The 139423-nt window shown below is 33.3% G+C and overlaps 20 protein-coding genes and 2 pseudogenes across 32 annotated transcripts; 9 read left to right on the top strand and 13 right to left on the bottom strand.

The window, feature by feature from the left end:
• The first annotated feature begins 10084 nt into the window (after window positions 1-10084).
• LOC18030766 (heat shock 70 kDa protein 17) lies at window positions 10085-14611 on the top strand. The gene is made up of 14 exons (XM_006414255.2): window positions 10085-10210; window positions 10559-11364; window positions 11453-11685; window positions 11817-11976; window positions 12060-12305; window positions 12391-12527; window positions 12648-12975; window positions 13065-13226; window positions 13363-13434; window positions 13528-13628; window positions 13710-13779; window positions 13869-13925; window positions 14020-14081; window positions 14166-14611. The coding sequence occupies exons 2-14, from the start codon at window positions 10603-10605 to the stop codon at window positions 14398-14400; spliced, it is 2625 nt and encodes an 874-aa protein (XP_006414318.1). The 5' UTR covers window positions 10085-10210; window positions 10559-10602; the 3' UTR covers window positions 14401-14611.
• An 8378-nt stretch (window positions 14612-22989) lies between these two features.
• Window positions 22990-25653, top strand: LOC18030765 (VAN3-binding protein). Its single transcript, XM_006414254.2, has 6 exons — window positions 22990-23437; window positions 24040-24430; window positions 24522-24743; window positions 24897-24946; window positions 25046-25103; window positions 25241-25653. The coding sequence occupies exons 1-6, from the start codon at window positions 23075-23077 to the stop codon at window positions 25483-25485; spliced, it is 1329 nt and encodes a 442-aa protein (XP_006414317.1). The 5' UTR covers window positions 22990-23074; the 3' UTR covers window positions 25486-25653.
• LOC18030764 (probable pre-mRNA-splicing factor ATP-dependent RNA helicase DEAH8) lies at window positions 25126-29059 on the bottom strand. Of its 3 annotated transcripts, none has more exons than XM_006414253.2 (2): window positions 25661-29059; window positions 25126-25488 (listed from the first exon to the last, which is right to left on the bottom strand). In XM_006414253.2, exon 1 carries the CDS (start codon window positions 28708-28710, stop codon window positions 25969-25971), a length of 2742 nt encoding a protein of 913 aa, XP_006414316.1. In that variant the 5' UTR covers window positions 28711-29059; the 3' UTR covers window positions 25126-25488; window positions 25661-25968. The 3 variants fall into 3 exon arrangements, with proteins under 3 accessions (XP_006414316.1, XP_024004677.1, XP_024004678.1); XM_024148909.1 differs by having other exon boundaries at window positions 25126-25456; XM_024148910.1 differs by having other exon boundaries at window positions 25461-25502.
• Window positions 29060-29720: 661 nt separating this feature from the next.
• On the bottom strand, window positions 29721-31077 carry LOC18030763 (pheophorbidase). The gene is made up of 3 exons (XM_006414252.2): window positions 30572-31077; window positions 30362-30487; window positions 29721-30265 (listed from the first exon to the last, which is right to left on the bottom strand). Exons 1-3 carry the CDS (start codon window positions 30953-30955, stop codon window positions 29984-29986), a joined length of 792 nt encoding a protein of 263 aa, XP_006414315.1. The 5' UTR covers window positions 30956-31077; the 3' UTR covers window positions 29721-29983.
• Window positions 31078-31783: 706 nt separating this feature from the next.
• On the top strand, window positions 31784-33086 carry LOC112081911. Of its 4 annotated transcripts, none has more exons than XR_002896797.1 (4): window positions 31808-31950; window positions 32090-32238; window positions 32607-32683; window positions 32772-33079. XR_002896797.1 is itself a non-coding variant. In XM_024148913.1 (3 exons), the coding sequence occupies exons 1-2, from the start codon at window positions 31945-31947 to the stop codon at window positions 32240-32242; spliced, it is 159 nt and encodes a 52-aa protein (XP_024004681.1). In that variant the 5' UTR covers window positions 31784-31944; the 3' UTR covers window positions 32772-33079. The 4 variants fall into 4 exon arrangements, 2 of the variants coding, with proteins under 2 accessions (XP_024004681.1, XP_024004680.1); XR_002896798.1 differs by having other exon boundaries at window positions 31809-31950; window positions 32090-32242; XM_024148913.1 differs by lacking the exon at window positions 32607-32683 and having other exon boundaries at window positions 31784-31950; window positions 32090-32242.
• Window positions 33087-33196: 110 nt separating this feature from the next.
• LOC18030970 (phosphatidylserine decarboxylase proenzyme 1, mitochondrial) lies at window positions 33197-35917 on the bottom strand. The gene is made up of 12 exons (XM_024148911.1): window positions 35733-35917; window positions 35378-35466; window positions 35232-35285; window positions 35068-35133; window positions 34928-34988; window positions 34721-34830; window positions 34395-34636; window positions 34203-34309; window positions 33997-34064; window positions 33824-33901; window positions 33620-33742; window positions 33197-33515 (listed from the first exon to the last, which is right to left on the bottom strand). The coding sequence occupies exons 1-12, from the start codon at window positions 35914-35916 to the stop codon at window positions 33354-33356; spliced, it is 1344 nt and encodes a 447-aa protein (XP_024004679.1). The 5' UTR covers window position 35917; the 3' UTR covers window positions 33197-33353.
• Window positions 35918-36102: 185 nt separating this feature from the next.
• LOC18030969 (UDP-N-acetylglucosamine transferase subunit ALG13 homolog) lies at window positions 36103-37758 on the top strand. 3 transcript variants are annotated; one of them, XM_006414250.2, is made up of 4 exons: window positions 36103-36253; window positions 36593-36796; window positions 37174-37273; window positions 37375-37758. In XM_006414250.2, exons 2-4 carry the CDS (start codon window positions 36614-36616, stop codon window positions 37629-37631), a joined length of 540 nt encoding a protein of 179 aa, XP_006414313.1. In that variant the 5' UTR covers window positions 36103-36253; window positions 36593-36613; the 3' UTR covers window positions 37632-37758. The 3 variants fall into 3 exon arrangements, with proteins under 3 accessions (XP_006414313.1, XP_024005352.1, XP_024005353.1); XM_024149584.1 differs by having other exon boundaries at window positions 36517-36796; XM_024149585.1 differs by having other exon boundaries at window positions 36119-36253; window positions 36565-36796.
• Window positions 37759-38013: 255 nt separating this feature from the next.
• On the bottom strand, window positions 38014-39617 carry LOC18030968 (60S ribosomal protein L15-1). The gene is made up of 4 exons (XM_006414249.2): window positions 39529-39617; window positions 39206-39372; window positions 38558-38755; window positions 38014-38483 (listed from the first exon to the last, which is right to left on the bottom strand). Exons 1-4 carry the CDS (start codon window positions 39530-39532, stop codon window positions 38238-38240), a joined length of 615 nt encoding a protein of 204 aa, XP_006414312.1. The 5' UTR covers window positions 39533-39617; the 3' UTR covers window positions 38014-38237.
• A 2458-nt stretch (window positions 39618-42075) lies between these two features.
• LOC18030967 ((E)-beta-ocimene synthase, chloroplastic) lies at window positions 42076-45276 on the top strand. Its single transcript, XM_024149002.1, is given in 9 exon segments — window positions 42076-42372; window positions 42571-42835; window positions 42989-43053; window positions 43086-43417; window positions 43498-43676; window positions 43679-43715; window positions 44012-44150; window positions 44257-44508; window positions 44962-45276. Coding segments are annotated over 9 exon segments (1770 nt in total). The 5' UTR covers window positions 42076-42186.
• A 13196-nt stretch (window positions 45277-58472) lies between these two features.
• Window positions 58473-59336, top strand: LOC112081937 (glutathione S-transferase T3-like). Its single transcript, XM_024149001.1, has one exon. It carries the CDS (start codon window positions 58473-58475, stop codon window positions 59334-59336), a length of 864 nt encoding a protein of 287 aa, XP_024004769.1.
• An 837-nt stretch (window positions 59337-60173) lies between these two features.
• On the top strand, window positions 60174-61342 carry LOC112081936 (annotated as a pseudogene).
• A 1335-nt stretch (window positions 61343-62677) lies between these two features.
• Window positions 62678-66322, top strand: LOC18030965 (probable glycosyltransferase At5g03795). 3 transcript variants are annotated; one of them, XM_006414246.2, is made up of 7 exons: window positions 62678-62875; window positions 62964-63571; window positions 63680-63975; window positions 64063-64657; window positions 64759-64889; window positions 65056-65404; window positions 65482-66322. In XM_006414246.2, exons 4-7 carry the CDS (start codon window positions 64199-64201, stop codon window positions 66196-66198), a joined length of 1656 nt encoding a protein of 551 aa, XP_006414309.1. In that variant the 5' UTR covers window positions 62678-62875; window positions 62964-63571; window positions 63680-63975; window positions 64063-64198; the 3' UTR covers window positions 66199-66322. The 3 variants fall into 3 exon arrangements, with proteins under 3 accessions (XP_006414309.1, XP_024005042.1, XP_006414308.1); XM_024149274.1 differs by having other exon boundaries at window positions 62955-63571; XM_006414245.2 differs by having other exon boundaries at window positions 63680-64657.
• A 12367-nt stretch (window positions 66323-78689) lies between these two features.
• Window positions 78690-79632, bottom strand: LOC18030964 (ethylene-responsive transcription factor ERF039). The gene has a single exon (XM_006414244.2). The coding sequence runs from the start codon at window positions 79502-79504 to the stop codon at window positions 78896-78898; it is 609 nt and encodes a 202-aa protein (XP_006414307.1). The 5' UTR covers window positions 79505-79632; the 3' UTR covers window positions 78690-78895.
• A 5923-nt stretch (window positions 79633-85555) lies between these two features.
• LOC18030963 (peroxisomal acyl-coenzyme A oxidase 1) lies at window positions 85556-89593 on the bottom strand. The gene is made up of 14 exons (XM_006414243.2): window positions 89273-89593; window positions 88999-89107; window positions 88839-88900; window positions 88528-88737; window positions 88351-88438; window positions 88105-88267; window positions 87779-87977; window positions 87441-87638; window positions 87144-87275; window positions 86752-86872; window positions 86515-86625; window positions 86365-86434; window positions 86090-86273; window positions 85556-86010 (listed from the first exon to the last, which is right to left on the bottom strand). The coding sequence occupies exons 1-14, from the start codon at window positions 89408-89410 to the stop codon at window positions 85801-85803; spliced, it is 1995 nt and encodes a 664-aa protein (XP_006414306.1). The 5' UTR covers window positions 89411-89593; the 3' UTR covers window positions 85556-85800.
• A 1452-nt stretch (window positions 89594-91045) lies between these two features.
• On the bottom strand, window positions 91046-93570 carry LOC18030962 (2-oxoglutarate-Fe(II) type oxidoreductase). 3 transcript variants are annotated; one of them, XM_024148611.1, is made up of 11 exons: window positions 93444-93570; window positions 92896-93088; window positions 92721-92801; window positions 92592-92643; window positions 92150-92271; window positions 91944-92044; window positions 91793-91851; window positions 91661-91717; window positions 91523-91568; window positions 91354-91433; window positions 91046-91213 (listed from the first exon to the last, which is right to left on the bottom strand). In XM_024148611.1, exons 1-11 carry the CDS (start codon window positions 93519-93521, stop codon window positions 91147-91149), a joined length of 936 nt encoding a protein of 311 aa, XP_024004379.1. In that variant the 5' UTR covers window positions 93522-93570; the 3' UTR covers window positions 91046-91146. The 3 variants fall into 3 exon arrangements, with proteins under 3 accessions (XP_024004379.1, XP_024004380.1, XP_024004381.1); XM_024148612.1 differs by having other exon boundaries at window positions 91047-91213; window positions 93347-93553; XM_024148613.1 differs by lacking the exon at window positions 91046-91213 and having other exon boundaries at window positions 91354-91445.
• A 1455-nt stretch (window positions 93571-95025) lies between these two features.
• LOC112081935 (uncharacterized mitochondrial protein AtMg00810-like) lies at window positions 95026-95520 on the bottom strand. The gene has a single exon (XM_024149000.1). The coding sequence runs from the start codon at window positions 95518-95520 to the stop codon at window positions 95026-95028; it is 495 nt and encodes a 164-aa protein (XP_024004768.1).
• Window positions 95521-114875: 19355 nt separating this feature from the next.
• On the top strand, window positions 114876-116457 carry LOC18030961 (homeobox-leucine zipper protein HAT4). The gene is made up of 4 exons (XM_006414241.2): window positions 114876-115104; window positions 115226-115524; window positions 115786-115865; window positions 115965-116457. Exons 1-4 carry the CDS (start codon window positions 114945-114947, stop codon window positions 116293-116295), a joined length of 870 nt encoding a protein of 289 aa, XP_006414304.1. The 5' UTR covers window positions 114876-114944; the 3' UTR covers window positions 116296-116457.
• Window positions 116458-119677: 3220 nt separating this feature from the next.
• LOC18030960 (uncharacterized protein DDB_G0284459) lies at window positions 119678-121292 on the bottom strand. The gene has a single exon (XM_006414240.2). The coding sequence runs from the start codon at window positions 121222-121224 to the stop codon at window positions 119707-119709; it is 1518 nt and encodes a 505-aa protein (XP_006414303.1). The 5' UTR covers window positions 121225-121292; the 3' UTR covers window positions 119678-119706.
• Window positions 121293-123761: 2469 nt separating this feature from the next.
• Window positions 123762-126210, bottom strand: LOC18030959 (probable enoyl-CoA hydratase 2, mitochondrial). The gene is made up of 7 exons (XM_024150093.1): window positions 125905-126210; window positions 125311-125480; window positions 125140-125214; window positions 124653-124743; window positions 124513-124564; window positions 124313-124416; window positions 123762-124169 (listed from the first exon to the last, which is right to left on the bottom strand). Exons 1-7 carry the CDS (start codon window positions 126062-126064, stop codon window positions 123916-123918), a joined length of 906 nt encoding a protein of 301 aa, XP_024005861.1. The 5' UTR covers window positions 126065-126210; the 3' UTR covers window positions 123762-123915.
• Window positions 126211-126331: 121 nt separating this feature from the next.
• On the bottom strand, window positions 126332-128831 carry LOC18030958. Its single transcript, XM_024150092.1, has 8 exons — window positions 128782-128831; window positions 128641-128677; window positions 128352-128560; window positions 128235-128271; window positions 127944-128143; window positions 127770-127806; window positions 127405-127640; window positions 126332-127172 (listed from the first exon to the last, which is right to left on the bottom strand). Exons 1-8 carry the CDS (start codon window positions 128800-128802, stop codon window positions 126513-126515), a joined length of 1437 nt encoding a protein of 478 aa, XP_024005860.1. The 5' UTR covers window positions 128803-128831; the 3' UTR covers window positions 126332-126512.
• Window positions 128832-129939: 1108 nt separating this feature from the next.
• Window positions 129940-133896, bottom strand: LOC18030957 (annotated as a pseudogene).
• A 1319-nt stretch (window positions 133897-135215) lies between these two features.
• LOC18030955 (polycomb group protein VERNALIZATION 2) lies at window positions 135216-139149 on the bottom strand. Of its 2 annotated transcripts, none has more exons than XM_024149945.1 (15): window positions 139018-139149; window positions 138520-138768; window positions 138273-138328; window positions 138036-138103; window positions 137881-137933; window positions 137635-137688; window positions 137486-137545; window positions 137359-137402; window positions 137131-137255; window positions 136789-136978; window positions 136621-136669; window positions 136338-136421; window positions 136156-136241; window positions 135869-135958; window positions 135216-135778 (listed from the first exon to the last, which is right to left on the bottom strand). In XM_024149945.1, the coding sequence occupies exons 2-15, from the start codon at window positions 138643-138645 to the stop codon at window positions 135529-135531; spliced, it is 1335 nt and encodes a 444-aa protein (XP_024005713.1). In that variant the 5' UTR covers window positions 138646-138768; window positions 139018-139149; the 3' UTR covers window positions 135216-135528. The 2 variants fall into 2 exon arrangements, with proteins under 2 accessions (XP_024005713.1, XP_006414298.1); XM_006414235.2 differs by having other exon boundaries at window positions 135220-135778; window positions 136156-136235.
• Between the last annotated feature and the right edge of the window lie 274 nt (window positions 139150-139423).

Genomic DNA, 139423 nt, shown 5'->3' with positions numbered 1-139423 from the left:
ATTAAGTCATTTCAAATCAATTTTAATAGAGTTTTATGAGTAAATTATTAGAATCAAAATCCAGTGTATATTGCAGAGATTTTAGAATCTAAACAAATGAATCCATCAAACTGATATCAATTTTTAAATCTAGAAGATTATAAAACATAGAAAATTTATTTTAAATTCATGATTGAATAACACCCCCTAAGTTTAGTTATTACGTCATTTAATTCCCGTATTCTCTTTTAATATTTCGTTTTTACATTTTAAACACACTCCCAAACCCCCACAAAACCGTTTTTGTTCTAGACTTCCTTACTTTAACTTATTTCAAAGGCTTTTTTGCAGGAAAAAGATCCTTCTTCCCTGTGGATTCGATCCCTAAGTACTACAATCGATCAGCTGTGCACTTACGGCTATTGATTTCAATTAGGGTAAAACTTGACAACCCTCGACACACCGACCACGACATCAAGTCACCATCAGTATTTCGCAGCCGAAACAATCTCCAACTTTTGACGCTTCAATTCGATGCAGGTATCAACCCGTGAAACAATGTAGGATCTGTATTCATGAGAAATAAGATAGTCGATGTTACCTTTCAGAAGACCCGTGAATGAGATAATAAATGATAATAAACTAAACTATTTTTTTTTTTAATATGTAGTTACTATTCTATATGGATCATAATTAGTTGATTTTTGTGTTGCATCTGTGTTATTTCATTTCAAATTGTTGAGCTTTTTTAGCTAGTATTGTGAAAGGAAAAGAGATGAGATTTTTTTCCCTCGGGATCTCTACACAAACAATGCATAATAAGAAGATGCAAGATTATTTTGGGATCACAATTTGCTTATTGAAAACAATTGATTCACTCACAATAAGTAAATAAGTTGTTTTCTATAGTTGTTGTTTAAAAAAGAATAAACAACAATAGATAATCCCATAAATAGCTAGAAATAGCAATAGATCATAAACAAAATTTACCACAAGTAGATAGATTTTAGCATATACAGAAACATGCAAGCCCGGTCATTCATTGTGAAAAGTTAAAAATCGTGTGGTACATTGAAATCGAGAGACTCCTAGAATATTATGTTAAGTTAAAAATGATTCTAAATTTTTATTTAAACCTAATCTATTAATAATAACAATTCGCGTTCTAAAATTGTATCTTTTAGTTTTAATATTTTTATTTGTATTTTTTTCTGCACATTATCGCTAATTTTATTAAAATATTAGATCTATTAAATTCTACAATTATATATTTTGATTACAATATTTTTATTTGTCGTTTTTTATTAATTCATAGTCATTTATTTTATCAAATTGAATTGTAAACTACAAACTATCTATCAATCAAATATTATTTGCAGTTGGATGAGACCAAAATCTCGATGCTTTCAACTGAGTTATAAGTTAATCTCTTAAGTTTTCTGAACTCTCAACTATGTTCTATATGTCGAGTTGATGCAATGATAAGATAAATAAGTTAAAGTATCAAATGAAAATATTGTTAAAGTATCAAATAAAATTATTATCATGATATATATAATATATTTATTTGATTCTTTAGCTACTGTTTTCTATTACTATTAGGACTATAATGATAATGTTATGTTTAATAAATTATGTTAATTTTTAAAAACTTTGAAATTCTTTATTATTAATTTAGTTAACATTATATAGGTTGTTTTAGTTAACTTATAATACTTTCTCTGTTTCTTTAATATATAGAGTGTTTTAGAATTTTTAGTTTGTTTCACAATATAAAGTGTTTTCATATTTTAATGCAAATTTTCAATGTATTTAATGGTTTATGGCTATATATATGCTCAAGTTTTTTTATAATTGGTTAAAATGTTTTTAAACTAAATATGAAATAACCAGTTTTAAAGAATAATAATTTTTTAATCTATATACTTCTTTGTGTAGTGATTTGCTTACGTGTTGCGCTTACAGCGAGTTTCACCATTTTTCACTTACGTGTCAGCTCCAGAATAAGTTTCAGCCGTAAAAAGACCGTTTAACCCTATTTTTCAATTGCTTAACATTTTTTTATTAGTTTCTATCTGATGACGTATAAAAAAAAAACTTAAAACAAACCGGTCTAAATTATTATGGTTAAATGCTTAATTTCGTACTCAATCAAACCGTTTTTAAAATTAGATAAAACCAAAATTTAGGAAAAACAAAAAAAACGTTTTTATAAAAAAACTTTTTTACAAATTTACCATTTTTAATATATTCGAAATAAACAAAAAAATCTATAAAATTTTTTTTTTATATATTAAAAAAATAGAAATTTACCATTTCTAATGTCTTCGAAATAAACAAAAAAATCTAACTAAAATGTTAACTAAGATCTAATAAAATTTATGTTTGAATATCGATAATTATTATAGTACTTACGATTTCTTATGTTTATGGGGTTTTCGATTTCTTATAGTTTATGTAAATAGTAGCCACTAACAAAAACGTTTTTTTAAAAAAAAAAATGACAAAAACGTTTTTTTTTAAACAAAAACAAATATGGAAATTATATCTCTTAATGATTACCATTTTTTATATTTCCAAAATTTATAAAAAAATCTAACAAAAATATTAAAAGAAATAAAAATGGAATCTATTTAAAAACTATTGAAATATCGTATAAAAACAAAAAAACAAAATTTAACAAAAAATCTAACAAAAATGTTTAAAAAAAAGTTTATATGGTTTTCAATTTCTTATAATCCTCTATACATTAAACAGGAAGAATTTGGAGGCCATTTTGCTGAGGTGTCGCTACCACAATTTTTCTCAGCCTTTTTCATTTAAATAATTCATTCTATTCCACCTAATTTTTTTTTTATTTAGCTTTCTCGACCAATTACATTTAAAATTCTTAATTACTTATTCTTTATTCATTTTCCTGATTTAGTTCAATAATAGCTTACAATAATTACATTATATAATAATCTTTATTTACCATTATACAATATATATATTTTTTATCAAATATATATATATATATCCATGCATTTGCAATATTTTAAATATTGAAAACACAATATTTTTTATAAATTTATAAAAAAATATATTATGTAATAATAAAATTAAACATATTTCATATAACCGAATTCGTTAAAAATTAATAAAACATAATTGCTTAATAAAAATTAATTTCTTAGATAAAAAATTATTAATCTAACATATCTATAATTTTTTTATTTGTTAGGAATATAACTAATAAATTGAATAGATTTAACAGAAAAAAATCGTATATCTAAATTGGGTTGTTTGCTATAGTGGAGGGATCAGCTCTTTTAAATTAAGTTAATAAATTCATAAATCGAATCTAATCAAAAATGATTATTTGCTATAACTGAGCGATACTATAATTTTTAAAATCTTGGTTTTCTAATTTTACTTTTGGAATCATTTAAATATTTAACTAAATATTATATTGTTTCCTAAATTTTAGCTTAACAACTCGACATTATACAGAAAAAATAATTACTTTTATTTCGAAATTTATTCAAATTTGGTTAGTTATGATTACTTCTTCAAATATGCATGTGATTTTGTTCAAAATATCTGTGGCGAAGAATAAAATATTTTTAATTATTTTATTTCCTAATTTGTTGCCATTAGGTGCGCTGCTAATAAATTTGTAACAATAATTTGATTTGATTTTAAAATTAAATTGATGAAGCTTCTTACGTACACTTGCGTCCTTATAAATATGCATTCTATCAATGTCATTCTCACAATTTTTTTCCTGCATATTTTTTTTTTTTACTTTTGTATGGTTCTAATATATTTTATTTGATTCTTTGTAGGTATGATTGACGAATAAGTGTTAATATTCTCAGACTATGAGATAATGGAGTCTTGATAAAACACTTAAATCTGTATTACTTCATGAATATGTAAGGTAGTTTTCAAATTTTATGACAAAGCTTTTTTATATAGGTTAATTGTTTCTTCTTTATTGTTTAACATGGTTTGATCATCAGATGGAAGCCAAATGTACAATTTATGAGATCAAGCTTCTTTGTCATCTCTATCATGAAATTGTAAGTATTTTTGTTCGTTTTGTCTAACTATAATTATAATTTAGGTGAACCATTTTGTTAGTTAATAAACAAACAAATTATATTTAAAATTGTTTTTGGTATGTCCACAGATTATATCTATATGAGCTGTGGTTACTTCCACCACTATGAAGACATTTTATTGGTGTTTATATGGCCAATAAGTTAAAGACACCATTTTCTGTTGATACATCAGATCCAACAAAGATCAAATGAAAGAACATTGGTAAATTTTTTTAGCTTCAGAACTAATACGAATGTTTAAGTCAGTGAATCATTATTATGATACTATTTATTTAATGTTTATTAAAATAGAAGGATTCATTATTATGATATTATGTATTTAATTTTTTATTTCCTAATATAATTATTTTACGACTTAATTGACTTAATTATGAGTGGTATATTACTCCTAAAACTTTTGAAGCAAGTTTTATTAACTGTTATATCTTCTAAACACAAAAACTTCTCAACGGCTTACCTAAAATTTCGTCTCTTTCAAATTAATATCCTATAATTTATAGCATTTGTATATTCGTTCATTATTACTATTCAAATTCAAATCTTGGAATTATTTTCAAAGATCTTTCACTTTCCTCATTTTTTACTATATAACAACGTAATTCCATTAAACGAACATAAGTTTTGAATTTCTAATTGATGTGCACATGTATTATTACAGCTCTCTCTTTGACTAATAAATCTAGACTATTTCATAAATTCTTAATATGTGTTTTCATATGTTTCAGATGATGAATCAAGATCGCATTTGTTGAATATGAATGGAATTTCTTGGTAAAACTCATCATCAATCTTTCATCGTCGCACAAGAAGTTCATCAGTAAGATGATGCTACTAAGGAAGGTATTGTTATGTTCCTAAAGTTGCAACTTTCCGAAACTAAAGTTTTTTTGTTCTTTTCCCTTTGAATTCTGGCTAATATTCTCAACTGGGTTGATGTCTTTTCCATATCTAGAAAAATTATTTTCAAAAAAAAATAAAGGTGTTCTCTTAGTTTTGATTGACAATATCAATGGGAAAATCTCTTTGAATTTTCTCACTCGCTTAAACTTTTTTTCTTTATGCATTTGTTCAATAGCAATGATTTATTTTTTTTATAGAATATTTACAGAAATTTATATGATTGTTTAAGGACCAGCAGTATCTAAAAGCTAACCAGTAGTAATAATATCACCTGAAAAGACATGCTAGAATCTTCAGGTATGGCTCTGTTTCACTAAAATTAATTTTGAGTCTTATAGTTTTGTGAAATGATATTAGTATTATATGATTGTTAGTTCTTTAACTTTGGACCAGAAGGATATATGAACTGGTTTCTTGCAATGGATCTGAATTTAAAACATAAATATCTTATTTACTGACACATTTCTAATATATATATATATATATCCTGTTATTTAACGAGAAACATGTATTGATATTTTTATTTTAACGAATTTGCTACCTACTTAATCTAACATCTATCGGAAAATATGGACTTGGTGGCAAAGGCGATGAATACAAAGAAGCAAAAACAAAGAGATGGAAATCCGAATCCTCATGAGAATCGAAAAAGGCTGCTTCTCTTGATAATAAATATGGCTGTTGTTTCTTCACTCTGAGTAATTAAGGGGTTAAAGCTCAAGACGCTGCTGAGAAAATAGCCGTTTATTTGTTTTTTTTTGTATTTTTTGTCTTAAAGTTTCCATTGTTTATTTATGGTCTCAATATTTTGATTAAAAACAAATATTATGGTCTCAATATGACTTCCACATTCGGATTGTATTTTTTTTTTTGGTTGCAAAAATTTGAATTGTATTTTGTTGCTTCGATCGTATGAGGATTTGAATTGTTTTGTTTCTAAGAGTTTTATTCCTTAAACACACATCAACATATTTATTCTTATAATTACAACAGTGGTGAATGGCTTTAATCTATAGTTTATATACTTACATATTCGTTGATACATCAAAAAATTTAAAGGTATGTTGCTTATTTCGTTAGCCAAGCTGTCATACATAGGAATAGAATAATAATTGACCTGGTTCTCTATTTTTTTATGTATAAAACATTCTATCATAATTTTAGAGTTATCTAATAAAAAGTTTAAATTTTTTCAATCAGGGAATGAATAAAGAATATATTTAGAAGTTAACAAAAAAAACTGAGGTAAAAGTAGCACGATTATTAGATCTGTTAAATATTTCAAAAACTAGGAAATTGTAAAGCATATTTGCATCTTTTGTGGTTAAAATGAAAAATAAGAAAACTAAATCAAAATTTTAAATCTTTTAAACGGGAGATAAAAATCTGTCATTAACAATATCTTTTAAAATATTTGACGTTAATTACGTTTATAATAGCGACTATCCTCAAAATATTTAACAATTATTTCTAAGTCCATTAGAAATAAACCAAGTTTTTGTGACAAAATGACAAATACCAAGTTTTATGCGCCTAGCCACCTTTACAAGGCCTAAGAAAGTTTTTGAATTATGAAAATACTTTATTTTTTATTATTTTGTATCAAATTTTGGGTTTTATATATTGATCTTAACTGAAGATTATATCGTTTAGTATTTGAAATCCTTTGATGAATTGGTGCAAATACCAGTGGACTAATATATGCATTTGTATGCACTTGAAAAAACAAAATTAGTACATATGGTAATTTGATTATTCATATTGAAAAACACAATTTTATCTAAACTATTTAGATTGTCTAAATGAGATTGCTTAAAATGTGTTATTTTACGTATACAATATAATCTCAAGATGATAAAATAATTATATATATATATATATATAAAGTTATTCTTATTCGAGATTCTCATTCTTATATGTATTAAAAATGAGACATTTTCATTGTAAAACTGTTTGGCTTCTTTTGTCTTATAGCTAAACCTAATATACATCGTGGAGTTTATTTAATATATTTTTATACTAATTCTAATGGTGTACTAATTCTAATGCCGTTTCAAATATAGCTAAAATATCAAGCTATTCGGAAGCTAAAAAAGTCAAATAAGTAATTTATTTTTAAAGACGGTAATTAGGTCTAGCTAATACTTTTGTATTAGTAATTTGAATGTCTTTGAATTTTGTAAATATGTTGTATAAGATGGAATTTAAGTATAAAATCGAGTAAAGCAAGAAATAGATGACATGATAGTTGAGTTAAAATTTTGAACCGTTCAAATGTAAGTTCATCATATGGATAAAATTCTAAAAGATCAGTTTAAGCTTTCTTTTAAAAACTCTTATGATGTGTCAATCCTACTTTTATTTAGCTGAATTTTCTTCGGTCTGATAGAGAGGTGATTTGTGGTGAGTTTAACTTTAAGATATTAAGGTACTTTGAAGATAATGTTGTACAGAATTTGACTCTAAAATAATGGATAATGATTAAAAAAAATCTCTATTTTGTTTATTTTTAAAAAAAAAAATCAATTGTAGGATTTAGACTAAGTTAGACTGTGTGAAATTTTAGTAGAGTAGTAACAGTTAAAAGTGTTAAATTTTTTTTGGATGCTTTAACAAAAAAAGTTTGATTGGATAAATTAAATTTTAAATATTTTAAGATAAAGTAAAAGTTTTAAAGTGTCATATAGAAAATAGTAAATATAGTTCAACAGAAATGGTTTAGATATGAGATTATAATGAAACCGAGAATATGTAGTTTAATTAGAAATCAGAGTATCAGCCAGAGACTGATGACGATAGTTGAGTTGAGATTTTGAACAGTTCTAATATATATTCACGATATGGAAAAAACTCTAAACTATTAATATGATCTTCATTTAATATTTTTTTGCTAATGTATCACCCTTATAATTATTCTAAGCTGTAAGTTCCTATATTTGATAGAGTGGCGATTAGTACGAACTTTAATCTCATGCCGTTAAGTTACTATTCAGAAAATGTTGTAGTGAATTTAAATTATAAATAAAAGTGAGTTAATTTGATAACAATATTGAAAAGAAGTTAAGAATCAAACATTAGTACAATAGTATTTATGAATAAAAAGAGAAAAAACTGACAAAAAATGCCTTAATAATATATATACTATTTTAAATATTTACATGTATATACATAAAAAATTAAAAATAACAATAAATCTGTGTACAACACGCGTCTATAATCTAGAGAGAGTGGGAGAGAGAGGGAACGATGGAAGGAATGAGAAAGGGAAGGAGGGAGGAGGGAGAGAAAAAATGAGAGGGAGAGAAGGACAGATGGACAGAGGAAGAGAGGGATTGAGAGGGATGGATAGGCGAAGTTACAAACTCGAGTATAAGTAAGAGACATATGACATTAGTTGAATTGTTTGAATGATTCTAATATATAACCATCATACGGGTAAAATTCTAAGTGATTAGATTGATCTTGATTTATAAATTTTGTTGATGTTTTATTCTTACAATTATTCTCAATTTAAAAATCCTCATAAAAAAGTGATTGATAGGGATTTTAACTTTATGCTGCTAATGTATTTCTATACAAATATTGCCGAGAATTTGATTTTAAAATAATAAATGATAGTTTTTGTTAATAATAAAAAATTATTTTGCTAGCTTTTAAAAAATAAATCATCTCATGAATGAAAATGTGAACAAGTTATTTTTTATGAATTTTTATAAGAATCTTAAGAATTTTAAACCATAATGAAATAAACAAAAATTTTAAATATTTTAAAAGAAAGTAGCAATTTTCAAAATTTCATAGATATAATAACATATAAATCTTCAAAATCTCACACCAAATAAGTAGTAACAATAAAAATAGTAAAAAGAAACGTTTGAATATACAGTTCATATTCAAGAAAACACATAAACCATCAAGAATCTTCACAATATATATATATATATATATATGTATAAAAAATAAAAATAACAATAAATTCAAAAAAAATTCAAACCTTTATTTTACATATATAAAATCCATATCTCATATTTAATTTTTTAACTAAAAAAAACATACGCTAAAAATAAAAATCTCTATCAAATACTACAAAATACTCAAATATATCAACTACTAATTACTACCCAAGTCATTATACTACTTAAATGATAACAATAATCCGTGCACAACACGGGTACTATCCTAGTTTAGTATAAATATCAACCACTTTTCTCTAATTCTCTCACAACTTTCAAAATTGTCTAACATTTTCCTTCTTCTTCATTCTAACTAAAAAATCATGGAATCATCAGGTAAACATATACTAATATTTTTTGAAATAAGTATTCAATAAGAAATAACTTAAATTATATCGGTCTAAATTATTATGGTTTAATACTTCACTTTATTGTCAATACCATTTTTAAAATTTAATAAATTGATATTTAGTCAAATCTAACGAAAAAGTAAAAATCAATCAATAGAATGTCTAACGAAATAATGATATTTGTGATGTATAAAACACATAAAACAGTGATCAAAATCGAACAAGTTTGTATGATACTTAAAAAAATACATCTAAAATACATAGAACATTGAGTAAAAGATCTCAAAACTATTAAACTATATTATTTGGATACTAATATGTTTTTATTTATTCTTTTTTATATTATTTACACGATCATGTTTTCAAACATTAATATACATAATAATCTAACAAATAAATATATTCAACAATAGAGAATAAAAACAAATGAATCTAAACTAATATTAGATTTTCAAACAATCAAATAAAAAATTATATCAATCCGTGCAAGACGCGGGAAAGTTAACTAGTCTTTATGTTAAGAAAAAGGTGTATAATACAAAACTAACCAACAACGGCCCAATCCAGTATCAGACCCATAATCCGAACCGGGCGTTTGTGTTAAAACCCTCTTATTGTGCGAGAGGTTTCAGCAGACAGCTAGGCAAGCGTAATCACCAACACACTAAGCGTCTCACATCTCAACACGTGTCAGGTTTTACACGTGGAATATTTCCATTGGTGGTGTCTCTGAATTACACTTCCACCTCGATTTAGTAATTGATTTTATAAAACAGATCAGCATTTCTCTTCTCGTATATGCGCTCTTGTCTCCGTTTGTTTACTTTTCTTTCCTTTAAGTTTTCTCGAGAACCAGACGGGAAAAAACTTTGAATCTGCAAATCGATTTCCTCTGGAGAATGCGATCGGAGCTCGGAAACTGGTATTTATCTTTGCTTCACTCTCTATAATTACTTATTGTTTCTTCAAACTCTCTTAGATTTGAATTACCTTCCTCGATTACTATTCTCTTCGAGCATTGCGAAATTTCTACGAACGTTCCTCTTTGTTTGCTGACAACATTTCGTAATCTTAAAGCTTCTTTTTCGATTCAATGTGCGTAAGTAGTTGTTGTGCTAAGCTTTTCTAGAGCTCATTAATCGCTTATCTTAGTTATCGGCAGTGATCCATTTGAAGTTGGAAATGGAATCGAATCGTAGGGTTTGTTCCTGGATTGATTCTGTTGCTAGGGTTTTTTCCGTTCTAATGCTGGTGTTTTTCTTCCCTGCAGAGGAAGTGCGGCTCCATTCTCGGTGTTTTGTTAACGATCGGAGCATGGGGAAGATGTTTACCGGGTTAGTGGTGTTCTTGTCGTTGCTCTCTCTGCTCCCTGTTCCATCGGAATCGGCTGTATCGAGTGTAGATCTAGGTTCGGAATGGGTAAAAGTTGCCGTAGTTAATCTGAAACGAGGACAAAGCCCAATCTCCGTAGCCATTAACGAGATGTCCAAGAGGAAATCCCCAGCTTTAGTGGCATTCCAATCTGGTGACAGATTACTGGGTGAGGAAGCTGCAGGAATCACGGCTCGTTACCCGAATAAAGTTTATTCACAAGTGAGGGACATGGTTGGAAAACCTTTCAAGCACGTCAAGGAATTCATCGATTCTGTGTACTTGCCCTTTGATATCGTGGAAGATTCTAGAGGTGCGGTTGGTATCAAGATCGATGACGGTTCGACTGTTTACTCAGTGGAGGAGTTGTTAGCTATGATCTTGGGTTATGCCTCAAATCTAGCAGAGTTCCATGCGAAGATCCCAGTTAAGGATATGGTTGTTTCGGTTCCACCTTACTTTGGACAGGCTGAGAGACGGGGTTTGATTCAGGCTTCTCAGTTGGCTGGGGTTAATGTCCTCTCCCTTGTTAACGAGCATTCCGGTGCAGCTTTGCAGTATGGGATTGATAAGGATTTCTCAAACGGGTCCAGGCATGTCATATTTTATGACATGGGTTCAAGTAGTACTTACGCAGCCCTGGTCTATTACTCAGCTTACAATGAGAAGGAATTTGGAAAGACTGTTTCTGTCAACCAATTTCAGGTTAAGAACGCTCTTATTTTGAACTCATCTTAATTTTTTTAGTTTGGTCTCAGTTGGTTATGGGTCATATATATTTATGTAATTGCAGGTCAAGGATGTTAGATGGGACTCGGGACTTGGAGGACAGAGTATGGAGATGCGCTTGGTAGAGTACTTTGCAGATGAGTTTAACAAACAGCTCGGTAATGGAGGTGATGTGAGGAAATTCCCTAAAGCAATGGCTAAACTTAAAAAACAAGTCAAACGCACCAAGGAAATTTTGAGTGCAAACACTGCGGCTCCAATATCTGTTGAATCTCTCCATGATGATCGTGACTTCAGGTATAACTAAAATCTATCAAGGTTTCTGTATTTTCTCAGCTCACCGAACCTTGGCTGCAAAGATGCTGAACGATTGGTGTAATTTTTGTGGATTCTGATGCCCGTGGATTTTAACTTACATTTTCTTTCAGGAGCACAATTTCCCGTGAGAAGTTTGAGGAACTGTGTAAAGATCTGTGGGAGAGATCTCTTACACCTTTAAAAGATGTGCTCAAGCATTCAGGTCTGAAGATTGATGATATATATGCAGTGGAGTTAATAGGAGGAGCTACTAGAGTCCCCAAACTACAGGTGGATTTTCATGCTCTCGAAGCCTGTCAATTTGACTTCAAATGAAGTAAAGACTGATTGTGTTTTTTTTATTATTATTACAGAGCAAGATCCAGGAATTTATTGGGAAACAAGATTTAGACAAACATCTGGATGCTGATGAGGCTATTGTCCTCGGCTCAGCACTACATGCTGCTAACTTGAGCGATGGAATTAAATTGAAACGTAGGCTAGGTATAGTTGATGGTTCGCCCTATGGTTTTCTAGTTGAGTTGATAGGCCCAAATGTTCAGAAAGATGAGAGCACAAAGCAACAACTCGTACCACGGATGAAAAAGCTACCCAGCAAGGTACTACATTACATTCAAAACCTTTTGAAGCTTAGGAAATGGTCGTCTATCTTGTAATAATTCTGTGTACCTGATTCTCTCACAGATGTTCAGATCCTTTGTCCTTAACAAAGATTTTGACGTCTCACTTGCTTACGAGTCGGAGGATATGCTACCCCCAGGAACCACCTCCCCTGTGTTTGCACAGTATTCTGTTTCTGGTTTGGCGGATGCAACTGAGAAGTAAGATCTCAAAGCTTGTTTAATATTGTTCTGTTTAGCTTTCTGTTTGGAGAGAAGAATGTTATTCAATCCGCGAAATCTCCGAACAATTTCATAAATGTAAGTGTTTGATGTGTACAGATATTCTTCTCGGAATCTGTCAGCACCTATCAAGGCAAATTTGCATTTCTCTCTAAGTAGAAGTGGGATTCTCAGTCTAGATCGGGGAGATGCTGTAATTGAAATCACCGAATGGGTGGAAGTTCCTAAGAAGAACGTGACTATTGATGGTAACACAACCACAGCAACAGGAAATTTCTCTGACGAGAATTCACAAGAAAATAAAGAGGAGCTACAAGCTGATGCTGGAAACAGCACTGCTTCAAATACGACAGCAGAAGAACCAGCTGTGGTTGACCTGGGCACAGAAAAAAAGCTGAAAAAGCGGACATTCAGGGTTCCACTGAAGGTGTGTATTCTGCCTTTGTTTATCCATATGATTGTCTTGATTCGTGACCAATACCACTAACCAATTCCGTTTGAATATATGACTTGTAGGTAGTTGAGAAAACTGTTGGACCTGGAGCACCTTTTACGAAAGAGTCTCTTGCTGAAGCTAAGATAAAATTAGAAGCCTTGGACAAGAAAGATAGGGAAAGAAGAAGAACGGCCGAGTTAAAAAACAACCTTGAGTCTTATATATATGCTACCAAAGAGAAGGTGTGTGCTTTTATGTAGATCACTTATGTCGATTACGTCATGGTTCATATGTTGCTATGGTCTTAGTCTTCCCTATACTTATGTACTTTGTTTTTAGTTGGCAATTTTTCTTAATTTTATTTTGGTCCTTGTACAGCTAGAATCACCCGCGTTTGAAAAGATATCCACCCAAGAAGAGCGCAAGGCGTTTGTTGAGAAGCTTGATGAGGCATGTATCAAGATTTCTTTTGAACTATATATACTATTGGGTTCCGATGATGAGTGTAATAATGACAGTGAGGGTATGTCTTGTGTGCTTCAGGTGCAAGATTGGCTTTACATGGACGGTGAAGATGCCAATGCCACAGAGTTTCAGGAGCGGCTTGACTCACTAAAAGCCATTGGCAGCCCCATATCTTTACGGTTTGTTCCCTGCTCGTTATGATTGAACTGGAACTTCCTTAAAGCATATTCATATAAACCATTTGCTAAATATCTGTACAGATCAGAGGAGCTTACAGCACGACCCGTAGCAGTTGAATACGCTCAGAAATACCTAACGGAAGTGAAAGAGGTACTCTAACATTACATAATTTTGCAGTTTTCGCATGATTAAAAGAAAGAAAAAAAAAACAATCTGACTGAGTTTTAACCACATTGCAGATCATAAAAGAGTGGGAAACGAACAAAACTTGGCTTCCAAAAGAAAAAATCGACGAGGTTTGTTTTGCTCATCTAAGTGAAAACACACACACACAGCTCTCTTTAGAACTTGTCGCGAGCTCTGCTAAAATTGCGTTTTTTCTCTATTCAGGTGTCAAAGGAAGCAGAGAAAGTAAAAAGCTGGTTGGAGAAGAATGAAGCTGAGCAGAAAAAGTAAGTGGTTGCTTCATTACCTTTTCTCTTTCTTTTTTTACCGTCTGTACATTACAAAGAGTTATAACATCAAACTTGTCACAGGACTGCTCTGTGGAACAAGCCAGTGTTCACGTCCGATGAAGTGTACGCCAAAGTATTTACTCTGCAAGACAAGGTCACGAAGGTTAATAGGATTCCTAAGCCAAAGCCAAAGATAGAGAAAGCAACCAAGAAGGAGAACGCAACCAAGGAGGAGGAACAATCAAAATCCTCAGACTCCAATTCTTCTGCTGAATCTGAAGCTGCCAATGAAGAAGAAAGCCACGACGAGCTTTGATTAACATATATAATAAATAGAGTTTCTTCATTAAGCTTAATTTTGTGTGTTTTTATGAGTCAAAATAGGAGTTAGTAAAGCCAAGCCGAGATGAGCAAAAGGATTCTATTCCTTTCTCAACTTCTTCACATCACATTAGAAAGGGAATATTTATGTGTTTTTTTACTTTTCATTATATCAAGTTTTGGTCTCTCTTTTTTTTCTCTTTCAATTGAATCTTCAATATAGTGGATTTTGATATCAAACAGCGGTTTTTTGTTAAGGAATTTATCATTATAGACTAAAGATCGAATTAATAGTGTTAAAAAACAAAACTAATAGAATAATGCTACACAATTTAGCTACATTTTTTTTATGGTGACAAAATTTACACATTCTAAAAATACAAAGTGTCGAAACCTGGGATTGATACTATTCGTTACACGTACTATTTTTTAAAATTTATTTCGAAAGTATGAGTGAACTGAAATCTCCTTTCAATTTCATTCCATCCACATTATTTTCTTTACATCAAAAAGTTAATTACATGACTTCATTCATCATTATACGTAAGCACAGTAACCAGTTATATATCTCCACATGTTCAGTGAGCAATAATACTAAACCGAGAGTAACGGGTTCTATATCTCCACGGCTTCCTGTCACCTTCGTCTATCCAGTCTCTTTAACGTCGGATTAACGTCGGCTAAGGTTTTAGCTTTATTAAATGAACTTCCTTTTTTTTGTTGTTGATATATACATACCCATAGTCCTTAGTATTATATTTTTGACGTTGCAATATCGCAAAGTCATTAATGTTAAAATAATTTGCGGAAGTGATTTATTTATCTGCCTAAAGACACATATATATACAAGTACATTAGTCAACCTTAAGTTAGAAACTAGCAATGTGGGACAAATTATTCTAATAATTCTAATAACTAACTATACAAGGCCCAATAAGCCTAATATCTCCTAATATCTCTTAATACCCCCCCTCAAGTTAGAGCATGGAGATCTCGAATTCCCAACTTGCACAAAATTCCTTTGAACGGACGTCCCTCCAAGTGCTTTAGTGAAGATATCCGCCAACTGTTGAGTAGTAAAAACATGTTGGGTCTGAACAATTCCAGCCTGTATATCGTCTCGAATGAAATGACAATCAATCTCCACATGCTTCGTTCTCTCATGAAACACATGATTAGCTGCAATATGAAGCGCAGACTGGCTGTCACAATATAAATCCATTGGATCAGAATGTGCAATACCCATCGTTAACAACACACTCTTTAACCACTTCAACTCCTTCAATGCCAAAACCATAGCTTGATACTCTGCTTCAGTTGAAGAGCATGATACAACATCTTGCTTTTTTTACTTCCATGACACAGGGAATTTCCCAATTATATCAACCATCCACTCAAAGATCTCCTCGTGATTGGACATCCAGCCCAATCTGAATCACACCAAGCTATAAGATGAAAGTTACAATCAGATTTCAACAAAATTCCCATTCCCGGGCACCCTTTCAAGTAACGAACAACTCTCAATGCAGCCATCCAATGATCTTCTCTTGGCTTATTCATAAATTGAGATAAGATGTGAACTGAGTAGGCAAGATCTGGTCTAGTCGCAGCCAAGTAAATCAACCTTCCAACCAGTCTCCGATACTTCTCTGGATCAGTCAAAATCTTTGTCGTCGACCTTCCCAACTGATGATTTTGCTCCATCGGAAACTCTACAGGCCTACCACCAAGCAAACCGACATCAGCAATAATATCCAGAGCATACTTTCTCTATGATAAGTATATACCCTCTGCATTTTTTGCAACTTCCAATCCAAGAAAATATTTCAATTTTTTCAAATCCTTCATATGAAAGCAATTGCTTAAATATGTTTTAAACTTTTGTATCACCTCAGGAGAGTTTCCTGTCACCACAAGATCATCCACATACACTAGAACGTGCAAGTGAACTTTATCACGAACTAATGAGAAAAGAGAGTAATCAGCCTTACTCTGTGTAAAACCATACCCCAAAAGTGCCTTCGAAAGTTTCGTGAACCAACATCATGGAGCTTGTTTCAAACCATACAGCTACTTGCGCAAACGATATACCATACCCTTCTTAGAAGCACCAAAACCCTGAGGTACCCTCATAAAGACTTCTTCATCCAAATCTCCATGAAGAAACGCATTGTGCACATCCATCTGATGTAGCTCCCAATTTTTCCCAGCGGCAACTTGAAGAACCAATCGAACTGTGCTCATCTTTGCTACAGGAGCAAATGTATCAGAATAATCAATCCCTTCTTTTTGACGATTGCCACATGCCACGAGTCGCGCCTTATACCTTTCAATGGAGCCATCTGCATTATACTTAATTGTATAAACTCATTTACACTCAATCACATGCTTACCTGGTTGTAATTGTTCAATCAACCATGTTTGATTTCGTTCTTGGGCCTCAATCTTGAGTCTCATAGCTTCTCTCCATCGCGGATCCTTCATGGCTTCAGCAAAACTTTTCGGCACAACTCCTTCAGTTATACTACACAGAAATGCCTTGTGTGACACAGAGAACCTTTCACAATTCACATAATTCTCAATACCATAATCACTACTCAACTCCTGACTCACAGTGGAAGTATTCATTGTAAATGTCGTATTGCACACATAGTCGCGTAGCTTGACAGAAGATTCTTTCTTTCTCATTCCTCGTCCCAAAGTTTCTGTTGATGCAGGCTGTTGCACAGTTTCAGCCTGTGTCACCGATGCTGGTTCTGTTACTAAAGCAGGCTACACATTCTCAGACTGTGTAACCGATGCAGGTTCTGTCACTAAAGCAGGTTGCACAATCTCAGACTGTGTAACCGATGCAGGTTCAGTTTGTGGCGCTGTAATTCCTAAGATATCGCGTATTTCGTTTCCTATAGTCTGTCTTTCTTCTTTTGCAACCTTGTCTGACACAAGCTGAGTCTGTGTCATTGTATCTCTTGTGAGAGGTTGTATAATTTCTCTTGTCAAGGCAGGTTCTATATCATCAAATCCAACATTATCATCCACATATAACTCATTTGATTAGAAATAGAAGGCTCATCCACCTGTGCATTTTTTAGCTCCAAATATGGGAATCGTTCCTCAATAAAAGTCACATCCCGAGAAACAAAGATTTCATGTGTCTCCAAGTCAAATAAGTTTCATCCCTTCTTTGCATAAGGGTATCCCAAAAATACACATTTTCTGCTTCTACTCGCAAATTTATCTCCATGACGTTTCTGATTGTGAGCATACACTAAACATCCAAAAACTCGTATCTCACTATAAGCAGGAGCTTTTCCAAAGATGATTTCATAAGGACTCTTACTATTGTGTAACACAGAAGGCGTACGATTGATTAGATACGCAGCACTCAAAGCACAATAACTCCAAAGTTCTATTGGTAAATTTGCCTGAAACCTCAACGCTCGTGAGACATTCAATATATGTTGATGTGTTCGCTCCACTCTACCATTTTGTTGAGGAGTTCCCACACACGAAGTTTGATGAATTATCCCTGATGTACGAAAATACTCCTTCATACCCATGAATTCACTACCATTATCACTTCACACGATTTTCACATGTTTCTCAAACTGACGTTGAATGAGAGCAAAGAAATCTACCATTGTTTTCTGAACTTGTGTTTTATCAGCAAGAAGAAAAACCCACACAGCTCTAGAATAATCATCCACGATAGTTAAAAAATAAGAGGATCCACACACGCTCTGTGTTCGTTATGGCCCCCACAAATCACAATGAATCATCTCAAAGCATTCTTTGCTTTTCTCTGTACTCACAGGAAATACATTCCGACACTGCTTTGCTCGGAAACAGACATCGCAATCAGAAACACTAACACTCTTTTGATCCACTTCTGGCAATCTCCTAATAACCTTTTCAGAAACATGTCTCATCCTTTTATGTCAAAGTTCCAAAGACCCCAACTTACTGACCTTCGCCACATTCACGGTCTTTTGAATATTTTGTAGAAAATACAATCCATCTTTTCTTTCACCCACTGCAATCAGAATTTGCAAAGCAAGATCATGTATCTGACACATTTGCTTGGAGAACAATACAATGCAATTCATTGCATCAATAATCTGTGACACAGAGATGAGATTGCACTTGAGTTCCTTGACAATAAGCACATGTGTCAAAGTTAACTTCTCCGTCAATGCCACACTTCGTTCTCTATCAGCAACCACAACATTTCCATTAGGCAGACCCACTAAACACGGTGAGACTTTATGCACATCAAACATACCACTTAACGTACCCATCATATGGTGCGATGCACCACTATCAATAATCCACTCATCTGTATAGGTGTTATCACTCACACGATTTGCTATCTCTAATCAAACCATCGAACAAGCTTATGCCATTGATCTTTCTTGAGCCCTGTCACAGCCTGAGGATCAACCTGTGACGCCTCCGTGTGTGACGCACGTTTTTCAGTGTGTGACACATGTTCCGTAGGTTTTCCATACTTCTCCAGCCACCAATCTGGATATCCATATACCTGATAACATGATCTCACATCATGACCATACTTCAAACAATAAGAACAATTAATTCATCGACTCTGAAATCTCATATTTTCTAAAAAAACAGAGAAATTCCCAGGTTTCTCCACCGAACAAAGAAATCCCAAGCCCTTATGGCTCTACAGAAATCCCGAACCTCGTCGGTCCGAGTTCACCAAAAACAAAAGAGCAAGACCTCGTCGGTTTGCTTTTTCCAATAAACCACAACTTATAAACAAGAATTTGAATCAAGAGCTAGACTAAAACTTTATGTAGCCTTAGGCTCTGATTCAAGAGCTAGACCAAAACTTTATGTAGTCTTAGGCTCTGATACCATGTCAAAGTAATTTGCGGAAGTGATTTATTCATCAGCTTAAAGACACATATATATACAAGTACATTAGTCAACCTTAAGTTAGAAACTAGCAATGTGGGACAAATTATTCTAATAATTCTAATAACTAACTATACAAGGCCCAATAAGCCTAATATTTTCTAATATCTCTTAATAATTAATGTTTATTTTTGGAATAAGTATGTCAATAAGGTTGTTTTAAATCTTAACCTAAGTTATTTTTGTTTTCGATTCAATATTTAGTAGGAATTGTTTCACTCCCGTTTGACCAGTTCAAATGGTGCTATATTATTCAGACTCATAAAAAAATCCGGTAAGTAAACTACTATTATGAGATTAGTCGGTAAAATCTTGGATCACCTCTTAGTTATCACTATAAAGCAAAACAAGTCTGTTTCAGTAATACATATGTATGTTTCATAAAATATTACCTTCAAATAGCTAGAGAACATACCATTAGCTAATAAAATATCTATAGATATCCTTTAATAAAATATTACATGTACCAAACTAGGTATATTCAACAGATTGTTCAAAAGTTATGAGTTTTTCTTTTTCATCTTTGTTACCTTGAAAAAAGGTTAGGATGTCAAATGCAGTTCTACTAATCAGAAGTATGCATGTAATGTTAAATTTCCCAACAAAAAAGTATACTGACTGAAAGGCTACTTTGAAATCGACAAACTTATACATATTCCATATGCTATTTTGTCAATGATTCTATATTTTTTGAAAATTAGATTTCTTATTGTTTTTCTTGTATTTGGTCAAATATTTATTTATTTTTTTTAAATGAATTTTTTTATGGTTAATTGAGGAATTAAGTCGATCGAAACCCATAAGGGCTGCAATAGAAGATGAGATATAGGTAATGCAATCGGATTTAGATAAATGCTATTACCAAAGACTCATTTGGTTGAAAATGAAATATTAAAGTAAACTTAACACTTATTGAGTATAGCTTTGTATATATTATCAGCTTTTGAGTTATCCTAACTTTTATTAATATGTCAGTCTAGAGAAGGAGCAACTAGATGTATTAATCCAAACACCATTATATATAATTATGTTTAACATTTGTTATCGTGGAGACAAAACAAATAACAAAAACAAAAATAGTTGGAGGAAGATAGATACAAAAATAATTAGAACATAAATGAAGGGTCGGTATGAAGGTGATGATGATTAAAAACGCGTGAGAGATGGAATAGAAGAAAGAAAAGACACATAACATAATAAACACATTGAAATCAGGTGGAGGATGTCGTTCAACTTGTGCTCCTCTTGACACTCCAGCTCACGTACACCCAATTACTTCATTTCCTATTCAACCAAACAAATTAATACAATTTGAATAAACAAAAACAAATTGGGTCAAAAAAATTTGTTTATGAATTTCAAGAACCAATATAAAATAAAAATACAACGTTTTTTATAATTCATTCAATCTCAAGATGTTTTTAAAAAAATTACACTCTTTTAATTTCACAAAATATCATTTTAAAGTTATCTTTATTTGCTTAAAAAGACTATCATTTTACATTTTCAATGATTTAAGATCCGAATCTACTAAATTTAAGATATGTTTTCATTTGATTAAGATTAATCCAGATTGATTATAAATTCCCCGTTTATTTTGTAAAAGAGAAATTGCAGTGTGTTTGAAAGATGAACTTAAGAAAAATCATTTTGTCAGAGCTTCGTCAACTGCAGATTAAATATATCGTATTAATTCCTAAAAATAGAAGAATTGTATAATCTGGTATTGGGTACTTATGTAAGCGTGGTGGGACTTGCAAGTTCAATCAAATAAGGTTTCGTTTATATTAATGCACCGCAATAATGTGAAAGTGAAAATGACGTTGCACCATGCAAAAACGATTAATTCCCCTTCATGCAAGATTTTGATTTTAGCGTTTTAGTTATTTTTATTTTTCTCTTTGGGACGATGACTTTCTTCAACAACTTTACAAAAGCGAGCTTCATTATAGTTTGCGTTTCATTTACTGATTCATCCTTCAAATCTTTTCAAAAAAATATTAAAAATTTTATATGTAAAGTTATTTTATAGGTTAATAGATCACTTAAAAACGTTGGGAGTGAATTTACGTAGTTTTCATTATATAATACCAGTAGAGTATCTCAAACGTTAGTAAGAAAAATTCGGCTTTCATGTTTCACACGAACTATATATATCGTAAATATTGTAATTATTTACACTGGTATATGCTATACTATTATTATTTTTTAATTCAGTTGACTAAGAAAAGAGAAATTGTATCACCTCTGATGGGACCAGACAACACTATCTCATAACATTATTGAAGTTTGGTTAGCTTTCGTTAAATAAAAAGAAAATGTAAGTTATCTTCCAATCCCAAAGTACTGACAAGGACTTATCTTTTTTGGAATTGGACTAATTAAAGGCTTAATTTTTTACTATAATATGATACTGTCAAAAATAACTTGAACTAAGATAAACAAAAATACAACTATCAAAGTATTAACCAAAAAAACATGACCACATTATAAAAATGTTACGTAACGTATGAGGAAACGGATATATAATATATCTATATGAACCATTTGACCATAGTAAACTCACTGCATAGCTATTGTTCTATTAGAAGTAAAAAAATAATACAATACGGAATAACTCAACCATTCCAAAAAATACCTAAGAAACATAATTTTTAAGCATCAACCAAAATAATGGCGTTTAACAAAAAAAAAAAAAAAAAAAAAAAAAAACAAAATCATGACCACAATATGATAATTGGTACGTCCAAAAAAATCCTTTAGTTAATTATTGTCCTGTTTGTTTACGTAAAAAATTTGATATGGGTGAATAAGTGGCTTCAATCGATTACTGTCCTGTTAGTTCGTAACGAACTGATACTGTCAATTGTCAAACGTTGATTTCAACTCGAAATCTTATGTAAGTTTGAAAATTTGGCTATTCGATTATTCTAGCTAAAAATTACTTTTCATCATATGTACTATGTACATGTTTCCATGTGCAAGTACTATCGATCGATGTGATTGAATTTCAACTTATCATATAATTATTTTCTATAACAATAATGATTTCTTTTGTCAACAATATGTACAACTTTGAATTTTAGTGGTGACTAGTGACAAAACGATATATTACTAACACAAATAATAGATTGTATTTTATGTAATATTTGACCTAATATAAGTAATCCTATAATGTATGCTGAACTAAATAGGGAACCCAACTAAATAATATACATCTTAAACAACTATTTATGATATATATCCACATCAATCACCAAAATTCGTAATAAAAACTTTTTAACAGGTAGATGTGTATATAATCTACATAGAAATCTATGTAAATAAATTATGGTTGTTAAATAGTCGTTATTTTAAGATAGAAAATCCACATATCCTCTTGTAACCACTACACACTCCAATATGACTTCAATAATAGTTTGTCTAGATGCTTTCTGCCGTTCCACAAATTCTACGATTAGTCTAAACTTAAGTGCAAAAAATTTATAAATTAAAATGAAAATTAAAATAGCACAAGATCCACGTCTTCCATTAAACCTTGCCTTGTCAAAGATGTTCTCTTTGACTCTAGAGTGTGGCCATCTGTCTTTATATATACATCAACCATGGTGTGTGTGCATATATCATTTTATATATACGATATATCAACAAATACACAAACATATAAAAAGAGCTTCCATATACAGTGCGCAAGTGTTAGAATATTTTCACAAAACAGAGATCTGAGCTAAATGGATCATGATCGTATGCTAAACTTGATTCCATACGGATTACAAGAAGTAGCAGAGGAAGAAGAAATCGAAGAATATGATGATAACGAGAGCGTGATTTTGTCATCTGCGCCGGAAAATGAGACATCGGAGTGTTCTTCGTCGTCTCCGGCGACGTATCCTCCGATCCCTCCTCAGCCTAAAACTCCAAGAGAGCCGATGGAGTTTCTATGCAGATCATGGAGCATTTCCACGTCTGAAATCTCTTTAGCTTTATCCTCGCAGAAGTCTAATAAACAACTCAACAAAAACCCTAATTTATCTCAATTGGCCGTCATCACTTCGCCGGCTCCGGCACCACTACCACCACCACCACCGCTACTCGTAAGCCGTCTCTTTGCTTTCATCTTCTCTTTCATTTGTGTATGTTTTTTATAATTGTATGTTATTTTGATTTTTGATACTAGAAACAAAGATAACGATTTGTTTGCTCAAAAAAAAAAAAATAAGATGACGAATTTTTTTTAGTTACAAAGATAATGATTTTGGTTTGTGTAGTTGAAGTATGTCAATAATTGGATTTAAAAGTAGTAAAATTTGAAGATATATTAAGACGCACGTTTGTAAAATTTAGACAGAAAAGAGTAATTGGATAGAAACAAGAGTATCGTTTTTGAGTGGAGGAGCATGTCATAAAAAAAAATACGAGCATTGTAACAGGAAAAAACATTATCTGCAAAATCTACGTGTATCTTTTCTTGTGTGAAATTCCTTTCATTATGTCTCAAGTAATGTGTAAGAACGATATTGCTTTTGGATAAGAAACTATTCCGTAACTAATATCTAAAAAAAACATTCTGTTAAAAAAAAAAGAATTAAAAGTCTGCTAGGTGTTTTATTGTATAGGCCAAATATTAGTAGGCCCAAAATAATATATAGCTCCCCAATTTGTAAAAAGCCCACAACATTTTAAATGTCCTCGACAGACGGGAAAGCTAGCGAGTGTGGTTCACGCGCGGAGAGCGGGAACGATCGGAAAATGGTTCCGCCACCGAGAATTTGTCGGCGGTAGGGTCTCCGGCGTAAGGAAAAAAGACAAAGCTCGCGTGGAGAACGCTCATCTTCATACCGCCGTCTCCATTGCGTCTCTTGCGACGGCCATCGCCGCCGTGACCGCTTCGAGCAACAAAGACGGCTTCAGTGAATCAAAAATGAGCTCAGCGCTGGCATCGGCATCGGAGCTCTTAGCTTCTCACTGCCTCGAATTGGCGGAAATCTCCGGCGCCGGCCACGATCGCGTCGTCTCTGCTGTCCGATCCGCCGTCGATGTTCGTGGTCCGGGCGATTTGTTGACTCTAACGGCTGCTGCTGCAACTGGTAAAATTGATGATAATCGAGTTCAATTCGCCAATGCAGATTGAGTTTGATCATTAATATATGTTTCTCGTTTTTGTTTCGGTTCATGTAGCAGTGAGAGGAGAAGCAGCATTAAGGGCAAGACTACCAAAGGAAGCTAAGAACAATGCAGCTATTAGCCCTTGCGAAAGAGCTTTACCAGAAACTCATGATTGCTCTTCTGAGCTGGATTGCGCCAGCACAACCTCCACTGATGAACATATAATATCTGCACAGAGCGTCGAGGAATCAGATTTGGCTTGTAATGGAGAGCTAATGCAGTGCACACGAAATGGTAAAAATAAATCTTCAGAAAGAGATTATCTTGAGCTTCTTCTTCAAATGATGATATATCAAGAAAGTGGATATTCGACGTTTGTGTGTATGTAAGGAACAAAGAACTTTCACTTACTACGGGATTTAATGAATTGACTTTTGGACTTTCCAGGAGTTCTGCGGTGGAAGCATATAAAAGTGTACATCAACAAGAAATCTCAGGTTAAAAAATCGAATACTCATCGAAGCAAACAAAGTTTTCATGCTCGTCTGATTCTAGAGTTGACTTAGCTGACTTTTCTGATCGTTTTCTCTTTGCAGGTCGTAATAGAAATCAAAAGCAAACATGTTAGAGGAGCGTTCTCCATGAAAAGCAAAGGTAGCTAACTGACTAATATCACCTTCAGATAAATCTTCTTTCTTTCAATGGTCATGGTGTTTACTCTGTATACGCTCAAGTAAATCTTGGGACTTTGTCCAGTGCGTTTATATAATCCAATGGTTGAATCACTACAGGCATTGTAAATGATGTATGCGAGACAGTCTCGAGCCTGCAAAATGGAAATGAAACGGAAAACGCAGAAGAAGAGCTATATTTCGGAATCAGTACAGGGAAAGGTCTAACAAAGTTCATGTGCAAGAGCAAGGCCGATAAGCAGACATGGGTGGATAGCATCCGGAATCTTCTCCATCGAGTAACTGCTGTTGAGGTTATCAACACTTCTCTTGAAACTACAAACATTGGCGATACTACCACATAAGTCCTGTCTTGCGTTAACTGTATTAGTGTTTATTTCAAGCACAATTATCTGTAAGTATGCATAGTGTTTTTTTTTTTTTTTTTTTTCATCTTCTGTTGTTTTTATCTCAGTAAGTTGTAAGCATTTTTTCACTGGAAATAATGAAGAAGATTATAATAAGGGTGATGAATCTCACCGGAGGAATGTCCAGGTGTTTCTCCATGGCTTCTTCCCCAATGATAATCCTGGTGAGTTTCATTGTCGCTGTTGAATTCTTGATTTCTTCCTTTCTTATCAGTCGTCCATAGTCTCCACTTAATACTCGACAAAACTCAGAATCATGGGTTTATAAAATGGAAACAATCCAGTAGTTAGTATTCATACCAGAAACTGATGGTGACTAAACATATAAGAAACTTTCAGGAGAGAATATGAAATAGTAATAGTATCACAAATGTTTTCAACTTTTTTTCAAAAACAGAGAGAAATGACTAAGTTTGGATGTTAGTACCTCTTTACTTTCTTGTTAGTATCACCAACCTTCGACATCGGGGATCTTCCGCTTCTCTGAGTTTTCTTTGGCCGAGCTTCTTCGATGTCTTTAAGCTCGTAGTAATGAGGAGCTATTTCAATTAGCCACTCGGGTTTCATCTCGGTTATATGCCTCATGTATTCCTTGGTAGTCAATACCAGTTCATGATACACCAACCACTTACAAGGTGACGCCGTAAATAAGCCTGAGCTAGGATGTACGTACACCGTCTGAGGTTCTTTCACTCTTCTGTACGATCCATCCTTCTGTAACTTTGCAGAATGCGGGAAGAATCCCGCCAGGATCGCCTTCTTGATCGCGTCTAAATCATTCGGGTTAGAAGTAAGTTCTACTCCAATCTTCTCTAAAAGTCCAGCCAGCTGATCACGTATATCTCTAGCTCTTCTCATACTCTTGCTCTGAATGTAGTTCTCGTAGCACCATTGACTCGAGTAGTTTGTTTCCTTCCATGAATTGTAAACCCTTAGCAACGCGATGTGATCTCCGACATTCTCTGTGTAGAAATTCATCCGAGCAATGTCGGCAAGATATTCTTCACGTACTTGCCTAGGTCGATAAAAGATGGAGTTCCCTGTAGACAACATGGCGGCTATTGTGATCATCTCTCCCGAGCACTTGTACCTTTCCGAACCAACAATCATCTTTGATAGCATCGGATCAACCGGAAACTCCAACATTCTTTCCCCTAACTTAGTAATCTCACCCTTTCCATCCAAAGCGCCCAGAGCATAGAGCAACTCTAGAGCCTTCAATAGAGCGTTTGCAGGTGGAGGATCCATGAAATCAAAATTGAACACATCTTCAATCCCAAGACTTTTCAAAGTAAGTACAACACTTGCAAGGTTCGCCCTTTGGACTTCCGGTACTGTGGTGGCCTCCAAGTCCTTGACGTTGTACAACCGGAAACATTTACCCGGCCCCGTTCTCCCAGACCGACCAGCTCGTTGCTCTGCGGAAGCCTTGGAAATAGGAGTTACAAGCAGTGACTCCATTCCGGTTCTTGGGTTGTAGGAGTTGAGCTTGCAGTACCCCGGATCAACTACGTACCTAATTCCATCAATTGTTATCGATGTTTCTGCAATATTCGTTGCCAGGACAACTTTCCGCGATCCTTTAGGGGCCGGTTCAAACACTTTGGCCTGTAGTTCGGTCGGGAGATTTGAGTAGATAGGACAGATGATGATCTCAGAGCTCTTTGTACGCAAATCTATCATCCTTAGCTTCAACTTCGTTTCTGCTTTTTCAATCTCTTCTTGACCAGTGAGGAAAACCAAAATGTCTCCAAGTGGCTCAGTCTCATGGATCTGAAACACTGTGCGTATCGCCGTGTCTAAGAGGTCGGCTTCAGGCAATTTATTGAAGAACTTTTCAACTGGATATCTTCTTCCCGGAATCATATAAATCCGAGCTGAATCAAAATATTCAGAGAACTTCTTAGCTTCAAGCGTCGCACTGGAGATTATTAGCCTCAGATCAGGCCTAACGTTTGCTAAATCCTTCACTAACCCAAACAGAATATCAGTGGAGAGCGTTCTTTCGTGCGCCTCATCAACCATGATGACACTATAGCTATCGAGTTTTGGTTCTATGAGTAGCTCTCGCAGCAGCATCCCATCAGTCATGTACTTCAAAACTGTTTTGTCTGAAGTACAGTCCTCGAATCTAATAGAATATCCAACCTCGTGTCCGAGTTTTACACCCAATTCTTGAGCCACTCGGGAAGCAACGCTCATTGCAGCAATTCTCCGAGGCTGAGTGCAACCGATCTTTCCACGCTTTGTGTATCCGGCTTCTCGAAGATACTGCGGTATCTGCGTTGTCTTTCCAGACCCTGTCTCCCCAACAATCACAAGAACCTGATTTTCTTCAATGAGTTTCAGCAATTCATCCCGGTATGCATGAATCGGAAGCATATTCCTCTCTTCCTTATCCTTTTCTGCAACTGTTCTCGAGTCACGATCTCGGTGCTTCTCGGTTTCCACCTCATTAGATGTCTCAACAAAACCTCCCAAGTCGTCAAACACAAACTCATACCCATCAGAAGCTTGCTTCTTGTTCTTAGCACCAAACCTCACAGTCGCTTTCTGAGCCTGATGATTCTCCCAAGCTTCTTGCTCAGTCATGCCTCTCGTGCTGCTTCCCTCACCATATCGCTGCGTCGCCACAGCAAATCTCTTCTTCTGATCAATAACCCCTTCTTGATCATAAGCAACTGGAATTCTATAACGACCAACATCATCCTCTGTTTTCTTCAACAGCTCATACAATTCTCTCTTGTATCTAAACTCAATTTCTTCTTTCTCAGTGAGTTTCACACCATCAAACCGTGAAAGCTCAAATTCTATCTCATCCCTTAACTCCTCAATCTTCTTCTTCTCCCTGTTCTTCAGATACTCTCGTCTAGAGACTTCCCTTAACCTAGCAATCTCATAGTTCCCCAAAACCTTATCATCATCATCTTCTTCTTCCGATTCCCTGCTTCTCTTTCTAATACTCTTTTTTGAGCTATTCAATTTAAAGCTTACAGAAACAGTTCCGCGAGGTATTTTCTCATCCGCTATAAACCTATCTCGATTATCTTCACTATGCTTATACAAATCCAGATTCGCAACAGATGCTCGTACCTGAACTGTCGAATGCATCTCTCCCGCGAATTCAAGGGTCTTCGTCTTCTTTAAATCATTGCTCTCCATTCTTCGATTACAGCAGAGATTCTACGGATTGTAACGGAAACGCCGGAGATTATGATTTCAATTGACGAAGAGACAAACCCTAATTCTCAGATTTTGGCTAAGAAGTCTGTAATTCTGCCTCCGATATCTGTTTTAGTGTCCTACATATAGTTCTCGTCCGGCCACAGAGTCTCAATTTGGGTTCGGGAATTTCCTTTTGTTGCTTGGCTTTTTTTTCCTTATTTATGATGAGAAAAGTCAAGTATACGTGATAAACAAGAAAAAATACGTGTCTTAATATTTATTGCTTTTAAAACGTGAAAAAAGTTACGACAAAAAAAAGAAACGTGAAAAAGTTTCATTTCAATTAAAAGTTATCTAAAACGTGTATCTCATTTTTAATATAAAAACTTTGTTTTAAATTCAAAATAAAAAAACTTCGTTTTCAGTAAAATAAATTATTGAGAAATATTCGATTTTAAGTTTTAAAACTTAATTAATGAGTGATTTTGCTTGGATTTCTAAATCAAACAAACAGCTTGGATTTCCAAATGATAGTAATTAGTAGATAATTAAATAAATATAAGTGAAGAAATAAAGAAAAAATACTAGCAGAAAAAGATAAATAAAGAAATAATTAAATTCTTCAAATTCTCCTCAAAAGAGTATAGTAGAATAATGTTTTTCTCCAAAATTTGTTCCTTTTTTCAATGTTTTTAGTGGAATGAGTTCAATATTTTTTCCACATTTTTCAGCCCAAATAGTGAAACTTTAGAATACATAATTCAATCTAAATAGTAAAAAAATTAGAGAAATGTTTAATTCTACCAATTGTTTGTTCTTCTAAATATATAATCATTTGCATCCTATACAATATATGGTTTACTGATTTGGGTGGAGGCTGAGAAGAAGTTGTTGACACTTGAAATCTCACTCTAACGCTACCTATGTGGGGTGGTTTATTTTTTCTTCCCTTTGTGTTGATTATGTTCTAATTTGATTCCAAACTATGTAAACCTTACCCAAAAATATAGAAGAAGAAGACAGTTTATTGACAAAGAAACCAAGGAATACAGGATTCTCCTTTCTCTTTCTCTTACCCATGGAACAAACCAATAACAAAAGCCTACTAAAAACTTCTCCTTGATTGCTTCACGGGTAAAGCTTATTTAAACTCAAATGAAAAACATTAACAAAATGTACTTATTCCGACCATAAAATCAACAATAAGGTCGATATATAGTGTACGAAGGATGAGAGACATGGGGTCAAACTGAAAATGAAGTATTTTGAGTTATAGTTGAAGAAAAGAAACCGCACGAAGTAGATAAGTGAATAAGGTGGTTGGGACAGAGAAGAAAGGAGAATGGTCACTCTCCTCAAGGATATAAAACAGAGAAGGTGGCCAATTCTCCACCAAACGGTCTTGACGCTGCGAATCGAATAGATTATCCTTACCAGTCTTGATATAAACTCGAGGAACTTTCTCTGCCGCAGAATTTGGAGCCAGCTTATCAAGACCTCGAAAGGCCCTCACAGGAGCAGGTCGAAGCAGCTTAGATGCCAAAGTTACATCCTATACCACCATATATTATAACCAAATATTAGTATTATTATTTAGTTACCACATGATCATAATCTTAAAACAATAATTCATAAGATAGTAATCAACCTCAAGAGGGCTTTGGCTATAGTAATACTGGCGTATAAACTGCTTTTTCATGGAGACTCCGGTGGGAGATTCATCGGCGCCTTCTCCGTATGTGTACTCCCATATTTCTTCTTCTCCAAAACGCTTCTGTAAAACCATGTTATTTCTTGTTGTTATAAGAAGAAAAAAAACAGAGAGATGTGTTAATTAGTTAAAAGAGTCGTGGCTCACGCTAGAAGAATGTGGAGAAGAGGAAGATCCGGGTTGAATCATATCGGCGGCGACGTAAACGGCCATGGAGATTCTTCCAGGGAACTTACAGAGAGCTTCGGTGACAGTTCCTCCTCCCATGCTATGTCCGACGAGGACGACTTTGTGGTGAGCAGGGAGATCGGACAAGAGAGAGAAGAGAGGACGGTTATAGTGGTCAGGGTCAAAGACGGAGTTAGAGTCGGTGAGGTTGATTCCAGCGCCGGTAAGGTCTACGGTGGTGGATTTGAATCCGGCGGCGTCTAGAAGAGTGATGAGTTTATACCAACACCAAGCTCCGTGGCTGGCTCCATGAACAAACACAAAGTGAATTACTGAGTCACCACCATCGTCTCCTCCTCCCATATCGCACTCTGTGTCTCTCTACGTTTGTTGTTTAACTCTAATCCACTTAAAAGTTTAAGACAAAAGTGAATGTGTTTTGGTCCACACTTTGGAGATATCGATTACAAACCCAACTTGTGTTATCTGACGCGTGGAAACAAATTAACATCTTATTCTTCTCTTCTTTTCCGAGAAGTGTCTTCACTCTATCACACAAATGTTGCACTTCAAGAGTGAAAAGTCAAAAATCTCCAAAACAAAGCTGTTCAAATATGGAAAAAGTTTGGAAACAACCGGATAGCACACACGTACACACAAAAAAGAAGAAGACAGTGAACCTAACCGAGTCCTGTCTCTATCCCAAAAAGATTGTGTGTCTAAATTCCAAATTTTCTTGGTTATCGAAAAGAACAAGACGTAAACTTGTAAAAGACGTAATTATATACAGTATTCGAGTGAAAGAAAAAATTACTAATTGATATTAATCATGGAATCTACAGAATTTTATGCTCATATGGTAGTTCTAATTTTCAAACTTCTCTGCTATTAGATATTTGAAAATATTTTACCGAAGAATAAGACTTTCAATTTATGAAAGCGTGAAGAGATGAGAGGGTGTAACCGGTTGAAGTGTAACATCTTGTTTATTAGTTGCTTTGTTTACTATTGCATCTGTGTTGTTTGATGCTTTTTCTTAGTAATTCATTTAGTTCTTGATAGGAATTAGCTAAAAAACCAAATCATGTTGTTTCCTTTGACAAATGTGTTAGATTCAAAACTTCCCTAAACAGTAAAACACTATAGCCTCGTTTATGAAATTGTAGTAAAAGATAAATGGGCCGTAATGTAAAGACCCATTAAAAGTAGTGAGAAATAAGGAAAAAAAAAAAAAAAGAAAGACTCACCTGACGAATCTCACCGGAGAGAAGTCTAGATCTCTCTTCTTCTCTTCTACCACGAAGTTTGATTCATCACCGGCGAGAGGCGAAATCCAGTTCTCCGACGTTATAATGCCGGTAAATTCCTCGCTCAATATGTAATTCTGGATCTCAAATATCCGATTTTCCGCTTTCTTTTCTCCATTTCGTTTCTCCGCCGTCGTTTTGTTCCAGTTTTTGCTGAACTTTGTATTCCCGCGTCCTGCGGAATCTGCAGTTCAAGACGGTGATAGAAGTGGAGCCTCCGAGTCTGTTGCGGTACTTGATCGGAGCGGCGGTGATGATGATCGGCGTCGTATTACCCGTTGGTTACATGATGTTCCGCAACAAACGTGTCCCCTTCTCGTCTTCGTACTCTAAACAGACGTAGGTGTGCTTTTTCTTTCAATCTCTTTGTTTCGTTGATCCGATCTGCAAAACACTCACAGCTTTGGGTAGCTTCACGTTCAGTGACAAATTGGAATCAGTTGTTAATTTCCGTCAAAATGTTATATTTCGTGTGTGGGGAGATCAATAACCATCATTTAGCGAAGTTTATTAAGTCAGTGAAATGAATTAGCATTGTTCTTTACTATTTGGGGGATGTGATTCAGTCTCAAACTTGGATTAGAGGGAATTGTGGTTTAAGAAGAGAAGTTAATGCTCGTAAATATATATTTTTGAAAATGTTAGCCTTTTCAATGCTTTGTAGAGACTGAAAGCTTCAGTGTACTTTGTGTTTGGATCGAGTTCAGGTGGGGAATCCATGGTTGATAGATGATCAAAAAAATTAGTTGCTCCTCTTCGTTAAAGCTTGTTTAGGCTAATGAAGGTGATTCTTTGGCTAGTCAAGTAACTCTGGAGTATTATAATCCTCACCGATTGGTAGTAATAATCTGATACTTTTCTTTACTTTTCAGGAACAAAGTTTTGATATAGGAAGCTAGAGGCTGCGGTTGAATTCAACTAAGAAAATGAGAAGGATGATGATGACGTATTGATATGGACGACTGTAAAATTATTGGGGATTCTTGTTTTTACATTGGCTGTAAGAGATGAGCCTTCGATATCAGATTCATAAACCATATACTGTATGTGAGTACTTTTTCTTTAATGTTATTGGTTGTTTCCTGCTTAGGTTATTCCAGGTCTATAATGTAACACAAACTCTTCTATTTGGTGGAAAGATTATCACTCACTCACTGGAATTTATATGATATCGAGCTTAGTTCGCTGCATCCTCTTCCTGCTTTTTTTTATTTGGCTTTCTGTTTCTCTGTGGTATATCAAAATTGTTGCTTAACTTTGGATTCTATTCACAGTTTCAAAACAGTAGATATGGTATTCAAAAGGTAGTATAAGGGCAATTACAAATTCTGTTCACGAGTAGCCTAAAAACTTCTAGTAACTTTGTTATGATTTGGTCAGATCGTGTTTGTGCATAATATGTAAAGCTTGACTTAAAAAAAAACAATAACAGTGGGGCATGTAATGCCATGTACTCATTGCTCTCTCCACCTTCCCAATGCTTCTCCAACACGGACTCTTTCTCCTTGTTTGACACAGAATCTAAAATCTGAGGAACTACTTGAACCCTCTGGTGATTTTGCGGTTGGTGCTTGGAAAACAAGCACCACGGTTGATCCCATGTTGAACACTCCTACCTGCATCGACCATATACATCAACCATTTAGCGATGATATGAATAAAAGAACTTGTTACATTCCTTAGATTGGAATTTTCCATTATCTCTTTTAGACCTACTAACCTCCTTCCCTTTCTCGAGCTTTAAGCCATGACCTTCTGGACCATAGACACGCTCCTCTGGTGGCTCTGTAGGAAATAGCTTCTTCTTTGGCTTGTTTGTTCTTAGTTCAGGTTCAATGAAAAGCTATGACAGCAAATATCAGAAACTTCTTTAATGTCTGGGGCTTAGGGAGTTTAGGATTTTTCAATTTTTCATCACACCTACCTCAATGGATCCAATGTTGGTCGCACCAACAGCAGCAAGTGCCATAAAACCTTCTTTCCATAACCCTTCAAGCACAACCTGTTCTTAACAGCTGATGATCAATGTCTGAAGATTCTTTTTTTTTTAAATTGCGAGACAGATTTGGTAAATCTACTAAGAAGCAAAACATTTACCCTTTCATTTTCGACATAGAGATTCCTTATCGTTCTTGTAGCACGCTCGTTCACAGGAAACAACCGGCCTGAAAATTTTATTGTTGTTAGTTAGAGATATACCAGTACACAAAAGTCCAATCGCAGGCTCCAAAAATTGTTGCAAAAGCCCAACCACACAAAGGCTGTCCTGTATACTAATAAGATAGATTAGAGAGTAACCAAACCTGCAAAGTGTCGACGAACCAATGCCTTCCAGTCAGCCGGAGAGTGTATCCGATGATAGTCCCCTGGTCTTAGGTATATCACACAATAATAGAGCCCCTTCATTGGACTGCAACCAAATATCATGTTATAAGTTGTGGTTTTCTCGACACTAATGTCACTTCTGAGATGTTTAAGGTTGATTTTTCACTGACCTAGCTGAATTGCTCTCCCGTAGTTTTGGAGATGCCAAAGAGACTCTCAACCAAGACTTGTCGCCTTTATCTCCAACAGCTTCTTCTTCAGACTCATCCTTACCTTCAGGTACCATAGGAAGCAGAGAGTTGGTTCCAAGAAGAGCCGGTACTGAGTAAGAATGTCCTTTGACTTGCTCGATCATTCCTCTATTTCCTTTTAACTCCCCAAACCTTAGCACGGTGCCATCCACAGGACTAACCTGATTTCCTTGAAATCTTAGAGAGCAAACCTAAGAAAGAAAGTCTACATAAAAGAAAGTAACAACGTTCTTGTTACCGGTTACCAGACAACAAGGGTCGGGGTCGATAGACCTGCAACCTTCTTTCAAGCTGCGAACAAAGAAATCCCGTAGTGAAGCATATTCCTCAAGAGGCAGAGCTGCTTCTTCAAGATCTGAACATACAGATAGAACAGTTTGGGAATCACTTCCTCTGCATAATTCCAGAACTAAAACCAACAGCAGATGTATACAAGAACAAAGAGATCATACTTGAATGGAAAGCTCGAGCCCAGGCTTTATAAACATAAGGCCGCATCCAAACCGGAATTTCCTGAGAGGAGAAAGACCTAGCAAGTGAAAATCAAGGTCAATAAAAATAACCATAAGTGCTTCAACAAAGAAAAACTCACCAGGCTCGTCAAAGAACCCCATGCTCTTGAGATTGATCGCAGAGGCAGAATTCCTAGGAACGAGGCCTACAATAAGGAGGAGGTCCATGTAAGAACATGTCAAGATTTAGACACTTAATAGGTATTGAATCTGAAGAGAGAAAGAGCAACAAAAAGGGTTTTACTTTAACATCTTGGTGGAACTCAAGTTCGATTCCCCTTTCCCGTTTCTCTTCGATCTGTTCATCAACCATTTAAAAACCAAGAAGACCTACTAAATCTATTTGATTTGAAAGAACCTAGCCTATCTCTACAATGCGAGTGACATTACCTTCTTGTCTTCATAGAGCCGACGAGCATGAAGAGCTCCAAGCATAAGGATAGTAGCCATTGTTGCTCCGGGCAAGAGAAAAGCATTGCCTACATTACCATTTTAAAGTTATGTAATATGTCAAATGATAAACCCCAACGAGGGCAACAACAATGATTCAAGCTCGAAAACACGATACGAACTTCACAAGCGGTTTCTACTGAAGAAATTTCTCACAGCTTTATATTCTACAGCTTTCTGAGAAACCCAGAATCTTTACAACTGTAGTGTGAGAAGCAAAATAAACGATTCTCAATTGCAGACTGAACTCGCGAGCGCAAAATTGTAAGGGAGCTTCGGTAGCTTATATATCTACCTTTAGAATTTCCGGTTCCACCTCCTCCGCCTCCGCCGCCGATAGAGGAAGCTCGAGCTCCGAAGTGATTCGAACGAATATTATTGAGGAAAGAGCTGAAGGTTCTGCGATGAGTATGGTGGAAGCGGCGGACAAATGAATAGCGACCCAATAAATAGACATTCTGAGAAAATCGAGGTTTCATGGCGTTTTTCCAGTTGCAGAGAAACCTCTTTGCTCTGGGTTTTCAGGGCAAACATATACCGTTGTTTTAGACGACAATCAAAACGACAGCGTTTCGTCTTGGGTTCGCTCATTATGCACTTGCCAAAATATTGGGCCTTTATAGCCCAGTAGCTAATTTAATGGGAATTTTCTACAAACTACAGACATTTTTATAATTTTTTATCGTTGTCAAGGAATCCTCGTCTCCATCGCATCGATCTATCGCTGGTGTCTTCTTCATCACCGCCGGTGTCGTCTCCATCACCGCCGGCGACTTCTATGTCATCATTTTAGTGTTCGGTGGTCTCTCAGTCAATGTAAGTTTCCTCCTTTGTGATTTGTGAAGATTAGTCTTCAGAGTTCAATTAATTGTACGATTCGTGATTGAAATTCGAAAAACGGTTTATTCTTAAGCTGCTACATACTCTAATGGAAATAGAAATTTCATTAGATATGATAGTTTTTGGTTTCGTAAATAATACTGTAGATTACATGTTCGATATAATGTCTGAATGAATTTTAAAGTAATGTTTCTACTGTCAAACAAGTTTTTTATATGTTTGCTGGTTTATAAAATTAGGAATAAGTAACTCAGATGTTGTTTTCCACAATTCACTTTAATCACAAGCTGAACAAAGATCTGCATCTCTCCGTAGAGACAAAATCGAGTGGTGTAAATGGAAGACAGAGAGAATGATGGTGGAGATGCGAAGAAGGTAGTGTTTGTGACGGTGGGAACAACGAGTTTCGATGCTCTTGTTGAAGCAGTGGTCAGTCAAGATGTTAAAGACGAGTTGCAGAAGAGAGGATACACTCATCTTCTCATTCAGATGGGTCGAGGAATCTATTCTCCAAGCAAGGTTTTTTTATCTTCTTCACTCGCTTCTCTTCACTTTTGTTTGCTTTTGATTGGGTTGTGGTATTATGAGAATTGTGTGGAAGGCATAATCACGAGTAACAGTCGATTTAAATCCGTAGAAAGCAGTGCAACATCAGAGATTGGTTATGTTCTGTTTAGGTGAATCTCTTTTCTCACAATCTGATCGGCTTAGTTTAACAATAATAGCAAAAAGAGTTACAATTTTGTTTCATCGATGTAACTTTGATCTTCTGGTGCTCTCTTGATGATGTAGCTTTTTCAAAATTTCATTGCTTGTTGTACTCTTCTCTCGTTGAATTCATCATGTCTCTATGAAGCTACTCATGTGTGTTTTTTATTTTCTTACTACTGATCCAGTGTGATGGAGCGGATGGATCACTAGTCGTGGATTACTTCAGGTTTTCCTCTAGTATCGCAGATTATATTCGATCTGCATCTCTTGTGATTAGTCACGCTGGTGAGTTTTTCTCTTTTACAACCTCCTTTCATGGAATATAGAGTCACAACCAGAGAGCCATTTCGAAATACTGAAATGTTAATCAACTCTCAATGATACAGGATCTGGAAGCATATTCGAGACACTAAAGCTGGGGAAGCCATTGATTGTAGTAGTGAACGAAGATCTTATGGACAATCATCAGTGTGAATTAGCTGAAGCACTAGAAGAGAGGAAGCATTTGTACTACACTCGTCCTCACACGCTTCACCAAGCCTTAATGAAAATGGATCTGGAGTCTCTGGTTCGATATACTCCAGGGGACGGAGCACCTGTTGCCCGCATTATCGACAGGTTCCTCGGATTCCCTGATGATTAAAATAGACGCATGAGAACAAGTGTTGTGTCTCCAGATTTTAACTGAATATGCTATAACACGACTGCTTTTACCATTAGACATTGTGTAAAAGATTCATGTTCGCAATGATAGCAAAAGCTTTTTCCGACGTTTGATAGAATCCTCTCAGTTAACGGACTGACGAAATTGGAAATTCATCTCTGTTGAGAAATTGGCGACAATCACAATTAGTCAGGGATTATGTTGATCTTTGATGTTAATTCTTGATACATAACAGCAAAGCTTTGTCTGACGTTTGAGAGGATAATGGAGCCTCCTATTCTGAAAATTCATCTCTGTTGAAAAATGTTAGCTGAAATCAAAATTAGCTATAGAATTATGTTACCGATAATGTGAACTTTCGTATTGTGGACTTCGTTGAAAGAAAATTTCGAAATGTAGTTCAACATTGGACAAGGGATTAACAAAAAAAACACAAGCAAATATAAAGTCTGGGTTCAAACCATAACTCAAACGCAATTGTTGTCTCCAAAATTTTGCAAACACAAAAGTCAATATGCGAAAGATAAAAGCAGCGAAACAGCATGGAACCTAGAAGATGATAATAATAATAATAGAAAAAGGCAATCAACGGTAACGACGAAGGGAGAGAGAGTTGTTTTTCTTCCATGTTGCTCTGCGAGACGGGCGGTTCTTGTGGTTGTTGTGTCCCTTTCCGCGCAGTCCTCTGTTCTTCTTTCCCTCTGAGGTAAGTCCTCTGAGCTCACGGTGTTTGTGCACTGGGTTGCAGATCCAGTTGATTCTCGGGTCATTACGCACAGCATTGTGTGCTGGGTCAACCAAGATGATCTCGTAGTACTTGTAGGTCGAATCCTGATTCAAGACTTCATACGTTAGAATCTTAAACACATAATACTTCTAGTAAGGAATGGTCAAAGGAGTGATACCTCGTTGAGCCAGTAGGAGTTGACGACTCTGAGGCCGCCCAATTTCCTTCCAGCACGCTCCTCAGCAACAGACCGCTTGCTCCTCTGAAACTTGAGTTGGGTAACTCCCTGGTTTGTGGGCTTTCCATACACAATACCCTTTGGCACTGGCCTCTTGCGTCCACCACGTCTCACACGGACTCGGTACACCACAAAGCCCTGACATACATTAACACCCCAGCTAGGTTAGTTACAGAGTTTGAAGCTAGAGCAAGACAGAATTATTCATGTACCAGTCCGAACAAGAGCTAGATTTTCAGATAAGTGTAAATCCAGCGAGTGAATTAGTATATCAGACTGGCTATTTTAATATTGCTGGCCATGGGAGGGATTCAATCATTAACACACACAATTCTCTAAAGAAAAAATGTGTGTTTCAAGAAACCACATAACCAGCAATGCTTCTATTTCTCTCTACAAACAAAACCCAAAATCAAGCAACTTAGGCCAAATCATAAGCATGTCACAAAATCTCAGTATCTACACTCCAAGATCTGATTTTTTAACGATAAAACCCAACCACTACAAAACCATTTGACATTAGTACTAATATCGGGGAAAAAAAACTAAGATCAAGGTTAATCAAATAAGGGGACTATGAAAAGTTACCTGCTTGGCCTTGTAACCCAAACGACGAGCCTTATCGGGACGAGTAGGCCTGACGAGACGGACAATCGAAGGTTGTTGTCTGTACTCCCAGCACCTCACCCTCTGCAGGAACCTCATGACATCAGACTGCTTCTTCCTCCATAGCTCCGATACATACTTGTACGCACCTAGGGTTCACCAAAATCCATCGAATCAATAAGCAAAGTTAGTGGAAACGTAATCGGCAAGAACGGATACAAAGACGTCATTTGAGCATCAGAACATAAATCGATCTAAGGAACGAGGAGAACGGAAAAAGACGAAGGATGAGAAGAAGGATTTACCCATTTTCGAAGTTTCGCAGAGCCGCACAACTCCGGCACAATGAAGGGTTTGTCACTGATATAGTACAGAGCTAGGGTTTTTAATCCAGCGGAGCATTGTATAAAACTAAATTGGGCTACGTTATTAATAAATAAAGGCCCATTTTTCTGGGCTTGAAGTTTGGACCAAGCCCGTACTTGTTAGAGCAAGAGGAATGATGATAGAAAGTTTCGTATTTAAAAAGCCTCACACTTCAGCTGTTCGGTTAAAATAAAGTTTTTATTTCTCTTTATATGCCTCTACTTCCTAACTCGAATCTACATAGATTTTATTAATTTCGGAATCAGATTTTTTTCTTCTCCACAAGGTTGCATGGATTTGTCTTCATATCATATTCAAACTCAGTCATTGTGGAAAGAACTAGTATCCAACATTCAGGTTACAACTCGCATTGTTGAAGATTTGTTGGCTGAGAGGGAAATATACTGCGTTATTGAATTTTTTTTTTATGGGTGTCAGTGACAATTATGAGAACATTAGGAGTCGCATATTATAATGAACAAAAAAATACTTAGCCAATGTTCTTTGAGGTTTACAATATGTTTGATCAAGAAGATAACCCAAAGTCTACTCGGATGCCGGTTCACATTAATGTTGATTCTTCAGTCTTTCAAGTGTCTCAATGATAAGTTCAAACATGTTCAAAACATGCAATCTTCTTTAAGCAACCAATCAGTTAAAGGATCTTATGATTACCAGAAGAAAGAGAGGCATGTTAGTTGATCAATTTGTGGTTGATTTGGTCATATAATAGATTAGATCTACAAGAAGTACGTATGGGTATCCAACTGGTTTCAAGTCCAAACAGAAATCTGACAAGCCTTATTCACCAACCTATACTGATTTTTGTTTACGCACACGACCCTACACGAAGAAACAAGCTTTCAAAAATATAACAACTTATCTCATATTAGCAATCCATCCAAGTCTCATAAATCAAGTGATGGTGGTCCAGTCTTGAAGAGTTCATTCTGAAGGCCCTTCTCTGGCAATGTTCCAACCCTCTCACCACGAGTTCAATTATTTTTGACTATCGCAAACGTCTTTAGAGACAAAAACATTGATTCCTGGGTAATTAAAAAACAAAAAAAAAAAATTCTCAGTCTCATGTTTAAAATGTTTTCCTTAAATAGCACATATGTCTATGAACGCAAAACCAGTAACAACTATGAAAAATTCACGTAGACTTTTCTAGTTGAAAACATACGAAACAGTTGTGTACGCTTTATATTTTGTATTTTTTTCCTAGGAGAATTAAATGAAAACAAACAAAATTAGGTCAATGTTATCATCAGTTGTACGTGTCTATATTTTGCTTTTTTGGGTGTCTGTCCAATCGCGAAGTTTGGTCCATTGAATCTGAATCTTCTTAAAATCTACTATCCCCGATGTTAATTTTAGTTGGTCAATAAAATTTCAGACTCGGGCTGTCTGATGCTTTGAGCTATTAGCCTATTACCATTAGTTATACTTTCTTTTAAATTATAAAATTGTTTTGTAACCTAACTTACTTGCAGTGTAGTTGTATTTGTTGAAACAATTTTTATAAAGCTTGTGGGCTTTATACAAATGTGTATGTATGAATTGATGAAGCTTTGGGGATAAATGGAAAAGCCTGTGAAATGACTAACTTAAATGAGGAAACATGTTATTTTTTCCACATTGGTAGTTTGGAAAATTTTGGAATGATCATATAAATAAAGATTAAGTTATATTATTGTTCAAATTGAGATGGAGAAGAGAAAAAAACCACATGCGCACCGTTTTGGCTGTGGCTCGTTGCTTTTTATTGGCTCGTAGGGCTCTTATAGGTAGCTGGCCGCTGAGTTGTGGAGCAATTCCTTTTGGGTCGATTTTAGATCGCCGTCCTTCTAAAATATTTCGAAAATATTTTTGTGCATATTGTTCAAGTCGTTGAAACTTGATCAACAAGGCCGAACCCTAACTCTCTTCTCCACTATAAATAAAATCGTCTCTCTTGAAAGAAAAGCAACCGCTCACCCACAAAAACACACCCGAAATCTTAAAGCAAAAGTTCCTTCAATTCCATCCTGCAAAAAATAAGTCTTCGAGAGTATCATAGTTTTTAGTTCAATAGATCTGTTATCGAATGTAGCTTTCGGCTCTTAAATAGATTATTCCATTGCACTACGAGCAATTCTTTGAGTTACGGAAAGAAAGTTATCTCGCCTCCATTGTTTCGTTTATGTTTTTGTTTCTTACATCGGTTTTAAACTCCTCCTTCTCATAACGTTTATTTCAATATTCGTGAATAAATTGCTACTTTTATTTTGTGCGAATTTTTGGTCTTACAGTATTAAAGAAAATAAACCGAGGGGATATAAACCTTTTTAAAAATAAACAAAAACAAAAACAAATCGAAGATAGTCACTTGTTTGATACTAGGACATTCATATTTAATACGATTTATTGATTTAATGGTACATCATTTTCTCGACCATTCCGTCTATATAAATGTACATGCATCAAGTGTAATGCTTGATAGAAAAGAAAAGAAAGAAAACAAAAAAAAGTCATTAACGTTTAGTTTTTTTATTGAACGTAATAATTATTCAAACCAACGTGTTTTCCTGAATCTTTATTGCGTAAATTTACAAATGGCTACTCACAATATCTCCTGTAGTTCAGTTATTGTTTTCAATGCTCGTCATGGAAACACTAAGCGTTTTCCTTCCAACGTCGTCTCCAAAGTGATGTCGGCTCAGACTGTTACCGTTCGCCGCCGCTCTGCCAACTATCGTCCGTCGCTATGGGATCATCAATATCTCCATAATATATATGCCGTACGTACATATAATACTATAAGTGCATGTTTCATTAATCATACTATACTATTTGTCAATCGTGAATTTTCTAATTCAATCTACTAATTAATTAGTAATGAATAGGTTGACTTATTTCATGTCTGTATTATTGTAGATTCAGTTTTACTTTAGAAATGAGATTCCTAACATTATTAATAACACTCTCTCAATAAATAGAAAGAAGTTGAAGCCGTGGAGAAAGCTAAATTGTTGAAGGAAGAGGTGAGGAAGACACTGACTGATCAAGGTTCGATTGAGAAGCTAGAAATGATCGATGTTTTGCAAAGACTTGGAATCTCGTATCATTATAAACACGAAATACATAATATTTTGAAGAAGATTCACGACAACCGCGGCGAAACTGAAAGGGAACCAAAAGATCTTCATGCGACAGCTCTTGAATTTTTTCTCCTAAGGCAACATGGTTTTGATGTTTCGCATGGTTATTACATATTACCTCATTATTATACTGTAACAACTTATAGTTTAATTAACGATCATGTGACTAATCAAGTCAATACCACGGTACTTAAAAAGGGTTGACTAGTTTAGACTGTTCCCAAAAGATAACAAGTATTCGTATTTCGTTTTGCAGTTGCTTTTGACGCTTTTAAAAGTAAAACCGGAGTATTCGAAGAAGATTTACGCAACAATATTAAGGTTTTTTTTTTTTTTGTTAAAGTAATATTAAGGGTTTACTCTCTCTATACGAAGCTTCTTATCTTTCAATGGATTCGGAGTTTAAACTCAAGGAGGCTAGAGCTTATGCAAATGAGCGATTGAACGAGTTTGTCGAGGAAAATAACAAAGCTATTTGTGGAAAAGATGAAACTTATATGTTAGAGATGGTGAAACGAGTACTAGAAAAGCCGTACCATTTAAGCTTAAGGAGATTTGAAGCAAGATGGTACATAGATGTGTACCCCAAAAAGCATGACATGGATCCTCTCTTGCTAGAGTTGGCAACACTTGATTTCAACATGGTACAAGCTTATCATCAAGAAGAGCTTAAATTAATTTCTAGGTATTCTATATACATCTTTTGTATCTCTCAAAATGAAAAAAAAACAAAAATTCTCTATGAGTTAATTAATTAATCAACTTCTTTTGGAACAGCACAGGACTTATGAAACAACTTGACTTCGTGAGAGACCGAATCACAGAGAGTTATTTTTGGAGCATTGGAATATTTTACGAACCAGAGTTTAAATACTACCGCAAGATACTCACCAAAATAGCCATATTAATTGCAATCATGGACGATATTTACGATATCTATGGCACATAGAGGAGCTCGAGATCTTTACAAATGTGGTCGAAAAGTAAGTATATTGGATAAAAATAGACACGTGTTTTTTTAGCAAAGAAAAAATAATAATATACAGGTATATCTCATTATTTAAGAAATCAATAAGAAACCTTCAAATATATAAATAAAAAAACCTTTTAAGTATTAATATGCATATATATAATTAGTTATTTATTTTTTGGAATTAAAAAACCTTTTATTTTGTTTATGTCTGATTGTCTCACATGATATTAACCATGATATTAACTATAAATTTATATTAACTATAAAATTTTAACTATAAATATAATTATTTGGTTCCTTTTTCAGATGGGATGTGAACCATGTCGAAAGACTTCCAGATTACATGAAAATGTGTTTTCTGTTTTTATACAATGAGATCAACCAAATGGGTTACGATGTTCTCAGAGACAAAGGACTTAATGTCATTCCTTACCTTAAACAAGTTGTAAGTTTTCTATAAATTTCATTTATAAATCATTTAATTAAAAAATGTTGATGTTATTTAGATTTGTTTGTTTTTTTTTTTTGTATTTGTTTTGTTGATTTCCTAGTGGACGGATCTATTTAAAACGTTTTTAACTGAAGCGAAGTGGTACAAGACCGGACACAAACCAAGTTTCGAAGAATATATGCAAAATGGTTTGATCTCGAGTTCTGTCCCAACGATATTGCTCCACCTTTTCTCCATATTCTCCGACCACATTTCCGACCAAAACCTAACCGATGTTTCCAAGAACCACCACTCTGTCGTCCGGAGCTCGGCCACCATCCTCCGTCTCGCCAATGATCTCGCCACCTCAACGGTATACGTTAGTACTTAGTAGTTGTTATATAGTTTCTAATATCTATTTTTTTGTTGTATATACACTGATTACAGCAAATAATTATTCTTCTAGACCCGAAATCAATGTTAGACGGAACCAAGAACAATGGTTTTCAAATGATTAATTAGACGCATGTCGACCATCCATCACTTATTATGTTTTTTAATTCGAAATTACGCTTTTTTCGAATAAATACTAATGCTTATATGTAATCAATTAATCTGAAAGTTTCCACTTTTTTAAAAAAAATATTCGAAGTAACACCCAAGACAATATTGACGTCTAATATATCTTTTTTTTAAGCGCAAAAAAAAAACAATTTATAACTTATAAGTTTTGAACACTAAATATTTGGCAAAACAAATAAACAACACAAAATACTGAACTAGTTACATAGACATATCACTGAATAAAAGCACTAAATTTTAACAGGAAGCGATGGCAAGAGGGGATTCACCAAAGTCAGTCCAATGTTACATGTACCAGACAAGAGCCAGTGAGGAAGAGGCACGTGGACAAATGCAAAGTATGATCAGCGATTCGTGGGACGTCATTAACTCCGATTTCAAAACGGCACATACTTCTTCTCTTCCCCGTGATTTCGTGGCAGCCGCCGCAAATCTTAACCGCGTGGTACAGTGTATCTACCAGCACGGTGATGGCCACGGCTTTCCCGAAAAGGCCAAGACCGTTGATTATATCCACTCCGTACTCTTCAATCCCGTTCCATATGACTCTAATTTGTAAAGCTGTATTTGCTGCATTATAGATATATTTTTCATAAGAAAAAAAATGGTACGAGTTGAGAATGTTATTAAATTAGCTGTAATTTTTTTTTTTCTCAATATGAATTTTTTGGTAAGATGAGAATGTGCCTAGCATATCCAAGATCTCCTAGAGGACTTAGGAGTCAGCATAAATCAAGATAATAGAAAGTAAGTAGTTATATGTCTGCATGGCACTGTTTCATATTTAAACCGTTTAGCAACAAAGAAAAAATTGTTTCACATTTTTCGTAAATTATTTATATTTATAAAATCTATATGGTTTTCTAAATGCATTTATACATATATATATATACGTATAAATTTTGTCTAAATTATTTTTTCGTGAACATTCCATGTATTTCATCCTACAAAAAACTGGGCTTCGTTTAAAATTACATTGTATCTGAGATGAAAAGCATTTAATTACAACGTGAAAAAAAATTGAAACTCACGTCAAGAATTAACTGAACAGAATGAGCAACCAAATAACCAAACATTTAGATTTGAAAGAATCTAACTAAACCAAGTTGATAAGTATGATTCCGGAGTAGATATAGATCCTTGAGACGTTTGTATCAGTTGCCGATCAAAACCCGCTAGTTTGGCTTGTAATAGTAGAGGTTTTGAGCACCAATGAAGTAAGTCTTGTACTGTATTTCCTTCTTTTCACATAGAGTATATGAGAGTGCCTTTGATCCCAATCCTGCCTATTACTTTGAGTTTGGCATTATGAGAGTGCCTTTGATCCCAATTAATTCTCAGTTCCTTGTAGTGTCTTTGGGGCCGTAAGGCTCAGATGCGTGAATAAAGTAGACCAAATTTCATTGGAAAATACACAGCCAAAGAGAAGACGAGAGCGTGATTCCGGAGACAATCCGAAGGAACTCCAAGACCCCAACTATAATCAACTTGTCTCTAGTAGGGAGCCTATCCCTTAGACTTATAATTACCCACATTAAAAACGCATGCTTGGGAATTCTTTCCTGTAACCACTGGTATTATTGTTGGATTTGATCCAACTTGAAAGCACTTGAAGAAGATACTTAGAGCATCATCAACGGAGAAACGTATGTGTGTCTCTTATAATTTTTTTTAATATGAAATTTGGATAGAAATCCTAGGTGGCAACAAAAGACGTTTCTTGTTGTCCTTAAATAAGAAACGTTTTTCAACCAACGTTTCTTCTTTTCAATATATTTAATCATAAATATTAATAAGAGACAGAGGAAGAGACCAGCGTTAATGATGGTCTTATTTAAGAGTGAAGAAGAAACCAAATGACGTGTATCTAGAAGCTTCTGCAGCAAACAGAGGATTTTAATACATGGTTTTATTTGGGTGCACGTGGGTTCACACGTGTGAGACTATCTTTGACTAAAATCAGAGAAGTCGTTATGTTTTTTGATGACGAGACGGAGTCGTCTTCTCCGAGAGCTTCTTCATGAGCAATTCAGTGAGAGTGAGCGAGAGAGAGATAGCTAGATAGAGAAAGAGAGATCTTCTTGGGTTCTAGGGTTCTTCTTCTCCTCCTTCTCTTTTGTTCTTCTTCCTTATAATGTCGATTGAGTTGTAATCGGCGGTGGGCGATTCTCTTGTGAACCATGGTCAGGGTTTTTCCGATCAACATAATGGACGTGAGGCAGCACGAAAGACTCCCCCGGATGTAGCTTCGGTGAACCGAGTCAACATTTGGTGGTGTCTCTTGATTAGTAAATCGAATGAACAAGAAGTGAATTGACAGATCAATTCTCAACAATTATGACATAGCTGTGGCAATATTGGTACAAATTACTAACTACAAACTCGGGTTAAAAACAACTATGACATGTGAATGATAGACAACTAAGAGGAGCGTGAGTATCCCATGAGATAGTTTAAAGAAACAACTTAGACCATTTCCATCGCTGGGTTCAGATGGAGTTTTTAGGTACTTTTATTAATTAAAATAAATGAAAATGCAAAAAGTTCTACAAATATGATCTCTAAAACTCTTATATAAGACCATGTCCATTGAAGTTTTTGAAGAGTTTCATAAAGGGTTTGTTAGCAATTAGTTGGATTTAAAAAAAAAGAAAAATAGCCCAATTTTTATGGATCGATCCTTGCAGAAGGAATTTATGGATCGATCCTTGGGAATATTGTAGTCCAGGTGGCAAACTGGTATTGGCTTGCTGCAAAAAAAACAGAATGACTTCTCTCTCTAGTCGAGCTGGCAGACTGATAGCGGCTTGCTATTAAAAAAACAAAAATGTTTCTCTCCTCCGGTCAGAACCAAATTTATCCCGACAAATTAGAAAAAATTAATAAAATAATATTAACAACCCTTTTTTGAATCTCTTTGATGTACATGCTCTTACCTCATTTAAGAGAGATTCATAAAAACGTGGTACAATTTCATTGGTTAATGTTTTTCTGGGACATTCTCTCTCTTTTTTTCCTCTCTTCTCTCTCCATTTTTAAATGTTTTTTTTGTGGAAACTTTCTCTTTTCTCTCTCCTCTCAAAATTTATTATTATAATTTTTTTTAGAACTTATAGTGAAACTCAGCGATGGATTATACATCATCGCCGTGACGTCTTTTGGATTTACATCAAAGAGACAAGTCTCCGAATTTTTTTGTTTAATTTAACTTATTAAATTTTTTTTTAAAAAAAAAAATTTTTTAGTAAAACCAATTAGGCCCCCATTTTTGTTTTTATTTCAAACCTCCAAAATCTCAGATCCGACCCTGAATCTGCCTATTGGTTCTCATTGAAGACAGAAACGTCAAAATATGCAGGCACATGGATAGTCGATAGTTATTCTTTTGGATTTCTATGAAGAGTTTTCAAATCAAGGGACAAGATATATGCATGGAACCCCTCGTGTTCGGTATGTTAAACTCGTCACTTCTATTCAGTTCGGGTTACTATTTGACATGCCATTACGTGGACTAAAGGGTGGACACTGATCTACCCCGTCCTTGTTATCTATATTAAAACAAAAAGATATATATTACCTATGTCCAGAAATTTTAAATTAAAAAGTGTTGAAGATAAATTCTCTCAACCAGCACTACTAATCGTGTGTGCTTTTATTTATTAATCATACTGTATTTATTTTCTAAAGGGTCAATTGAATAAGTTGTGAAATTGATAAGTGGTCTTTTTCTTGGTAATTAATCGAAAATGATTACTTGTTGTTTTTTTTCATTTTTTTCAAAACATATTTGTTTAGCTACACTTTAATTAATATCAGCTAGAACACAAATTAAGTGTTGAAGATATGATTGATATGGAATATGTGATGATTTGGTAAGTTGTGATTATTAATAACTAGCCGTTAATATTTAGCCGTTAGAAGATTTGTGTAATTATTCTTTCTTAGTGTGTATATAAAGAGGCAATGTAATGTATTGTAGTGATATATAGAAAAGTGAATAATTTATTTTATAAAAATATTTTTAATATGGTATCAAAGCCAGGTTATGATCTTAATTCTTTGAGGTCTGTTTTTTTTTTAATTTTCTTTTTTTTTGTATTAAGAAAAAACGATTTGTTTTACATATTGGAAAAGAGAGAGAAAAAAAGGGAAAATATCCTTGTTTTCATATATTTTTATGAGTATATTTTTTAAATAAAAAAAAAAAGAGAAGAGAAAAAAAGGTTACGAAGAAGTGTCATCTTCTACCTTTACCTTTTTATTTTTATTTTATTCTGTTGAACTAAAAAGAAGAAAATTAATAAGAGATCGATAGTTCGTTCTCCTGTTGTGGAAATTACCGATTAAGAGCTAAACTTTGTCTTGGTATGGCAAACGACAGCACAAATGTTATTTTCTTTTCTGGGGAAATCAAATCGAAGACCCGATCCGATGATTTCATCTCTAAAAAAAAATCAACCTTTCCGCCAGAGAAACCCAATCACAAGCGACATATGTTTATGATCCAGGTAATTCTGTTCCTTGTGAGAAGTTGCCTCTTGGAGAATTCATGCCCAGCAATTCGGTCAACGGAAATTGTCTTATCAAAAAAAATATGTGTTCTACTAGTAATTTCCCCACTCTAATTCATGGATTCTTGACTCTGGAGCTACAGATCATATGACATTTGAATCAAATGATATTTCTAAATTTACAAAGGCCCGAAGAAATTTTATTGCTAATGCTAATGGTGGCTTATCGCAGGTTACTGGCGCAGGAACTGTCAAGATTTCACCATCTATAGAACTCTCTAATACTCTCCTTGTGCCATCCTTAAGTCACAAATTAATCTCCATTAGCCAAATTACAAAAGACCTGAATTGTTTTGCTCTCATCTATCCTAACTTTTGTCTTCTTCAGGACATTGACTCAAAGGAAATAATTGGACGTGGTAGTGAGGTCGATGGGCTATACTACGTTGATGATCTTAAACATGGGCATGGTCATCTCGCACATGGATCTGCAGATCGACAAATATGGCTATGGCATCGAAGGTTAGGCCATCCATCTCTTGCGTACATGAAACATTTGTTCCCTACATTATTCCATCATTCAAATATAGATGATCTTAAGTGTGAGACATGCATATTTGCAAAGCATCAAGGAGCCCATTTTTCTCCAAGCTTGACTAAGACCAATATTCCTTTTTCAATAATCCATTCTGATGTTTGGGGTCCTGCCCCTGTTTCTAGCCTTTCTGGTTGTCGATGGTTTGTCACTTTCATTGATGATTGCACACGTATGACATGGTTGTTTGTCCTTAAACATAAATCTGAAGTTTTCAGTACTTTTAAAGTGTTTCATACCATGATTAAAAACCAGTTTGATGCATCAATTAAAGTTCTTAGATCTGATAATGGTGGAGCATTTTTAAGTAATATGTTTCAGGATTATTGTTTAAGTGCTGGAATTATTCATGAGACAACTTGTCCCCATACACTGCAACAAAATGGAGTTGCGGAGCGTAAGAACCGTCAAATCTTGGAGGTTACACGGTCGTTAATGCTTGGAGCTCATATGCCATCAATATTTTGGGCTGAGGCAGTCACTTCCGCAGTTTACCTTATTAACAGGCTGCCATCACGGGTACTAGAATTCCAGTCTCCTATCCATTGTTTATCATCATATTTCTCTCTACCATCTGTACTAATGCTACCACCACGAGTGTTTGGTTATGTTGTCTTTATTCATGTTCATAAGCATCAGAGGGACAAGCTTGATCCCTGTGCTATTCGAGGTGTCTTTCTTGGATATGGGATACACCAAAAAGGATATTGATGTTTTGATCCAAAAACTCGACGTTTATACACATCTATGGATGTCACATTCATTGAGACAGATTTATATTACTCTCCCACCTCTTCGTTTCAGGGGGAGAAGTCAAATGAAGACTTGAGTTGGGTATCTTTTAATTGGCAGGAACCTATGGTGAATGATGAAACAAGAGCTACGATGGACAATGGACATGGAGTTGAACAAGATCAAAATGTTTCAGAACTCATTGCCGTTGAACAAGTTCAAGATAAAGAAGTCACATTAGAAGACGTGACAGAGAAAAATTCAGAATCTGAGTCTAATACCTTACAAGAAGGAGAACAACAAAGCCGGCATAATGAAGTCTCTAATCAGATAACTAGTGAACCCAGCATCACTAGATTACATGAGCTTGATGCTGATCATGATCTCAACGTTGATGATCAACATTTCCATGAAACTTATGAGAATTCTGAACAAACTCAAGCTCAGGTAAATTTACCTTCTTCAGAAACTCTTAATGGGAATCTAAATTCTAGTTATGTATTTCCTAACAGGTCGACAAGAGGAAAACCACCAAACCGATATTCCCAGATGTGGAGAACAAGAAATCAAAGTATCCTATTGCTAACTATGTCTCAGCGAAACTACCTGAACCACTAAGGTCTTTCACCAGGAATATATCCGTCCACCAAATTCCTAAGGACATACATGAAGCTTTGGCAGATCCAAAATGGAGGGCAGCTGTAGAAGAAGAAATGATGTCATTGCTTAAGAATGACACATGGACACTTGAAGATCTCCCTGAGGATAAACGAACAGTGGGATGCAAATGGGTGTTTACCATCAAATACAAAGTAGATGGCTCAATAGAAAGATAAAGGCGAGGTTGGTAGCAAAAGGATACACTCAAACTTATGGAGAGGACTATACGGAGACGTTTTCTCCAGTGGCGAAACTGAAAACAGTACGTGTTTTATTATCATTAGCTGCTAATTTGGATTGGCCGTTGCACCAGTTAGACGTAAAAAATGCGTTCCTTCATGGAGAATTAGAGGAAGAGGTGTTCATGGATATTCCACCTGGGTACACGGCTAACACAAGATCTTCTGTTGTATGTAAGCTAAAAAAGGCTCTTTATGGCTTGAAGCAGTCCCCACGAGCATGGTTTGGAAGATTTACAACAGCCATGAAAAAATTTGGTTATGGACAATGCAACGCAGATCACACACTGTTTACAAACGTAACCAAGGTAAAATTACTCTTTTGCTTATATATGTTGACGATATGATTATTTCAGGTGATGATGTCGAGGAGATCGCAAAACTACAAATTGCACTTGATAGTGAGTTTGAGATGAAGAATCTCGGTGGCTTAAAATATTTTTTGGGAATTGAGGTAGCAAGGTCAAAACAAGGAATATTTATACCACAAAGAAAATATGTATTGGATTTACTTGCAGAAACCGGAATGCTAGACTGCAAACCGAGTGAGACACCAATGATGCAAAATCTAAAGTTCTCGGTGGATCCTAACCAATCACCAACAAACAAAGAAAGGTATCAAAGATAGTTGGAAAATTGATTTATTTATCTCACACTCGACCTGATATAGCTTTTGCAGTTAGTGTTGTGAGTCAATTCATGCATCAGCCAAGTAAGGAGCATATGGATGCAGTTACAAGGATACTACGCTAACCAGGCAAAGGTCTCATGTTCAGTAAACACAGTTATCTTGACGTCGAAGGATACACAAACGCAGATTGGGCAGGAGACATCAATGATCGTAAGTCAACCTCAGGATATTTTACTTTTGTAGGTGGGAACCTTGTGAGTTGGAGAAGCAAAAAGCAGAAAGTGGTTTCACTTTCAAGTGCAGAAGCAGAATTTAAAGGTATGGAAAAAGGACTACGAGAATTGTTGTGGTTAAAGAATCTTCTAACTGAAATAGGTTTTGCTCCGATAAAGTCAATTGCATTGTTTTGTGACAACAAAGCTGCTATTGACATAGCTCATAATCCAATTCAACATGACCGAACAAAGCACGTGGAGATAGATCGAAACTTCATACGAGAGAAACTCGACATGGGAATAATCTGCTTTCCCTTTGTGAAATCAAAAGATCAAACTGAGATATGCTTACAAAAGCAGTTAGTGTGACAAGCTTTCATCAATTGACTGGCAAATTGGGCATGAGAGATCTACATGCTCAACTTGAGGGGGAGTGTTGAAGATATGATTGATATAGAATATGTGATGATTTGGTAAGTTGTGATTATTAATAACTAGCCGTTGATATTTAGCCGTTAGAAAATTTGTGTAATTATTCTTTCTTAGTGTGTATATAAAGAGGTAATGTAATGTATTGTAGTGATATATAGAAAAGTGAATACATTATTTTATAAATGTATTTTTAACATTAAGTTGGCAAGGAATTCAAACTCTTTTTTTGTCACGATAAGATAGAAACGTATGAAACTAATTAAAATTAAAAGTATGAAACGTATGAAACTAATTAAAACTAATTCAAGCTTGACCAATTAAAATTAATTAAGAAAGCGAATGGAACCAACCCATACGATCGAAAATATTTATTTTAAAAACTAAATCCAAACAAGACAACCTTAGTTCGAGTTAATAGCACGTTTTAAGAGTTGTCCTTACGCTGTAGATCATCTAGTTACTAACTTTTTTCCCTCAAAACATATTTCATTAAATACTAAAAACATGGTAATACTAATATTTCTTTTGCCTTTGGTATCATAGTGCTTAAATCTCGGCTTTACAGCGTACACCCAACGTTGTACTCCCAAAACAATTTTATCCACCAAAATGTTGTATGCGTGTAGTCCACACGTTTATAGAGAACAATTAATGTTAGTTTGATACATTGGCTTGTCACTCTCGAACAGCTGCATGGATTTGATTCTTAATGTGTTCGTTTCAGTAGTAAATAAATTTCTATATATCTACTAGAAATTAGTTAAATTTTTGATTAAAGAAATGCCCTTGAGATTTATACAACTCTAAAACTAATAAGATTGAATCTACATTTAAATTTGTAACTCTATAAGTTGGGTTGAAAACGAACAACATCTGATCTTAGAACATTAATTAACTTTTAGTTTGAACTTCGAAATATAAACAGAAGTGTTTACTCAAAAAAAAACTACATGAAAATACTTTTATCTATAATTACATACATGTACAGTACAGTACTTCTCGTTTAAATACCTTTTGATCATCTAGGTTTAGCTACTATCTTTTTTTCTTTTTCTTTTTTTAACATCTGATCTGAGTCTATTATCTATTATAGTATTTGTAGTTGTTCTATTTTACGATATATGACACTGTTTTCAGTCGTCATCTGCGCTGTTATAATATATACATATACTGTATGTGATTTTAAGATTATTTATTTTATTATGTTTTGCAAACAAATGTCAAAAGTTCAATTTCTGCTTTTGTTTCTTTTCGAGTTCCTCCCACTATATATGGAAATTTTTGAGCGTTGGAGACATAAAAGGATAAGACTTTTTAACGGTAAGAAATAACTAGTAGTAGGAGACTAAATGATTACTCGTACCATGTGCAGAATAAATATTAATCATAATTATTGAATATGTAAATACATTTATAAAAAATATTAGCTGATATTTATAATTACAAATATATGTATTGATTATTCAATTATAAATAATGATTAAAATTATATTTATTTTGTAATATAATTGCATAAATGCTATATAATTATTGATTTTATAATTAATTCTAATAGTATTTTTAGATGAATGAAATTGCATATTAAATATAATAAATTAGATTAATATGTTCTATTTAACCGGCTCAACATTAGACTAATATACTTTAAAAAAATTTGACTTATAATATGTATGAAAATATTTATATTTTTTATTATTAAATTGATAATGTGATTTTTCTTTTAAAGAAAATGAAGATCAAAGAAAAATGAAATAAAAAATATAATGTTTAGTAATATAAATAATATTATTTTTTATTTTTTATAAATACGTTGATAAAAAATAGAAAGAGAAAATTTTTTCTTACAAATTAAATATTTGAGTATTAAATATATAACTGATATATACTAATTTCTAACCAAATTAATGTTAGTGGTATTTGATGTAATTAGTCTAGTAAGTTGAGCCTACTTTAAAAAAATCTCTGAGAAGCTTTCTAAATTTGACACCTCAGCATAACACAATTGTAAATCACACATAACACAAAAGTTTGTTTTTAATGTATCTTTGTAAAATAATAATAAAAATTAGTGTATATTTATAAGTAGTCAAAGATTGTGGTCTAAAATAAGCAGTGCTTTAAATCTCTTTTTCCTCGCTCTAATTCTTCATGCTCGTCTGATTGATAATTATTCTCTACTGCTGAAAATATTCACTCAAACATTTGTCACATTTCAGCCGATTTTCATGGATTTATAATATATGTGGAAGAGAATACACTGTTTAAAAATATGGTTATACCAAGAACTAACGTCAAAATTACATCGCGTGGATAAAACGTCCCTTAAGAGTTTTTGACCCAAAAAAAAAGAAAAAACCCAATATTTATTGACAACGTTTCTTATTTGAGGACTTTAGACCATCTTTATCGCACGTTTCTTAGAGGTTTCTTGGGTCCTTTTTGAATTAAATTTAAATCATAAAAGCCCAAAAAGATAGGATCGCTCCTTATTTGGGCACCAGAAGAAACGATCCCTCTTGTGCCAGATGGCAGCTTCTCATTGGACAAAAAATGTTTGGGCGATAATTCTTTTGGGGTCACAGAATCGTTCGACCATTTCTCTCATCCTCGACCAAATTTTTCACTGAAGCACAACCACCTTTCTCGTTTCATCCGCCATCATGTCCAGCGTCATCTCCGGCGATGGTTGTCTTCTCCGGCGCCGATTTGCAGATGCCTCATCGTGTTCTCCATGGAGTTAACAGATAAGTAATTCTCTCATTAATCCTCTTCATCTTCTTTGTTGATTTTTATTCTGGATTTCTTAGTCGGAATTGCTGAATTAGTTTATGGATCGAGGATTTCGTTTGTAAATCATGGAAAGAGTTTAATAATCTCTCTATTTTTGCAGGTAGTTTCTATATATTTCCTAAATTAGTTTAGACATCGATGAATTGATGATGTTTTCTGATCTGTAACTGTAAATGGTTCATGATCTGTAAATGGTTCTTGATCTGTAAATGGTATATGGTTCATGATCTGTAAATCGTTTTTATGATATACTCTATCTATTTCTATCTCTTTTAGCTTAAATTAATGGTTCATGATCTAAATGGGTCATGATATAAATTGTTCATGATCGTAAATGGTTCATGATGTAAATGGTTCATGATATATATGTTTCTATCGTTTGATCTGATCCGATCTGTATATTGTGTCTATCTGTTTTAGCTTAATGATCTATCTTTTTCATCGGCATATAGTGAATACACGCATTGGACGTTGAGACCGTGATATTTGACGATGAACTTTCACTAGGGTAACGTTTCTGTGTAATTTTCCTTCTTAGTGGAAACCTGTGCTTTTAAATTAAGACCACCTTGCGTCTTGCATACCGTTTAACTTATAAGTTTCCCAAAATCTATAGTTATGAGTTTTTTATTCTTCAATTTGTTTTTTACTGCAAGCTACTCTGTTTCTTCTTTCACAAAGCTGTAGCTTGTCTTGGTCGTTAGCTGATTAATATTTACTAAAGTGGTCATTGGATTGTGTAGTATGTAGGAGTTTCATACTCTTGTTTGTTTCCACGCTAGTTTATCAACATAAATGTGAACTGAGCATGTGTTTCATTTTCTCATTACTTCATATTTTAAATTTCAGGCAATTGCGTAACCTGGAAGAGGCCTTTGGTGGGGATGTACGAGTTTGTGACTGCACCGCCCTTATCTTGGACATTTTCAACCAAAGGGCCACAAATAATGAAGCAGCCTTGCAGGCAAGATAAAGCTTCCGTATATAGATGACCATTTGTGAAAACTTTTAGTTATGCTCTTTCTGGAATCATGAACAACATTAGTTCAATCTGGAATTATCTTTATTTCCATTAAAAAAATACTTAATTTATTTTTTGGTTACAAGAAATCCAAGTAAGTTTTTCCTAATGAACCATTAAAAACATGGTTTCTTGCTCCAAATCAATACATTAAATAATGATAAGAAACCCATTAGAGGTAATAGCAATAATCATGCTCTTAAAAGGAGTCTCTTAATGCCACATGTCCTTTCTGCTTTGTCGATTTTCTCTCTCATTCATTCTCCTCCTTTTCTCTCTCTTTCTCTTTTTCTTCGATTTCTCTCTTTTTCTTCTCAAAATTTTAATATTAAAATATGTTTTAGAAAACCCTTGTGGGTTTTGTTTTACCATAAACATGGTCTTATGTTTTGTGTTTTTTTTGGTCAATATGTTAGACCATCTTTATTGCTAGTTTCTTTTAGGTTACTAAGGGCCTTTTTGAAATTAAAAAAAAAAGAAAAAAGCCCAAAAGAAGTGGGATCGATCCTAATTTGGGATTAAGTGGAAACGATCCCTGCTGTGTATGTGGCATCCTCTCATTGGTCCAAAAAATTTATCGACCAAAATCATTTTCAATGAAGAGAAATCTCGGCCATTTCTCATCCATGACCAAAAATTATCGGCCAAAAAACAATCGCCCACTTCTCCTTCGTCGTTTCATCTGTTATCGTCGACGGCGTCAAATTCTCCGGCGATGCTCATATTCTCCGGCGCAGATGCTTCCTCTTCTCCTCCATCGATTTAACAGATAAGTGATTCTCTCCTTAATCCTCTTCATCCTCTTCATCTTCGTTCTTCATCCTCTTAGTCGGAAATGGTATTTTGCATGTAGTTTCTGGATTTGTTGAATTAGTCTCTGAATCGATGAATTGATGAGGTTTCGTGAATTAGTCTTTGAATCGATGATATATTTCCTGAATTAGTCTCTGAATCGATGAATTGATGAGGTATTCTGATCTGTAAACTTCTAATGCTTCATGATCTGTAAAAATGGCTGATAGGTATATGGTATATGGTTCACGATCTGTAAATCGTTTTTGGTCATATGCTCTATCTATTTCTATCTTTTTTAGCTGAAGTTAACGGTTCATGATCTAAAGGGTTCTTCATCTAAATTGTTCATGATCGGTGATGGTTCATGATGTAAATAGTTCCTCAAATATCTGTTGCAAATGTAAACTGTAATCGGTATAGGGAGTTTATCTGTTTTAGATTAATGAAACAAAGTTCGAGGTGGTGAAACTAGATGTAAATGTTTCATCGGTTTATAGTGCTGAGTTTTAAATGATAATGATTTTTGCAGATTGAAGCTTCTTCCAAAAGTCTATCTACAGCTGTTCATCTTCTACTTGGATCGTAACCTAGTTTCTTGTTCCCTTTGGTCGTTACAAAGCTTCAGGTTAGTCTTCTAGTTTCCTTTATTGTAATTAATGCCTAGTTAGATATGGAGTGGTTGAGGCTTGATCAATGCTGATTTAGGTTTAATGGTTTTAAAGTGTTAAATGGTTTCTGGAAATGGTTTTTGAATGCTGATTTAGTGTTAGATATATGTCAACTCAATATATCTGTTTTTGCTTTAGTGTAGAGTAATGGCTGAGTTTAGGTTGGTTTAGGATAATAAATGGGGTTTTGAACCTCGAAAAACGTTTTTGCTTTACTTCCATCAAAGTTCCTTTCATTTCCTTCATCAGTGTTGCACCATTGGCTTATTTATTAGTCGGTGCTTCCTCTCTTTCTAAACAAACTATCCTTGCTTCTTCTTCTCAGTTTGTGCTTGTCTTTTGTTCGGTTTTGTGCTTCTCCCTCTTCCTCTTCCAAAAATCCATTTTGTGCTTCATCTGTTTCTTCTGAAAACCATTCCCAAAAGCTTCTTGCCTCATCTTCCTCTCATCTTTCCTTGTACCAAAAATGGCATTCTCTTCTACGGGTCCAGCTTTCACAACCTCAAACTTTGTTGAACTGTTGAACAGTCAACAAGACTCTGTTTTTTGCGGATATCTGTCTAGCTTTCTTGAAGAAAGTCCTGCATCCATCGGTGAAGCATCACCTGCAACGGAAAAGAAGGAAAGACGACAGTGGAGCCCGAGTGATGATATTCTTCTCATCAGCTCGTGGTTAAACACGAGCAAGGATGCTGTGGTGGGAAATGAACAGAAGTCAACTGCCTTTTGGAAGCGCATAGCCATTTATTTTTCAGCATCTTCAAAGTGTGTTGGTGAGAAGATAGAGGCGATCCAATGCAAGCAAAGATGGCAGAAAATAAATGATCAAGTCTGCAAATTTTGTGGAGCATATGAGGCTGCTTGTAGAGAGAGATCCAGTGGTCAGAATGAGAATGATATTCTCAAAATGGCTCATGAGATCTGCTACAACAATCACAAGAAGAAGTTCACTTTAGAGCATGCTTGGTATGAGCTCAGAAATGATCAGAAATGGTCTGCTCTTTCAACAGAAAAGGTAGCTGGAAACTCCAAAAAAAGAAGAGTTTTAGATGGATCGGGTGCTGAGGAGACCCACCCTTGCGATGAAGATAATGGAGGCAAGCGACCTGCAGGTGTCAAGGCATCTAAAGCCAAGGGCAAGAAGCCAGTGGTAGAGAAAGAAGAACCATTGCTTGCGCTTCAAGCAGTGTGGCAAATTCAAGAGAAAGACTTGGAAATGAAGGCAAAAATCAAGAAGATGGGTATACTTGAATGTCTTTTGGCCAAGCAAGGGCCACTATCAGAGTATGAGGAAGATGTTAAGAAGAAACTCATGACTGAATTGTTTTAGAATGGTTTTCTGTTAAAGTTTATGTTTAAGCTTTTTTTAACCTTAAGTTTGTGTTTGTACTTGCTTAAGGTGGGTCTGATCTCTCGGTTAAGTACTTGAATGTGGTTGTTACTTTTGTTCTTTATCTATGAAAATGAATGTTTCTTTTTATTAACTTTTACCTTACGATGATGAGCTTTAAGTTTGATCTTTATATAAAAATTAACTAAAGATGATGAACTTTGCTCTTGTTGAATTATTATGCCAACTCACCTTATGTTTGTACTTGTACAATAAGAGATGTGGTGACAGATTTCCCACTCGGTGGACAACAATTATTGGGCGTGGCACAAAACACCAAATGAGTGTCACAAGTCTCTTTTCTATTGCCTTGTATTTTGTTTTTTTCTTCTCAGACCACACATTGTAAAAACAATTTGACACCACATGTATAAGTTATAATCGTTTATTTATAGAGACTTTACTGCAAATGTTGTTTCATAAACTCATCGAACTTCTTCTCTCTTTTTATCGTGACTTCTCTCTAAAGCAAAAACATCAAACTTCTTTTTACTTTGCTACCAATCTAAGTTTCCAAACTCTTCCTTCGTCTTCCTTCTTACTTTGCTACCAATATAAGTTTCCATACTTTGATACAAATCACAAGCTTTCTCAATTTAATTCTCTTCTTTTTCTTTCATTTCTAATCAAATTCCTTAAAAAAATGGCTTCTTCATCCAACAACGACTTCAATGGGCCAGTTAATGAAGCTTTTGAAGAAAACGTAGAGCAAATGTTCAATCAAACTTTACAGAATTGTTTGAATTATTATGGCGATCAAATGGAGACAACCAAATCATGGAAAAACGGGCTTTTATCGAAAGAGATCATGAAGAAGGCCACAACCGGTTATGGAACGACTATTTCAGTGAAACTCCAACATATTCGGCTAATTATTTCCGGCGACGTTTTAGGATGAACAAACATTTGTTCTTACGTATAGTTGAAAAACTTTCCACCGAAGTACGTTACTTCAGACAGAAGAAAGATGCGCTCGGAAGGCCTGGTCTCTCACCGCTTCAGAAGTGTACAGCTGCCATTCGTCTCTTGGCATATGGCACTGCGGCTGATACGGTTGACGAATACCTCCGTCTAGGTGAAACAACCGCTCGTGCATGTTTGGAACATTTTGTAGAAGGAATTGTTGATTTGTTCGGTGATGAGTACTTAAGAAGACCCACCCCAGAGGATCTTCAACGGTTACTTCATTTCGGAGAGCAACGGGGATTTCCCGGAATGATAGGAAGCATCGACTATATGCATTGGGAGTGGAAGAATTGTCCAACGGCTTGGAAAGGCCAGTATACACGTGGTTCAGGAAAACCCACTATCGTTCTAGAGGCAGTTGCTTCATATGATCTGTGGATATGGCATGTCTTTTTTGGACCTCCAGGTACATTAAATGATTTAAACGTTCTTGATCGATCTCCCGTTTTTGATGATATAATACAAGGTAAAGCTCCACGAGTAAATTTTTATGTCAATGGACGCGAGTATAAGTTAGCATACTATCTCACAGATGGTATCTATCCAAAATGGGCCACTTTTGTGCAATCTATACCAGCTCCACAAGATCCAAAGTCATGCTTATTTGCTGAACGTCAAGAAGGCTACCGAAATATGTCGAACGTGCTTTTGAAGTCTTACAGGCTCGCTTCGCCATTCTTAAAAATCCTGCTCTTTTTTGGGATAAAGCAAAAATAGGGAAGATTATGAGAGCTTGTATCATACTCCATAATATGATAGTAGAAAACAAACGAGATGGATACAGACATTTTGATCTTTCAAATTTTGAACATGGAGAAGGAAGCGGAAGTTCAACTGTGGATCTCTCATATTCAACGTATATGCTCTCAAACATTGCTAATATGATGGGTATTCGAAATGATATTCGGGATAAACCACGGCATGATCGTTTGCAAGCTGATTTGTTGGAGCATGTCTGGCAAAAATTTGGGACGTACTGAAGCCAACAATTAAGTTTGTATTACAAAATTTATGTTTACATTTCAATTGTATGTTTGTGTTGTTTCTGTTTTTTTTTTAATTTCATAATGTAATAATCTAATTAATTATCTTTATTTCCATTAAAAAAAACATAATTTTTTTTCTTACAAGAAACCCATATAAGTTTCTACCAATGGACCATTAAAAAAACATGGTTTCTTTTAATAGTTTCTTGACACAAATTAATTCATTAAATATTCATAAGAAACTCATTAGAGGTCATACCAATAATCATGCTCTTAATTTCCCTTAGACCAACTCTAACAGCAGTCTCTAATGAAGTTTTAAGCTATTATTTGATTTAAAAATAATGTTTTAATGCCTAATATAAGTAGAAACGTCTCTAGTTTATGAGTTTTTAGAAACTCATTAGAGACTCATACATGTCACCTTCTGTTTGGATTGAAGGTTTTTATTTTTTATTTTATTTTTTAAATCAAACACTCTTTCTCAAATAGAAGTTTTCCCACTATTTAAATCAAACATTCTTTCTCAAAAACTTTTTCTACTCTTTAAATCAAATACTTTTTTTTTCTTAAATCAAATATTTTATTTTAGTTTAAGTTTGGTACAACTCAAAATTACAACTATGTTTAAATTTCAAATTATGATTTGCATCTCTCTGTTTATTTTGCTTTTCTGTATTCTATCTTTAAATTTCAAATCAATAAAATAATTTGTATTAATAAAATGTTTGTATTTGAAAAAATATTTTTTTAAAAAATTAGAACTTCCTATTAAATACTACCATTGGACACTAAAAAGATGAAAAAATGTAAAAGAGGTTCTTAAACATTAAAGTGAACAAAAAAGTATTAAAAAAAAAAAATTAAAACCCTTCATTAAAGACCATGGTTGGAGATGGTCTTATGTTTTGTGTTGATGGCTTGGTACGTATCATGGTGCTTAAATCCCGGATTTAAAGTTTACACCCAACGTTGTACTTCCAAAACATTTTTATCCACAATTGTAGATAATTTCTGGGACGTGTTTTTTTCGACAAATATTTGTTTTCTGGGACGTTGAAAGCAAGAAACCCTAAAATTGTGTGGATTTATGTAATAATTCCGAGATGTTTCAGTCACTACCTCTCCATTTTTTTTTTGTTAATGAAGATATTTACGAGAACGGGTACTAAAGATATTCGGCGAGTAAATCGTGTGACTGACGCTAAGTAATTAGTCCTGATCATATAGCACAAAAAAATATTATTTGAAAAAGAAAATATCTTCTTCATGATCTGTGGTCGAAACCCAAACCTTAAACAGTATAAAATATCATGGCAAAGACTAAAGACCAGTTCATCAAATAATTAAACTTTTTAGTTTAGTCATTAAAGCAAAGAAATGCCTAAACGACAGATTCATAGGCATTTCACTCCCAAGGCTGTATCGAAAACACAGCCACAGCCTCTTGAAGTCCGTCGCTCTGCAAACTATCGACCGTCTCTGTGGGAGCACGAGTATCTCCTCTCGCTGGGTAATACATACGCGGTACGTACGAAAATCTACACGACGTATGATATGAAAATCTATTAATACAGGAAGTTACTGTATGATTACTATATTTTAGATCATGCAGATGAGGACAACAGCGAGAGAGTTAAGTTATTGAAGCAAGAAGTGAGTAAAATGCTGACTGAAACAGTGAGATTCGTCGACACTTTATAAAGACTCGGAGTTTCTTACCATTTCGAACGTGAGATCAGTGAGATTCTAACAAATGGTCGATCTGGCTTGGGATGATTTGAACTTCTGGGTGGGCAGAGGGCGGCGGCCCATGGGGTTTGAGTCTTTTTAAAAAAATTTCCTTATAAAATGGGCTTATGTATTGGACAAAAATCTCTTTAGAAAATCAATATTTATCAAAAAGTTTTGTTTAGAAAGACTTATATACAAAAATATTATTTTAAAAGAGTTTTTAAATACAGATTTTTGATATTAAATTTTTATAAAAGGTCTTAATTTTTTTTTTCCCTAGAATTTTTGTAAGTGTTAGGCCGGGGCTGTTGTTGTTAACAACATTGACTACATCAAGGTTTCCTAGAAGCTGCGGCTAATCTTGGACGCGTGGCTCATCAATGCGTTTATCAGCACGGTGATGGCCATGGCTGTCCCGACAAGGCTAAGACCGTCCATGATGTCCGGTCTTTGCTCGTCCATCCTGTTCCACTCGATTAGTCAAAGCATGTATGATAAGTGTATTAAATCACACTAATGTTGGATATGTTAGTGACATCAATAAATTAGTATTTTCTAATACTAATAGATTTTTTTATTAAAAAAAAACGCCTGCAGGATGGATATAGAGTGACGAAATACACACGTCAGCCAAAACAATTAACACGACTTGATCCGATTTTTAATTATTTCCAAAATTAGAAGTAATTAAAGGTTAATTATAGGAAACTTAAGCTATTTTTCCGGAGGGAATTATACACTATACATTACCGTTACCAAATCTATCTACTCAACAAAGGCCTCTCGCGCTTTCCTTCCATCCATTTTTTCTCACTCTGGTTCGAGAAAAATCTCTGATCCAATCTTCTCTCTTGTCACCCAAAATCCCCATATCGAAATTCGCAATGATCAAGGTACCAGAATTAATTAGGGTTTTTTTTTTTCAGTTACTCGTAACTCAAATGGTTATTCGTTTTTGTTTTGTTTTTATGGATCATCAGGTCTATTGATCTATTGCGAAATTTAGGGTTTGTAAGTTTGAATCAGAGATTAATAACTTACCACCATAAGGAATCTGACTGGAGATGGAGTGTTCATCACGCATAGAAGAATTTTGATTGGATTTTTGATTTTTAGATGGTGAAGATGAAAAGCCCTTTGAGGGTATTTATAGAGGTTTCAATGAAGGAGTTAATTAAGGGTTTCAGGAGGCAAATGATCAAATGGAGAAACGCGTTTCTTCTCGGTTCTATAATGACCACCATTGTTGTTCTGCTTCACACACCGACGTTTCCTATCTTCTCCGATGATGAAGAAACCGAGTCTTCTTCTTCTTCTTCTTCTTCGCCTATTTACTTGAACGGTTCTCTACATTTGAATATACAAATCGTTAGTAGTGAATCAAAGGTCGAAAGCTTTCCTGCTCTTACAGCAACTCCCACAAAGGAATTGAATTCTTCTTCCGGAGGAAAACCTGTAGATGAAAGCGTTCTTTCGAGGAAAAGGCGAAAAAGAAAGAAAAGAAAGAAGACGAAAGACGAGCTGATTCTCCCTGATCCTCCACCAGCACCAAAACATGTTCTTTCTTCCTCTGAGGTCAGGTGATATCAGATTCATTCATTAGAGAGGTTTTAAGTTTCTCTATTTGTTTTTCTTGCAACTCACTCCAATGCAAAATCTCTTGTGGAATGAAACAGAGACATGCTCTTTCATTGCCACCAAAAGAAGCTTTAGCTTATGCTAAACTTGAGATCCAGCGTGCCCCTCAAGTCGTAAATGACACAGATCTGTTTGCTCCAGTGTTTCGCAATCTCTCTGTTTTCAAAAGGTACAATACAAAAAACTATTATGATATGTGTTGAAAAAGGTTATTTTAATAATGAGTGTGTTGAATAAATTGTGAAATATCTTATGGAATATAATTTTCAGAGGTACCCAAATGCTTTGAAACCAAAGTAAACACACAATCATAATGTTTCACTTTGTTTTTTCAGGAGTTATGAGCTTATGGAACTAATACTTAAGGTCTACATATATCCTGATGGAGAAAAACCGATATTCCACCAACCACATTTGAACGGTATATACGCTTCAGAAGGTTGGTTCATGAAGCTAATGGAGTCAAACACACAGTTTGTCACAAAGAACCCTGAGAAGGCTCACTTGTTCTACATGCCATACAGTGTGAAACAGCTTCAACATGCTATCTTTGTCCCTGGATCACACAACATCAAACCTTTATCGATCTTTCTTAGAGACTACGTCAACATGCTCTCCATCAAATACCCTTTTTGGAACCGCACTCACGGATCAGATCATTTCCTCGTCGCTTGCCACGATTGGGTAACAAAAAAAACGTTTTCTTTGTTCAAGAACATTTCTATCTTTCTCGATGTTATCTTTACATCTTTATTGTGCAGGGTCCTTACACAGTGAACGAGCATCCAGAGCTAAGCCGAAATGCCATTAAAGCTCTTTGCAACGCAGATTTATCAGACGGAATCTTCGTCCCCGGGAAAGACGTTTCTCTCCCGGAGACTTCCATAAGAAACGCAGGGAGACCACTCCGATACATCGGAAACGGAAACAGAGTTTCTCAGCGTCCAATACTCGCTTTCTTCGCTGGGAACCTCCACGGTCGTGTACGTCCACAGCTTCTTAAACACTGGAGAAACAAAGACGAAGACATGAGAATCTACGGTCCGCTTCCACACAACGTGGCTAGGAAGATGACTTACGTGCAACACATGAAATCGAGCAAATACTGTCTATGTCCAATGGGTTACGAAGTGAACAGTCCACGGATCGTTGAGGCTATATACTATGAGTGTGTCCCCGTGGTGATCGCTGATAACTTCGTGTTGCCGTTCAGCGATTTGCTGGATTGGTCGGCGTTCTCGGTGGTTGTGCCGGAGAAGGAGATTCCAAGGCTGAAGGAGATACTGTTGGAGATTCCGATGAGGAGATACCTGAAGATGCAGAGTAGCGTGAAGATGGTTCAGAGACATTTCTTGTGGAGCCCTAAACCTAGAAGGTACGATGTGTTTCATATGATACTTCATTCCATTTGGTTTAACCTTATTAATCAGAACCAAACTTCTTCTTCTTCTTCTTCTCATCATGATCCTGATTCCTGACACTATCCTTGATTTATGTCTGTACATATATCTATGTAAGCACAAAAAAAAATATAAAAAATGTTTGGATTAATTAACAGGCTCTTTCTTTAGGCCCATCTTAGATATTAATGGGCTTGATAGACTATCTCCTGCGGAATGTACAGAATATACTCTTCTGTATTCATGTTATGCTCCACTGATTCCACTGGATCTATAACCAGAATTGATGGTCAAAAAAGTTTTCGAGAAAAAAAAATGAAAGAGTATTTATTGAGAAATTAACAAACTGTTTTGATCCAGTCACTGTCAGATCTGAATACGATTTTGAATTATCAGACAGAAAGTTTTTGATGAGCATTTTATACATGGGTATAAACTTTACACAAATGATTAAGGTCATCGAATCAAACACCAAACTAACAAATTTTTCCTTTCAATTCAAACAATTAAACTTTTGTTAAAAGTTATACTAAAAATATATTATATGTTATATATATATATATATGAAGTAATTAAGGTATAAGTTATTGCTTTATAAATAAGTAATGACCCCATAAAATTTAAACAAAAGGGACCAATTCTAACGACCATCTATAATTACATAACATATATATGGACCGATGGCCCGGTGGTCCTCTACGTGTTATTATCTGTGTCTACGTGTTTTGTAATCCCCACATTAACATATGCATTCATTAGTAAAACATTGTTTGTGTACAGTTGTGTAATTAATGAAACATTTTGACATTTGACTTCTACTTATTGGCTTCAATTGTATAGGTATGTCGCAACAACTGCCACCACGCGATACACTGTCGCTTTCTATTCTTTACTTCATGTATCTATAATATACATCCCCCACCCCATACTCTAAATTTTACATACAAAAAAAAATAGACGACCTAGTTTATACACAGATTAATTTATACCAATGGGGTCTGTTTGAAATTTTTTAATAATCTTCATATTAAAAGAATCTATAAACTACGATGAGACTTTTTTTTCTTAAAAGATTTTCTTGAATTAGTGAAATAGAGTTACAAGGAACTAAAAAGAACGGCAGACCAAAATCAAGGCTTTTTTTTTTTTTTAACTGCAACCAAAATCAAGGGTAAGTGACCAGAAAGATAGCTCACATTGATGCTAGTCTGTTTTCTCCCCTTTTTGCCTTCTATGCGGCTTTCCCTTAGCTGCTATCTATTCCTTAGCTGTCCTCCATTGTTTACTTCCTCCAAAATCCTCTCCAGTCTCATCTTTTGTTCTTGAAATAACTTCAAAGTACAAAAAATGCAAAAGACTCTACTTGGAGTTTGATGATAATCCTAAAATGCCTCATGAGACTCAAACATGTATTTACTTACTCTAAATGATTCTTAAGGCCGTAAGATCTTCTACTTCATCAACCCAATGCAACTAATCCAAAATTATATCTTAGGCGGAAAAGAATTTGAAACTGGAGACCAATATTAAGATTTGCGGATGAATTTTTATATGGAAATAATGATGTTGCTAGATATTTGAAATATTACTAATTATTTATTTTAATATTTGAGTAATTTCTTTATATTATTTGAGAGTTTTTTAGTTTAGAAATTTATGATATATAAGTTTTTTACTTCTAAAATTGTGTTCAGTTTATGTCTAAATAAAATCATGAGTTTTTTTTCTTTATCTTCCTTTTTTTGGTATTTGTTGTTGTGGATTCAACAATTTTAAGAATACTATGTTTCAGTGTATTTCAAGAGTTTTAAGGTAAATCTAACATTATCGGTATTCTCACTATATTTCAATCATGATCCTTGGTGGTACATGTCACATTTGGCCATTCATGTATGCTTACATATATATTAAAAAAATAATTGTGCCCTTAAACCAAAAATATAAATAAATAATAATTCTGCCCTCTTTGAGTCAACCATCACAAATTAGTTAGTGTTTTGAGAGTTATTATCTTACGGATAGACATTCGTTCTAACGTGTTGTGGACAAATGACTATTATATAGTATGTGATTCACCCAATGACATACAAAATTCATCTAAAATGAGCTTTTTCTGATCGTGTTTAACTAATGCATATATGCATTCTATTCTTTTATGATCGTGACTGGTTAGACATTCAAAAAGTTTTTCAGGGGTTCATAAAGAATTTTATAGCCTGTTTAAATCCAGTGAATATATAATATTTGTTTTATCATCTTTTTGTTCCAAAATGTAAGATGTTTTAGATAAAAAATGTACAGATTAAGAAATTAATTTTTTAAACAAACCGTAATTAATTACTAGTTAAAAATATAATTCAGCCAATTAACAAAATTACAGAATTCAAAAGAGTTAAAAAAGTAACATTAAATATTGCATAATTAAGAACTTATAAAATATCTTATAAAATGAAACAAAAATAAATTCTTAAACATTTTATATTATGAGACAAAGAGTGTTTGATAGTTAGTTACAAAACAGCTTTATAACCATTTGACCGCTATAATTTTTTTAATGTAATAGTAATTATAATAGTGATTTATATGCTCCAACTACTATGAATCAATCAATAAGTACATGTTTTTTATTCCGATTAGACAAATAGTTTAAAAACTTAACTAGACTTAGTTTTTTGGTTTACATCATTTAACTAGACTTAGTTAAGGTTCCGATTTATTTGTTTTCTTATTACGTGCTGAACAATTAATTTGAATATTTTCAAGAAATAAAAATCAATTAAAACGTACTAGTTCGGTGGATTCCGCTAAGATATCGATAACAATTGATAGTAAATGTGAAATGAGTTGGCATTAATGTGTAAACTAAGTACGAACAAAAGATTAATTAATGTCAAATAAAGTTGAAAATGTGCCTACAAACAAGGTGACAAAACCAAAAGAGCATTTGAAACATCTTATCCGTTAAAAGTAATTTAAATTTAAAAATACACAAATTTAATTAAATATGGGGTTGTTGGTGTTGTCTAATTTATGGACATCTACACATATATTTGCGCACATATATATATATATATATATAATATGTTATACTCCATTTCCTTCTTTTCTTTTTTGGTCAAACACTTCATTTGCTTCTAATAGAATGAATTTCTATAGTTTTCATAGAAATTAAAAATAACTAATATTTAGATATATATATATATGCAATATGCAATTTTTCTCACTAAAAACATTCCCACATTTTACGAGTCAATATAATTCAACAAACTCAAATATTTTTCAATTAATATTTTTAAAAATTATATAATTTATTAACATCAATTAATAAGTGATGTATAGAAAATCCAGAAAATCACTATTTATGCAACAATAAGAAAATCTCAAAAAAAAAAAATTACAAAGAAAGAGAGTATATTTTTTTACTATGTAATATGACGATATATGTATGTATGTATGTAGATGCGTTCTAGACCTCTAGTTGATATGGAACTAATGGAAGACAATGATAAGAGTAAAAGTGTCGCAATCAAACATGGACTCGCTCTAATGTGAAGTTTCTACATCACCATCTTGTTTTCCCCAATGAGATTCTTGTAAGTGTATGAACCACAATTTGTAGTACCCGCCTTTATTAAAAAAATAATTTCAAATGGCTGGACAGTAGACACAATTATTCAATCGAACCAACTATATACAAGCACATACGCAATTTTAACTTACCTAGGGACAATAAATGTAACAGCGACAATTTATAGATTTTAATAAGAAAAAAATTATTTAGTATGCGCTTTGAGTAGCTATAAAATTAGATAAAAAAAATAATAAATTAGATAGATAAAAATTATTCACGTAATTAAACCGTGGGAACACTTTGTATTACACGTTTAACTGTGCTTAATAGGGTTGAGAAAAACAATCTTAACCAGAAATCGAACAATCTATTATTTGGTCCAGTATTTGACCAGAATATTCGAAATATCGATCATAGTCAGAAGTTCGAGAATTTGGATACCATATATGTTAAATCATTTGTTGTGATTCAAAAGAAACAAATATTTAATCCAGTTCATAAAAAACTTCATTTTATTATTTTTCATATGTCGATTCCTTGATTCGTTAGACCTAAAGCTTTTTTTAAATGAGTTTATTGGACTCAATAAATTCCATATGCCATCTCCTCAGTCTGTTGACCTACATTTTGTTGCTAAGACCGGGATTACTTTGGCTTTGGGCTTGGCTGAGAGATCTTTTGGCACTTTTCCCCTTCGGGAGAGTGATCGATTTCACCATATTCCTCTATTTAAAAAAAAAAAAAAATATATATATATATATATATACCACTCTTCTCTGAAAAACAATTTTAACGCTCAGCCTTGACGATATTTCAAAATATTTTTTGTTTATTTATTTTTAATGGTGGAAGAACTACCTTCTTTAAAGGCCTTCCCTATTACTCCTATTTTCTATGTCATACCCTATATTTAAATAATGTAAGTATTCACGAATGACAAAATGTCGTTTATGATAATTATAGATATTGCTCCTTAAAGTCAATTGATTACATGTATTGATGTTTAATGTTTCAACTAGTCTATAAAATAATTATTACGTTAAAAGTAGTTTAGAAATCAAGAACACACGTTTTGGAATCTATAAAACGATTGGACAAATATGAATACTGTAACTAATCAAATATAAATATTTAAAATCAAACAACTCTTCTTATAATATTGTTCCACCGATAATCAAAACGTCAATTAAAATTTCTCATTCACCAAAATAATCAGAACCTTAAAACATAGAAAAATATACTACTTACTAACTAAGGATCATATATAAATATTCATCAATTTCAATTACAATTTTTCAAATTTGAAATACATTGATTATCGTATACCTTTGTAGTTGCTTTTTAAATTAGACATATTACATTACAAAACTCAAAAATGAATTTAATTGAAATGGCATATTTTAAGATAAAATTGTAACTTTTGGTTGAAACACTACCATTTTGATATTTTTAAAAAATATATATACATAGTTATGAATATTTTTAAGATAGACTAGATATATGTCCGATTGTTCACTAAGCATCCCATTCCAATATATACATATTCGAATAGTCGGTTATTGAAAAACGATTTCCATTAGAGATTTATAATATGTTAGAAACCTCCAGTAGAGATATTCTAAAGTACGTTGTTTTCTGTTTAAACATGACCAAACATCGACATCGTAATATGATTACAAAGGAATAGGGCTGTGCATTCGGATAATCGGTTCGGTTTCGGGTAGGATCCGTTCGGTTCCGGATATTTTGGATATTTTAGTTTGAGAACCAAATACGAACCGAACATGTTTCGATTCGGTATTGGTTTGGATCCATTTTTTCGGATTGGTTCGGTTCCTAAATTTTAAAACCGAAATATAACCAAAATCGATCTGATATCAATCGGTTCGGATAGTTTGGACCCGAAATAGAAAAAAAAAGAACCGAAAAACCCGAAATAAAGCAAAAATAACCGAAAATAACCAAAGTAAGCTTCAAGTTCAACAACCACAATGTCATAAAGTCTGAAACGTAAAACATAAAACAAAGATAACTTCTAAAGTTCAAACTCCAACGGTCCAACCAGTCTAAAACTCAAAGAAACATAAACAAAGTTCTTAGAAATATCCAAAGAAACATTAGACATAGATAAAGTCCAAAGATTGAAAACGAAAGAGACATGATAAATGCCATTCCCATTGGCATTGCTTCTTGCATACTTGATCAGTTGGCTGAATATAACTCCATATTAGTAACACCATCATCTACAAGTACACAAAACAATAAAGCATTATAAGTAGTTAAGTACCAAAAGTGAATCTTACCTCAATATCAAAAAGAGATCGACAACAGTTTTTCTACCTCAAAGTGAAACTATCAGCTACATAGTTCATACGATCAAAGCTTTCATCACAAGTGCAAGTTGAAATCAGGTTCAAACTCTGAATAAGGTAAAAAAAACAAATTACAGTTAGAGTTCAATGGAAACAAAGGTCATAATAGACATTAGAAACTAGAAAGTTACCTCTCATAAGATCATCTTGCTGCTCAACATCTCCAAGAATTTGTTCAAATGTGGAAACTCCTTTTTCGTTAATGTGAATCTCACATTTCAACCACTGTTGGGTACACATTAAAACTTTGACCATATAAGGTGTCAAGCAGCTCCTATAAGGGTTTAGCAGTCGACTGCTAGTGCTAAAGGCAGCCTCGGATGCCACTGAAGACACCTGCATTGCAAGAACATCCTTCGCAACCAGTGAGAGAACCGGAAACTTAGAACTGTTTCTACTCCACCACCCTAAGATATCATACTCGGCACCTTTCATCAACCTTGGTTTGTCTACAGGTTCTTTTAAGTACAACTCCAGCTCATTTGTTGTTGTCTCTTCAACTCTTGTTTCTTCTAAAAGCTCGTCGTATATGCTATCCATTCTCTTATACCCGACACCATTTCTGAACATCCTTTTCTCATACACTTAAGACTGAGAAGATGACCCCTGCAACTGAGATCCTAAACCAGAAGCAGTAGTACTAGTAGTAGTTTTTGCAACTAGACTACTATACTCCTCATACAAAGACTGCAGGATAAGCTCGGCTAAATCATAGAGATGGATAGCCTCTGAACTTCCTTTCCCATAAAGTGATTCAAAGCACAGCTCAGCAAACCGCATCTTCTTCCTTGGATCAAAGATTGATGCCACTATCATAAGCTTGTTCATTTCAACTTTTTCACCAAAGGGATTCCAATACTTTCCTAACTTCTTATTCATAAGATCTGCTTTCTTCATCAATTCCGAATCAGGCCCTGGAGTAGTGCTAATTTCACTAATGTTGGTGGTGATAGTGACAATCTCATTGTACAGTTTATGCGCAGTCACAGAAGTAGAAGCAGACAGAACTACTGTGGAGTTGTAAAATATGACCAGAAACTGAACTAACCTGTCGACTGCTTCCCAATCTGATGAAGTTGGTGGTCCAACTCTCTTTACCCCTTCCACAGTTTCCTCGAAGTAGTCATTATAAGGTTTGTCTTCATCTTTCATCTTCTCATGCCATTCTGAACTTCATAGCCTGATCAAGCATGAGATAAGTGGAGTTCCACCTGGTCTTAACATCTAAAGGAAGACTGCCTCTAGTCACCTTCCCTGTTTCCAGCCGAAGGTCAAATGCCTTGACCCTGTTCGTTGAAGACCTCACATAATGCACACCATTCCGTATAGCACTGACACTGCTATCTATCTCCTGCAGTCCCTCCCTTACTATCAAATTCAAAATGTGAGTGGCACACCTCAAATGTAGATACTCTCCTTTAAGAACCATTGCATCATCACCAACTAGCTTAAATTTCTCTTTGAATTTCCGCATAGCTGAGCTGTTAGCCGTTGCATTGTCAACCGTGATGCAGAATACTCTCTTTATTCCCCACTCTTGCAAACATTCCAGAAAAACATTACAGATAGTCGACCCTTTATGATCCAAGACACTCTTGAATCCGATGATCATCTTCTTCATCTTCCAATTCGCATCAATGAAATGCGCGGTTACCACCATATAACTTGCTCCAGTATATGGTGCAACCCATATGTCCGTAGTGAGTGATAACCTCTGCTTGCTCTCACTTATAATCCTCTTCATTGCTTGCTTACGACTAACAAACATCTGCACAATGTCTCTGGTTGCATTTCTCCGAGACTGAGGAGTGTATAGCATCACCTTTGAACAGAAGTGCTTCCACGCTAAGCTCTCTATGAAAGCTAAAGGTAGTTCTGCTAAAACAATCATCTCATTTGTAGCTTCCCTAACTATCGCTTCTGATACCCTAGCAACACCTAGATTCCCATCATTATCAGCTAGCACAGATTGATTACCTTCTTTGTTCGCAGCTCTCCATGCCATGAATGCTTTGCATCCTAATATATGCTTCCGCAGATTTGATGTGCCCGACTTTGTACTACAGCTGAATTCTCTTCAGCAGTAATGACATTTGCATTTGTCGTAGTCGTCTTCGTTCCTGGTGAAGTGCTTCCAGACTTTAGACCTTGTTCTCTTCCTCGATCCAGAACCACTGACTCTCACTCCTGACTTGTCTTTCTTCTTCAATTTTTTTGCAGGAATCGGTGTGACATCGTCTTGATCTTCTGTTTCAAAGTCATCGTCTTCATCCATCGGGGTCTGATTAACATCTGGTTCTTGTTCATCGCAAGATGCCATCTGCAACAACAATCAAATACAACGATTTACGATGACAAATTTCAAAACATATAAACCCAAAATAAAAATAGAAACTTCAAACCTCTGATTGATTCCGAGAAAATGCAGACAACGGCGGTGCCGGTGAAGTTGAGGAGATACCGTCGTGATTTAGGGTTTCCAGATTTATAATGGGGGATTTCTCTTTTGTAAAAGTGAAAAGAGGAAGAGAAGAAGGATCGGGCAATCGGTGTGTGTTGAGGAGTGGAATCGACAAAATGAAAAAAACAGTCGGCTAAACCTAAAATCATAACTTCAACACACACTTCGGATCTCTCGGGTAACCGATTTTATTTCGAATATAACCGGAACCGAACCGAGATCCACGGTTCTACTTGAGGCATATCCATCGGATATTTTACGTATATCCGAATCCGTAACCGAACCGGTTTTTCCGGGTCGGTTTCAGTTCGGGTATTCGGTTCCGGATAAAATGCCCAGGCTTAAAAAGGAATAAGAATTTTGCTTGATTAAATTTTTAAACATTAACTACTAACAAAACAAAGTAAATATTTAATTAATTTTTTATTCGTACCTAGCCACTTAAGTCCAACTAAAATAATCCGGAGCCGACATGAACATGAAATTACTTTCTAGACGTAATGTATTAATATTGACAACTAGGTGTAATCAGATTAATCAAATAAAAATAAAATAAAAAATCGGTCTAAACAGAAAATGAAAAATGTTGTTGACATCATGACATTTAAACTAAATATGAACTTCAGCATCAAACAAGACTGGCTAAATGATGTTTGATTTGATATATGCAATACCCTCCCGCAAAATATTACCTATAATATAAGGGATACGTATAAAATAGTTTCACCATATTTCTACAAAAACTATCATAAGAAATACTTTAACAAAAATATTAGTTTTTTTACAAATCTAGTACACTTAATTTAAAATTTCCAAACCTAACATCAATACTTGTGCGAAATACTTGCTTACCGTAATGAATACCAAAGAAAAATAATTTTGTTTGGATTCTCATTTCAATTTACAATTTAAATTTCCCAATAAAAAGAAATTGGGATCATTTAAGAAAAAGAAAAAAGAAATTGGGATCATTTGATATCGAATTTATGTTATTATTGAAAATTTAACTTAATGGTGGTGTTAAAAGTGATGCTCTTTCTAATCTTTCTTAGTCACTATTGGTCGAGGAAAGCCATAGTTTTCTTTCAACTTAACTTAATGGTGGTGTTAAAAGTGATGTTCTTTCTAATATTTTCTAGTCACGATTGGTCGAGAAAAGCCATAGTTTTCTTTCAACGGCGTCAATACTCACTGGCACTTGTCTTCTCCCCCTAACTAATGACCAGCCTCACGCCATTCATCAAGAACTCATCACCAATCACCCTCACACTAACCTCAAGGCTCCTACTCTCCTCCCACCTTCCTGACTTCTGAGGCCTTCTTTTCCGGATTCAGAAAGCAGGAATCGAATGAAGTTCAATGTTTATTATCAGTGATTAGGACTTTTATATCTATTGTCAATATATTTTTATTTATTTTGTTACTCATTATTTATGCAGCAAATTTTTGGGCTAAATCCAGTCTATACGTTTGCATTACTTCCGCTCTAGCTAGATTTTAAAGTTTCTATATCCGTAAAATTGTCGTCTGTCCAAAAAAAAAAATACGTAGTAGTGTTATGTTTAAAAAATATTTTAAACAAAATTGCCCATTAATTATCTAAACCATCATTTATTAAGATATTTTCACGATGGATGGTGTTTCGACATTTGCTGCTAAATACACAACATGATCGACATCTAACGTCCGTACAAACCCCACAGTATCTTTCATTGGCGTGTTCGAACTTGGGACACAAAGTGTCTTAGTCATATATCTTTTGATTTGAGTGAATGTTTGGAATTTTGTATGGAGTAGTAACTTAAAAACCAAAAAAAATAGGAGTACTCATTTAATATGAATTTATTGTATAAATAAATATCTAATTTTCCGTCCAACTAGTCACCAATTTCGTAGGGGACTCAGAAGTCTTAAACCCATAACAATTTAGATGGATTCCAAACTTTTCAATTACTTAAAAATATTCCATACTCGATTACATCTATGCTTGATGATTTTGCGAAACATGCTAAAAAAAAAAAAAATAATACATTCTGATTTTTTTTTGTGACAAAAACAACGTTATAGATTTAAAAAATGGTCACAACTATAGATCTTCGCACATTAGAATGGAGTGAATGTTAGGTTTTATAAAAAAAATAGTTTATCAGGTTTATTGTTAGTATTTTCAATTTTTATGAAGCAACAAGTATTATTTAACATCTTGAATTATTTACGAATCATCTTTCCCTATATTAGAAAATGGGGAAATGCTTCTTCTTCTTCGTTTATTGCCAGAAAAATGCGTTTTTACTTTGATATTCAAAGTAATAATTTTTTAATTCTCCGAATATAGAATGCTTTTTATCCGAGACACCGGACAAAAGAACATTAAGAGTAAAAATACATGTGTCGGAGAACTATAAAGTAAATATATGTGTCCCAAAATGATTAGAAACGGACAAAGAGGATACGAGAAAAGCCAGCTCACCTTTTATTTTATTTCTTTATTTTATAAACTACATTATACTCCTATCAAAAAAGTGTGAGAACAGTGATAATTTGGAAAATACATATCGGCATGTTTAAGTGCACGTAAACAAAGTTTTATACGAGAACATTCCTCGTGAGAACAGTGACAATTTATTGTAATTATTCGGTGGAAGAAAGATTGGCATCATTCAGTCTCTTACTCCATGCCTTACCAGTAACCCAAAAAAAAAAAAACTTTTACACAATACGTTTTCTCATGTAAACACTCAATATATTTCTTTAGCAAGCACAAAAAAAGGCAAACTTAGTAATTAGACGAGAAAAAACAAAAAGATTATCCATAATTAGTGGTTTTTACCCTGAGTTATCAAAATATTAAAATATATATATATATATATATATATCTAAATGTTTGGTACTTCATTCAATAATTTGAACAGTTACGCTACATAAAGACAAAAATCAAAAATTAAATCCAATTTTGTACAGAAACAATAACACCTAAATTAGTTTGATCTGAACCAGGCTATTAAAAAAACAAAGTTTCATACTTTGATGTGAACCACAAAAAGTAAAGTCTAAGACAGAGAGAATATACAATTTAGAAAAGTAGTATTTACAATATATATATATATATATATATATGTCGACTAAATTTGGTAGTCTATATGATACATTGATTGGAACAAATTTGACACAAAGGAAGTGAGCATGAGAATGAAAATCAGTACTGACTAAAACGTCATTAAATACACCACACATTTAATTAAATAAATGGGCCAATGGGTCCTTTAATCTTCCTACTTTATAAGGGCCAATAAGATGATACCAAAAAAGGAGAAAATCAAAGTGGAAAATGGAAAAGGACAGAAAAGACAATAAAGTTTTGTCTCTTGTACTAATCTACCAATTTTCTCCCTGTATTCTACGCCTACTCTGGCTTTGCCTGCTAGATTTTCTCAATACAAAATCCATGGTAAGCTATGCTTTTCGAGAGAAAAAAAATTTGGCCGAACTTTACTTATATTTGCATATACAAGAGGGTGGATATATAGTTGGGTTCCGATTTTATATTTGTATTCGTGTTTACCATAGCTTACCATGGATTTTATATAGTTGGGTTCAGTTCTTGAATTTCTTAGATATGTATTTCAGGGCCGATCCAAAATTAATTTTCATAAAAGACAAACTATATAAACACGAATACATAATAGAAGTTTGTTCCTATCAAAATTACATCAATTATCAAATTTTTATCCGAAACAATAAGTAACAAATTTGTTTTTCCGTCAGAAACTTAATATTTTCCAAGCAGTTTCGAACTCAAGAAACAAAATTTCTCACTCCTTCAGATTAGATATGATACGCCATTGGCCTATTAGTTTCTTGATATATTTCAGGTAACTTATATCATCATCTATCTTTATAAAAGTCACAAACCCCGGAGTATATTGTTTGCCGGCTCTACGGGAGTACAAGTTAAAGCCTTTGTGAGACATACCTAAAAGATGTTTTCAGAGGGTCAAAACTCAAAAGACTCACTACACGAGTTAAAATAATCTCATGTAATTTTGGTTGTTTTATCATAATAATGAATAAAATAATATGATTGTTCAAACTTCAAATACGAAAAAAAAAAAATCTTAAAACCAAAAAAAAATTGATTTTCTTTTGAAAGTGCGATCATGTTTAGCTAATTTACCCAAAATGTTCAGGGGTTTAAAAATAACAACGCAATAAATGGAACCTTTTGTTACGTTCGTATTTGTACAAACAACAAAAAAGAACGAAATAAAATAACCTGTACTTTACTTACACATCACACATTTGGAAACTCAATCACACGTAAAGAAGAAATTTCCCCCACAAAAAACAACAAAACGACACCGTCTCCCATCTTTACCGGGAAATCGTTCGCCGGCCGGAATTCGCCTCCTTCCAAATTCCGATTTCCTTATAATTTTCCAAGAAGAAAGGTTCTTCACACGGAAACGAGTCCCAGAACCCATCGATTTTGTGATGATCATTCACGTCTAGCAAAAGATCGGGAAGATCGGAGAAAGCGTCGTCGGCGAGTGGAGATGACGTCATCGATGACGTCGCCGTGCTCGAAGGAGACTCCGGTGCTTTCCATTCCACGGCGGCTGCTGCGGCTGCGGCTTGAATGTCTTTCGGGTCGGCGCTTGCCGGTCTCGGCAAATGGTAAGCGAGCTCCGGGAAGTTGAGGTGAGCAGAGCCGCCTTTAATGGCTAAAGCCGCCACGTCGTGTGCACGCGCCGCCATCTCCGGCGTAGAGAAAGTGCCTAGCCAGATTCTTGATTTCTTTCTTGGCTCTCTGATTTCGGACACCCATTTTCCCCATTGTCTCATTCTGACCCCACGAAAATTTGGATGCTTAGAAACACCCTTTTGCTCATTTTTACTCTTCGAATTCTTTCCGGTTCTCTCCGGCGCCGGTGACCGGAGATTACGTTGTGATCCTAGAGGAGGAGATGAAGAGTCTTGCATCTAAAGAAATTAAATGTAGAAATTTTGGTGGGAAGATTGAAAAAGAAAAAAGAAGATTTCTTTTTAATTTTTAATTTTTGGGTTGAGAGTAGGAATAGTTGTGAGGACTGAGGAGGTGAGATTGGTTTGCTTGTTCTAATATATACATCCAAACACGTAGCAATTATTCTTGTGTGTATGTTTTTATTTATTTTCATTGTATATAAATTAAATTGTCAAAAAGCTAAAAAAAAAAAGACTTGACTGCGTTAAGATCTTTTTTTTTTTCTTTTTCTTTTTGTTTTGTACTGCAATATGATTGCTTTACTTTATTTATTGTATAATATTCATTATTTAGGCCTGAATTGGACACTTGTTCGTTTTACCACCCTCGTGTACTGTTATCATTTGTTTCTCCTAAATAGTTTTAGTCCTTCCAAATTAAAATATACGTACCTGACGCATGTCGGATTAAATTTTAGTTCCGTTGTTCTGACTGGATTTGAACGCATTTTAAATGAAATATTGATTTATAGAAAATTTTGAAACGGTCTAAATTGAACTAACCAGAATAATTACGTTTAAAATAAAGTTCATACTATTTTATGAATATAGATGTTAGAATGTTACCTCAACAATACATTAAGAAATAGATTAAAAAATGAAAATACATGAACTTTACATGATATTTGACATTGATAGTAATTGAAAACTACTTTAACAGTCAATCCCAAAAAAGGGGTATAAAACTCGTAGTTTATGAGTAGTTTTGAATATACATAGCAGATAATTTCATTTGGTTAAGCATGGATGTCTTTTAAGAGATATTTTAAATTTGTTTCTGGTTTCGATTTTAGGAGATGTATGAGACTGATGTTTTGACACTTTAGAAAGTATATATTTATATATATATATAATATAGTTATTATTATATTCTCACATATGCTTGAGCCATCATTTCATTAAAGTTTTTTAAAATCTAATTCAGACTAGATCCACGATTTCTGCATGGGAAATAACTCTAGATCTAGTCTTTTCTGTGTTTGTAGATATTTTCACACGTACAGTGAATATTAGGAAACAAATTAGATTTTAACGGGAAGTTGTGGGCTCCTTAATTATTTTTATTTTAATTTCACAAATTTTCTTCTGATTTCCATCTTTTGTTTTTTTCCCGAAAATGTTATATTTTCGTTTTCCCGACCATGACCCATGTCTGACTACAAAGGTGACGCACGTTTTATACTTGGATTATGTTTGAAGAAGACAACAATTAATATTAAAGGGCACTTGGTGGTGAATGGTGGTGGTGATATACCCATATTACTAGCTCTAATATCAATTAAGTTTTTTTTTTTAGAGGATTTTCATTATATATAGAATAAAGTAAAAGTTACATAGAATCAAAAAGGATCAGTTACAAACTAAGCGGCAGCTGTTTAGGGAAGGGAATGCTTGGTAGAGACCTCATCAGCATCAAGTCCAGCGAATCACCAACGGGAAGAGAGTTGAAAAAACACCTTGTTTAAGACCAAAGAAGCATCAGATTAATATTAATTTATTAGTGAATATCTTTAAATCCAGTTTTTCTAATCTCATAGTTAATTATCTTAGTGCATGCAAGCTTATAATTATTGTAATTTATAGTAAAATTCAACCAAGTAAAAACTACATAAGGTAAAATTACAGTAGTATATATAGATATATATATATGTTTACATTACACGTTATTGAATAATTGAATTCTCATCAGTTTAGCGTGTATACTCCACGTACATACGTTAATTATATTAGTTAACATAAAAAAATATGAAATTAAAGAGGGTTTAAGAATATAATATACTTACTAATTCAAAAGGTAAGAATTTGGAAGGAAACCACAACTACTCATTATAAGGTTCACCGCTTTTGAATTAGGTTAACTATACAAAACGTATGAAAAAATATGAGTCGTCGTCATTTTTTTTTTATCAAATCTATTAGCATCCAATACTCTAGCTTGATTTCATTTATAGAATTTTTTTTTTGTCACAGTACTGAACATACTGTACATATATAGTTTGAAGTTTAGAGTTATTGATCGGAACTTTGTTTTAGACAAAACGATAACTCTTTTTTTTGTTTGGTTTCACAAAATGATATAGCTTCGTATAACAATAAATGAGACAATAGGAAGAACTATATAGTCAATTTTTGTACGTAGTCGCGTTTTCTTAAAGTCTATAAACTATCGATGAATTATGTTTTGCATTTGGACATTTGCGAATATGCGAATAATAATTGTTGAAGTTTTATAGTAAAGATATTGAGTAGAAGATTGCTACGGACGACCCACGTACGCAAAACGACATGAACACACGTAAGTTATGTATATGTACAGAGTATGATGTTGAGAATGTATACACCAGCTATACATTATAATTTACCACTTGGTTAAGACTTAAGAGCGAGCAAGTTACGTATTAGTTTTTGCTCCAAAAAAAAAATTTATGTATTAGTTTTATCGTGGCGTCCATTTGAAAATTAAGACGACATTAACTTTTGTTTCGACATAACGAAATTAAGTAGAAACACGTTTTACATATATAGTTTGTAAAGAAAATGTATGAGTATGACATACTCCCTCCGTTTTTACTTATATCATGTTTTAGAGGTTTTTTTTCTCAAATATTTGATGTCTTCAGTTTTCAGTTTTTATATTCTATAGAGTATTTTCATATTGGTTAAATTAAGTTTGAATAAATAATAAATGATGTTTTTAGTATAGAAAATAAAAATGAACTGAATCAATCATTTTAGAACGGAGGGAGTATGACAAGTGTAATTCTTTTATGAAATCCCCATTTGTTTAGTACTGTAAATTTGTTGTGATTTTTGTTTGTTTCAGATAACTATTTAAGTTTCGACGATATTATTTATTCCAAAGAAAATCTCATACATAGAGATAATAAATACATATACAGAATACAGTAGTATATACAGTGCCGTGCGAAGGTTTATAGAAACTTAAAGCAAACTAAAAAAATAGGGTTTTTTTCATTTAAAAAAGGTTTTCTAACAAAAAAAATATAATATAATTTTAAAATCATATAAAATATTCAAAAATAAAATTTTAATCTAAAAAAACTAATTAACACATAATCTTTCTTCCTTCTTTTTCAATAAACTTTTTCACCAAACTCTCATAATCGAGGTCCTTAACTAGTTTTCTTTCTATAGATATGATAGATAGGCCATTCAATCTTTCTTGTGACATAATTGATCGCAACTAAGACTTTATCAACTTCAACTTTGAAAAACTTCTTTCAGTCAAGGCAACTGAAACTGGAATCGTCAGCAATATCTGATAAGCAATTTATGAATTTTTTTTTTCTCTTGGGCTTTAGGGTTTTGGTCTTATTTTAGGATGTTATAAAGCCGATAATCTAAACAAATCTTAATCAATTTCCTAAAACTATTGGGAGAATGTAATCTTAATCTATTTCCTATATCTATTCCTTTTTTCTCTCTTATAAACAAAAATAAGAAAACATTTTATGTAAAAAAAAGATTTCATGCCAACCATAAACCACTTAACCACCTCTTAAGAAAATGGGGGTCCTGAAAAATTAACATATTTTGGGGGCTTGAGGCGAAAGCCTTTTTCACTACATGGTAAACACGGCTCTGAGCATATATAACTCACCTATAAATGGATATAGTGTTTAAATATATATTTGTAGGAAGTCAAATTAGTTGATGAAAACATAACAATAAGTAAATATAATCCGGGTTTCTTAATTTCTTAACACTTTAACTACTAAACAGAACCGTGCCTTATGTGTTGGGAGTTAGGCATTAGCCTAAAGCCACCAAAAATTAAGAAAAATTTAAGGCCACAATTTTATTAACTAGATTCATATACATATATATATATATAGTTAATTAATGAGATAAATATTGTTGGGTTCTTTTTTAGAGAGAAGTTCATATTCTATTATTATTGTTATTAATATTATTATCATAAATAAAGAGATAAATAAAAAAAGAAATTTAACTAATTGAAACAAACATAATTAAAAAAGTTATCCCACATTGATATTCTAAAAGAGGAGGTATATAATTTTTCTTCAATAAATAGCAACCTCATTAAGATTTTTTTTGAGCTTAAAACCTACATTCAAAACAAAGTTTGGGTTTGATCAGAACTACTGGTTTTAACCATAGATATTTACAAAATTTTAATTAGTTTTTTTTTCTGATTTTACCTAGGTTTTTAAAAATGAGGTTTTAATAGCTAATCCAGATTGACTTGTCAATCGATTCTCGATTACACTTCACAAAGTTGTCGGCTAAACTCATTGATATCGGCCAAAGACGATATTTTTATAGTTTCAATTATTATTATTATTGTTGTGTATGTTTTAGATAATATTTTATACTAATCTTTTATAAAGGCCATATTTTTTTAGTTCGCCTAAAGCCACCACAGATCTAAGCACGGCACTGCTACTAACCATTAGAAAATGAAAGATGAGTGCCAATTTGAAATTGTTTTTATTTTCTAAGACAGTTGGTTGATAAAGAGGATTACAACTAAAACATTATTTTGCACTATATTTATTTACCTACCAAATTCGGTTATTAAATGTTCATTAAATATAAAGGTCTTGAAAATTTATGTCGGGAAATGATGCTAATTGAAAACAAAGCATACTCCTAAGAAATTCACATGCATGTTTCAGGTTAAGCAAACTTCTTTTAATATTGATGATGATATAACACTTCGATTCCTTGGAATTTACGCCTTACATTCAACTAGTGGGTTAAACTAGTACTCTTTTTTTTGTTAAAGGGGTTAAACTAGTACTCCATTTTAAAAGAACCAACGATTACTCCTATTTTAGAGCCGAACACGCTTTCATACATATATATACATTAAAACCTCTACAAAAATTAATAATGTTGAGAACATAATATTTTATTAATTTATTGTGATATTATTAATTTATAGAGAAAATTTGCATTCCACCTATAATTTTTTAAAAATATCTTTAGAATAATATTATATTTTAAAATTTTAACAAATTTTGTAATGTAAATTATGATTAACAATCATAACTATCACAATAAAATAGTTTTTATACCATATTGGATTGTCCATATAAAAATATACATGTTTATAAGTTTAAAATTTATAAAAAGACCATAATTATTATCCATATTATTGATGATAAAATTGAAGATAACATTACAATACATTTAAAAACATTTATAGATAAGAAAATCAATTATCACATAAAAAAATCATCATAAATTTGAATGTATATCGTAAAATATCAAGAAAAATTACTGATATAATAATTAGAGATATAAGATTCAATGAGATTTCAACCTTAAATAAAAACAAACACATTAATCATATTTTAAAATATTATATTTACATACATTTTTTATAATTGTATATAATTATTAATTTATGTTTTTGTTGGGACCATATATTTATATAGGGGTTTTAAAAAAATTATTATCTTATTATCTTATCGAATTTGATGGATTTTTATATTGGTCTAATTTGGAATCAGTAAAATTTATTAATTTATAATGATTATTAATTTATCAAGTATTAATTTATAAAGGTTCTACTGTATATATACATATGTATAATTCTTATTACAAACCACTATTTATTGCAGTTAACTACGAACTTAAAAAAAAAGTAAAACAGATGATCAAAAACATCAGAAATATTTTCCTACAATGCATTAATAAAATAAATACTTTAGCAAGTACGCTTTTTAGTTTTTACCACAAGAAAATATAACAAAACCAAGTGAAAATGTTAAACTAAGATGTACTTTGAACATCATCTATACGAAGATTACAAACATCCCACACCTATATGCTAAAATATATATATTTTGGTCAACATTTCATTCTCATTAAATTAAACGGTCTCAAACTCTATGAAAAGAGGAGAAATTACATCCAAAATAGAAGAAAGAAGAAACGATTTATTATTTTTATAGCATATATTTTTATATGCTAAAATATATTAATATTTATATTTAATACTAATAATGCATAGTAGAAAGTAGAAACGATCAATTTCTTAATATCGCATATACTACTAAAAATAGTCCTAAAATTCCGCCAAATGACGACAGTGTATATATCAGCTTTAAGATTGCTACATACAACAAATAAGGGTATCGCCATCTTATAAACTGGCGAATTTATTCAAAGAAATAACGGAACGAGAAGTAGGATATAAGAAAAAAGCAAAAGTCAAATGTTTGATTTAAACATATCTGAGTATCAAAGCAGAAACAAACTCTTCAGAGCCTTGCGGTACGAAGTTGCTGCTTGAGCAAAGGTCGAATGTATTCATGGTACCCATCAGGAACCACAGAGTCGTTCAATGGATCTTTCCATGCTTCCTCAAAGAGCTTCGGGTAAACATTACCGTCGTAACGGCCCAGCACCGAGTTCAAGTAATGGTCAGTGTAGTTGAAGGCGTCCACGAGCGCCACCGCATTAGGACGAACCTAAACCAAAGGAACAGAAAATTGTTAATAGAACTCTGCTTTTTAAAAGAAACCAAATGCAGAGAGAGTGAGGAAGAACCTGAGAGTATAAGGAACGGAGCTGGTCGTTGGCGAGAGAGGCTTGTTTGGGAGTGATGGAGTTTGTGGAGAGGAAATCGCCGAGGTGTTTGTGAAGGATATAGAGAGCGTAAATGTAACATAGATTGTTCAGCTGTTTCTTCACTCCTTTGCCTCCTATGTCTTGCTCAAGTTTCGCAATGAACCTAACCGAGACAAGGTAGGTGAAATTTAGGAGCTGACTAGAGAGAATCACTAACTTATTTGATCCATGTGAACGGTGAAGACAAAGCTTACTTGGAAACAACAATCAACTGGCAATGAGCAATTGCGGCCTCAACCAATTCAGCCAAGAGCTCTGAGAATCCTGCAAATGTCAAGGGGAATTTTTTTTAAGACTTGGCAAAGTTTGGTCTTGATTCTGGAATCATGGAGTTAGAAGAGTACCTTGTTCTTGATTCTCAAACTTGCTAAGATTTTTTGCACAAGTAACAGCCATTCTCAGAGCCCTTGCTTCAAAAGCTTCCAGGACCGCACCAGGGTTTAACCAATCCTCAGCTATATGCCCAATGAATAAAACCAACTTCATCATTAACTCAAGAATCATATTGTGAATAGATCACTAGAACAATTTATAGTAATGAGAAGAATGAAAAAAAAAAACAAATAAGCTTGAAAACTCACCCTTTTGAACACCAGAACGACATTGCAAAAGATGTTCTGCACGGGCCATATAAGCAGTTGTGCCAACAGGAGCCTTCCCAGATCCCAGCTGGGAGACTGTCTTCATGAGAAATCTAGCAACCTATAAACATATTTTTTGAAAAAATGATGTGAATAACCGCAAATGTCCTATTAACCCAAAAAAAATAAAAAACAATTTGACCAAAAACCGTGAAACTGACAACAACCTGTAAGTACTTAGATCTAAGAAAGTACAAATCTCACGATACGAAATCATGCTAAATCAAGAACTCAACCAAAAGTCCAGAGAGCTATATGTTAAAGAGCCACGTGCTAGCTGACAGTGGTATTCCAGTTAGTGAGATTACTTCATACATAAAGGTAACAAATACCTGTAATTGTAGCACAACGTTGTCTCCTTCATATGTGCAGGCAGGAACATATACAGCAAACAGCTCGGGGAGCCCACTGCACCACAAGTAGCCATGTCCACCACATAACTTACGACATTCTTCAATGCCATCCTGCACCCAACAGTAAGCTTAAGCTGACTTTTCAAGTCTAAATACACCTCCAAACAACGTCAAGGAGGGAACAAACTTTCCAATATGTGAACGGTTTGACCCATACATAGAGAAACAAAACCGATCAGTCTAGTCTAGTGACTAGTAAGCAGCTCTGGAACCTACCGCAGTGGCTGTGGTGGTGAGAGACTTCAATCCTGCTGTGCATGCATGAGCCTCAGGCAATGTTGCGAAATCACTGGCCTGCAGCCTTTCAGTTACATCCGTGTACAGCCATTTTAGCCACTCCCCAACAAATCGAAATGCATATGCTGATGCCAGCAGAGGAAATAGCCTGTTCTGCTGAGTTTTGTAATCAATCACCTGTGATAACAACATGCAGGAAATATTAAATTCCCTTTTCGAGCCAACATAATAGTCACCAAACTTTAATGAGTGAAAAAAACTCTACACAGTACACAACCATGAGTATCCTTGATTATGAAATGGTTTTAAATGAGTACCTGCGTCTCAATGCCACCATTCCGTGCGCCAAACTGCCTCCGCACTGCGCTGTACCTTGTAGCTATGCAAACTGCTCTAGACAGTGCATTGGATGCATCTGCCACAATTGTTTGTCGTACAAACACCATAGTACCATACATCAGCTGCTTTGGAACATCCGATGGAACATATTTTCCTTCCCTCGTAACTTTTGCAAGCCTGAAACGTTTTGGAAGAGGAGAACAATCCATAAGCCCGCATTTAAGCACTAAGCAATTTCCTCTAGAACTATCAGTACATCGTGAATGCTTATTAAAGTCAGACCAAAAAGGCTAAGAGAGAGGACCTCATGAGCATTTGATCTCTCGGAATGCGAACTTGATCAAACATAAGAAAACCGTTGTCCATTGAGTTGTATGCTCCATTTCCCATCTTTGTCCCAATATCACCAACAATTATATTCGGAAGAGGAGAATGATCTTCTAAGCTGCGCAGTTGCACAATAAATCCTGGTAGAGGAAGTTTAAGCAATCAATACCCGAGAAAGATAAAATGGAAAAAAATTCCTGAGAAAATTTTCCCCTGTACATACCATGGACACCATAGTCTTTGCCGTCAGTTATGAGACGAGCGTAAACAACAGCATGTGTAGAAACTTTTCCCAAGCCACCAGGCCACCACTATTCAACAATCAAAGACAAATGAAAATCTTAAACAACTAAGAGACTGTGCATACATACTTAATCAAAGAACTTCTTGGTCTACTCACTTTGGATGAAGTCTGAGTTGGACTGTGAATTACAAACTCATCCGTCTTGGGATCAAATGTGGCCGTAGTCTCAAGGCCTTGAACATTAGAGCCATGACCAAGCTCAGTTTGTGCATAACACCCAATAATCTGCATCTTATTGGCCAGCGACAACCACTTCTGCTGCTGCTCCTCTGTGCCCTGCCCCTTAATAGCAGGCACAAACATTCCCTAGAGAAGAGAAACAAAAGCATGAAACAATGAATCAAAAGTTCTGTCTCTAAAAGAGTCAATAGAAACTGTATCTATCGATTCATGAGGCAGGAAGTTACCCAGTGCAGATCCACAAATGCAGGCTGATCGACAAAGAACCTCAATCTTCCTGCTTCTTCCTCTGTAACCAAAAAAACAATGAAAGAGCACACAATCAAAAGACGCAATACAAACCCTGAAACCACGATAACAAATAGGTGTGTTAGAACGAATCCATACCAGTGAGACGAAGCTCGATAATCCTCTTCCACGCGTGAGCACATTTTTTCAACGTGCTCTTAAACAGCTCCTTCCTACTCAACCGAGCTCTATCGCTTTTCTCGAAGACCTGTGGATGATAACACGAATTCGAGAAATTAATAAATTCGAACACAGGAGAAATCCCTAATCCCAATCTCCCGCATAAACATTTCCCGAAAACCAAACAAAAATCAAACAATCGGGAGAACCAGATAAAGAACAACGACAACGAGAAAAAATTGAGAAAATTCACCGGATCGCTGGCGACGAGGCGAGAAATTCGATCGGAAACCTCAAAAGCGTGGCGGGAACCGGCCCAGACGATCTTCATCTCGTCGACATCAAACTCGGCTTTGTTCCTCTCATCGGCAAGGTGATCAACTCCTTCCATTATTTGGAAACCAGAATCGAATAGCTTAACACTAAAAACTTTCCCGAGAAAATCTCAGAGCGAAGAAAAACAAAAAGGAAACCCAGAAAATACAGAGCGTGCCAAAAAGAGAGCCAAATGCTTCTCTTACCGATATAATTGCAGAGTAGTTGGGAGAACAAAAAAAACAAGAAGATAAAAACTTTAATTTCGGGGATGTAAGAAAAGAAACACAAATTGTCAAATTGATGAAAAATAGAGTTTTTTTGTTTGTTTCAATTCATTTTTTTTTGTGTGGGGGGTTTATCTCAGATCCAGTCTCGATCTTACTATACACATATGGCAACACACGTGAAAAATAAGTATTATTGGATTATTTTCCAAAGAAGAGTAAATTATTATTAGAGTAAATTATTATTAGAGTATTCAACGAATAATTGGAGAACAAATCTCTTTCGCTGTTGGTAAGGAAAAAATAAACCTCGCACGTATGGGATATATAATTGTATATGGAAAATTTGTTTTCTATACTTACAACACAATAAAACAAGACCGTAAAATATAATTCGGCCGTATGAAAGCAATCAATGTATGCAATAAAAAAAAATGTATGCATGCATCTGAAGAAATTTTTAATCAAAAAATCAGACGTGTAGATGATAAAAGAAGATAAAACAATTAATAAAAAAAATTATCAAAAAGTGAAACAATAAAACAATTAAACTGAAGATAAGATAACGTTTTTTGTTTTCTTATGCGTAAAAGATATGGGGTTTGCATGCATGTTCAGTTGCCTTATGCGCAGTTCGAAAATATAATAAAAACTTCAAAACACATAAATAATTATATATATTAAAATGTTTGCGTATTTTTCTACCGTCAGACGAATTTGCTAGTCACCTTTAAAAGTTGTTTAAGATTTGTTACCCATCAAAGTTAGTTATACTTAATACTATTTTTGTTGAATGATATAGTTAGGTCACTAGAAAGTTGGGTAAGTAATTATGATCGTTCTATACCCATTTATAGTTTTATAATAAGACGACATTTTTGTTTTAAAAATAAATAAACTGTCGCTATAAAGTACCAAAGAAAATTCGCCAATATTAGTAATAAAATGGTCCAAACACGTTTTTAAAAAATACATTTGATATATTAGATCCACAATTTCATTTCCATAATAGATATATCTCCGATCACAGATTCGGCGTTGAGATTTATCGCATGCATTGTTTTTTTTTTTCACCACAATTTAACTTATGAGAAGTTTCAGACCCGAAAAATTATCACGAAAAGTATTTATGGGATAATTTTGGAAAGCCTTTTTCCAAATGAGCAAAAATAAGTTCAAATAATTTTTTTTTTAAAAAAGTTCAAATAAATTTGTGTGGTTATGTAGCCATTTCGTATTAAAAAAACATAATGGCATACATACACTAGGAGGTGACGTAGGTTAGCCTGGAACCGTTCCTTAATATTGTCGCCGGTGAATCAAACACGCAACTATTTGATGTGGGGTTAAATGCGCCACGGATCCGATGCACAATATTATACTTGTGACAATATTTAGTATAAAATTGTAGTCAAATATGAATAAGTATTCCTAGCAAATAATTTTTGACTGTATTTCAGTTTTATATTTGTAGAAAGAAATACTGATCGTTAATATAAACTTTATTTCATCCATACGGAGTTAAATTTACACTATGTTTTGTTACATTTCCTAATATAAAAACATAAATGACATACATTAAAATCTAGGAGGAGGCGTAGGTTAGCCTGAAACGCTCCTTAATATAGTCGCCGGCGAGGATAGGCGGGAATCTACACCGATTGAAATAGAATTATATGAAAAAAGGAATCAACTTTTGCTCTTTTTAACCCTCAAAATATTTAACAAATGCGCAATGTGCCCCCTCACCCTACATTGGGCTGAAAGATTCAAGAAGAGTTTCTCAAAATACCTTGGGGGACAAGTTTCACTGCAACAACTCTCCAAGCATTCCACATTACAATCTGGATTCGGATCTAAAAAGAACACCACCTACAAAAACTTCTACTTAAGTTTATTGTATTAAGAGATAACATTTTTAATTTGTACAGAAATTAGAAAGAACAAAAAACAAAATTTACCGAGTAACGTTCTTTTCCCACGGGCATCACTCTGTGCAATGTAGACCTAACCCCATTACATGAAAATACATGTCTTACGATCCAAGCTAAAAACCAAGAAACCAAACTCCCTCAAAACAAAAACTGGCCAAAGTTTACCGGAAGAGTCCATTCGTCCATCTCTCCATCATATCACCAATGTTGACAATAAACGCCCTACGGTTTACACAAAGTCCCCGTAGTTATAATCAACGAACCTCGAAAAATGCAGTAGCTATAAGCTAGACTTACCCTCTAATTCCAGGGACATCTTCCCAAACACGTGGTTGTTTCGATTTGTCTCTACAAACCTAAGAGTTCACAGACAGTGTAAGAGCACATGCAGGTTACTAAAGGAGAAGTCAATGAGGAGAGTTACAAGAGAAATTAAGAACTGTTTTACCTGAAGTCCTGGAACTCCATCAGTAAGAAGAAGAGTGACCATTCCATAATCTGAGTGAGCCGAGGCACCATATGTTTCTACATCCGACGAAATCACTTCACCTATAACCATATATGGCTTAAGTTTCCACTCATGAACTATAAATTCTTACCAAAGCTCATTAAGATTAATATCAATCCAACCAAGACTTTGATGTACCTAGATACCTGGATAGCGTAAGAGGCGAACAACTGCTGTAGGATCATTCAAAGCTCCAACTTGTTCGAAGAAGTCCTCATCTAAATCCAATGCCAAGGCAATTAAGGCGAGCAATTTTCTACCCACAGACCTTTAAGAAACAAAGCAAAATCAAGTTGATCCACCAAAGTAATATGGAAAGAAAAAAAAAAAAAGAAAAATGCTCATGAAATTGTATATTCTCCTTTACATTAAGAAGTTGAAAAGAAGATAATTTCAAGAACACACAGGCACCTAAGATTGAACAGTTGTACTACCGATCAAATTGGCTACAATAGACTAATATTTATCCATACCAAGGTTCAAATCCTAAGTGTTGATATGGAACTGAAACCAATTTTTAACTGATGATGCAAGGAGAAGACAGGGTATGAAGTCACAGTGTTTTGTTTGAGCAAGGTGTGTGCTTACAGGACATTCTTGTAGTAACATTCCATGGTTTGCCTCCACGATGGCAAGAGATCTTTACATACACATAACCCGTGATACATAAAATACAAAATAAATAGGTTGAGATCAAAACAAATAAATGAAAATTACCTTCGGAAGGCCACTGATTCGGGTAACGTTGAGCAAGAACGCCTTCCAAAGAGCCAAAATAGAAGCTTTCCTTGGAATCACCTTACAAAGAGAGATCAACGTTTTCACAGATTAACTCATCAGCAAGAAAACAAGCCATATGCAAAAAAGCTATAGCATCAGCAAATGAAGGAACCTATGGAGCTCATGGACGGGTCGAGTTTCTCAGCATACAATGGAGTGTAACCGAGCAAATCACGGCGGAGTAAAGCCATCTTCTCATCTAGTGGGAGGTTAAAGAAGCTTTTACTCTCCTTGAAAACCTTTTCCATCAATTCTTCCGGGATGCCATGGTTATTGGCATAGAAGAATCCATGTTCGAGACACGCCTTATTTTTACAGACATAGTTATAAACACCAAATTAGAGAGAATTGGAGAATTGTCTCAACTCTCAAGAAAACATCGAACTGATCTAATCAAATTTAATAGCTCATTAAAATGAAACCATGAAAAGCCCTCCTTCAAACCAAAATTGTAATACTCGAATCGTTAAACGCAACAAGTAGAGCGATTAAACAAAAAGATAAACCCAAATTTTCTTCAATTGATGCTACAGGTACTAAGTCCTATCATCATCTTCACTTACCTATCCGCGAAAAAACTAGTAAAAATGAAGAAGAAGCACAGTTTCTACTGTTGTAGTAGTACGGATACAAATAACAAGGAGAGAGAAGAAGAGGAACCCGACGAATCGATTGTGCGGTGGAGATTTTGTCCGACGAAGACATATCGACGATCGGAAGTTGAAGAGAAAGCCCCATTTTCACAATCTCTGTTTATTTCGAAAGTGATTTTGCTCTGATCGTTTAGACTGAACAAGTGAATGGGAAAATTTAAAAAATATCTGCGAATGTACAAGTGGGCCTCTAATGGGCTCAAATATCTAATAGATATCCATATTTGCTTCTCCGCAATCTCTTCTCTACTCATAATAGCTCACAACAATACCTTCTCTACTCATAATAGCTCACAACAATACAATCTTGTGAACTCTTTATAAGTTTCACTGTTTCAGACACTGGCTTCGTGACATTTCTTTTGTCTGAGAGTTTAAACTTGTAGCATTTTCTGTTGTTTTTTGTTCCTCGGCCTTACAAGGTTTAAAATAAAGAAAGAAAAAAGAGGTATAATCTAATTCTTGATAATTATGAACCTAATTTAACTGACTTGTTGATGGACTAATCAAATTTCCAAACTCATCGATTTTTTCCATCGCATGTAGTTCCCGCAATAAGTTAACCGCATCCACTCGGGTAGTCTGGAGTATGGGGCAATAATGTGGGCCACCGATAATGTCTAATGGATCAGCTTCTTTGACCTGTTAGAAACAACCAACCAGAACCAAGTTAAGCAGAATGATAATGGGTTAATCAAAAGCTCAAGAACTTAGAAGAGAGATTTAAGACATACTTTTCTATACACTGGCCATAACCATTCTTTACGGGTGGCAAGAGGGATGGCATCAGCATCTGGAGTATGTAATTTCTGCATTAACTCTGTCACTCCGATACATGCCAAATATAGCTTCTCTTTCATTTTTTCTGCTGCTTTGTTCACTGATGACTAGAAATCTTGATTATCCTGTCAACCATATCAAAAACAAACATAAAGGCAAAACTGAAATATGCTAAAATATGAAGTTTTTGTTTATTGATTCAAAACTTGGAAAATGATTACATAGTGATAGTGTTTTTATACACAAAGAGGAAGGGAACACTCCTAAACTCTAGTGTGAGATCTTCTCACAAGTGCCAATCAGCCAGGGGTCAGTCAATGATTGACAAGACGCCAAAAATGTTGCGCACCGGGATTGTCTCTTCCGTACAGCTCGTCGTCTTGCTCCTCTCTGCAGAAGCTCTGTTTTTGTCGTGATACAGAGATGACCGTTGGGAAGATTTGGGCTCGGTAATGAGCCATTGCAGATTACACTGGCCCATATCCTTCACTGAACTTAACTCGACATTGTTTTGAGTAGCTTTTGTTTGAGATAGAGGCTTTGTGTTGATAGCCCCTCTCAAACGAGGTGTTGGCAGAAAGTCTACACCGAGTTTGAATCTTAGCGAGCAGAAAGCTTTACATGGCAAGGACTTGGTGAAGATATCGGCTAGCTGTTGATGAGCTGGTATGTGATTGACAACCAGAGACCCTAGTGCCACTCTTTCTCGGACATAGTGGTGGTCGATTTCGAAATGTTTAATTCTGCTGTGAAAAGTGGGATTTGCAGTGAGGCTCGCAGAAGAGTTCTGGTGTGGTAGGAATAAAAACTCAAATTTCTTTGAGAAGGGAGCTCAGCCACGTGATCTCTGAGACAGCTTTCAACATCGTTCTGTACTCAGCTTCCGTTAAGTTTTTGGAAATAGTCGGTTGCTTCTTAGAGGACAAAGAGATGATGTTGGAGCCTAAGAAAGTGTAAAATCCACCTGTAGACCTGTGTGTTTCTTTACACCCGGCCCAGTCACTATCACTATACACTCTGATGGTACAGTCGGTCTTCTTGCTAAAGTTGATTCCCATCGTTATTGTGCCCTTGATGTAGCGTAAGATTCTCTTCAGAAGAATGAAATCAGAGACGGTTGGTGAATGCATCTTTTGGCAGACAAAATTTACCGCAAACTGTATATCTGGCCTGGTCAAGGTGAGATACTGCAGTTTTCCAGCTAGGCTTCTGAAATACGTAGGATTGGAGAAAGGTTCATCTTGGTGAGGAACTTTGTCGAGCTGTAAGGGAAGAGGAGTGGGCATAGGTGAGCAATCACTCATGGCTGCCACAGCTAATAAGTCCTCTGCATATTTCTACTGAGAGAAGAACAGCCCCTCTGAATGGAATTAGGCTTGAATTCCAAGAAAAATATTGCAGCTGACCCATATCCTTCATCCTAAAGTATTTGTTGAGTTCAGATAGCAGATTGCTCAGAACAGTTGTTCCACTTCCTGTGATCACCATATCGTTAATATAGAGTAATAAAAGGATGATGTATCGGTTCTTGGAGTAGATGAAAAGAGAGGGATCTTTGTTGCTGCAGGTGAAGCCAAATTCAAGCAAGAAGGTGCTGAATTTGTCGAATCATGCCCTAGGTGACTGTTTAAGTCCATAAAAGGCTTTGTTGAGTTGACACACATGGTATGGCTTGTCTTATCGATGAACCCAGTTAGCTGAGTCATGTAGACTGTCTCAGTGAGCTATCTGTGTAAGAAGGTGTTTTTAACATCCATTTGCTTTATGTCCTAATCCATGATGGTAGCTATATGCATAATAGATCTCAAGGTTACAGTCCTAACAACAGGGTTGTAGGTTTCAAGAAAGTCTATTCTTTATTGCTGATGAAACCCTTTAGCAACTAAACGTGCTTTGAACTTGTTTAAGAACTCATTTTTAGTGAAACTTAACTCTTTTTTTTTTTTTGAAATGGTTGCACACACAGAAAAAGAATTTCAAAATTATTATAGTTATGTGACAAAAAATTGGATGCTAATGTAGGAGTCTCTAAATATGTGTGTATACATCTAATTTAAATTTAAAATTTCATATTTTAATTTTTTTATTTTAGTTTTTTATAATTAATATAAAATTTATATATAATTTCTTATCTTTAATAATTTTAAAAACAATAATAGAATTTGGAAATTCTTTAATTTTCAATGTTGAGGTGGATCAATTAAAAAAGTATACATAATTTCTTTATTCAGCAATAATAATAAAATTTGTAAACTTTCTTAATTTTTTTATTCAGGAATAGTATTAAAATTTGTAAATTTTTCTTAATATTGAATGTTGATGTGGACCAATAAAATTGTCTTTTAAAATTTTATATAGACATCCCTAGAGGCATATAGTTTCAATTTTTTAAATTTAAAATTCCCTATTTTAATAGTATTTATTTTAGTTTTTTATAATTAATATAAATATATAAATATATATATATATATCTTTAATAATTTTTAAAAATAAGAATAGAATTTGGAAATTCTTTAATTTTCAATTTTTAGGTGGATCAATAAAAAATTTATACTTAATTTTTTTATTCAGCAATAATATTAAAATTTGTAAACTTTTTTAATTTCTTTATTCAGCAATAATATTAGAATTTGTAAAAAAAAAGTAATATTGAATGTTGATGTGGATCAATAAATTTTTCTTAATATTGAATGTTTATCTTTAATAATTTTTAAAAATAATAATAGAATTTGGAAGTTCTTTAATTTTTAATTTTTAGGTGGATCAATAAACAATTTATACTTATTTTTTATTCAGCAATAATATTAAAATTTGTAAATTTTTTTAATTTCTTTATTCAGCAATAATATTAGAATATGTAAAATTATTTAATATTGAATGTTGATGTGAACCAATAAAATTCTCTTTTAAAATTTTACGTGGACATCTTTAAAGACATATAGTTTTAACTTTTATTAGTTTAAGAAAATTTACAAAAAAGACAAAAATGAAAGATTAAGAAAATGATGTTGGGCTCAAATCCACCAATTGAATATCAATATTTGTGGCCCACATCTAAAGCCCTAATTTGTATGCTACCTATATTCCACATTCGCATCGCTATGAAACCATAAACCTCTTTCACCTTCGCCGTATCATCTGAAACCCTAACTCTCTTTTACTTCTCATCTTTTTTTCTCCTCTTTCTTTGAGTTTTTTTTTACCCGATCTAAAGTATTAGGCACTTGGACGTTGTTGAGAGGATGGTAGTGAGCCTCAAGAACGTGTTCGATGAAGTTGACACCCAAGGAGACCAGCAGCTGGACTTGGCTAATCTAACGTGTAAGGATGAGGAGATCTCATAGCTCTTGGAGAAAATCGATAGCGACCATGATGGTTCTATCACGCGCGTGGAATTTGTCAGAGCTTTCAAATCTCCTTAAGAAGGCAGACTCTGATGCAGATGGATCCATAACCAAAAATCAACTCCACAAAGCATTGAAAATGCTTGGTCTACACAACTTGACTGAGCTGGACTATATCAATCTTAAAATTTCGACTACAAAAACTTATGAAGACCCATTTATGGATTAGTTTTCTTAAATAATTAAACTGAAAGGTTCAACTTCGGAGTCCGATATGACTGTATTTTCGGTGCTAGCAAAGTGATCGGACTCTCTTACAACAATATGTTCGCCTTTTGACTTGAAAAGCGTACTTTGCTTGTATGTGATGTGGATGTCCTCTTGTAATTTTGCATGAAATGCCTTATTGGTTCATGGTAGCCGAACAATGATTTGTGTGTCAAAACGTTTAAAAAATTTTGAGACTCTACTCTTCGAAATAATGTTATGTTGGTCAAGTCATATTTTGTCGCATGTATTTGTTCTTCTTTTTTTTTGTCGCATGTATTTGTTCTTCCAAGAATAAGCTTGCTTTGGTGCAATTCCGACGGTGTTATGTCCACATGTTAATCATATTGATAACCATAAATTCACCAACAATACAAACTATATTTTTTAAGTTAAAAATTCCAAAAATTCTGATCAGTTTAACACGGTTGATATATTAAAAAAAAAAAAGAGATATATTTTTTGTGTTACTTTCGAAAAGAAATATATATTTTGACGTGTTTACTGCATAAATTATACTCATAGTGTATTTAGACATAATTATGGTGACGTCACCTTGATTCCATCTATGAATTTGATCCGTGTCATTTTAATATGTTTTGTTCATTAATAGACACGATGTAATGGCTATGGACATAAATACATAGTACGTATATTTCAAATCAAACAATGTTTATAAAGTAAAAGATCTTAGGACAGTGATTCCTTAATTAATGGAAATTATAATCAACAAGTGGATCATATTTTTAATGACCATACATCTAATTTTGATGATTCCAAGGCCACATGAGAAGACATTGCCCAAGCACATTTTCTCCTAGCTTTTTGCCTTATTAACATGGTCTCCACTCTACATCATTGGACAATTGGACCTCTCCATAAAATCTTATTAAGATTCGATCAATTCGTCATTTCAAAGAATTAGTAAAATATTAGTATCCCATAAATTTTGTAGATTCAGTAAAGTTTTTCACATTAAACATTTTACCGAATGCATTCTTTTTATAAATTATCAATCCCATTGTTTCTTTCCGTCCAATTTTTTTAACCCTAACTCCTTAAGTACAAAAAAAAATTTCATATACACCAGTTATTTTTTCCAGGATTTATACTACTAATGTAATTTAACTGTTAACTGATTCTATCACGGATAAAAGTGGGAAAAACAAAATACACACAAGCTAAAATTAGACTGTGGTGAAATTAATTTCAATACACAAAACAAATTTTATATAGAATTGGCTTACGGACCACTATATATATATATATATCTATATATTTATCTAGATATTTATGATGAGCCATTAGTATATATATATATATATATATATATATGTGGGGAACAACAACTTTAAGCAAAAGACAGCTTGGCCACATAAATCAATAATAATTTGGCTTCCTTAGTCATTACATATATAGATCATTACGTCCGAGATTTGATTGCAAAATCTCGGCTGATATTATTGAATTGATAGCACCATCTTATATAATCTACTCCTAGCAAATCAACTAGTAAAAATTTAACCCAAATAAAATATCTAACACCATCTCCAATCACTATTCATCTAAACACCAAATTTTTGTGTTGTGAATAGTGACAAATTTGGTGTTTGAGTGAATAGTGTTTTTTTTCATCTCCAACCACAACACCAAATCTCATACCAAAAAAAATCTTTTTATTATTATATTTAATTTAAAATTCTCTTTATCTTTTAATGTTTTGATAAATACTAATTATTCATATAATAGATTAACAACTAATTATTTATAACATTATATTCGATGACGAAAAAAATTACAATCAATAAAATAAAAATATTAGTTTTAAAATAGTGTATATTAATTTAAGATATTTTGAGATTTAGTTTAAAAATATTAATTTAAAAATAGTGTGTATTAATTTCAAGATAGTGTGTATTAATTTAAATATTTTATGTATTTATATTAATTACAACCAAATCTCATATTAGTTATACTTAAAAATTATATTACTATAAATGATAAGATAAAAATACAATTTGGTATATTAATTCTAGTTACAAAATTTAATTAATTAATGAATAATATAATATTGATATTATACTAAAAGTAATAATAAAATATTATTATAATTTTTAGAGTTTTGTGAATAATGCAACACCAAATTTGGAGTTGCACTATTCACAAAACTCTAAAAAATTAAAATTTGGAGTTGCATTTGAAGTCCCATTGAAGAAGGAAAAACGCTATATTTGGTAGGATGGAGTCTCATTGCAATCAGTATATCAAATAATACTACTGGTATTCCATGGACCAAGGGGTAAATCGTATTGCTCTGTTTACTATTAATTAGGTTTGAGTTACTGCAAGTCTGCAACATTTATAGTTCGTCAAAACTATTTTCTTTATCATCATAGTAAAATATTTTTTTTAAATAATCTAAAGTAGTTTTAGGAAATAGTTGTTTGTTCTAAAACTAACACATCAAGTTCAAAGTTCTCAAAATAGCACATATTAAAATATATTTTTTCCTTAAATTAGTATTCCAATTTGATTTAGATTTTTCCATTAGAAATAATTTTAACTTCTTTAACTTAAATTAGTATTCCAATTTAACTTCTTTGATACTAAAGTTCCAAAACTTTTCTTTTCTTTCTTTTTACTATAATTACCCAACAATCAACATACTTCGTATTACCTTTGCAAAATTGAAAATTCACTTTGAAAGACATTCTAAAGCAAGGGTATATATGTAAATAAAGTAAATAGATCCTCTGATTATCCATGACGAGGTTGCACGTGTGGCACAGCTTTTAAGCAAAAGATTAATAACGAGTGATTATCGATATAATGAAGCAAATGATTATTGCCGATTTTGATTTAGCGGTTAATCGCATGTGCCAGCTCGGCCGGTAACATGGCGGAGACACGTGGGACCACTCCCCAAACCGAACCCATTCCCAAGCCATGCTTTGTTTATGGGGATTTTTATTTAGTATTTTTGGAAATGCACGTACCCGCACGTGCGAGTGATTCTGGCATCAATGGATGATGGTGGTTCTTGCAGCTTTCATCGGCCGGCTATGACTCTGGTAGTTTCAGTACCATAATGTAATTTTTATTTTTGTTAATGGGTGTTCTATTAAAGTGACCGTATAATTGACAGTCTCTTATATTTTAAAGCTGAATCCACAAAAAAATAAAGTTGTGATGATGTGTTAAATTTATTTAAGGTAAAAGTATAATTTATTTGGTATGGTTCATCAGATAGAAACTATACAAAATTACATTTCATATATAAAACTTAATATAATGTAAATATAATATCTACCAAACCAAAGCATATAATAGTACTAAACTATAATAAAACAGTGATATTGAAGAACATTGCCATTTAATTATAATCCTTTTGTTTGTGTGTTCATTTTGTCTGATATATGGTAATGACTAATGAATCAATTACCGTGGATAAGCCTGAATCGTGCTATGTATTTTTCCATATTTTTCGTGCTTGCTGTTATAACATCGAGTTCGTTCATTTCTTTAAGAGAAACGTTTTGTACCTATTTGATATCGTACAATGTGTGTCAACTCTTAAGTGTAATACTGCGACTTGTAACATCGGTGAAATCAAGAACTATAGATCAATGATACTAATGATCTCATGATGAAGTTCGAAATGGGAATTAAGTCATTGAATTTTCAGAGATTTGTTGTTACAGTTGAGGAGATGAAGCGCTATGAGGCAACACGAGGACATGCACACGTGTGCTTCGCTGTCTTATGATTCTGAATCGAGTGTGGAACTTTGAGCTCCACGTCCCTTCCACGTGAAGTTGGTAATGCTCGAACCAACTTGTTTTTATAAATTTTCAATCCCTTCCTGTCATCTCTCACATTAATGTTCTTTTTTATTCTTCTTATACATATGATTTAACGTTGTCTGTCTTTTTTAATGGCGTCGTGGTTTGCGAATGTTTATCATAATAATAATAGTATTATCAGACCCATCTTATAAATGGACTTGTAGTAATGTTCACACAAAAAAGACATATCACTATTTGAAAACCTTATGCACAAAAGTTATATTTGAAATGCGTCAACATATTTGTTTTTTTAGATAACCTCCATGGCTCCATGATTTAAATATACTATATTGTAGAAAGGACATAAATTATGAAGCCACGAAGTTTATCTAAAAAAAAATTATGTTTAGAGTGTAATACCACTATTAATATAAAAATCAGTACTTTTTGGTTGGATATAACCACTTCAATTTTCTAACACTATATTTTAATAAAATTGTAACATATGAAAATTTGTTTGAAAGGTGTGTGTGTGGATGTTCTTATTAATTTTGTATCAAACTTTAAGAATTTTCACTTGCAAACGCAGTAGAAAATATCAGAAATTTTGTCTTAGATTATGAATATATAGAGAAAACGTTGGATTCTATACATTCACATCATGTAATGTAACACTTTTAAATCCGAAGTTGTGTAGTACACATCCATGCGTGTACGCGTAAATAATAAATGACTCGAGAAATTAATCACAGTAGTACATGTATTGCCTTGATTGGATAAATAAATAGTCCAGATATCAAATATTCAGCGCAAGGCGTGGTGTCTTATGAGATCTCTAATTTAATCGTCACAGATAATTTATTACATTGGTATTTGATCTTATTGACCTGTCGATGTCCTCCTAAGTTTTTAATCGTAACTGCCACTTTCGACTATTTAGAAAGCATAAAAAAGTAAACGAGTACTTAATTAATTCCTATGTATAGCAATAAATCTTTCAACATACTCCCTCTTTTCCCTTATAATGTTCTACAACATCTATGTTCCCTGATAAACTCCTACATGACTTTTTGTTAAGTTTCTATGCAAAAACTATACTTATTTAATACTCTCTAGAGATCAAAAAATATAAGTTTCCTACGAAATTCCTACGATTTTTTTTTACAAACAAACCTACGATTTTTTTTTTACAAACGAAATTTCGTAGGAAATCCGTAGAAAATTTTAATTTTGCTCTTTTTATAGTGCAGTTTCTTCATCTAAATTCTTAACTTTTCGATGTGGGACAAACAAAAAGACATATTTTCCTACAAAATTCCTACGATTTTTCTACAAATAATATTTCGTAGGAAATCCGTAACAATTTCCTACGAAATTTTCACCAGTGTAACAGTCAATTGTATCCTACAACTTTTCTACCAAATTTTGATCGTATTTTCTACGAATATAAATTTGGTAGGTTATTGGTTGGATATATCCTACCACTTTTTGACATTTTTTCGTAGGAAATTGCTTACATATTTCCTATCACTTTTATTTTTGTCATAATTCCGTAAGAAATTGGTGAAAAATAATCCTACTAAATACATTCGTAGCAATTTTCGTAGGAATATAACATGTTTTCTTGTATTGTCTCTGTTACTAGTAAAAATGATGTTTAAGGATTTCACATTTTCCCATAACTAGAAATCAATACTAATTCAACTATCTCAATTAATATCTCTTAAAGATTATTATTTTTTAACATTAACTAATAAACTAACAAAAATTATGAAAAATTCTAGAAAATCAATCAGCATTAGTATTACAAAATATTTGTTTTCTTGGTTCGATTTCTTTAATTGAGTATGAAATAATTATCTTTTAATGTACGAAATCAAAAACATTCATAAGCATCTTAATTCTGCATTTTTAGCCAAAACAAACTTATAAAATGAACATAGAGTATAATTAAATATTAATTTTATTGATCAGAGAGAAAAGTAGAAAATTTGAAAACTCTTGTTAGGTCACCAAATGCATAGGTAAAATTAGAAAGAAAAAAAAAACATGGTGGCAAAACGGTAGTTAAGTTACACGTTCTTTTGTGGATGATTTAACAAAAAAGAAACATGATATTACGTCAAATAAAGTGTTAATAATATTCGCCAAACCAAAAAAGTAAAAAGATAAACAAACATGGTAAATGAACCAACACAATTACTATCTTTTTACTTGAAAATATATAACCAAAATATGTTAATTTTGTGCTATTATCCTGTAAACACCATGAATTCGACGAACTAGCAATCAACCAAAAAATCTAAGCAAATATTCATCAGAAAAAAACAGTGTGAAGATATTTTACGTGGAAGAAAAAGACTGCTGAAAATCAAAGAAAGCAAAGATGCGTTGTCTAAAAAGAAATATCTGCAAATTTGACCTAAACAAAAAATATTTGCACTAGCAACAGCAAAAAAAATATCATGTTTTTGTTCTTTACTCTCTTATTCTTTGTCATCGTTATTTACTTATCTGTGGAGTACAAATAATTGGAGAGGAGTCATGATTAGAGAATGAAGAAAACCCAAAATTGGAAGTCAAATCGAACAAAAGCTTCTGTGGGACCTTTATTATAATTGAGCACATATGACATATTACGTGAAAGGACACAATGGTCATTTTACGGTTTGTTTTCTTCGGATCCTGGTCACACTGTGGGGTCAGCTTCACGTGAACTTCACATGCTTTCCATGCATCCTTTGGTCATTCTCTGGGTCCCGCCTTTCACTCTTGTAGTCTTCCACTCTTCCTTGATTCAAACTTAAGTAGTCTATTTGCAATATTAAGTAAAATTATATACAAAACATGAAATGCAAAAAATAATATATATAGCAACATATTTTTCCTTTAGCCATAAAACAAATCGTGGTCCTTTTTATGTGGGATATTATATTGCTTCGGTGGCAAATATCTATGGTGCTCGCGCGGGATCGTATTTAGGCATGTGTAAAGACTATTTTTGCAAAAGGTCCACTATAATTTAGTAAAAATAGTAATGTATTACATCATCTCTAATAGTTTCTCATTTTGAAGGAAAATATTAAAAAATAAGAAAAATTCTTCTCCAATAAAATTTTATTTTGAGAGAAAAAATGAATTTATAAATAATATTACATCAAATTTGAGGGAATATTATTCATCCACTACAAAAAAAACATCATAATACATCATTTCTTTTATTTATTTGTATTATTTATAACTGATGCAAAAGAATTTTACATCATTTAAAAAATAATTCTGAAAGTAGTGATGCAAATACTTTATATCAGTTCATTAATAACCGATGTAGATATTTTAAATATTTGCATCAATTAGAATAATTGATATCAATATATGTCAATTGTTTTAAGTGATATTAAATTTTACATCAGTTATTATAAATAATATTAATATTTGTATCAATTATAAATAATTGATGTTAAAAATGCTATTTTGGTTTAAATTTTAATTTATTTTTAAAATTTATATAAAATTCGTTTATTTATTAACATAAAAATATTTTGTGAACTCTCATACAATAATTAACTAGAATTATTATTATAAATATAATTTTTATGTCGATGAGTTTATTTTATAGAAGAGCAATTCTCTTCTCTTAAGTTCACCTAACCGATGTAGGACAGATAAGTTTTGATTAAATTAAATTAAATATATTAATTGTTTAATTCAGTTCTTTGTTGGTATCACTTTTTAATTGCTACAAAATTTACATTATTTTATTCAAGTGATGCTAATATATACATTGATTATCTAATGATGTAAAATTTGGTATTGTATCAATATTGTTCAAGTGATGTGATTTAAAATAAATTAGTATCAATTTTATCGATGCCATATAAACTAATAATATCAATTGTATTAACTGATGTTAATACTGTATATATAATTTATGTCACTTATAAATAAATGACTCTAATTAGTATCAATTATTTTTATGATATAATTTATTTGATGCTATCAACACTTTTTTTTGTAGTGATTCTCTCATTTTACTTTTTAGTTTTGTTTATTTACAAAATAATTCTTATAGTTTTACATGTACCTCATCTATATTTAAACAAAATTTTAAATTTTTATTTATTACACATATAATATTATAATTTTTAAAATATATTATAAATAAATATTAATTAATTTTATAAATAAAACATGAAAATATAATTTTAATACAATATAGATATTTCTTATAAATCATTATAAATAATTTTATAAAATATTATAAGTAATCTTATAAATTTTTATTAGTTTTTTTGTTTAAATTTTATAATTTCAAATAATTAGATTTTATTTGTAAAGTTAGAAATAACGAGTGTTTTTCGTAATTAACAATAAAATAAAAAAATAATATATTAAAAATATTCTTTTTTGAGGGAAATAATGAGAGAAACTATTGAAGTAAAACTCTACTTTATTTTGAGTTTATTTTGTTTTGAAGGAAAAAATAAGAAAAACCATTAGAAATACTTTTAGGATTCAATTTCTTATATTATTTTCATGTATGGTCTATATTTCAAATATAGAGTATATTTTTTGCTTCCCACTTCTGAGCCGGGTTATATATGGGATATTGTATTCTAAATTTGATATTATTTGATATGCATGTGGTCGTAGATTAGAATGCCCAGGTCAATAATACGTGCCAACGTAACAAAATGCATGTGTTTTTTTTCTAAAGAAAATGCATGTGGTATTATTCTGTTGCATTCCTGTTAATAAAATATAGAGTATATAAATATATATATATATATATTATAGTTGAAACGGAGGGAAAAAAATTTGAAACACGAACAAATGGAATTGGTGTAATTGGAAAAAAAATACATTTACACTTTATGGCTTTTCGTTGGCGTAGAAAATATTCAGAAAAGAGAAAGGTGCTTTGCTGAATTTTTTTTTTAAGATAGTACCATTTCATATCACAGGCATTTACCATTCATGTTCGATCGGCAACGAGGTGCTCGAAATATTTATTTGGCTATAAATTATAATTCTAAAAAATCATCGTTTTTTATCTAATTAAAAAAATGATAGTTACTGGATGGATCTATAATATTAGCAATAAAACATCCTAAAATAAAATAAAAAAAATTTAACTAAGAAAAAAATCCTTTACATAAACTTATTCGGTCTACTCAAAAATGATTATTCGGTCTACGAGTTATCGTAGCTACTAATACGAAGCAAAAGTTTAACACCAAAAGCATAAGGGGTAGAGTTCACGTGCATGTCACGCGGGTTATGGTTGTGGACACACGAGCCTCGTACGGTAATAAGGTTGGAGAATGGCGAGAGTCGCACGATTCGCACGATTCACACGTGGGATATTGACTTGTCAATTAGTTGAAGGAGGCAATGTACCATAGTTAATGATTAAGCACTTCCAACGACAACATTCCACGTGGATAGATCTACAATGATTTTGTGTGGTTTTAGTCAGTCACATCCACATTTGTCCAAACAACATGATTAATATAAGTCCCTCATCGGTTCATTCCCGTATTTTTATTCAAAATTCGTAAAAATTGCTCAAAATTACGAATTTAATTCGTAAATTCGTAAATTCGTAAAAATTGCTCAAAATTCGTAAATATGTATTTCCCAAACTAAAGTTTTCATTTGAGCTTCCTTAGTAATGGAATATATGAATATATTGGGATGACAATACAAAAAAGAAGAGTTTTTATTAAGTTTGTTGTTGTTGACTTGTTGTCACAGAAACAAAGCTTGTCTTATGTGTTTATACCAAAAAAACAAAAAAAAAAAACAAAAACCTGTCTATGTGTTTATATGCAAACGGTTGTTTACGATTATACATACAAACTGTTGTACATTTAGAGATGAAAAAAATGATGGAATCACGATTCACGAGTTCTTTTAAATTTCACCACTTACAAGAAAACATAAAAAGCTGTTCAGTCAAATTCTGCTATAAAAACGAAGCTACGAAGTATTTTTTAAAAAAAAAAACTATTATATTAATAAAAACAAGTAATATTTCTTTGTTCCATCATAAAACATGTGTAAGGTTTTTACCCATATATTAAGGAACCAAAGAGAATCATATATGTACAATACTAAGAATATATACTCGCTTAAATTCATTTAAAAAAATATTTTTTCTTAACAAATACCTAAGTCATTTAGTTAAAGCTAAATAATTTTGGAGTTTACATCATCCAAATCTATTACAAGAACATTATACTGTATAGGGATGTATTCATATATTATAATTAACTTTCCATTTGTGCGAAAGTAGAGACATAATAGTGGTACGCATTTCCCATAAGAAACACTCTTATGACTCATATGAATATAATTAGCGGTTTTTGTAACATCATAAAAGTTTTTTTATTTAGGCTTGACAATGATTTAAATACAGCAACATTTTCATATACGTTTACCAAAAAAAAAACATTTTCACTATATCTTTTATGAATACATCCCTATGTACAGTGTATGAAAATGTTGTTGTATTTAAATCATTGTCAAGCCTAAATAAAAAAACTTTTAAGTACAGTTTAAAAAAAACAACATTTTTCATATAAATATGAGAAACAGAAAAAGACAACAAAAAATATCGGCCGACAACAAGATTGGTCAAGAGAAACTCAATATTTGAACCATTTTAAGTACAGTGTAATACCCGCAAAAATATGAAACCAACTACTCTTAGGGGTAATAATGTAACTTAACATTTTATCGAGACAAGGGGACCAAGTTACATGGAATCGTGGAGATATGATAAACAATCACCAAAGTTAACTTTATGAATCCGAGCTCTCCTAGCTTTGTGGCCATGACCATAGCCGACATCTCAAACTCGAACTCGGAGTCACATGTTATGTTGTAATTATTATAAGGACGACACTAATCTTTTTTCTTTGAGAAAAGGGTTGAAGACGGGAGTAAATTTATGCGGTGGACAAAGCTTAGCTTGTGGTTCCCATAATCAATCATATCTCAGAACAATATAACAAAACAGTTGCTAAAGAATTACCGGTGGTTCAAATTTGGATCACAAATTCATCCAATTTTAAGGAATCAAAGCCAAATAAAAAACACTGACAGAGTTTATAGAAATTCATTTTTAATGTGAGAATGACGTTCACTTATCATCGTTACTGAATAAAATTAGGGAATTTACAATATATATTACTCTACAACGATTTTTTTGTCATAGCACCCTACAACAAACGAATACACAGTTCAAAATAAAATAAAGAGAAAATTCTTAAAAGCAAACAATAAATTAAACAGTCATAACATCACCGAAAGATTATGCTCCACATTAAAACAATTTTGTTATTGTATGTGACAAACTTTTACAGTTTTGCTACAAAAAAATTCTGTTCCACTCTAGCATAAATCTTCAAGCAATTTGTTATTGTATGTAATTACAAATAAACTAAACGAAAATTTTCTTCATAAATTTTATAGGTGCTCCTTTTTTTTTCTTAAACATTGTCCTGTTAACTCATGTTTTTACATTACGAATAGTAGTAAATTGATGTATATACGTTAAACTAACCCTGCATATAATTGGTTTTCTTTTAAAAAATCAGCTCGCATTTTAAAACTCTATCTTTCATAAATTGTAATGTTACCTCATTTCTGTCAACAAAAAAATTGTAATACTACCTATTGTCGTATTTTGATACAGCAAATTTCAACTGTTTACGTATATAGTTTAAAACATAAAAGAAATAGTAAAAAAAAAAAAACGTTGACAGCAGTGCAATAAAATGCTACCAATTTTAACAAAAATAAAATGCTAGCAATCAAGCCGAAAGTGTACGTGCAACAGTGTAGAGTGAACCTGTATCATTAAAGGAGGCCCTCTATTCATTAGTCATTACGCAATACTATTATGATTATTAAAATGGGCAAAAACACGAAATAAGATAAAAATGAGAGAGGCTCATGATGGGAGAATGGTCATAGACATTGCTGTTTTTAGGGAAGAACAAGTATCGTATGATTGTCAAGACTTCTTCTGTCGGCGCGTGAACCGACAATTTGACACTCGCGTGTGTGCGAGTCACGTGGTTCGAGGCCTCCTCAGTCCTCACTGGCTCGTATCATATTGGGTCCACGTGAGTTTCTTTTCTTATTTGTTTGTTCTTCACTTACTTTTTTTTTTCTTATTTTAAGAAGCCAGAAAATATGTATTAGATATCTAATGTTATGCGCTTTTCCATTAAAGTTTGTTCGTTTACATTAAGTTTACCTTTCTAAAATTGCCCACATTATTATCTGCATCCCCACGTGTACTCCACCACTTTTTTTTGGTCCATAGACAATAAAAGTGAAATCTAGAGTCATTTTTAAGATATACAATTATAAGGTTTAATTGTACTGTTGCATCTCAAAACTAATTTACATTAAGTATTCTTAGAGAGATATATATATATATATATATACATATATATATGAGTAGTTTTAACCAGTTCGCACAAAACAGTAATACGTAATGACATAAAAGAAAATACTATTAATCAACAAACTTCCTACTACAATAAATTAATATAAAAAATCAACATAAAATACATCATAGTGCTTGTTATCACTCGTCGGTCGTAAAAGATTAAACTCTGATGACACCTATTTGTTTAAAAGTAGTTACTGAATTATTAGTTGTTGTTGAGAGGCGATGATAATGAAAAAGAATACAGCGTTTAGAAACGAATCACTTTAATGACTTCAAATCATCGAAGTGTTAATTTGAAATAAGTGGTTAAATTACCGTTATCAAACCGCTTTTTTCAATCATTATTTTTAACTGTTATTTTTCCAATTACGAACTTTACAATCGTTTAAAAATTTCTAATCGTTTTATTTAAAAGTGGTAACCAATTATATATATATATATATAATACAATAAAATAATAACCATTCAAATAAGTCACTAACCGGATTATTCTAATTTATAAACTAAATTTTGAAAGTTACCTGGTGACTTTATATAAGTATTACATTTGAGTTTCTTTTATATTTTATTAAAAGAGATTTCTAACAATTTATCTATTTTTACTTTGGCCAATAATATGATGACAACTAAAGAAAGCAATAATATGACAACTCTGGCTTACTATGATTTTAGTATGTACTGTAAAACACATTGAATTAAAAATTAGCACAGCGTATAAGCTAATATATATATATATATATATATATATATATATTACATGAGAATAACTTAATGTCCCTATCATCAAAGGAAATAAACCATGACGAGATATAATAAGTAAAGATAACTCTTTTTTTCTTTGTGCCAGCAAGTCAGATTTTTAAGATAATTCTATCTATTCAATTTTTATTCTGACCAAAAATAATCGGGGTTTAATTTGAATTGCAGACATGTATGATCATACAAATCATTGTCATATTTTCGATGTAATACGTAGACCCTAAAAAAGAAAGACAAACATATCTTGAGGGGTGATAAATATATATTTTCTTGACCTAATAATTTTCTTATGTTTTTAAACCTGACTTAATATATTTTTTTTTTTGGAAACGGAAGAATTAATATACAGTATTCTTGACTTAATAATCTCCATTTTCAAAGTTGCAAATAACTATGGACCGGAACATTAATATCACACTCTTCTAAAATATTAACAAAAACGTTACACTGAAATTTCTTCAATTTTGTTAGATTATTGTTTAGTTACGTACGAGCGAAAAGACTTACAAAAAACATCTATTTTCCTTGTAAAATAAGCTATGGACTAAACAATATGGTAAAAAAAATTATTTTATTTGTTCTCCCTTTTTTTCTGATTCCATCCTCTTTTTTATTTTCTTCTTTTTGCAGAAAGCTTTATTATTATAGTAAAAACATTTTTTTACCATCAAAAGATAGGGAAACATTTTCTATACAAAAAAAAGTTAAAGGAAACTTCTTTTAAAATCTGGCTCGTATGTCAGTATGTGACCATTGTCATTGCACATACAAAAAACGACTATAAATTGGACCCACATTGATTATTGAAATCAGATCGACGAAAAGTTTGTGTGTCTGGTTCCAATCATATTGATCCAATTCATATTTGATGGTTGTCAAAACATGTAGCTGGATTAAGTGGTTCCCACCAGTTAAAACGTTTTTTCAACCGTACGATCTCATCTCAACTTTTGTTTTCAATAGATTTATTCTCAGCTGTTCATTTCTTTTCATTTTATGATCATTTCTTAGTTTAGCGTGTCACTAGGACCCTTACTGTTAATGCTGGATTAATGATATCCTCTAAGGATTTGAAGGGAAGAAAATTTTTGTTGCAACTAATAAAAGGAATCAATTTTGATGCTGATTTAATCGAACTTTATGATAGCATAGTCACAAGTCACAAGTCACAATTCACCATAGATGTGAAATGGTTCAATGGTTATTTTCTAAATATCTAACGGTGGTATGTGTCATTTGCCAATATAATATTTTTAAAAAATAATTTTCAATATTTATAAGATTTAACAAGTAACCAGTTGATATAAAATTATTACTCTTTCTGTTTCACAAAGAGTGTCGTTCTGACACTTTTTTTTGTTTAAAAAAGAATGTCGTTTTAGAATTCCAATGTAATTTTTAACATAAAATACAATTTTTAACCTCAATAAATTCAGAAAATTAATTATAAATATAATTTTAAGAGTCATTTTCTGCAAATTAATAAGGGTATAAGAGACTTTTTATCTTATTTCTTAATTTGTGTGAAGAATGTCAGAACGACATTCTTTGTGAAACAGAGGGAGTAAATGATTTCCCATTACAACATCTAACCATTAATTTATAATGTCATTAATTGTAATTGTAAAAGTTGATTGAAACCTCGTTTATAATTAATAAAAACAAAATAGTGTTACGTATTACAACATATGTGTATATTATATATTTTTTTTTATGTTTTAACATCTCTAATATACACAAAGCTTAAATCTTGTTGAAAAGTCCAAAAATATTGTTTCGTTAAAATTATTTTATTCTATGCAATTAGTATCATTTTTTGGAATTAGTAAATAATAAATTCTCTTGTTTTACTCATTATATAAAAATACTATGATTTAATTCGCACTATAGCAGAGGATTTTTCTTAAAAATATTTTATCTTTTTGAATTTTATTATATATTTAATTAATTATAGATAAATTTGTTAAAAATAAATTAATTTATGTAATACATGTTAAAATGGGCTAAATATAAACCTCTTTTAATTTTTATTTTGATATGTATTAAAAAAATACAATAACATAAATTACAGTAAAACATTTTGTAAGATTTCAAATATTTTTAATCTATTTAGATTGATTATTTATTTTAAAACATATGATATTTTGATATTATAATATTTAAAAATCAAATAGTAAACATTATATTAAATAAAAATATTTTTCAAAATTTTTTAAATAATTTTAAAAGATAATTATATCATTATATATTTTAATTATTTATAAGGCCTTATTATGTAATAATTTACAAAATAAAGATTATTTTTCAATTTATTCCTTAGATAATAATATAGAGATTATTGGGGGGGGGGGGGGGGATTGGAATAAACATTTGAAGTGATTTAAGTTTAAAAAAAATTAAGATGATTTCGATTATTTTAAGGAAGTTGTCATGATTTGTTTTAAAATTCTTTAAAATTTTACATAAAACTATAAATCTCTTCCAAATCTCTTGAAATCAATAAAATCTCAGTATTTGAAACATATTCAATAACAGTAGATTTTAAAAAATATTTTCAAGTTTTATATTTAATAAAAACTGAATTTTAAAATATTTTTTAAAATTCATGTTTGAGTAAACTAAAATTTGTCATTTTAATTTAAATAAATCTAAAATGTTCAGTTCAATGCACCTCCTTATGAGTAATTTACAAAAGCAATAGCATGTGTGTATTAAAAAAGTGTTACTTAAATTACAAATGTAAAACTATAGAAAAATAGTGATTTATTTAAATATTTTGCTTTTTGATGTTAGGAATAGTGTTTAATTATAATAATTACTACCTCACAGACAAACATTTATTGCATATGATGACACTCTCTCATCATTTATTATTTCCTGGTCATTAAGTGGTTCAACGACAAAAGTAAAACTCATGCGGTCGACTCATGCGTTAGAACAAGAAAATCTGCAAAGAAGTTTGAATTCTTCAATGTTTCACAAAAAGAAGTTTGAAATCTATTCAACCGTTTTATTTGGCTTTCATTAGTGAATTACTTAATTTAATCAGCGATGCTTAAAAGTAAAAAACAAAGAAAAAAAACTTGTTAAAAAATAGTACTAATAAAATATAAACAAAAATCAAAAAGTGGAAAAAGTTAAAGGTTTAAAAGTGTGCAACAAGCGTGACTCTTGGCATTTAGAGCCATTAAGAAGGGTAATCATTTTTTACTCCTTTTCGACAACAGCAATCAAAAGGATAGATTTGCATTATCATTTCTACTTTTCTACCTTACAGACATATTCTTTAAAAATCTCTTGAAATAAAGTCAAATCGTGAAGAGCACTTAATAGATTCTTAGAAAATTATTAAAGTTTGACTAGTTTTGTTGGCCGTACATGGTAATTTACAAGGTTGTTACAAAATACTCCAATTACATGGAGTAGTATACTGAAAAATATAATCTCCAATTACTTTTCAAAGAGACTTTGTAAATTTTTTTGACTACTTCATATCCTCTTACGACTAAGCATTCAAATGATGAAAACATGAGAGTAACACATACACTCGTTTAAAATAAAGTAAATAAAACTAAAATGAAGATATTTATCACTATTAGATTTTGTTCTTGTCATATTTGTTTATTAATTAAGAGGAAGAGATGTCCACTATAAAGTCATATGACTATCCTAAAAGATGAACTATTAGTGATTGTTTGATATCATCTTTGACTGAGAATATTAATGTTACATTAATATTAATATATTAACATAATCATTAATAGTGCGACTATAATTGTTATTTTATCATATTTTCTTAGATTTGATCATTTGTTTGGGTTTAGAGAGTTAGAGGGGGACAAAGAAGCAATGTTTGTGATTATAAAATTATTTCTACGAACTAAAGGTTCAATAATTAAATGATTTAAATAATAATGATTTTGCCCCCAGCTAGTCACACACTCATGATTGAAAAAAGAAAATTAATAACATAAATCTCTCTCTCTCTACCTCTCTATATTAACCAGTCTTCTTCCTTGTTTGCCATTCATCATCTCTCCTCTCTCTCTCTCCCTCTCTTTCTCTCTCAAAAGAAAAGCAGAAAACTTTGCTGCAAAACGAAGATGATGTTGGAGAAAGATGATCTGGGTCTGAGCCTCGGCTTAAATTTTCCCAAGAAACAGATGAATCTCAAATCCAATCCCTCTGTTTCTCTTACTCCATCTTCTTCCTCTTTTGGATTACTCCGAAGATCATCTTTGAACGAGAGTTTTAATTCTTCAGGTACACCATAGCTTTATGAGTTTCTCTGTTTTCACTTTCCTATGAGGGAAAAAAAAAACCATTTTCCCGGAAAACCAATCAAAACCTCACCTTTTTTATACTTTCAATCTTATGCATGCAGTACCCAACTCAGATTCAAGTCGTGTAGAAACAAGAACATTCATCCGTGGAATCGACGTGAACAGACCACCGTCAACGGCGGAATACGGAGATGAAGACGCCGGAGTATCTTCTCCTAACAGCACAGTCTCAAGCTCCACCGGAAAAAGGAGTGAGAGAGAAGAGGATACAGATCCGCAAGGATCAAGGGGGATCAGTGACGATGAAGACGGTGATAATTCGAGGAAGAAGCTTAGACTCTCCAAAGATCAATCTGCTATTCTCGAAGAGACCTTCAAAGATCACAGTACTCTCAATCCGGTAAATTTTTTTTCTTTTACCTATTTTCTCACCTGGAGAAAATTTTGGTTTTCCCGGGAAAATATTGGCCATGGAATAGTGGTTTCTGGAATCGGAAAAAAAACGCTCATAGTGAATATTCGCAATTAACATGACTGTTAGTACATTAGTTTTTGACTTTTTGGTGAGTCAATTAATGCAGCTATTAATATTTAGTTTGTAAATTTGCGTTTACAAAATTTTTAACTGAATCAAGGTCAATTTAATTTTTGTTTTTAACAGAAACAGAAGCAAGCGTTGGCTAAGCAATTAGGATTAAGAGCAAGACAAGTGGAAGTTTGGTTTCAGAACAGAAGAGCAAGGTAAGAAAAAAGAAAACACACGCACACACACTCAGATCTCTTTTATTTCCCTGATTTGCCCCTAATTACTTATAAGGGTATATTGGTAATTTTCAACAGGACAAAGCTGAAGCAAACGGAGGTTGACTGCGAGTTCTTACGGCGATGCTGCGAGAATCTAACGGAAGAGAATCGTCGGCTACAGAAAGAAGTAACGGAGTTAAGATCGCTTAAGCTCTCTCCTCAGTTCTACATGCACATGAACCCACCCACCACTTTGACCATGTGCCCTTCGTGTGAACACGTGTCGGTCCCACCACCACCACCACCACCATCATCTCAGGCTGCCACGTCAGCACACCACCACCGGTCATTGCAGGTCAATGCGTGGGCTCCTGCTACGAGGATTTCTCACGGCTTGACGTTTGACGCTCTTCGTCCTCGGTCTTAGTCTTTTTAGTTTTGCAACTAAAGGGCATTTCGGTCATTTTTACTCGTTTTCAGGGGGACCAAGATATGCATGTAGTTGTTAACATGTATGTACTATTTTTAGAAAGAAAAAAAGAAAAAACAGATTATTTTTCTCCCTTAAAACCATCGTGTTCATGCTAACAAGTAACAACAAATGTTGACAGCCAATTATCCGATATACATTTATTGCTTGAAAGAGTTTCCATAGTTTTTTTTGCTGCAATATTTATTGTCCCATATTTATTTTCGACAACTATCAGAATTAAATGTTTTTGTTGAATATCAAAAATAAGATTTGTTGAATAGAATAGATTAGTGTCTAGTGACAAACAGACAAGTACGTTTTAAACAAAATATAATGGTCTTATATCATTTCACTTGGCATAAGCGATAATGTTAAAAATATTAAATAGTAAGTTAAAATAGTTGAAATTTCTAATATATTCAGCAATTGTTGTTGTTGTTAATAGTTAAAATGAGAAGATCTTTGTTGGTCTATTCAAGATCGACTTTCCATGGCCAAGAGGCCCACGAGATGGTTGATCGGCTAGGTGGTAGCATTAAGTGTGTAGTGAAAGTTTATCTCCATATAGTTCTAAACTTAAATCAAGTTCTTGAATTTTTCACCGACTTACCTCATTATCAACAATGTTTCTGCTCTATGTAAAGTTATATGGCCTTTCTAAAACAGGTTTATATATATATATATATCTATATGTTATCATTGGACGACAAAAAAAAACATCTGTATGCAATGTGCATACTGCTAATTTGTAACTTAATACAGTTGAACTTTTATAAATTAATACTCGATAAATTAATAATCACTATAAATTAATAAATTTCTCTGGTCCCGAGTCGGGACTAGTGTAAAAATCCGTCAAATTCGATAAGATAATAAGATAATAATTTTATTAGAAACCCCTTTGTAAAAATATGGTCCCAACAAAAATATAAATTAATAATTATATAAATTTATGTATATATAGGTAAGATAATATATACTAAAATATGATTAATATGTTATTTGAATTTATTTAAATTTGATATTTTATTGAAAATCATCTCTTTACTTGTTTACATCAATATCTTTTATATAATGTTATTTTTTAAAACTTTAGATGTGATATTGATTTTTTTAGCGTAACTGTTTTGAAATATATTAGGTATTGTCTTCAGTTTCAGCACCAACGTTAAGGATAGTAGCCATAATGTTTTATAAATTTTGTACTAATGAACATTTATATTCTTACATAGATAATCCAGTTCACAATTAACAAATAGAAATAACTATTCTATTGCGATTGCTATGATTATTAATCATAATTTTAAGTTTGTGCATATTATTTTATAAGCATATGGGTTTAGATTCTTAAATATAGCACCAATGAAAGAAAATTTAAGAAAAAAATGGACGAAGAATAATTTTCCTCTATAAATTAATAATTTATTAATTTATAGATAAATTATTATTACGATAAATTAATAAAATATCGTGGTCCCGACATTATTAATTTATAGAAGTTTTATTGTATATTCTGACGCATCCGCGATTTCTTCTATTTGGAACCACTACTTTCTTTCTACGGTGTCTCGACAACTTAACTTCAGCTCTTTACTTGTTACCATGTCTATCTTATCCAAGTATTTCTTGGCCAATGCAAACCCGATGGCTCCACGGGTTAAAGGAGCCGATTCTAGTCTTGGTGAATAACAATTTCTTTGGTCAGTGCATAACAAACATTTTTATGTATTTGATCTTGGGGTCTGATTAACACATTTACTCTTTTTTTTTTCCTTTAAATTTAAGCGTTCAAGTATTTACTATGAAAAGATATTCTATTAAAACAGAAGCACTTTTAGTGCTTGCATCCAAACACTCTCAAAGTTTTTTTTTTAAAAAAAATTGTTTAGAAACTGTTTTAAGATTATCTTATTTTATTGCAATATTATTTTAAAAACATATTTTTATATATAAATTTTATTCTGAAAAATTGATATTAGTTTATATATCTAAAGATTTCTTTAAATATACATCATATTTGCTTTAAATTTTAAACTATTTATTTTTTGAAAAATAGATATTAATTAAAATTACTCTATAATTTTTTTAATATATGTTAGATTTGATTTAACATTTAAAATTTAAATAATTTCAAAATAACACATATATGATTAACAAATTATTTTTGTCCAATCATATTCAATCAAACTAAAATTTCACGCATTGAAAAATGATAAATATTAATATTATATAGTAATTTGATGGGATGAGTTATGTATTTTTTATAATTGTGCTCTTATACGGATTATGTTATCAAAACATGCAGAATATTAAGATAAAAATTATTTTAAAATTAGTAAATATTTATATTATATAGTAATATAAACAGGTGGGTTAGAATTATGGTCTTTTAACCATGATTCTTTTCGGATTAATAAATGAACGACTTAGAAATATATTTTTATAATAATAGTTATTTTTCAGTTAATAAAATGATCGGGTTAGAATTATGATTTTATGATAGTGATCATAATAATACTAAAAAAAATTAAAAAAAATTATAATTAAATGCAAAAGTAAATTTCTGTCACTTATTAGAAAAAATAAATCTATAAAGAAAACATAAATTATGTTACAATTTTTGACTAAAAAAAATTTCGTGCGGATGCACGGGGTAAAATCTAGTTATTGGTTAAATCAAGAGTTTTGGGATCTGATAATATATATATATATATATATATATATTTTTTTTTTTTGAATTGAATATAAAAGTATTTTCGAACCCAAAAAAAAAACTGTTTTTACAATGAATGCAACTTTAGTTAAAAAAGGATCTAACTAAAAATAATCTTGTGTTTGAGGTTTTGAACTAGTATAGCTTGGGGCCTGATAATATTCATCTCAGTTTCACCCAAACAAACAAGAATTAATCAAAGGCGCTTACTTTCACCCAACTAACAACGACTAGTTGAATTAATCAAAATACATGTATGGGCCCAAATCTGCTGGTGTGTTTGTATGTTTTCAACTTACAACTGACGAGGAGATTACCATATATGGTCATACTCATACTGTCATACAGTCCCTTGTTGTCCTTTACATGAGTATGGGCTGAATATATGCCATTTGGGCCACTTCTTATCCACCCACTTAGCCCAACACTAAATGTTATTATGACACTAAAAAGTCTTTCATGCGAAAATCCAGAAACAAGAAAGAGAGGTAATCAATCTGAGTTCCAAGTTCCTATTTTGTTCTGTCTGAAGAACAAAGATAACAAAAATATGTCTTCTTCCCCTTAAAATTACAATCTTATGATGATAACCAGAGTAAATTGAAAATGTTTTCTACTCTTTACGTTCTTAAATATTTATAAATACGTACGTTCTACCTCGAAGAATTGACAGAGTTCTTATTAGCAGATCTCTTGATGGATTCGATTCTTTGTAACCTAATCTGTTCTCTGAACTTGGCAATGAACTCATCAGCCTTCTTGTCCACGTCACTGTTGTTCCCACTAACTTCTTCTTCCTCTTCTATCTTCTTCTTCTCATCATCGTCGTGGGTTTCGTTTTCTTCTCTTTTATGTTCTTCATCCTCCGATTCCTCAATCGCCTTGCTTCCCAAGAAACTTCTTCGATCGTTCTTCTCCGTGTCTTGTCTGATAATTCTATGTTCCTTCGATTCCACGATTGGATCAGACCACCAAACCTTTTTAGGAGAGTTTCTTTTTTCTGAATAGTCATCCAATTTCATCTTTTGCTCCGACGATTTTCTCCGTTCGCTGCTGCTTACTCTGACTTTTGTCGGAGGCGACTTGTAATAGTCCACCGGAGGTGGTGGCGGCGGAGGCGGCGGAGGATGAAACTCACCGCCTGTAAATTTCGTCTTGTGAGCTGATTCTCTTGATCCAGTCCTGTAAATTCCGTGAGGATAATCCTTTCTCGACGCCGAGTTATAAAACGCCGGTAACGGCGGAGGCGGCGGTGGAGGAGGAGGTGACGGTGATTCGAGAAATTCCTGCCTTTTCACGATTTCCGCCGATTTCGCTCCAGACTCTGATGTGGGCTTAGGTAAAGGCGTCGACTTTCTCGGTGAAGAAGAGAAAGAGGAAGATGGTGTCAGATTCGCCTGAGTCTTGATCAACGGCTGTGATTCAACTGTACCCAGCTTCTTAACCGACGGCTGAGATTCGATCTCTTTTGAAGATGATGATGATGAAGATGATCTTGACCTCCATGGAATCGGTGAAGGAAGCACATCACTGTTATCATCAACGAGACTCTTGAGGAGTTGTCTCTTTGATCTCACTTTCTCCCATCGACCGGAGTGATCGCCGGAATCAGAAACCCGCGAATAATTCAAGCTGCGAACAGGCAAAAGCAGAGGCTTTTCTCTGATTTCAGAACTAACTCGATCGACGAAACGAGTCTCGTGATCTTTGGAAAGAACAACATCGGGGGTTTTCATGTGGTACTTGTTCCTCCATGTCTGAAACTTACGGTGGTCGCCGGAGGAATCATCGGACGGCTCAGATTCACTCTCTTGATCAACGTTGAAAACAGAGGATACTTCAAGAATCTTAGGCACATAGGAATGCGAGTTAGTATTATTATGATCAGCTTTGTGATCGTTATTGCTTGATCCGTCTCCTCCTCCTCCGTCATAGTTCCGGCTGCTGAAGAGGCCGTAAGAGACGGCGATGCCGACGAAAATCAGGTGGAGAAGCTCGAGGAGTCCGGTTTGGTTAGCGAGCTCCGGCGTCTGAGAAAGGAAGATCGGTACGATGGCGCAAAAAACGGCGAGGAGTAGAGCTTTGAAGAGGAATCGAGAGTAGAATTTTCTAGGGTTATGATCTTCTTTATTACCCAATTGGGTTTTCTTGGAGCTTCTTGCTTCCACCATCAGAGAGAAAGTGAGTGTCGTAAAGGTTCTTTTAGTTTGGTGATGAAAGAGGATTTGGAAGAAGTTAATAGTGGAAATGCTAAGACTTAGAGGTTAAGTTCTGCTTTTTTTTTTTTTTTCTTTCTTTTGTTATTTTTTGAAAATGTAAGAAGAAAAAAAAAGAGATTGAAGAGAACAAAATCTGAAATCCAAGTTGATGTGTGAATTCACTCCCAATAGTTTTGGTTTCTAATACTATTCTAACGTTATTTTTGAAGATTGACAGCGATTGGAGAATCACTATCACTACTTGAAACTGATATAGTTTTAAGATCCAAATGTTACATTGAAAGTTTGTAGTTTTGTGGTGTTTATATGTGCCGTTATAATATCATTATTGGAATTCAATTTTTGGATGTAGTGTATGAATACAAAAATTAAAAAAAGGATGGTATAACTATTTTTAAAATTTAAACGACATTTAATATCAGCTAATATTTCTATAGTTGTATTTATATACATTATATTTATATATTCGAATAAAAAAATTATAATTAATATTTATTTCATACATAGTACAGTTAATCACCTAATTCTAACGTTATTTATGAAGATTGACAGCGATTGGAGAATCGCTATCCCTATTAAAAATTGATACGGTTTTAAGATCCAAATGTTACATTGAAAATTTGTAGTTTTGTGGTGTTTATATTACTGTTATATTATTATTATCGGAATTCAATATATTTTGGACATAATGTATGAATACAAAAATTAAAAAATGGAAAATATAACTATTTTTAAAAATTAGACGAAATTTAAGATACTTTAAAAAAAATATATACCATTTAGATTCGTTTGGTCTTAACACAAAAGTCCATAGAAATTGCTTTACTTAATATAATGGAACAAATAAAAACAGAGTATTTTTTAAATAACATATTAGTAATTTTATCAAATAATGAATTATATCATTTCAAATCAGACTAAAACTTATATTACTTAGTTATAAGAAGTTTAAAATCTAAATAAAACTCATATTTGGGTTGAAAAGTGTGTAGTATCTATGAGACGGATAGACATAGAAAGTATAAATTCACTTAAAAAAAAAAAAACAAAATTTACTTAGAAATTTTCCATATAGTATATAGGGCAAAGTAGAGTATCTGATATATCAGTTAAAATTCTTTTTCTTGTTTTTTTGCTATAATGTTAAGCGTAAGTATGAAAACACAGTCATTTTTTTTTTTAATTTAATAATGGGATTTCAAAGGTTTTCTAGGCTCAAAGACTAATTTCACGAGGCCTTGCATCCGAGTATGAGGCCTTGCATCCAAGTACGCGTTCGAAAATATTCCAAATTTAAAATGCGGTTAGGTGGCCAAAGCGATTCGAACCCAAGAATCCCCACTTGAAAGTTATCGACTTGGTTAAAATGAAAACACAGTCATTTCGAAAATACAATTTCGTAACAAGGCCAAAAATTATGAACCCGATAATCTTGGTCGGGTAATGCAGAAAAGGGAGCAGATTATAAAACTTGTTAAGTGTTAAGTGTAGAATAATTAAGGGGTAATTAATTGATCATTTAAAGAATATCGCAGAGGTCGCGTAGGCATATGACCCCGGAAGAATCTGGATTCCCTTCTTTTGGTCTGGTTACGCTAAAGCTTTCTTCTTACGTAGCAGCTGTCTTAAAACATTAAAGTAAACAACTATTACTAACAAAATCAATGTTTTTAAAAAAATAAGACACTTAAGTACTAGATCTAACACATTTGATTTTGTTCACCGGACCTGAGAAGACTAATAAATACTAGTAACGATTCTTTTTCTTTCATCAAGACCGAACTTGTCCACAAAGCATCTATACCTTTTGAATATAATGAACTTTAAAATCCATAAAAGGAATAACAAGAACCGAATTTATCCTATTCTTATGTTGTTGAAGTTTATTGTTTTTGAATTCATTATAATTTAGTCTTCACTGATTTTAAACCTCAGCTATTTATTGATTTTAGGTTAACAGTTATTTATAAGTGCTACACTATTCCATAAATAAATTCCTATCGCTTAGAGTTACGAGTGTCCATAATCTTTGCATTGTTGATTTAATCACTAAAATATAATGGTTCTTAATAATTTTGTTTTGATAAATAGAAACATTAGTTTTTTCATGCAAATTCAGTGTTTATGATTTAGTCAAGAATCACTGAGATAACTTTGACACGTCAAATTGGAAAAAGAGTCTAATCATCAACACATCATTTTGGCACCACTTTGATGGGTCGGTGGATCACTGGTCGGCTACTTTTACTGACTCCAAACCATTTTTTCCCATTTTTACTTTTAGACTTTCAAATCTTTCAAGGAAATAGTGTGTATAATACTTTTATGCACAACGTTGCTTAGCAAAGTTATTAGATATATTAACACTGCAAATAACATTTCTGCAACTACTAGAGATCAGATGACGTATGGGTAATTAAAACTTATGAAACAAAGTTCAAGTAAACGTTCCATTAGCTTAAAATATATGCAAAAAGTATAACCAATTATCAAGTCCATGAATGCACGAACACTAACAGTGATATTTATTTCCTTCTTTTCTGTGTCATACACATTATGTGATCCGAAACTATCCCCGGTTATTAACATCCAATTCAATGGTAATCTCCCCCGGTTTTTTGAAATTAAATAGATAAAGATCTTTTACTTGCCAGTGTAAAAAGGCTTACGCTTCTCAGCAAAAGCAGCTAATCCTTCAAGACGATCTTCGGTATTAAGAAGCTTCTGATAACACATCTCTTCTACCTCCAAACCTGAAGCCATATTCGTCTCTATTCCTTCATCAATCGCTTTCTTCGCCATTTTTATAGCCATTGGACCTTTTTCATTTATCTGCTGAGCAATTTCAATTGCTTTCTTATGAGCCTCACCCTCCGTAACACAAAAGTTCACAAGCCCTGCAACATACACACACACACACACACACACACACACACACACACACACAAAAGAGAGCATATGAATCATCTTTTATCTAAGTATATATCAAAAAACAAGATCACGAATCATTATGAGAAATGCAACTTTAATAGTCAAAGACCTGTGTGTGCAGCTTCTCTTGCATCAATCTTTCGACCTGTGAATATGAGTTCCTTTGATACCGATCTCCCAACCAGCCTCGAGAGCCTCTGTGTCCCACCAGCCCTTTAATAGCCAAGAGAAAGAAATCATCACAACACTAATAGAAAGGGTGATGATAAGAGAATCTTTTTATCAAGAGTAATGAAGCTTATTCTGTACCCAGGGATTATAGCGAGCCCTGTTTCAGGCAAGCCAAATACTGCATTTTCGCCTGAAAAAAATTCGGAGTATTACAATAATTTCTCATCTTGGCATGTAGATTACAATTAAAAAAAATTAACAAGATATGAAAAAATTACCACAGATTCGAAGATCACAGGATAGAGCCATTTCAAGTCCACCTCCCAGTGCTGCACCTTCTATTGTAGCAATAGTAGGGATACTCAGTGCCTAGAAAACAAAAGTCTTCAAAGTCACTATAGCATATGCCAATCTCATGAAGACTCAAATCCTAAAGCTTTTACATGGAAATAAAAGAATACATGAAGCTCGGGCGGAGAATAATTAAACAAGTACTTCAAATAATTTTCATATATCCCTAAAAAAGCACTATCCATATCTCTTCTGTTTTGTAATATTAAAGACAATTAAATTCCGAATCCTGAGAAAGTAAAGCTAAGTCTACAAATGTAGAAGTTCTTCCTAACGATTTGATGAGAAACTTTGTATAGATTAATGCCAAACATACTTAAATTGACAATTAACTTTACCGAACAATCTTTTCACGAATGAGGGTAGCAGCTAATCTAATCTATGAGAACCAACAAGGATATATGAGCATAGTACCTCAATGAACGAGAACATGTAGCGCAACGAGTTGACATATGTGTGAACCTCAGATGGACTCATAGTTCTACGTTCCTGACATCACAACAAATAAAGAAAAACAGAGATTTTCAAACATGGCTAGCATATTGAATGCCAACATTCCAGAAGAAATTACAGTGGGAAAACTACCTTCAGATCTGCACCTGCACAGAAAACTCCTGGAACCAGACTTCTGATCATCACAACCCTAGCGGAACTATCCTGATGTATGGTCTCAAATGTGTTCTGGAGACTTTTCAGCATCTCCTTATTAATGGCATTTTTGGCCACAGGCCTGTCTAGATTGACCTCGATAATCCCTGTAATACATATACACACTAGTGCATTTGTCATCTTTCCTTCATGTGATTTCTATTTCTGCAATGATTAGGTGTAAACTCAAAAAGTCACCAGAACATTAGAGAAACGACACATTGATCAGACAATAACTATGCTCAGACATTCAAACTTCAAATAAGAAACTAAATGAACAAATATTTTCAGGACGAGATCAAATTACCAGAAATAATAAGAACTGGTGACTAACGGTTTAGCTAGAGAAACAAACAGCATAACAGAGAGAAGTCGAACACAATCAACCCAGGAAAAAAGGGTATTAATGAACCCTAACAGATACAAGGAACTACTCAAATTGCTCAGCAAAAGCCATTACAGTTAAGCTGAAACAAATAGAACCCATAAAACACACCAATTCGATAAGGAAAAAATGAAAAGTAAAATTACCAGAATCGGAACCAGAGAGACGGTTAAGCTTGACAGATTCAGGCGGAGCGGTTTCAATGATGAGAGACCGGCAGGTCTGATGCATGCAGTTTCGGCTGAGAGATGGTAATCCGGCTAATTGGAGCAAACTGTCTCGGCGGAGATACTTGAAGAAGCTCATCTTCACCGTATCTGACCCGTGAACCCTCCAAAGTTTTGATTTTTAAAAACCTTTTTCCTTTTTTAGCTAAAAAATGCAGAGTCTGAAGAAAAACTTCTCCGGGTCCAGAAATAATTTATGAACTGTTGTATTTTGTTTTTTGCCCCGGTGCAAGCAGTTTAGGTAAAAAAACCTTCCCTTTGAAAAAAGAAGGCTTTATGTCTTTTCTTTGTTTAGTACTCAATGGTCAATGCTTATCCAAATACGAATGTTCTTGGATCTGATTCAGGTTTTTTTGGGGGTTTCGGTTCGGGTTTCAAATAGTGTATTTAAAAGGAATCTAAATGAATTAGTTTTGGTCTGATCCGGTCTGTGTTATCTACCAGTTTGAGCATAATATGGAAAAACACAAAAAGAGAGGGAAAGAATGCGATACATTGTTGATGAAACCTGAAGCCTTCTTAAAGACTCAGACTTTATGTACCCATGCATCAAGTCGGAGCTGTTTCAATGGTGGACCTGATTTCCCTTTGTTTCTCTGAGGGCAATGCCATTTTCCTGCAATCTCCTCGGCTCCAGAGAACTGGTGATTCGACATTTCCCCCAAAACTCTTCTCTTCTTCTTTCTTTCTTCTTTGTCTTCCTCCCCAGCTATGTTCTTTAACTCTTCACCTCTCGAACACCCCATTAGAACTCCTCTATTTGGCTTAGTCATGGAACATCGGTCTCTTGCTTCTCTGAATCTCGCCCTTTTCATCGTCACAAATCCAGTTTCAGTGCTTTTCCTGTCAGCATTTTCCTTGTCATCTGATTCTTGGTCTACTGACTCCAAGTTTTCATCTAGACAAGCCTTCTGAGCGGTCTTTTTTGGAGACTTTTGTCTACTAGAGCTCATGGAAATGGTTTCTTGGATATGTTGCAGTCTCAGCTCATGTAAAGAAGCTTCGTTCTTCAAGGGAAATTGCGGCTCTGGGTTGTACCGGGAAATTCGAGGACTACACCTTGGTTCACAGAATACTGGTTCTTGCTCTAAGCTTGATTCTTGTTTCACTTCTTTCGTTGAGTCATTGAATAATCCAACTGATGACTTCTTTTCCATTTCTTGGTTGTCTGAGGAGACCTCATTGGTCTAACATGTACAATTGAGAAAGAGTCAGTGAGAGCTCACAGAATTAAAGGCCAAAACTAAACTGTGCAATTGAGAAAAAGTCAGCGAGAGAACACAGAATTAAAAGCCAAAACTAAACTGTGCGATAATAACTGACAACTGGTTTAATATAATTTGTTGTGATCCCCAGAGTCATCTTTCTTTAAACTACAATGATTTCCCTTTGTCTAGAAGGTTCAAGAACATGACCTACCGTGTCTGCAGCTATGTTTTCCTTGCAGTCATCTGAACTTAACTTGCTAGTAGAAACATTCTCTTGCTTGCTCATAGTTTTTCGGAAAATACCACAGCTAGTTTCTTCCTCTGTGTCACTCTCGTTAATGATTAATTGGTCTTTCCCAGAAGAATGAAATTCAAGTTCATGAGTATCTGTAAGCTGAGGAGATTGATACTCATAGCTGGGAAACCAGTTTCTGACATCAGGAGGCTCTGATAAAACAAGTAAGATTCAACTTCTGGCGTACTTAACTATAATCCTGAGACAACTTATTAATAACACATTTCATCAAAGCAAACAGATAGTAACATTATATGTAACAAACAACTGGCTTTACTCACCCGAAAGAACAGACTGCGACTGAGAGAAATCTGAAACCTGCAAACAGACTAATTCGTCAGCCAGATTGAGAAACAATAAGAGCTAAGAGAACACAGATTTATTATTTATATTAGAAAACCAGCTGATGTAACTATGGCATAAAAAGTAAAAAGTCAGGAGTTTAATAGCAAGACCTTTGCAAAAGAGGCAAGTTCTTGCTCAGATAACCTAGGACAAACATCGTTTCCATCAATTTTTGTTGCCTCTTCTTCTGTTTGCGTCTCCTTTACACGTTCACTCTCTCCAGGAATCGAATATTCAAGACCATCACTTGTATCCAGCACCGGCGATTCATAGACGTAGCTCGAGAACCAATTACGTATATCAAGAGGTTCTGAGAAGCAAACAAGCTTAGGTTACAACATAATCTCATCAACAGCTAAGAGACTTTCCATATTCCCCATAAGTTTAACAAGAGGATTTACCAGAAGGAAGTGATTCATTGAGAGTCGTATCTGAAATCTGCCCAAAAGTAAAATGAATTAAAAGCGTTCTAACAAAATCGAATACCCTAAAACCTGCAATGTGTGAGATATTACTACCTGTTTCATCTTCTTGTACATAGGCTTATGATCTTTGTTCGAGACAAATTTCTCAGGAGATCTGATTTCGGGAACAGCAACGCCAAGATTTTCTTGTTCTTCTCCAACAGAAAACTGATTTAGTTCGCTTTCACTTTCTTTTACTGAAGAACTCAATTGGAACGATTCATAGACATAACTGGAAAACCAGTTCGTAATATCTGGTGGTTCTGTAGGAAATCAATACCCAGAAATGTCAGAATTGCAATTAAGGCGTATGATAATTAAACCCCAGTAATTAATTACTCACCGGAAATGGGAGATGGCGAATCGGAGTATCCAGGTTCCTGCCAGAAAGATTAATCGGAGATTTCAGTTAATAAAAAGAAATTATAAACTCGAAATCTCAACAAATTCACCAAAAATCAGAAAGTAGGTTATACAAAAGTACCAGCGAGATAAATTCCTCCATTAGAGCTCTGTACTCCGTCTCACACTCTCTCTCTCAATCTTTCTTTTACCCCTCAGGCTTCTGCAATTTGAGAGGTTTATTTTACTTTTCGAATTTCTTTGGTTTCGCGCGCTAATTTTCCCTCAAATTATGCGAAGCGGAAAACTAAATATAATATTGGACCTTATAATTTTTTTTTTTCTTACGGCATTGGGCCTTATAATTTGAATGCCTATAATCTTAATCTAAACCCTACTTTGCAGTTTTTGGAACAGATTTTGGTAATTGTTTTTTTTTTTAAAAAAACCAAGTTTTTGATTCTGATCAAAAGTATTCCCTAAGTTTTAGAAAAACTAGATTTTCCATAGTTTTTTCAATTCCTACGTAGAAACTAGAATCAAAAAATCAAAACTAGGGTCATGAATGTTTGAATTATTTTTAAATTTTGGTTTTTGGCTTAGAAGGAAAAAAATTTGCAAAAAGAAAAATAAAAAATCTCAGCAATTAATGAAAAAAAATATCTATGTAGGAATTGGTAAATCAGTAGAAAATCTAGTTTTTATAAAAATTAGGGAATCCCTTTAACCAAAATCATGATTGGATGAAAAATTGGTTTTTGAAAAAATAAAAATAAAAATCTGTTCCAAAAACTGCAAACAATCAAGGCCTAGAACATATATGGGGTTTTCCCATTAATTGCTGAGATTTTTTATTTTTATTTTTTTTTGCAAATTTTTTCCTTCTAATCCAAAAACTAAAATAATTCACCATTCCAGTTTCTTAAAACCTAAAATTTACAGAAAAATCAAAAACCAAAAACCAAAATCTAAAAACCATGCAAACATTAATGGTCTAATTAAAGATCTTCTCACTAACTAGCATTTCTATTAAGGAATAGTGCATTGAGATAAATAAAATGAATATACAAGAAAGACGAATTTAATTTGGAAAAAAACAAGAAGAATAACATTTTAAGTTATAACTAATAAAAAGTTTTATTTGTAGGTTTTAACTGATAAAAAGTTGACCATAATACATTTTCCCAAGTAAAATTTGCAATCAGTTGCAGGCTAAAAAGGTTAAATATCTCTCTGTTTGGTAAAAGATGGAAGTTGCAATCCGAGAAACGGAGTCGTTTTTGAATCGGAGATCTTCCTATTACTTGTCTTTGCTGTTCTTGTCACCGTCGTCAACCTCCATATCGTTATTAATGTTTACGTCAGCATCCTTATCCTCGCGATGATCCACACTGTTCTTGTTTTTGGTGTTGCGTGAGTTATTTCTGCAGGTCTCGAGGAACGTATTGCAGTTGTTGATGGTGGTCGCGTCAACAAGTCCATAGTTCCATAGTCTAACCAAAAATGTTCTCCAACACCTGAACAACATACAAATGTTGTTGTTATTGTGTATACAAAATGTTCTTGGTGTACTATATAAATACATATATAATTCTGGAGAGATTTACCAGCAGAGTGATGTGCATTGGAGCAATTCGATCTTGTGAAACTTTGTAAACGCTTCACAAGCCCAAGGAACATGACAATCTGCGAGAATCCTGCAACAAAAAATCATATTTTGATTTGAGCATAAAATGTTCCATAACAAAAATCATATTTTGATTTAAGCAAAAGTTCCATAACCAAAATCATTAGTGGTGGATCGTCGATCAATCTATTCAATATCTATATATTAGATAACCTATTCTATAGCAAAAGCAATTCTTCTATTGTATATAGTTAGCATGACTCTCACGTAAACCTGTGCATATGTTTGTATTAAAGTGTCTTACCTTTGCTTCTTTACAAATGTGTTCCAAATGTACATGAACCTTTTCTGCACTTTAGTGTTATCCGCAGAATTATCAAGCATCTGTTTCAAAAGCCATTAGCAAGCTACATCATACATCATTGTTCATTATTTATTAAATGAAATTCAGAATGAAATCATGGAATACCTGGCTATCTTCGAGATCTGCAACCTCATCATCAACTTCATCTTCACTATCTTCTTCAGCCATTGCCAGCTCAAGTGACATTGGCTTTGTCACAAAAACATGCAACAGTTTTTTTGGTTAGTGGCAATATAACAGTGACAACATGGACATCGAAATTATTCGCGTGGATACAAACAGTAGCATAAATACAAACTATTAATGAGAAAGAGTAACATGGAATTGGGACCAAGTCTACTTTGATAGTATTTTATAACGTGCAATTCAAATAACATGCAAAATAAGTCGTCCAAGGAACTTGAATCACCTGGCCTGTGCGAGAATGATAGAACTGGCGTTTCTGGAGAAGTTGGTGGCTGGAAGAAAAGTTCCCGGTTAATATGGCAGTTAAGTAATTCATAATAGGAAGAACAGCTTTTGATTTATAAACAGGAATGGTAAACTGAGTGTCATGATGAACAAACCTTGTAGCCTCTGATCGCTCAGCAGATAACTTTCTTGTCTTAGCAGGAGAGGCCACCACAGCTTCGCTTGTTAACATAGCTTTACCATCAGAGTCCAGAGAAGATTGAGCAATGGCTGGTGGAGTGTTGCTAGTCATCCCAAATTGTCCAGCGAGATTACTTGACTCAGGATTTCCTAAACCACGGTTTCCTGCAGCATGCCATTAAAATAACCGAATAATTCAGACACTGTATATCTTCTCCTAAAATTTTTGAAGCGCAAAGCCAAAAGGAGAAGAGGAGAATTTACCATCATTCAGCAGTGCGTTTCCATTTTCTGTCTCATTAGCTAAACTGGGTGAATCCATCGGTAAAAAGCGTACATTAAGACGCCTTTTTCTACCACCTCTTTGTGTATGCTGATGAGGGTTGGAACTGGAAGACATTATGTTTGGGTTCAAGGAGATGAGTTGAAAAGAAAAGCAAAGGAGATGAATTGAAAAGAAATGCAAAGGAGATGAGTTGAAGAGAAAAGCAAAGGAGTTGCTGATATTTAAGGGGTTGTGAAAAGTCTGGCTTTTGATAAGTTACCAAAAAGAGAACGGTTCAAACTTATCTTGTTGACTTGCTTCTACCTGATATCAAAAAGGAAGGATATCAACTAAAATTGACCAGCTGTAGATTTTACTAAGCTACCAAATTTATCGTAGGTGACCTCAAATCCGAATGCATAGAGACATTAATGTGGGGTTATTGAGAGTTAGATTTATAAAGATTTTTATTCAATCATGGTTTTTAATAAAGTCTAAATCCATTGATTTTATTTCTTTATAAAAATTCAAAGATTTTGATTCATGTATTTATAATCTCTCCATTAATAGAGTTTGAAAATCCATTGTTATTCAATTAAAAGAGTTGAATAAGTCAGTTAAAATCTTATGTTATTCAAGTTTAACCGACTCTTACAACTGATTTTAGGTGAAAGAGTTAAACTATTTTTATGTGTTAAATGTAGCAATCAAAATCTAACATTTTACCTTCAGATTTTGATAATTCTAAAATATAATTCTAAAATTATTAACCTTATGTTACTCTCTTTTCCCTCTATTTTTTCTTTTCTCTCCATTTTTGACTTTTCCCTGGTCCATTTCTCTATTTTTCCTCGCACATATCTTTTTCCCTTCTCCATTCGAGAATACAAGACGTTTTTGTTAGTATGTCAGTGGAAGAAAATTAGGATGGATTCAAACCAATACAGAGTGAATGTGTTTTTTTTTTTTCTTAGGTTGCATTTTTTATGTTGGTTTTTTTGTTACGTATGTGTTTTATAGGTTGTTTTTTTCTTTGATCTTTTTAAATCTAAAATTTATTGAGAATTCTATTCTATTATATTTTAAATGATATCATGTGACTTTCTAAATACACTACTAAGTAATTTAAAATTTTAAACAACTCATATATAATAGATTCTAAATAAATTAAAAAAATTTAAAATCTGATCTACTCCATTCTAATGGAGTTGATTTCAACATATAGAACCAATAACACCCTCTTAGTTGATTTTAAAAGTCATGAAATTTGTCAATTTTTTTAGAGTTTTGTTGGATTTGTAAAATTTGGAGAGAGTTTGGATTTAAACAATCCACAAAATATTTGTAATATGACAAGACCTTGAGAATCCAAAGGATATAAATAGTATTTTAAGAATCATGATTTATGAATTAAATTGTAAAGAATCATTATTCAGTAACAATAGATTATAACAGAATCAGATAATCATTAAAATGTAAACTTTTTGAATAACAATGGATTTTGGATAGTTTATAAAAATCATCAAATCAATAACAATAGATTTTTATAATCTGTAAATGAATAACAGTGGAATCTATTAAGAATGTAAAATTCCACAAACCAATAACCATAGAATTTTAGATTCTTAAAATCTTCATAAATCAACCTCCCAATAACATCTTCTAAGCCCTAACTGTCTGGTAGTCTTTTGAAACCTACAATAGGAAAGACCCTTATTAACTATAACTATAAGCTCCATTTGGAACACTTTTGCTCGGATAACCACACTCGGCAGTTTAAAAAGAGCGAGAAGATCAACATAACACAAAATATGCAAGTATACGACAAGAAACAGCAGCAGCATTTCACAAATGTGTTAAATATGGAAGGCCTCCGAATAGTTTCCGACCTTGAAGCTACCACATAGCATATCGCAAAATGGACAAGAACAATTCTCCATAACTACATGCCAATACAGAAAATTAGTAGTTTTGGTCTGATCCACTCTTGTGTTATCTACCAGTTTGAGCATAATATGGAAAACTACAAAAAGAGAGGGATATAATATGATACATTGTTGATGAAACGTGAAGCCTTCTTAAAGACTCAGACTTTATGTACCCATGCATCAAGTCGGAGCTGTTTCAATAGTGGACCTGATTTCCATTTATTTCTCTGAGGGCAATGCCATTTTCCTGGAATCTCCACGACTCCAGAGAACTGGTGATTCGACATCTCCCCCAAAACTCTTCTCTTCTTCTTTCTTTCTTCTTTGTCTTCCTCCCCAGCTATGTTCTTTAACTCTTCACCTCTCGAACACCCCATTAGAACTCCTCTATTTGGTTTAGTCATGGAACATCTGTCTCTTGCTTCTCTGAATCTCGCCCTTTTCATCGTCACAAATCCAGTTTCAGTGGTTTTCCTTGTCATCTGATTCTTGGTCTACTGACTCCAGGTTTTCATCTAGACAAGCCTTCTGAGCGGCCTTTTTTGGAGACTTTTGTCTACTGGAGCTCATGGAAATGGTTTCTTGGATATGTTGCTGTGTCAGCTCATGTAAAGAAGCTTCGTTCTTCAAAGGAAATTGCAGTTTTGGGTTGTACCGGGAAATTCCAGGGCTACACCTTGGTTCACAGAATACTGGTTCCTGCTTGAAGCTTGATTCTTTTTTCACTTCTTTCTTTGAGTCATTGAACAATCCAACTGATGAATTATTTTCCATTTCTTCGTTGTCTGAGGAGACCTCATAGGTCTAACATGTACAATTGAGAAAGAGTCAGTGTTTCTCTCTCTCTCTCTCTCTCTCTCTCTCTCTCTCTCTCTCTCTCTCTCTCTCTCTCTCTCTCTCTCTCTCTCTCTCTCTCTCTCTCTCTCTCTCTCTCTCTCTCTCTCTCTCTTACCACTTAGGCTTCTGCAATTTGAGAGATTTATTTTACTTTTCGAATTTCTTTTGTTTCGCGCGCTAATTTCCCCTAAAATTATGGGAAGCGGAGAACTTATTGGACCTTAGAATTTTTTCTTTCTTATAATTTAATTTGAATGCCTATAATCTGTAAACCCTAATTAATTAAAAATCTTCTCACTAATTAGCATTTCTATGAGGGATTAGTGCATTGAGAGAAATAAAATGAATTAGTGAATATTTTCGCGTTTTGCGCAGACTGATATAATTTTTTATTTGATTGTTTAAAATTTAATAATAGTTTGGATTCATTGAGTTTCTGTTCTTTATTATTGAGTATATTTGCTTGTTAGTTTTTTTGCATTTTAATGTTTGAAGACATGATGCTGACTATAAATATTTTTTTTGTCTATTGGGCTGATACGGTTTTTGAACGAGGATACAAACTATATATATACTCACAATCATAGAACAAAAATATAATGATTTGAAGTACTGAAGTACTGTACGGATTTATTCAACAAAAAACGAAGATGTTTAAAAATTTAAAAGGGTGTGAGAATATTAAAGAAAAATCGTGTATATATTTATACTAAAAGATTTGAAATCAAAAACTCTAATCTAAACATCATAAATACCGTTATTATTATTTTTTTTACTTTTTTCATTAGTTTACAAAATTTCGGTTTTAAAAATTTTTAGAAACGGTTTGATTGACATTAAACCATAATAATTTAGAGCGTTTTGTTTTAAGTTATTTTAATACATCATAAAAAATAAATAAAAATGCCATATAATTGAAAAATAAGGTAAGTGTTTTTATAGCCAAATTTTTTTTTAAAGCTGACACGTAAGCAAAACATTCTGAAACTCGCTGTGGAGCTGACATCTAAGCAAATCACTACACAAATAAGAATTTCTACTAAGGATTAGTGCATTGAGAGAAATAAAATGAATAAACAAGAAAATATGAATTAATGAGAAGAAAACAAGAAGAATAACATTCTAAGTTCTAACTGATAAAAGTTGAGCAGAATACATTTTCCCAAGTAAAAATTGCAATCATTAGCAGACTAAAAAGGTTAAATATCTCTCTGTTTGGTAAAAGATGGAAGTTGCAATTCGATAAACGGAGTCGTTTTGAATCGGAGATCTTCCTATTACTTGTCTTTGCTGTTTTTGTCACCGTCGTCAACATCCATATCCTCGCGATGATCCACACTGTTATTTTTGTTGGTGTTGTCTGAGTCATTGTTGTTGGTGTTGTTGGTGTTGTTGGTGTTGCCTGAGTTATTGTTGGTGTTGTCTGAGTTATTATCGCAAGTCTCGAGGATGAGATTGCAGTTGTTGATGGTGTTCGCGTCGACAAGTCCATGGTTCCATAGTTTGACCAAAAATGTTCTCCAACACCTGAACAACATACAAATGTTGTTGTTATTGTGTATACAAAATGTTCTTGGTGTATTATATAAATACATATATAATTCTGGAGAGATTTACCAGCAGAGTGATAAGCATTGGAGCAATTCGCTCTTGTGAAACTTTGAAAACGCTTCACAAGCCCAAGGAACATGACCATCCGCGAGAATCCTGCAACAAATAATCATATTTTGATTTGAGCAAAATGTTCCATAAGAAAAATCAATAGTGGTGGATCGATCAATCTATTCAACATCTATATATTATTAGATAACCTATTCTATAGCAAAAGCAATTCTACTGTACAGTATATCGTTACCATGAATCTCACGTAAACCTGTGCATATGTGTGTATTAATGTGTATTACCTTTGCTTCCTTACAAATGTGTTCCAGAGGTGCATGAGTCTCTTTTCGACTTTATTCACATCCACAAAGTCATCAAGCATCTGCAGCTTTTTTGTAAGTTTCAAAAGCCATTAGCAAGCTACATCATATACACCATTGTTCGTTGTTTATCAAATGAAATTCAGAAAGAAATCATGGAATACCTGGCGATCTTCGAGATCTGCAACGTCATCATCAACTTCATCTTCACTATCTCCACCAGACATCACTTGCTCAAGTGACATTGGCTTTGTCACAAAAACATGCAGTTTTTGGTTAGTGACAATATAACAGTAACATGGACATCTCATTATTCGCGTGGATATAGATACAAACTATTAATGAGAAAGAGTAACTTGGATTGGGAACAAGTCTACTTTGGTAGGATATGATAACGGTGCAATTCAAATAACATGCAAAATAAGTCGGTGAAGGAACTTGAATCACCTGACCTCCGTGAGAATGATAGAACTGGCGTTTCTGGAGAAGTAGGTTGCTGAAAGAAAAATTTCCGGTTAATATGGCAGTTAAGGAAACAGCAATTCATAATAGGAAGAACAGGTTGTAAAAACAGGAATGGTAAACTACTAAAACTGACTGTCATGATGAACAAACCTTCTAGCCTCTGAGCGCTCAGCAGATAACTTTCTTGTCTTAGCAGGAGGGGCCACCACAGCTTCGCTTGTTAACATAGCTTTACCATCGGAGTCCAGAGAAGATTGAGCTATGGCTGGTGGAGTGTTGCTAGTCATCCCAAATTGTCCAGCGAGATTAGTTGACTCAGGATTTCCTAAACCACGGTTTCCTGCAGCATGCCATTAATTTTGTATATCAGTTATGGTAATATTTCCCTCGAGAAAAGAATGAGAGGAGAAGTACAATAACCGAATAATCAAGACACTATATCTTCTCCCAAAATTCGAAGCGCAAAGCCAAAAGGAGAAGAGGAGATTTTACCATCATTCAGCAGTGCGTTTCCATTTTCTGTCTCATTAGCTAAACTGGGTGAATCCATTGGTAAAAAGCGTACATTAAGTCGCCTTTTTCTACCACCTCTTTGTGTACGCTGACGAGGCTTCGAACTGCAAGACATTTTGTTTGGGTTCATGGAGATGTACTGAAAAGAAAAGCAAAGAATTTGCTGATATTTAAGGGGTTTTGAAAAGTTGGCTTTTGATAAGTTACCAAAAAGAGAACGGTTCAAACTTATCTTCTTGACTTCCTTCTACCTGAAATAAAGAAGGAAGGAATATCAACTAAAATGTTGACCACCTGAAGGTTTTACTAAGTTACCAAATTAAACGTAGCTGACCTCAAATCCGAATGCATCAAGTTTTACAGAGACATTAACTGTCTGGTATTCTTCTGAAACCTATAATAGGAAAGACCCTTATTAACTATGATTTCATATAAAAACAACAAGACATAGCAAAACAAGGAAATCCATTAAAAAGCACATACCACGAACTCAAATTCAAATAAGTCATGAAATGAATTTAAATGAAGTTGCAGCCCCTGCACAGACACAAGACAATGGATTGTAAGCTTCAAGTGGAACACGTTTTCCCGGATAACCACACTCGTCAGTTAAAAAGAGTGAGAAGATCAACGAAACACAAAATATGCAAGTATACGACATGAAACAGCAGCACCATTTCACAAATATGGAAGGCCTCGGAAGAAATCTCAGTAGTAATAGTTTCGCACCTTGAAGCTACCACATAGCATATCGCAAAATGGACAAGAACAATTCTCCATAACTGCATGACAATACAGAATTTTTTATAATAAAAAGTAAACTAGAGAAACATAGAGAGAGAGACACATACATCGAAATGCCCAAGAACAGAGAAAGAACTCACCTTCAGTTTTCTGAGATGTGTTATCGCAATCCCTATAGTTGAAAACTACCATCCCAGCAGATCTGGACCTAATCGAAACACAATAGAGAATTATAAGAGCATTAGCATGAACAGAGAAGAAACCTCTCAACATGTCCATATCTACTCAACATATCTACTCAACCTAGGTATAATGTATATATAATCTGTTTCCATAATCACTTTAGTGACTATTCAATCCAAGAAGAAATCTCATACCTTCTTAGGCCCTTTGCTCGAATTCTGTAGTTCAAGCTTCTTGGAAGAAACGATGGCTGCATAAACAAAGAACAAAGTGAAGATAAACATAAGAGGCAAAAGAAGCACAAACTCGCCACCATGAGTGAGTCACAGACCAGAATCAGCTAAACCTAAAACCCAAACTACTGTCTCACATGTGAGATTGAGCTAAAAACAAAAACTGATGAGAGACAGAGAGAGAGAGAGAGAGAGAAGCAAATCATACGTTGGATCGAGAGCGAATGTGAAGAATGTTGTAAAGCTGAACAGGTTTACAATATATCAAGAGATTCTCATCAGCTGAAATCACCTCCTCCGGTGAGGATTTCGCGCGACAATTTTGCCTACACATCCTCGGTTTCAAATTACAATCAGCCGATTTATGCAAAATCCTGAGGCCTCTAGGGTTTCTACTTCACAGCAATCAACTCGTCGATGCAACAATTAGATCCCTCAAATCTTCTGGGAAAGGATTCTGCAATAGAGCAATTGGGATTATCAATGGTCTTGAGAGTAAAATCGAAGGAGTAGATCGAGGAAACTAAAAAGACAAATTATAATAATCATTATACTATAGTATAGCTTCGATTTTGAGCTAGAGGTGAGACCAAAGAGAAACAAAAGATCTCAGATTACGAAGTGAATTCATGCTATAGTAATGTGGAAGCTAAAATATAAGATAAACATTAAGTTTTTAGGACAGGTGCGGAAACGAAGCTGAGACCTGATCGGAAAGACGAGTCGATGTGCCGGAGAAGAAGATAAACACTCGCCGGAAACCGAGGAGGATGAGGAGGAAGATTTAAAATCAGTGTGTGTAGATTGTCTATTTCTCTTTTTTTTTTTTTTTTTTTTTGGACCTCGATTGTCTATTTCTCTATTTATCTGTACCGAGCTTTCTTCTATGGTATTTTTTATTTCTTTTTCACCTTTACCAACTTTCCTTTTGTTCCCTACCCCTATAATCTTTTCTTATCTTATATGGAGTGTATATCTATCAAAACACAGCTCACATTATACAGTTAATCTGCAGTTTTTTGATAACCTTATATTTTTTTGTTAAAAGTTTTAATAACCTTATATAACTTTTCAGTTTTTATTTTTTACCACCATATTATGATGATTTATTA

The sequence above is a fragment of the Eutrema salsugineum genome, unplaced genomic scaffold (assembly GCF_000478725.1).
Source record: "Eutrema salsugineum unplaced genomic scaffold, Eutsalg1_0 scaffold_1, whole genome shotgun sequence".
Taxonomy (NCBI): Eukaryota; Viridiplantae; Streptophyta; class Magnoliopsida; order Brassicales; family Brassicaceae; genus Eutrema; species Eutrema salsugineum.
This window is presented reverse-complemented; position numbering and strand designations above follow the sequence as displayed.

Bases quoted from the DNA above. Each gene is read 5' to 3' on its own strand.
- LOC18030766 (XM_006414255.2), top strand. From the start codon at position 10,603: ATGGGGAAGATGTTTACCGGGTTAGTGGTGTTCTTGTCGTTGCTCTCT. The intron at 11,686-11,816 runs GTATAACTAAAA...ATTTTCTTTCAG, and splicing joins CATGATGATCGTGACTTCAG to GAGCACAATTTCCCGTGAGA. The intron at 13,780-13,868 runs GTACTCTAACAT...ACCACATTGCAG, and splicing joins ACCTAACGGAAGTGAAAGAG to ATCATAAAAGAGTGGGAAAC.
- LOC18030765 (XM_006414254.2), top strand. From the start codon at position 23,075: ATGGATCATGATCGTATGCTAAACTTGATTCCATACGGATTACAAGAA. The intron at 23,438-24,039 runs GTAAGCCGTCTC...TGTCCTCGACAG, and splicing joins CACCACCACCACCGCTACTC to ACGGGAAAGCTAGCGAGTGT. The intron at 24,947-25,045 runs GTTAAAAAATCG...TTCTCTTTGCAG, and splicing joins ACATCAACAAGAAATCTCAG to GTCGTAATAGAAATCAAAAG.
- LOC18030764 (XM_006414253.2), bottom strand. From the start codon at position 28,710: ATGGAGAGCAATGATTTAAAGAAGACGAAGACCCTTGAATTCGCGGGA.
- LOC18030763 (XM_006414252.2), bottom strand. From the start codon at position 30,955: ATGGGAGGAGGAGACGATGGTGGTGACTCAGTAATTCACTTTGTGTTT. The intron at 30,488-30,571 runs GTGAGCCACGAC...ATGGTTTTACAG, and splicing joins CTTCTCCACATTCTTCTAGC to AAGCGTTTTGGAGAAGAAGA. The intron at 30,266-30,361 runs GTTGATTACTAT...ATGGTGGTATAG, and splicing joins ATAGCCAAAGCCCTCTTGAG to GATGTAACTTTGGCATCTAA.
- LOC18030970 (XM_024148911.1), bottom strand. From the start codon at position 35,916: ATGAAACCTCGATTTTCTCAGAATGTCTATTTATTGGGTCGCTATTCA. The intron at 33,902-33,996 runs GTAAATGTTTTG...TGTTAAGAACAG, and splicing joins TCTATGTCGAAAATGAAAGG to GTTGTGCTTGAAGGGTTATG. The intron at 33,516-33,619 runs GTTAGTAGGTCT...TGGTCGATGCAG, and splicing joins AGCTCGAGAAAGGGAAGGAG to GTAGGAGTGTTCAACATGGG.
- LOC18030969 (XM_006414250.2), top strand. From the start codon at position 36,614: ATGGAAGACAGAGAGAATGATGGTGGAGATGCGAAGAAGGTAGTGTTT. The intron at 36,797-37,173 runs GTTTTTTTATCT...CTACTGATCCAG, and splicing joins GAATCTATTCTCCAAGCAAG to TGTGATGGAGCGGATGGATC. The intron at 37,274-37,374 runs GTGAGTTTTTCT...TCAATGATACAG, and splicing joins TCTTGTGATTAGTCACGCTG to GATCTGGAAGCATATTCGAG.
- LOC18030968 (XM_006414249.2), bottom strand. The intron at 38,756-39,205 runs GTAACTTTTCAT...AATGTATGTCAG, and splicing joins TGGGTTACAAGGCCAAGCAG to GGCTTTGTGGTGTACCGAGT. The intron at 38,484-38,557 runs GTATCACTCCTT...GTCTTGAATCAG, and splicing joins ACTCCTACTGGCTCAACGAG to GATTCGACCTACAAGTACTA.
- LOC112081937 (XM_024149001.1), top strand. From the start codon at position 58,473: ATGGCATTCTCTTCTACGGGTCCAGCTTTCACAACCTCAAACTTTGTT.
- LOC18030965 (XM_006414246.2), top strand. From the start codon at position 64,199: ATGGTGAAGATGAAAAGCCCTTTGAGGGTATTTATAGAGGTTTCAATG. The intron at 64,658-64,758 runs GTCAGGTGATAT...GGAATGAAACAG, and splicing joins ATGTTCTTTCTTCCTCTGAG to AGACATGCTCTTTCATTGCC. The intron at 64,890-65,055 runs GTACAATACAAA...TTGTTTTTTCAG, and splicing joins AATCTCTCTGTTTTCAAAAG to GAGTTATGAGCTTATGGAAC.
- LOC18030964 (XM_006414244.2), bottom strand. From the start codon at position 79,504: ATGCAAGACTCTTCATCTCCTCCTCTAGGATCACAACGTAATCTCCGG.
- LOC18030963 (XM_006414243.2), bottom strand. From the start codon at position 89,410: ATGGAAGGAGTTGATCACCTTGCCGATGAGAGGAACAAAGCCGAGTTT. The intron at 88,738-88,838 runs GTAACTTCCTGC...TCTCTTCTCTAG, and splicing joins CATTTGTGGATCTGCACTGG to GGAATGTTTGTGCCTGCTAT. The intron at 86,435-86,514 runs GTACTCTTCTAA...TGACATTTGCAG, and splicing joins GTTTGAGAATCAAGAACAAG to GATTCTCAGAGCTCTTGGCT.
- LOC18030962 (XM_024148611.1), bottom strand. From the start codon at position 93,521: ATGGGGCTTTCTCTTCAACTTCCGATCGTCGATATGTCTTCGTCGGAC. The intron at 92,272-92,591 runs GTAAGCACACAC...TGTTTCTTAAAG, and splicing joins TGTTACTACAAGAATGTCCT to GTCTGTGGGTAGAAAATTGC. The intron at 91,852-91,943 runs GTAAAACAGTTC...GTGAACTCTTAG, and splicing joins ATGGAGTTCCAGGACTTCAG to GTTTGTAGAGACAAATCGAA.
- LOC112081935 (XM_024149000.1), bottom strand. From the start codon at position 95,520: ATGAGTGATTGCTCACCTATGCCCACTCCTCTTCCCTTACAGCTCGAC.
- LOC18030961 (XM_006414241.2), top strand. From the start codon at position 114,945: ATGATGTTGGAGAAAGATGATCTGGGTCTGAGCCTCGGCTTAAATTTT. The intron at 115,525-115,785 runs GTAAATTTTTTT...TGTTTTTAACAG, and splicing joins ATCACAGTACTCTCAATCCG to AAACAGAAGCAAGCGTTGGC. The intron at 115,866-115,964 runs GTAAGAAAAAAG...AATTTTCAACAG, and splicing joins TTTCAGAACAGAAGAGCAAG to GACAAAGCTGAAGCAAACGG.
- LOC18030960 (XM_006414240.2), bottom strand. From the start codon at position 121,224: ATGGTGGAAGCAAGAAGCTCCAAGAAAACCCAATTGGGTAATAAAGAA.
- LOC18030959 (XM_024150093.1), bottom strand. From the start codon at position 126,064: ATGAGCTTCTTCAAGTATCTCCGCCGAGACAGTTTGCTCCAATTAGCC. The intron at 125,481-125,904 runs GTAATTTTACTT...TATGTATTACAG, and splicing joins TCTCTCTGGTTCCGATTCTG to GGATTATCGAGGTCAATCTA. The intron at 124,744-125,139 runs GTACTATGCTCA...TTTGTTTTCTAG, and splicing joins ACATGTTCTCGTTCATTGAG to GCACTGAGTATCCCTACTAT.
- LOC18030958 (XM_024150092.1), bottom strand. From the start codon at position 128,802: ATGGAGGAATTTATCTCGCTG. The intron at 128,144-128,234 runs GTAAATCCTCTT...TTTGCTTCTCAG, and splicing joins CAATGAATCACTTCCTTCTG to AACCTCTTGATATACGTAAT. The intron at 127,807-127,943 runs GTCTTGCTATTA...GTCTGTTTGCAG, and splicing joins AACTTGCCTCTTTTGCAAAG to GTTTCAGATTTCTCTCAGTC.
- LOC18030955 (XM_024149945.1), bottom strand. From the start codon at position 138,645: ATGTGTAGGCAAAATTGTCGCGCGAAATCCTCACCGGAGGAGGTGATT. The intron at 138,329-138,519 runs GTATGATTTGCT...TTGTTTATGCAG, and splicing joins ACATTCGCTCTCGATCCAAC to CCATCGTTTCTTCCAAGAAG. The intron at 135,959-136,155 runs GTAATACACATT...TATTTGTTGCAG, and splicing joins ACATTTGTAAGGAAGCAAAG to GATTCTCGCGGATGGTCATG.